Genomic DNA, 130,879 nt, shown 5'->3' on the forward strand with positions numbered 1-130,879 from the left:
AAAAATTAGCCAGGAATGGTTGCACATAGCTGCAATCCCAGCTACTAAGGAGACTGAGGTGGGAGGACTGCTTGAGCCCAGAACGTAGAGGTTGTAGTAAGCTGAGATCGCACCACTACACTTCAACCTGGGCAACAGTGCAAGACTCTGTCTTAAAAAAAAAAAAAAAAAAAGAATGGGTTGTGATGGCTCACGCCTATAATCCCAGCAATTTGGGAGACTGAGGCAGACGGAACACTTGAGGTCAGGAGTTGGAGACTAGCCTGGCCAACATGGCGACACCTTGTCTCTACTAAAAATACAAAAATTAGGGCTGGGAGCAGTGGCTCACGTCTGTAATTCCAGTTCTTCTGGAGGCTGAGGCAGAAGGATTAACTGAGGACGGGAGTTCAAGACCAGCCTGACTAAGAAAAACAAACCCCATCTCAACTAAAAATACAAAATTAGCTGGGCGTAGTGACACATGCCTGTAATCCCAGCTACTCGGGAGGCTGAGGCAGAAGAATCACTTGAACCCAGGAGGCAGAGGCTGTGGTGAGCCAAGAGTGCACCACTGCAGTCCAGCCTGGGGAACAGAGCAGGATTCAGTCTCCAAAAAAAAAAGAGAAAGTGAAAAGACAACCCACAGAAAACAAGAAAATATTATATATCCAACAAGTCTGTTGACTACAATATATAAAAAATTTGTATAACTCAACCACAAGAACAACCAAATTACAAATGGAGAAAGAGCTGAACACACACTTCGCCAAAAAGACATGCAAATGAAAAACAAGCACATGAAAAGATGATCAATATCATTATCATTATGGCCATCCAAACTAAAACCACAACCAAATACTCTTTCACACACACTAGAAAGTAAAGTAACAAGTGTTGGCAAGGTTGGAGAGAAATCACAACCATTAAATACTGTATGTGGAATATAAAATGGTGCAGCCTATTTGTAACATAGTTTGGTATTTCCTCACAAAGTTAAAAACACAATGGGCATGGTGGCTCATGCCTGTAATCCTAGCACTTTAGGAGGCTGAAGCAGGCAGATCACTTGAGTACAGGAGTTCAAGGCCAGTCAGAAGGACATAGCAAAACCCCGTCTCTACCAAAAATATGAAAATTGTGTTTTTTTGTATTTTGTGTGCATGGTGCCACACACCTGTAGTCCCAGCTACTACAGAGGCTGAGGCGGGAGGACCACTTGAGCCCAGAATGTGGAGGTTGCAGTAAGCCGAGACTGCACCACTATACTCCATCCTAGGTAACAGTGCAAGACTATGTCTAAAAAAAAAAAAAAACCAGGCATGGTGGCTCACGCCTGTAATCTCAGCACTTTGGGAGGCCGAGGCAGGTGGATCAATTGAGTCCAGGAGTTCAAGACCAGCCAGAAGGACATAGCAAAAGCCCATATCTACTAAAACTACAAAAATTAGTCGGGCACGGTGGCACACACCTGTAGTCCCAGCTACTAGGGAGGATGAGGAAGGAGGACTGCTTGAGCACAGAATGTGAAGGATGCAGTAAGCAGAGATGGCAGCACTGCACTCCAGCCTTGGGCAAGAGTGCAAGATACAGCCTCAAAAATAAATAAATACATAAATAAAAACTGGCCAGGCATGGTGGCTCACATCTGTAATCCCAGCACTTTGGGAGGTAGAGGTGGGCGTATCACCTGCCGTCAGGAGTTTGAGACAGTCTGACCAACAATGGAGAAATCCAGTCTCTACTAAAAATACAAAAAATTAGCTGGGCATGGTGGCCCATGCCTGTAATCCTAGCTACTCAGGAGGCTGAGGCACGAGAATCGCTTGAACCCAGGAGGCAGAGGTTGCGGTGAGCCAAGATCCCACCACTGCACTCCAGCCTGGGCAACAGAGCAAGACTCCATCTCAAAAAAAAAAAGAAAGAAAGTGAAAAGACAACCCACAGAAAGGAAGAAAATATTTGCTTGCACGTTATATATATAACAACAGTCTGTTAACCACAATATACAAAGAATTTGTATAACTCAACAACAAAAACAACCAAATTACAAATGGAGAAAGATTTGAACACACACTGCCAAAAAACATACAAATGGAAAACAAGCACATGAGAAGGTGATCAATATCATTATCATTATGGCCATCCAAACTGAAACCACAACCAAATACTCCTTCACACACACTAGAAAGGCTGTAATCCAACAAATGTAAAATAACAAGTGTTGGCAAGGTCAGAGAGAAATCACAACCCTTAAATACTGTAAGTGGAAAATAAACATTGCAGACTTTTGTAACATAGTTTGGTATTTCCTCAAAAAGTTAAAAACACGACGGGCACAGTGGCTCATGCCTGTAATCCTAGCACTTTGGGAGGCAGAGACAGGTGGATCACTTGAGTCCAGGAGCTCAAGACCAGCAAGAACGACATAGCAAAACCCTGTCTCTACTAAAAATACAAAAATTAGCCGAGCGTGGTGCCACACACCTGTAGTCCCAACTACTAGGGAGGCTGAGGCAGGAGGATGGCTTGAGCCCAGAATATGGAGGTTGCAGTAAGCCAAGGTTGTACCACTGCACTCCAGCCTGGCTGACAGCACAAGACCTTGTCTCAAAACAAACAAACAAACAAACAAAAAAGACCTGCCATGGTAGCTCAGGCCTGTAATTCCATCCAGCACTTTGGGAGGCCGAGGCAGGTGGATCACTTGAGTCCAGGAGTTCAAGAACAGCCAGGATGACATAGCAAAACCACATCTCTACTAAAAATACAAAAATTAGCCAGGCATGGTGCCACACACCTGTAGTCCCAGCTACTAGGGAGGCTCAGATGGGAGGACTACTTGAGCCCAGAATGTGGAGGTTGCAGTAAGCCAAGATGGCACCACTACTCCAGCCTGGGCAACAGCACAAGACCCTGTCTCAAAAATAAAATAAATACATAAATAAATAAATAATGGCCGGGCATAGTGGCTCAATCCTGTAATCCCAGCACTTTGGGAGGCAGAGGCAGGCGGATCATCTGAGATCATGAGTTTGAGACCAGTATGACCAACATGGAGAAACCCCATCTCCACCAAAAATACAAAAAATTAGCCAGGCATGGTGTCCCATGCCTGTAATCGCAGCTACTCGCATGAACCCAGGAGGCAGAGGTTGTGATGAGCCAAGAGCACACTACTGCACTCCAGCCTGGGAAACAGAGCAAGACTTAGTCTCCTAAAAAAAAAAAAGAAAGAGAGAGAAAGAGAAAAGATAACCCACAGAAAAGAAGAAAATATCTGCGCATTATATATCCAACAATGGTCTGTTAACTACAATATATATAAAATTTGTATAACTCAACAACAAGAACAACCAAATTACAAATGGACAAAGAGTTGAACACACACTCTGCCAAAAAGACATGCAAATGGCAAACAAGCACATGAAAAGATGATCAATATCATTATCACTACGGCCATCCAAACTTGAAACCACAACCAGACACTCCTTCACACACACTAGAAAGGCTATAATCCAACAAATGTAAAATCACAAGGGTTGGCAAGCTCGGAGAAAAATCACAACCATTAAATACTGTATGTGAAATATAAAATGGTGCAGCCTATTTGTAAGAGAGTTTGGTATTTCATCAAAAAGTTAAAAATAGGCCAGGCAAGGTGGCTCATGCCTGTAATCCCACCACTTTGGGAGGCTGAAGCAGGTGGATCACTTGAGTCCAGGAATTCAAAACCAGCCAGGATGACATAGCAAAACCCCATCTCTACTAATACAAAAATTAGCTGGACATGGTGGCACACAGCTGCAGTCCCAGGTACTAGGGAGGCTGAGGTGGGAGGATTGCTTGAGCCCAGAATGTGGAGATTGCAGTAAGCTGAGATCGCACCACTACACTCCAGCCTGGGCAACAGTGCAAGACCCTGTCTCAAAATAAAAATAAAAATAAAAAGGGCCAGGTATGATGGCTCACACCTGTAATCCCAGCACTTTGGGTGGCTAAGGCAGAAGGATTACTTGAGGTCAGGAGTTGGAGACTAGCCTGGCCAACATGGCGAAACCTTTTTTCTAGTAAAAATACAAAAATTAGCGCCAGGCTCTGTGGCTCACACCTGTAATCCAAGCACTTTGGGTGGCTGAGGCAGGCGGATCACTTGAGGTTGGGAGTTCGAGAGTAGCCTGACCAACACGGACTAACCCCATCTCTACTAAAAATACAAAATTGGCTGGGCTTGGTGGCACACGCCTATAATCTCAGCTACTCAGGAGGCCTAGGCAGGAGAATCGCTTGAACCTGGAAAGCAGAGGTTGCGGTGAGCCGAGATCGCACCATCACACTCTAGCCTTGGCAACAAAAGCAAAACTCTGCCTCCAAAAAAAAAATATATATATATATATATATACACAAAAATTAGCCAGTGTGGTGGTGCACACCTGTAACCCCAGCTACTCAGGAGGCTTAGGCAGGAGAATTGCTTGAACCCAGGTGACGGAGGTTGCAGTGAGCCAATTATCAGGCCACTTCACTCCAGCCTGGTGACAGAGCAAGACTCGTCTCAAAAAAATAAAAAGAAAGAAAAAGAAAATACATGGGAGGAAATGGTATATCCTGAAATGAGGACTTTCATTCTGGACTAGGGTTTCCAATGAAGGTGACAGTTTATCTTTCAGTGTCCACAGGCCAAGAATTTGCCATCCAGCAAGAGGCAACAGAGGAAGCCCCCCAAGTTCCATGTCAGAACTATGACATAATTACATTCCATGTCAATACTTAAATATTAATAATTCATCTGCTTAAATATCTACACTTAAATATCTACACTTACTTTGCCAATTTTCCATTATATTGATGAAGAGGTTTCAAAATTTCATATAGGTTGTCATGATGTGGACAGGACTTTTTGACAGTTAACTATACCGAATGACTATATAAAATATAAGTGTTAAGGCCAGGCGCGGTGGCTCACGCCTGTAATCCCAGCACTTTGGGAGGCCAAGGCAGGCGGATCATGAGGTCAGGAGATCGAGACCATCCTGGCAAACACAGTGAAACCCCTGTCTCTACTAAAAATACAAAAAAATTAGCCGGACGTGGTGGTGGGTGCCTGTAGTCCCAGCTTCTCGGGAGGCTGAGGCAGGAGAATGGCATGAACCCGGGAGGTGGCAGAGCTTGCAGTGAGCGGAAATCGCACCACTGCTCTCCAGCCTGGGCGACAGAGCGAGACTCCGTCTCCAAAAAAAAAAAAATGTGTTTAAACCTAAAATACCTTGCAACTGCTAACACGGGGCTAGAGAATATAGCAAGGTAATAGTCTGTCCAGTAAATTCTTCTGAAATTTCTTTTTTTTTTTTTTTATTTTTTGAAACAGAGTCTCACTCTGTCACCCAGGCTGGAGTGCAGTGGCACGATCTCGGTTCAATACAACCTCTACCTCCCGGGTTCAAGCATTTCTTCTGCCTCAGCCTCCCAAGTAGCCGGGACTACAGGTACGTGCCACCAGACCAGGCTAATTTTTGTATTTTTAGTAGAGACGGGATTTCACCATCTTGTCCAGGCTGGTCTTGAACTCCTGACCTCAGGTGATCTGCCCGCCTCAGCCTCCCAAAGTGCTGGGATTACAGGAGTGAGCCACTGCGCCCAGTCTTCTTCTGCAGTTTCAACAATCAACTGTGTGATTTGCCTTTCCTTCAGCACCGAGATTTTATTTTTCTTTCCTAATTATTTCAAACATGAACTTTGGTTCCAGGGAACTAGTATTTCCTTGATTTATAAATTCAGGGTGGCTTGGCATGGTGGCTCATGCCCGTAATCCCAGGTCAGGAGTTCAAGACAAGCCTTGCCAACATGGTGAAACCCCGTCTCCACTACAAATGCAAAAATTAGCCAGCCGTGGTGGTGGGTGCGTGTAGTCCCAGCTACTAAGGAGACTGAGGCATGAGAATCGCTTGAATCTGGGAGGTAGAGGTTGTGGTGAGCCAAGATCATGCCACTGCACTCCAGCCTGGGTAACACAGGGAGACTCCATCTCCAAAAAAAAAAAAAAAAAAAAACCAAAAATTGAGGGTCATCTCACAGATGATCTAATAAATAATGATTTGTCTTTAGAAATTCACATTATTAACTTTTCTACTTTTAGATATCATGACTGCTGTGACTTGAAGGACTTATCTAAACAAAGCCTTAAAAAACTAGGGTGGGCAGTGGTGAATGGGTTGGGGGTACCCACATAAAATCCCCAAGACACCCGGGAGCCCATGTCCCCATGAGTGGGACTGCAGGCAGCTGTAGCAGACTGGATGGGAGAGGACAGCAGGCAGGAGAACTCAGGGTCTGGAGGCCATGGTTCTAAGGCCAGAGGAAATCATCGGCAAACTTAAATCCAGAGCTTGACAGGATGAAATTTGTGATTGTCAATGAATATTTGCCATTATCAAGCTCCTCCAGGCGGGCTGCAGTGAGGACAGCGCAGCATCAGGCCAGGGTGTTCCTACCAGGAACGCAGGCTCTGCACCTGTTTAGGAGGAAACGCTGGGCAGACCCAGCTGGGAGTCATCTCTGCTCTTTACATCTGTCAAGGCTGTGAAAACTGAGAGTCACCTGGATGTGGTGGTTCACACCTGTAATCCCAGCACTCTGGGATGCTGAGGTGAGTGGATCACCTGAGGTCAGGAGTTAAAGACCAGCCTGGCCAACATGATGAAATCCCATCTCTACTAAAAATACAAAAAATTAGCCATGCGTGGTGGTAGGTGCCTGTAATTACAGCTACTCCGGAAGCTGAGGCAGGAGAATCTCTTGGAACACAGGAGGCGGAGGTTGCAATGAGCCAAGATGGCACCACTGCAGTCCAGCCTGGATGACAGAGCAAGTCTCCGTCTTAAAAAACAAAAACAAAAAACAGAAAACTGAGCCCCATGAACAGTTCCCGAAAAAGAAACTGGGCCCACATGGAAATAAACATTTTCTCCCAGCTGGCAATGAAGTGAAATTGGTCTGCAGACTGGACTTTCACATAGAAACCATGTATTTCCTAATTGGGGGGTTACGTGGGGATCAACTGGAGGAGTGTTCCTGCTTTTAGTCAAACACAGGGAGGTATTCTTTGTGAAGCTGCAAACCCAAACCCTAGCCCTGACCTGAACCCTAACCCTAAACCCAAACCCTAACCCTAACCCTAACCCTTACCCCTTACCCCTTACCCCTTACCCCTTAACCCTAACCTTAACCCTTAACTCTTAACCCTAACCCTAACCCACAGGGTGATTGTGGTGGACAATCGGGTATTTGTTTTTTTTGGAAACTGTCCCCCGTTTTTCCCTGCCCATTACAGGCACTCTGGGATAAATCCTGGGGATCCCTAAGGGCCCCAGCAATGGAAAATGCTCTACTGAACCATCAGACCTGGGAAGCTTATTAACATCTTCCGCCTATGAGCCCTCAGCTCTAAAGGAATGCACGCATACCCCATACACTTCACGGGGCTTGTGTGTATGTATCAGATAAAGTGATGCATATGAGAGCACTTTGTAACCTTAAAACTCTTGGAGAAATGGAAGCAGTTACGACTCTAACTCCCCTCTTTTTCTATTCTAGTGGAAAAGGGCTATGTCACAATTCCCTCACCCCAGTCCCACTCCCCTCAGGCACATAAACCCAAATAAACACAATCTAAGCAACTGCAATGTGCTCGCTGCATAAATGTAGTCTTTTTTTTTTTTTTTTTTGAGACAGAGTCTCGCTCTGTCGCCCAGGCTGGAGTGCAGTGGCCCGGATCTCAGCTCACTGCAAGCTCCGCCTCCCGGGTTCACGGCATTCTCCTGTGTCAGCCTCCCGAGTAGCTGGGACTACAGGCGCCCGCCACCTCGCCCGGCTAGTTTTTGTATTTTTTAGTAGAGACGGGGTTTCACCATGTTAGCCAAGATGGTCTCTATCTCCTGACCTCGTGATCCACCTGTCTCAGCCTCCCAGAGTGCTGGGATTACAGGCTTGAGCCACCGCGCCCAGCCATAAATGGAGTCTTAATACAAATCCCACCTAATTACCACTGAACACCTGTGCTATATAGAACTTGAGTCATTACAGCTTTTGCTGCCCTGAACATTGAAGGTTCTACAACCTCCAGTCTGTTCTCCGTAAATCTTTTCTTTCGAGAGGCATACCCACGGGGAACTTGAGAACACACGTGGCTTCAGTTACTAGTTTTGGATACAGAACAACTAAAATGAAGCAGCTGAAAGCTCCAAACACACTCACTGTCCGGGCTGAAAGAATGCTCCATGGCTGACAGGACCACGCTGCCATCCCTAACCCACAGCTTCCCGCCCAGGGCCAAGGATCCACTGCTTGCCAATCCTAGGCCAACAGGCAGTGGCAAGGTGGGGCGGTGGGTAATGGGTAGATCATCATTTCCACTTAGGTTCATTGGCCAGAGCTTGCTTGGGTGGTAACACCTAGCTGCATGGGAGGCTGTGAAATGGACCTTGCTAAAATTGAGGAAGATGGAGATATTCCATTTCTAAAAAGGGGAAAAATGGGTATCCGTGTAGGGTCCAGTCCCACTGAGTCAGTGGGTTTTTCTTCTGTGTGCGGAGACGAGAGATTGTAGAAATAAAGACACAAGACAAAGAGATAAAAGAAAAGACAGCTGGACCCAGGGGACCACTACCACCAAGACATGGAGACCGGCAGTGGCCCCGAATGCCAGGCTGCACTGATATTTGTTGGATACCAGACAAAGGGGCAGGGTAAGGAGTGAGAGCCAGCGCCAATGATAGGTCACGTGGGTCACGTGTCCACTGGACAGAGGGCCCTTCCCTGCCTGGCAGCCGAGGCAGAGAGAAAGAGAGGAGAGAGAGGGAGACAGCTGACACCATTATTTCTGCATATCAGAGACTTTTAGTACTTTCACTAATTTGCTACTGCTAGCTAAAAGGCAGAGCCAGGTGTACAGGATGGAACATGAAAGCAGACTAGGAGTGCGGCCGCTGAAGCACAGCATCACAGGGAGGTGGTTAGGCCTCCGGATAACTGCGGGCGGGCCTGACCTCCACAAGAAGTGAAGGAGCGGAGTCTTCTCTGAACTCCTCCAGGGAAAGGGAGACTCCCTTTCCCGGTCTGCTAAGTAGCAGGTGTTTTTCCTTGACATTGATGCTACCGCTAGACCACAGTCCACTTGGCAACGGGCAACTTCCCAGACGCTGGCATTACCGCTAGACCAAGGAGCCCTCTGGTGGCCCTGCCCGGGCATAACAGAGGGCTCGCATTCTTGTCTTCTGGTCACTTCTCACTATGTCCCCTCAGCTCCTGTCTCTGTATGGCCTGGTTTTTCCTAGGTTATAATTGTAGAGCAAGGATTATTATACTATTGGAATAAAGAGTAATTGCTACAAAGTAATGATTAATGATATTCATATATAATCATGTCTATTATCTATATCTATCTATTATAACTATTATTATTTTATGTATTTTATTATACTGGAACAGCTCGTGCCCTTGATCTCTTGCCTCGACACCTGGGTGGCTTGCCGCCCACATATCAGGGGAAAATCACAGTATCCAACATACCACTCTAATCGGGAAAGTTCTGTTTGCAGGTGTCTCTGAACACTGCCTCTCTCAAGGTCTTGAGACAGGCCCAGGAGAGCTGGACCCAGATCAATCCCCATCCTGCACCTCACAGTGAGTGGCATAGAGAAGCCTTCGGTAGACTTGGTGAATGCCTCCTGCAGGTAAAGGCCCTTCATCCACAGAGGTCCCCACTACCCACATCTGCTGACCCTATCTCACACGAGGTGCCAGCCAGCCAGAGCTAGTTCCTGCTTTCCTACTCATGTCTCACAAATTTCAAAGGGGGCCAGGTCCGATGCCCACTCCCCACCCTCCACCCCCCTGCTCTGCACTCACATAACCTCCTTCAAAAGACCCCAACCCCCTTCAAAAGACCCTTCAGACCTGGTTACCCCAGATAGTGACCCTGTCTTTCCAACAACCTCACATACGTGAAGGTATGCGGGGCAAACATCACCCAGCTGTCAAACACACTCACAGAGCCCTCCTGTCCAGGGCACAGCTGGTGCTCTTGCTGCCTGGCGACCCCCATGCCTCTCCCTTCAGCTCCCGCTCATATTCTTCCCTCAGAGCATCACTCTCCTGAGACAGCTCGGTGACGTCACTGTGAGAGGCAGTGCTGCCACGTCACAGGATGAGGGCCGAAGGAGGAGACAGGGTTTTAACAGCTGAGTGAGTAGTCAGCCAGCAAGTTTCTCCACACTTTTCTGAGCAGGACAGCAGGACACAACCAATACCTGGGGCAGAGGTTAGACCATGCCCACAGGGAGGCCACACCCACAGAGGGCAGACCACGCCCACAGGGAGGCCACACCCACAGAGGGCAGACCACGCCCACAGGGAGGCCACACCCACAGAGGGCAGACCACGCCCACAGAGAGGCCACATCCACGGCGAGGCCACGCCCATAGAGACTCCCCTATCTCCATCCCCATCCCCACCCCACCCAAGTGGGGCTATCAGTCACATCAAGGAGGGGTGCCTGGGTTCCCCCATTCCTGCTAGTGGGAGTACAGCTTAGAACAATGTTTTTGAAGGCAATTCAGTGGTACCTTTCAGAAATCAGTGTAAGAAACCTGGATGAATATCCCTTAAAAAGAAAAGTCAGGGATATAGAGATTAAATGCTAAACCTCTGTCCTCAAGTTCCCGTCCGGTGGAGAAGACAAAAAGGAAGCCAAGTCCCCCCTGCCCCCGCCAGCATGAGAATGCAATGCTAGAGGCACACAGAGAGGAGCAGTCCTTGGATGGAAGCCCCAGGCCTGCCGGAGGACGAGGAGTTAGCTAGGCAGAAAAGGGGACCAGAGGTCCAGCCAAAGTAGCTGCCTGCTCAAAGACAGGCCCTTGAGATGACCACACACAGAAAGGCTCACGGGTCACTGGAAGGATTGGGGCCAGGCTGCAGACAGGAACAGGCAAGTGCTGGGCTTCACAGACCACAGGGGACCAGCAGCCCTGACACATCCCTGGAAGAGAGGGTCCACCCAAGGGACTGGGTGACCCTTGGGCTGCCTGAGGTGGGACTGGGAGACAGGCAGTCCAGCAGGAAGACAGTCCAGAACGACCTTTCCTGGTGTAGGTGACTAAGCGATGATGTTTATGAAGGTGGAGACAGACGCTTCCCGAGAAGCTTGGGGAGAGAGGAGCAAGGTCAGAAGCGATGAGCTCCGTCTGCATTGCACACATCGAGCCTCGGTGACCAGTGACCCAAAGACTGCTTGAGACCATGTCTGAGAATCTGTGGATATGTGTAGGCAGAAAGAGAAGAAGAGGACCTGGAATTCTAGGACTTTCTCACCCCTGGAGGTCACAGGGATGTTAGTGTTTAGCAGGGAGTGAAAGTCCAGGCAGTTACTCTTGGCAGTAAAATTGGGAAATCCAGATCAACAACCAGAAGATATCAGAAGGACATGCAGAGGTACAGAGACTGGGACGTGAACCAGGAGACTGAGAGACTGGATCAAGGTCATCTGAGGGAGGCCAGAGGGTTTCCCAGTTTGTCCTTGGGCTGGGTAGCATTATTTGGAGTTTTTGTGGGATGCTCTAGAACAATTAAATGAGGCACGTATTGAGGACAGAGGAGACTACATATCAAGCTGGGTACTGTCTGAATCCAAACACTTGTCTTCCTTTGGGGCTAAGGATGGCTCCAGGAAGTTGCTTGTTCACTGCCTTCTGTGTGATGCTGTTGGTTTTACAACTTGAGTGATCAAGCAGCATATTCTGGGATGATTTCCCCACAGATCTAAGAATAAGGAGTTGATGCATATCCTTTTAGAGTGAATGAACTCTTCATGCCTGGCTTCGGGATTCTTGCTTTGGCTAGGACCCCAAGGCTAGAAGACATGAGTACTTCCTTCATGTTTGTATTGCCAGGGCCCAGCACAGGCCAGCACCATGGCAGAATTTGATGAATCAGAGACATTATCTCGGAGATGAACATAAACTGGGCCACCAAGAAACCATGTTGAAATAAACAAAAGGAAAAACATGCAGTTTCTTCTCGTAGGAAATGCAGCAGGATCTGCAACTACTTCGAACCTCTGAAATGTGTGCACCAGGAGATGAATCATGCTGATGAATGGATGCTGTGTGGCTGAAAACTGACCACGCTTTTCTGCCATAAAATCACATTCTGATATATTCACCAAGTCAGTGAAAAACTTTATGGATTGACTCTTTTTAAAACAGATCCTGAGACTCTAATCCATGCTTAGTGTAATAGTTGGAACAAAGACTGTGCTTCATGTTCTAGGTGCTTTTATTTGTATTTTGAAAAAGCGTCCCAGAGTTTTAATGCAAAGTCAGAGACAGCTGGGTAAGGTTTCCTGCCTTTTGTCTTTCACCTGGGGATGGACATGCAGGTCACACTGCAAGCTGGTTGAGGAGGGAGCCCTTTGCACCAATCTAGGGGATGCAACCAGGGTCACTTTGTAGGATGTGGGCAGATGCGAGCAATGACATCCATATGGCTCTGGAATGCAGGGAATTCATTCTGTGCTGGCTCACAGTGCCATCTGCTGAAAGAGCTACTGGAAAGTCAGTTTGGGCATGAAGCTTCCATTGAGAGTTAAGATATTACTGCATCAAAGAGGCAGAAGAGACCAGGCACGGTGGCCCACACCTGTAATCCCAGCACTTTGGGAGGCCGAGGTGAGTGGATCACCTGAGGTCAGGGGTTTGAGATCAGCCTGGACAACATGGTGAAACCCTGTCTCTACTAAAAATACAAAATTAGCCTGGCATGGTGGCGCATGCCTATAGTCCTAGCTATTTGGGAGGCTGAGGCAGGAGAATCGCTTGAACTCGGAAGGCGGAGGTTGCAGTGGGCCAAGATCGCACCATTGCACCCTAGCCTGGGCAACAAGAATGAAACTCCATCTCAAAAAATGAAAAAGAAAAAAAGGCAGAAGAGGCCTCTTTGAGCAGGGGAAGAGTAAAGGGTAAAAAGAAGGGATGCCTTTAGATGAGAATCAGGTGATGATGAGGCATAACTACTCTGCATTTCCTTATTTCAATCAAGTATCAGTTCTTCTCCTGCCTCATCCGAAAATATATTAGAATGCATTGCAAATGCAATAGTCTGCTGCTTCAAATGTTACAGTGATGCTTTCCTATTACCCAACAGAATTATCTTAGAGAATGTTTTCTTAGGACATATGTATCAGTAACAAATGTTCAATCATAAAAGAGCCTGCACTCATTTTTTTCTTCAACAGGGTCTCGCTCTGCTATGCCCTGGGGTGCAGTGGCATAATCACAGTTCACCACACACTCGACCTTCCAGTCTCAAGTAATCCTCCCACCTCAGCCTCCCCAGTCTCAAACTCCTGGGCTCAAACAATCTGCCCCTCTTGGCCTTCCAAAGTGCTAGGATTACAGGCGTGAGCCACTGCGCCCGGTCAAGGAACACATTTTACTGGGTCCACAACATGCTTGCTTTTTGCTCCTGATGGCTCAGTTATTAGATGAGTTCTTAGAAGCCGTGATTTGAGGAAGATTTAACCCCTACCCATTCCTATTTTCTCTCTCATTTTCTGTCCGAAACCAGTCAGCCCCTTAGAGGCTCCCATGGCCCCCTGGTTGTGTGAAAAGGCAGGCTATCAGGCCAGGATCTGTGGAGTCTTTTCTCTTTCTCTCTCTCTCTCCTTTTGTTTTCTTTCTCTCTCTTTCTTCTTTTCCTTTTCCTCCCTCCCTTCCTTCTTTTTGTGTAGATGGGGTCTCTCTCTGTCACCCAGGCTGGAGTGCAGTAGCACAATCATAGCCCACTGCAGCCTCAACCTTCTGGGCTCAAACGATTCTCCCAGCTTGGCCAGCTAATTTTTTTATTTTTTGGAGAGACAGGGTTTCACCATGTTGCCTAGGCTAGTCTCAAACTCCTGGCCTCAAGCAATCCTCCAGCCTCAGCCTCCCAATGTGTTGGGATTACAGGTGTGAGCCACTGTGTCTGGTAGGAGAGGGCTTTTGTTTTTTCCAATCTGGCTGCTGTACTGTGTAAAAGCCTTTCCAGCTGAAGGCTCAGATAATTTTTTTTTTTTGTCTATACCCGACTCAACTAAGAGCTCAAAGCCCTAGCGAATCCAGTTCAAGTCTCAGCTGGAAACTCAGGCTCCACATGCAACCGCAAGCTTTCCCACCCTTTTCTCCTGCTTTTGCCTGAAGATCGTGCCAATCAAGAACTGTGGAGCAATAGATGATTAAGATAAAGAAGCAGCACCTCTCACACTTCAGTGCGGACATAAATCACCTGGGGATCTTGTTTAAGCACAGATTCTGATTCAGTGGGTCTGGGGTGGGGTGTTGCTAACAAACGCCAGGTGTTGCAGATTTTGGGCCTTACACCACACTCTGAGCCAGAGGCATTGACGAAATGATCTCACTGTCATCAACCCGGTCCAGAAGCCAAGTCTAGGGCTACTTGAAATTCTGTAGCCTTCCAGCCTTCCTTTAAAAGGTGTCTTCCCACTCCAAAGCCCCCAGCTTGCTGGGTGGACCCCACCCCCACCTTCATTGCCTATAATGCTGCTCATTCCTCCACATAGTCCTTTTTCCCTCCATTTCTTAAAATGTGTCCGTTGGAGTTTCTCCCTCCGGATATTACTGAGCCTCTTCTAACCACAAAACAATGTTGCCCACTGTAGTGGGCAACGTGCAGTCAGCACTGAGCCTGTGACTTTTCTCAAGTCCAAAGACTTGCATTCAGTTTAGGAAATTTCCTTTGAAAGAATGTCAGCACCTCTGCCCGCCGTCTGCTTGCCAAGTGTACGTCTCTTGGCATTTTTTCTTTGCTTGCTTATTTACTGCACACGTGCCTTGTTTTGGAACTCTGTTTACATATCCGGTCCTCTGGTCAGCCTAGCATTTCTCTAAAGGGCAGTAATTATAACTCAGTGCCTTTGTAATGGTTCTCCCTGGCACTAAGTCCCAGCATGCAACAGGGTAAAACTTAGCAAAACTAAAGGAAAATCAGATTTCTATGGAAGTAATTTGTATTAAAGGCTTTAGAGGTGTGTACTTTGTGGCCTAGTAGTTCTAATTTTAGAAGTCAATTTAAAACATCAAATATAAGCAAATTTTAAAAACACAGTATGATATAAAAGCTAAACATTGGAAACATCTTAAATACCCAACAATAATGAAATGATTATAAATTATGCCTATATTCATGTAAGCACCTTTTAGAAAACATCTTCTCTAAGAACATTTAATAAAACTGTTCTGGCCAAGTGTAGTGACTCACATCTGAGAGGCAGAGTAGGGAGAATTGCTTGAGGCCAGGAGTTTGAGACAAGCCTGGACAACATAGAGAGACCCCTGTCTTTACAAAAACAAAAATAAAATTAGTCTGTGTGGTGGCACAAACCCGTGGTCCCAGCTACTCAAGAGGCTGAGGTGGAGGGATTGCTTGAGCCAAGAAGTTTGAGGCTGCAGTGAGCTGTGATTGTGGCATTGCACACTCCAGCATGGGTGACATAGCAAGATCCTGTTTTTAGAGGGAAACAAAGTTCATTATATAGCATAAGGCGAAAGGAGCAAGTTGTAAAACTAGATAAACAGCATAGTTACAATTTTATAAAATATACAAATATATGTGCAGAAAAATAAGTGAAAATAAAATACACCAGAGGTTAATACAGTTGATTGCTGAGTAGCATGACTACAGGTAACTTTTACAGGTTTTTTCACTTCTTTGCATTCTGCAGGTTTCTTTTGCAATGAATGTATGGTGAGATTTATAATTATATAGCTTGTAAATTACAACAATTCATAGTATACTTTACAATGATTTTTTTAAAACTGTCTTGTCTTCTGAACTTCATCACAAATTCCTCAAGGGCAAGGACTGTTTCTTTGGTGTCAGCAAGCCCCTGTTTCAGAGGCCTCTTGATTGGTATTCATTGATGCCGCTAGTAATTGATTCTTTGTCTTAACAGGTTCTCTTTTTCTAGCTGCCTTAGAAAAAGTCTCCTTTCGGATCAGGCAGGTCTACAAGTGCTTCTGATCCTCTCCCTAAAGATAGGCTATCTGATAAAGCCCTCTAAGCCTTTATTTTTATTTTTTATTTTTTGAGACGGAGTCTCGCTCTGTCTCCCAGGCTGGAGTGCAGTGAGCGATCTGGGCTCACTGCAGCCTCCGCCTCCCGAGTTCAAGTGATTCTCCTGTCTCAGCCTCCCCAGTAGCTGGGATTACAGGCACCCACCACCACACCCGGCTAATTTTGTATTTTTAGTAGAGATGGGGTTTCACAGTATTGGCCAGGCTGCTCTAAGCCTATTTCATAAAACCCTTCTCCCAAGCCATCAACAACTTGACAATTAGTACTGACAGGTGATGCCTTTTGGGATCAGGTCTCTAGTGGTTCTCTTAGCATTCTTCTCTTGCATAGCACCCAAAAAACAACGGCAAAAATCAGCCCCTATCCTAGGTTGCTCCGTGGAGGCCATCAAAACGAGACGCCCTGGCTAGTTGCGACGCTCCTTTCCCCAGGCTCTGGGATTGTGGAGAAGATAGCGCGCACCCACTGGCGATCCGCCGCGGAGCTGCAGCGTGGGGGTGTGGCGTGGCTGGTCCTCCGAAGCGCGGGGCGGGGATGTGGGCGGGGACATGGGCGGGTCCTCCGGGGCTCGGGGGGCGGGGCGCGGGCGCGGGCGCGGGGAGGTGGGGCGGCGCGCGCCGGCGTCCCCCGCGCTCCTCCCGCGCGCGGCCCCTGGAGTCCCCGAGGCGCGCGGCCAGCCCAGCTCGGGCCCGCAGCACCGGTAGCAGCCCGGCGGCCAAGCGAGCGCGGGCCGGGCCGGGGCTGGGGCCGGGGCCTGGGGGCGCCGCCCCCGGGAGTCTTTCTGCGGCCCCTGAGGAGCAAGGGCGACGACGAGGCTGACCGGGGCCGAAACCATGAACCGGAGTTTTCACAAGTCACAGACCTTGCGATTCTACGACTGCAGCGCGGTGGAAGTCAAGAGCAAGGTAAGCCCCCCGCTCGCCCCGGCGGCCCTGCGCCCTGTCTCTTGGCTAATCAATGGGGCGCCCCGCGGAGGGGAACTGGGGCGGCGTGGAGGCGACAGGCGCCGGCGACAACTTTCGAGTTCGGGCGCCGCGCGCCGCTCCGCGGGACGCGCACTGGGGACCCCGGCCGTCCTTCCCGCCCCCCGCGCGGACACAAAGCCCGGCAGCCGCGGCGCTCAGAGGGCCGAGGGCCATCGGACAGTCCGTGCAGACTCTGGACCCGCTCCGCGGGAGCTGCTCTTTTGTTCCACGAGCGAGAGGCGATCGGGGCGCGCCACACATTGGAGGGGAGGGCGGCCTTTCCGGGGCGAATTGAGGGCCAGGGGCTGCTCGGATTCGGGGCCGTGGAGGGGCTCTGGGGGCCCGGACCGTGGGATGGCCCTGGCCAAGGCGCCTTCAAGGCTGCAAAGGACGCTTGTTACCGGCCAGGAGGAGACTTGCCGCCGGCTCCGAGCCGGGCGTCCCGCACCCGCTCGGTACCGAACATCCAGGCACCAGGCGCGCTCCCCGGCGCAGACCCAGGGCACGCACCGGGCTCTCCCCCTGCCCAGACCCAGACCACGCCTCCCCGGGCGCGTCCCCGGGCCAGACACCCCACCCCGCCCCCACCCCAGACTCCCCAACCTCCGGACGCGCCCCCGCCCTAGACCCAGCCCACTCCCCCGGGCGCGCCCCCGGCTCAGACCCAGACCCCTCCCGAGCGCGCCCCCGGATCAGACCCATACCCAGACCACCCCCACGGGCGTGCCCGGCCCCTCCCGCTGCCTGCGCCCGGGCGGAGCGTGCCTGAACTTGCAGGTCGCGATGCGCGTCTGGGTAATTGGCTGATAGGATCTGGCGCTTCTGCCCTTTGCGGGGGCGGTTCCTTCGCCACAGATGCTGTTTGTGAGGGTCTCCTTGGTGGACCCCGCAGGCTGAGGAGGAGCTGCAGTGGTTCGGGGTCCTGCGGGAGGGGGTCCCTCTAGTCTTTTGCTGGCTATTCTCTGGAAGTTGAGCGGCCCTTTCGCCCTTTCTTCGCACCCCGGTTTTCAGAGTTGTAGGAAAGGCTCCTAACGGCGGAGTGGGAGCCCGCACCCGCAACTCTGTGCCTATCTTGGGCGCAGGGTGGGTGTTCCCTCCCCGGTCTCTGGGGAGGCAAGTCTAACAGCCTTCTCTCCCTGTGCTGCTCTGACGTTTGGTGTAGGATTTCCAGGGTGTCTGCAGAGGATTAAGGGGGTTGTCCCAGCAACGGCGTGGCCACCTCTCCAGCCTGCTACAGTGATTTGCAGGATCCTTCTCTACTTAGGGGTACATGGTCTTTTAACGAATCCCTCATTTATCATAAGATCCTGTCCTTACCCTTGCCCCATGACCTCGGCCCCACACCCATCTTCTCTGGAGCACAGAAGTGCCCCCAACTCCCCCAAATCAAGTGTGCCAGCTGTGGGTTAGGTGAAGGGAAGAGCCCACAAGCATGGGTGGCAGGTTTCTTTAGCTCAGTGGGAACACGGCTGTCTGGAGCTGCACTATCTAGTACAGTAGCCAATAAGCACGTGTGGTATGTAATCTTATTTAACTTTTTATTTTGATGTTATTGTACATTCACAAGTAACTGTGAGAGAGGTCTATATTCTCAGCCTCTCAGCCTTTGCTCAGCCTCCCTGATGGTGACACCTCGTGTGACTAGCACACTGTCCTATCCTGGACCTTATCGGGTCTCAGCAGCGTAACACACTCATTCGTGTATGCCTAGGTCTGTACGGTTGTGTGACCACCAACTCAATCAAGGTGCAGAACAGTTTCGCCCTTTCATCCTAGGATCCTTCCTGCTCCCCTTCACAGCAGCTGTTTAACCAGGGAGGACTGACTGGTTAACATGAACGTTAAAGATTCAGTTCTGTGCTCATTGGCCCTCTGCAGAGGGTGGCTGCCTCCTCACACACACAGCTCCAGAAAATCAGAGGCCTCAACAAGGCCCAGGGTAGGTCTGGAGGACACGCCCTCACCAGGCCTCATCCTGCAGTCCTGGGCTGCTGGCACTATAGAGGCTGCCTCTGCCTTCCCTGGGGTGTCAGCCTGCCTGTCTCTGCTGACTCCTCTTGGCAAAGAAGGGGTGCTGCCTCACACCCCAAGCATGGATTCAAGTTCAGATGCAGCAGATGCTTGTCTGGAGGTGAGTGGCAGAGCTAGAGTTTTGGTTGAACTTGAAAGGGCCGCACTGACCTGGGCCTTACTGGACTTGCTGTTGTGCCCTCCCCACCATGATGGGGCTGAACTTACTGCTTGTCCAGAGGGTCCCTTACCCCTTTATGGTTACTGTTTGTTACTATGGCGTCTATCTCTCTAGGGAGACGCTGTTGTCAAAATACAGCAAAGCCTTATGGCAGCCTAAATGTAGCACCATAACACCATGGTTTGGTTTGTGGGGAAAATGGCGTCTGGGGAGCTAAGTCCAGCCTCAGTTCTGCCACCTACTGCATTTGTGAGCCTTTGGGCAAGTCATTTACCTTTTCCGAGCATCAGTTATGTCATCTGTAAAATGGGCATGATACCTTTTCTGCTTACCTCTCAAGATGAAATGCATTGAATACAAGAGCACTTTGAGTTAAATACTGCAGGTCAGAATTATTTGGCATTTTAAGATACTGGGTTGGAAAACTGCCTTAGGTTCTCTCAGAATTTTTGCCATTAACCATTTGCCACAGATGGTCAGTCCCCGGTGCTTAGGGACAGGATCCTGGTGTGTGTGCAAGGGGGCATGTGATCTTTGATTTTGACCCGGTGGTTCTTCCCCGTTTTGCAGCCCCTTATACTTCTCCAAACATTTTTACCTTAATTCTAGAGATTCGTCTGTTCCTCACCAGACCAGCAGCAGTATGTACTTGCGATTGCCTAGTTCTGTTTGTGGGATCACCTTTTTCCACTTAGCTTTGACTTTTGCCTCACCTTCCACAGGAGCTGCAGTGGGGAGGGAGGCGCTATGCAGATGTTTAGGGCGTTTCAGGTGGAGGAAAGCAAGAGTCCTTGGCCACCTTAGAATGTAGCAGAAAAGCCAGTGCTGGGATTGGAAGGGTTTTACAGGGGGCAGCAAACGGAGATGAAGTTTCATGTGAGGAGAAGACAGCAAGCACCACGGCGCCACTATGAACTTACAACGCGTTTAACTATATCAGTATTTCGTCCATTCCCATATTGTCTGCATAAGCTTGAAAAATCCAGAGAAACACAGCTTATCCCCTCCCAGCAGTGTGCTCAGCCTAGAGCCCTGAGTTCCTTCGGACTCGAGCATAGATGGCCCACTGCTCAGGGCCTCGGCCCATGCTTTCTTTGGCCTGTGTATCCCTAGTTTGTGGCTTCCCCTACCTGAAATGCTTTTTCTGAGAATCTGCCCTATCCTGAGGACCTTCTTAGACAGCTCCCTCTTCTACAAAGTCATTCTGGATGCCTGTGCCAGACCAAGCTTTCTCCGTCCGACCCCTTCTTGGTGTTTCTGGTCATCTTATTGGCACTTGTCATGATGCTGGTGCCACGGTTATGTTCGGCACAGATTGTCTGTCGTGTTGATTATCTGAGGGAGACGGTTTTCATCCCATTTGTGCTTCCTTATTAAATGATGTTGGGGCTATTTTGGATTCTAAGCAAACAGTGTCATCATGTCATCGTAGGAAATGTAGAAACCACAGCCAAGCACAAAGGAGGACAAACACCATTGGTGGCTCTCCTGTCCAAAGGTGAGCCACTGTTAAATGTTGCCTCTGGCCTTCTGGTCTTTTGTGTGCATGTATGATGCATGCAGTTTTGTGTTACAGAATTTGGGTCAAATAGGCATGTCATGGTGTAGCCAGCTTCCGCCTCCAACTTATCATGTACTGCAAATGTTTTTCATGTCATTAATATTTTTAGAAAACAAAGAAATGACTGCATCGTATTCCTGCTCCTGTCTAAACCATGACTAACCAGTATCTTAAGTTAATCCCAAGTTTTTCCATAGTAAACAGTGCTGTAAATAGTATCTTTAAGTCTTTAAATAAAATTATATATAGAATATACACTTTTTTTTTTTTTTTTTTTTTTGAGACGGAGTCTCGCTCTGTCGCCCAGGCTGGAGTGCAGTGGCCGGATCTCAGCTCACTGCAAGCTCCGCCTCCCGGGTTCACGCCATTCTCCTGCCTCAGCCTCCGGAGTAGCTGGGACTACAGGCGCCGCCACCTCGCCCGGCTAGTTTTTTGTATTTTTTAGTAGAGACGGGGTTTCACTGTGTTAGCCAGGATGGTCTTGATCTCCTGACCTCGTGATCCGCCCGTCTCGGCCTCCCAAAGTGCTGGGATTACAGGCTTGAGCCACCGTGCCCGGCCTTTAGAATATACACATTTAAAATATGTAAAGGTTATTGATTATATTAAACCACTGCAAAATTCTTACTGATCTTTAGAACAAATTCCTAGCAGTGACATTACTTGGGAAAGGTATGTACTTTTAAAGGCTTTGAGTACGTATTTCTACTTTTCTTCTGGAAAGTTTATTTTACCAATTTATAGATGCTGTTTCATATCTATTCATTCATCTGTCCTTTCTCCCCATCCCTTTCTTCTTTCCTCCTCCTAGCACTGGACATTTTCTCATTCTTTCCCAATTAGATAAATGAAGTGGTATCCCATTGTTTTAATTTGTATCTCTTAAGTTATTAGTGAGTTAAAAATTTCATATTTATTGGCTATTTGTATATTTATTTTTAACTGCCTGGTTTTGTCCTGAATCCTTTTTCTCTGTTAGTTTTCTTGGGAGTTAATAAATATGGGAGCTTCTTGTTCACAGTGTTTCCAATCAGTGCAGATGGTGCTGAGGGTGACTGGCTCTGAGAGTGCTGTGACCTTGCCCCCAGACATTAAACTTGGGCCCTCCAGGATGACAAGGATATGAGGAGCCTGTTGGTTGGCTGACCGACGCACTGGCTGGCCAGGTTCTGCTGGGGACAGCCAGGCGGGCGGTGTTTTATGTTAGTATATCTCCTCTGGTCCCCACGATCTTATTGCTGGCTGAGGCCGTTGGCTGCCATAGTGCTGCAGGAACTTGCCCTTCCAGCTGTGTGATGTGCGACAGCCGGTGGGATGGAGCTGAGGCCAGGCCTCCCAATTGGGTGGCTGACACTTGCCTCCTGTGGGCCAGTTGAGAACTGCCTGGACATGGTTTGACTCACCTGTGTGTGTCAGCTACGCCCTTTTAAGACTTTAGTTTTGTTGTATTTGTGCATGTCTGTGCTTAAACAGGTTCGGTGACTTGATTTGGGAAGTCACATCTTAGGGAGACTTACCAGGGACCCAAGTGCGGAGTCAGCCTGGGGGGTACTGATGGCGTCACTGCCCCCGGGGAGGCTGCCCATTTCTTGTAGGTCTGTGGCCTGTGAGAAGCAAAATTCTCTGATGGCCTTCCAGGGGGCACTCCAGCTAGCCGGGGGGTAGAGCGCTTTCCTAGGACCCATGGCATTTCAGATAGAAGGTCCTAATTTTAGGGAAGTGAAGCAGTATCAGGGAATGGGAGATGCAGCCATCCAAGGTCTCAGAAGCTCTGGCGTTTGTGAGTCATGTCCAGAATTAGTACAAAGAGGAGAGGCATCCTGATCTTTTCCCATGAAGGGGTCTCCATGACCTTTAGAAGCAGCAAGAAGGGAGCCTGGCACGACAGCAGCAGAACCTCCCAGGTGGTTAGACTTGTTCACCTGGCTGCTTACATGTCAAATCCACTTCCTCTGGGCAAATTTCTACTGCGCCGTGACCCTGGGGAGCCATGGGAGGCTGTGTAGCCCCCAGCCTCTTCCCAGCACGTACCTGCAGCCCTACTCCGAGGCCCCCAGGCCGGACGTTGCCTGCTGTGCAGAGGTTGTGTTCCAAAGTATTAATAACATTTACTAATGCCCCTACAATATATGTGTATATATGTGTCAGGGACTGTTCTAAATACGTGGCAGTTGTGGATAGTTCACTAATGCCCATCACCATCCTGTAATGTGGGTTCCTTTATCACACCCACCATACAAATGAAGAGGAAACTGACTCACAGGGCGCTTCACTGACCTGCCCAAGGTCATAAAGCTCATAAGAGGGGCCGGGACCCAGACAGTCTAGCTCCAGAGTCTAGAATGGAAACCACCAGTTGTCCATGGCTGCTGGAAGAGGGCTCATGCCCCTCTCAGAATCCAACATGCTGTGAAATCCAAAGTAGGACACGGGTACACACATTCCCAGCTCACCATGCGTAGGATGAGAGACCCCCTCAGCTGTCTGAATCTGGAGCTTGCAAGAAACAGCTGGGAGGGTTAGTCTTATGTTTTGTGGGAAGAAGTGTTAATTTTCTTGCATCACTGTAAAAGGTTCTTGCTGCATGGCCTCAAGGGAAGTCCTCTATTCAGTAGCTGTTCTTTCAAAGTCTGATCTCATCCATGCATTTGTTTACTCATTTACTGAGCAACTATTGTGTGTCAGGCATAGGGCTTGTGCTGGGGTAAAACTTACAACATCCCTGCCTTAAAAACACCAGTGAAGGTTCAGTCAGGTAAGTGGACAGATTTGGGTGAGGTGGAGTGTCCTTTGTCTTGATAATCAAATATCACCAAATCCACAGCTTCACATCTCCTTGAAATCGGAGGTTTCCGGTGCAGCCCAGTCATCCCACCACCCAGCAAGACCAGTCAGTGTTCTGGGTCTCCCCCGAAATTGCTCTGATAGTCTCTGCATCGGCAACAGTGATGCCTGTGTGAGGTGGTTTGAGATTCTAGGTCTCCATAGCTCCCAGAAGCAGGTGGGGTCCAGTCCCCACTTGTCCTTATTTGGGGTTCTTTAATCCTCCCCACATGTTTTTGGAGGCCAGTTCAGAACCCTAGCCACGTTTCTCGATGGTGTGCTGTGTAAGGAAGAGGGCAGCATTGGAGGTGGGAAGAGCAGTGCTTTGTTTATAGTAGGGACACAATCAGTGTCCCTTGGGTCGAATTCAGATGAAAAACAAGTGGGTTTTCCTGAAAGCTGCCGTTCAGGAGTGGTCTGTGAAGCACATTTAGAAAATAACTACTTTTTGAGAAAGGGACAACTACTTGTACTTTTGAGTTGGTGCTGGAGCAAGTTAGGACTTTTGGGGACTATTGAGAAGAGATGATTATATTTTGCAGTGTAATAAGGACATGAGATTTGGGGGGACAGGGAGAATGTTATAGCTTGGATATGTGACCATCCAAACCTCATGTTGAAATTTAGTCCCCAATGTTGGAGGTACAGCCTAAATGGAAATGTCTGGTCATGGTGGTGGATCCCTCATGAATGGCTTGGTGCCATCCTCGTGGTAATGAGTGAGTTCTTGCTCTGTGAGTTCTAGCAAGAGCTGGTTGTTAACAAGAGCCTGGCTCCTCCCCCATTGCCTCCTCTCTTGCCACATGATCTCTGCACAGGCCGGCTCTCCTTCCACCTTCCACTGTGAGTAGAAGCAGCCAGAAGCCCTCCCCAGAAGCAGATACTGGCACCATGCTTCTTGTACAGTCTGCAGAACTGTGAACCAGTTAAGCTTCTTTTCTTTAGCAATTAAAATATATCGATACATTGATTTGCCAGTTGGCTTATTGCCAGGGCATCCCTGAGAGGCGTTGGTGGCCCTGCCCTCTCCGTCGCTGTGAAGGTAAGTGGCGCTAGTGCTGCAGGTGGGGGAGAAGGTGAGGCACTTTGGAAATGAACAGCCCCCACAGCTATTTCTGTTGCTGCTGGCGCCTCCTGAGTTTCTCGGTGCTCAGAGACAGACCAGGAACCCGTCTGTTGCTCCGCAGCTCCTGGGGTGCTTGTGCCCTTTCCTTGTAGACCAAGCTTGTCCAATCCATGGCCTGTGGGCCACATGTGGACCAGGATGGCTTTGAATAATGTGGCCCAACACAAATTCATAAACTTTCCTAAAACTTTATGAGATTTTTTTTTTTAGGCTCATGACCGGTCATTGGTGCATTTTATGTGTGGCCCAAGATGATTCTTCTGCTTCCAGTGTGGCCCCGGGTACCCCTGTCGTAGACCATCAGCCCTACACACTTCTGCTTGCAGAGCTGCCTGGGCACACTCAGGTGCTCCAAGGACCAGCCCACTGGGAATGGGGTGGCTGGACCAGGCACTTCTGGTATAGCTGTGTCATCAGGTACCTTTGACCCCCTCTTCTCCCTGCTGCTCCCATGTTCCTGGGGTCTGAGGACGTGCTCTCCTGCACCCTGGCCCCTGCCCCACCTCTCCCTTATTCTCCCTTCACATCAGTCACCCATCCCATGCTTCACAGACAGTGGCAGAGGAGTCTAAGAGGGTAGGGCTCCACTCCCCAGCCCCAGCCAGAGCAGATCTGCTTTGTTTTGAGGTACATGTGTAGCATTTTACGTGGGGGGGGGGAAGGCTTTCGCTGCTTAAAAAGTTTGAAAACCACCATAGTGCAGGATGCTTTCAGCCTGGGCACTGAGGCCCTCCCACGTGGCCCATGTGAAACTACTAGTTTGTCTGTCACCTCCCACCTCCCCCTGCCCCTCCCCCCCATTCTGTGACCTCCCAGCAAACCGATCCTGTCCTACTCTTGACAGTGGAAGTTCAGCCTTGCCTCCCTGCCTCAGGTCTCAGATCACTGCCTGTTCAGGAAGCTGTCCCAGACCCCCTTAGCCCAACGACAGTGTCTGCTGGGTTCATTGAACGTATTACAGTGAAGTACTCTCATCTTAAGTGTACGGCTTGGTGATCAAGCTGCGGAACATTCCAGCATCCAGGAAGGTTCCTTCATGCCCTCTTCTAGTGAGTACCTATCCCCGAGGTAACCACTATTAGGTCTCTATCACCAGACCAGTTTTTTATTATTAGGTTGAGCACTGTCTGTCTTCTCTAGTTCAGTGTCATGTCTGCACGATCCATCTGTGTTGTATGTATCAGTAGACCTTATTTTTGATGGAGACTTAGTATTCCATTGTGTGAGTGAGCTTAGGTGTGTCCTGCTGATGGAGGTGGGGGCTGTTCCCAGCAGATGTTCTAACCCATGTCCTCTAGTGGCCACATGCACATGCTTCTCTTGAGCATATAACATGCTTGCTGTTTTGACTACTCACACGGACACTCATGCTAATGACCTTTAGCCACTTGGGCTGATGGCTTTATTTATGAGATGGGTCTTGTTCTGTTGCCCAAGCTGGAGTGCAGTGATGGAGTCACGGCTTACGGCGGCCTCGACCACCTGGGCTTGAGTGATCCTCCTGTCTCAGCCTCGTGAGTAGCTGGGACTACAGGCGCATACCACCATGCCCCACTAATACTGGCTTTCAGTGATGCAAGTCTGCCCTATGGGGGTGATCTCGGTCATTGATCTTACCTGTGACTCAGCATTGGGATTGTTCCTGGCTCTGGTGGACACAAAGACTGTGAACCCTGTGTGGATTTGGGGTGAGGCAATTGTAGGTCCTGGAGGCCTTGAACCACAACTTATTAGCTATTTGTTGATTAATCAAAATCAGAAAAGATCCTTTATCTTACAGAATTTAAGGTCCCCACTGCTGATGTGTGAAGGGCTTTCACAGCCCTTCTTCTAATTCTGTGGTTTGATTGGCTGCTCTTATGCATTTCCTGGCTTTTCTTGAGTTCACACCAGCTGACCAATCTCTGGGGCCCCTCTGGTGGGCAGGATGTTGTGGGAGAAGCTGGGACCTGAGATGAGAACAGGCCTGGCACTGTGCCAGAGGTCCCAGGACATCTCTGTGCCGGGCTCTTTGTGTACAATGGAAGTTGGACAATCTTTCTTGGAAGACGTGCCTGAGCTTCACATGTGGAATGAAGACCTCACAGCAGCTTCACTCATGGTGAGCTGTGGACACCCACAGGGCCAAGAGCTTCCACTCCACCTTCAGCCTGGGAGGTGTGCCTGGCTTGCCTGGCTGGCAGCTCATCCCTTCTGCACTCACAGGAGGGTGTTCGTGAAGCCTTTGTGTCTCGAGGGGCATCAGAGCACTGTGTGGATTTCTCTGCTCCTCCTAAAAGCCCGTCTGCTGAGTGGGTGCGTTTATTTTCTGTCTTATCACGTCAGTACGCTTGTCAAAAGCTGGATTATAAATCAGTCAGTTCTGTGGTGTCAGATCTCTCTTTTTGCCTTGGCTTCTGAGACAGGATGGACCGTATGCCTATGCATGAGCCCTCAAGAAGCCTCTTTCTGGGGACCTGAGCTCGGGTGTGAGGCCCCTGAGGTTCCTGCTTAAGGTGTGAAAGAGGAGTTTGGGGCTGTTACAGCTGTCATTTTTAGGTGATCAACTGTTCCAGAGGATTTGGAAACAAAAGCAATGTTAGCACCTGTGTCCCATGGCTCGGGGCCTCCATGGCTGGCTTTCCACCCACAGTCCTGACCTCATGCCTTGCTGGTGTCTGCAATAATACGGGCTGTTTCCTTGGGACAAAATAAACTTCTCTGCCTTCAAAATGGTCCCTCCTGAGGGGGAGGAAGTGGCACTGACCCCTGTGGCCTGCAGTCACCTTGGGCCCATCAGCACCTATGCCGGTGCAGGGATGAGAGGGAGTGCAGCCCAGCTGTGGGGGCAGGCCTCCTGGGCCCTGTGTGAGACCCGCCTGTTCTAGCCACCGGGCTGTGCGGTGGTGCATGAGTGATTGGTGCTGAATGTTAAATCCTGTACCTCCTCAGGTGGCTTTGTTTTGTTTACCAACTTTGCATGAATGTTCTCCGTTGTCAGAGGTGGCATAGTTTGCCTGGAAGGTGACACTGTGTGTCTGCATGGACAGGAGCAGCAGACATCAGAGAGATGCAATTGAGATAAACGGTATGTTGACTAAGCCCCACTCCACTCCTCAGGATATGAGCAGCTGGGGTCCCTGCGTGCATGGAGGTCTGTCCCTTGAGGGTCTCACTGTTGAGGAGGCCCCACTCCCCTACTCTGGAGATGAGCAGCCCCAGGTCCCTGTGTGCATGGAGGTCTGTCCCTCAGGAGGGTTTACCTGTGAGCCAACACTCACCTGTCCTGCACCACGAGCTGGTAGCAGTTCCCCAGGGATGTGGCCCCACGGGTTGTAGGAAGGACCCCACTCAGGGATGAGCTGCTTCCTAAATGCCCTCATGCATCCTAGACCCTCTCCTCAGCTATGTGAGCCTCTGATCCTGCCCATGAATGCTTGTGTGGGCATGTTTGACCCTGTGTCCAGTCTGTCTGGTGGAGACGGGGCAGGTGCAGTGATATAGTTTGGCTGTGTCCTCACCCAAATCTCATCTTGAATTGTACTCTCTTAATTCCCACATGTTGTGGGAGGGACCTGGTGGGAGATAATTTGAATCATGGGGGTGGTTCCCCCACACTGTTCTCGTGGTAGTGAATGAGCCTCAGGAGATCTGTTGGTTTTATGAGAGGTTTCCACTTTCATATCTTCCTTATTTTCTCTTGCGGTCGCCATGTAAGAAGTGCCTTTCACCTCCCGCCATGATTCTGAGGCCTCCCCAGCCATGTGGAACTGTAAGTCCAATTAAACCTCTTTTTCTTCCCAGTCTTGGGTATGTCTTTATCGGCCGTGTGAAAATGGACTAATACAGTAAATTGGTACCAGCATAGTGGGGTGTTGAAAGATACCTGAAAAGATAGCTGAAACTGTGGAAGCAACACTGGAACTGGGGAACAGGCAGAGATTGGAACAGTTTGGAGGGCTCAGAAGAAGACAGGAAAATGTGGGGAAGTTTGGAGCTTCCTAGAGACTTGCTGAATGGCTTCGACCAAAGCCTGTTAATGATGTGCACAATAAGGTCCAGGCTGAGGTGGTCTCTGATGGAGATGAGGAACTTGTTGGAAACTGGAACAAAGTGTTAGGGTTTAGCAGAGACTGGTGGCATTCTGCCCTGCGCTAGAGATTTGTGGACCGTTGAACTTGAGAGGGATGATTTAGGGAATCTGGTGGAAGACATTTCTAAGCAGCAAAGCGCTCAAGAGGTGACTTGGGTGCCATTAAAGGCATTCAGTTTTTTTTGTTTTTTTTTTTTTTGGACGAAGTCTCGCTCTTGTCCCCCAGGCTGGAGTGCAGTGGCGCGATCTTCGTTCACTACGACCTCCGCCTCCCGGGTTCAAGCGATTCTCCTGCCTCAGCCTCCCGAGAAGCTGGGATTACAGATGCCTACCACCATGCCCGGCTAATTTTTGTATTTTTAGTAGAGACAGGGTTTCACCATGTTGGCCAGGCTGGTCTCGAATTCCTGACCTCAGGTGATCTGCCTGCCTTGGCCTCCCAAAGTGCTGGGATTACAGGCGTAAGCCACCACGCCTGGCCAGGCATTCAGTTTTATAAGGGAAGCACAGCGTTAAAGTTTAGAAAATTTGCAGCATGACAATGTGATAGAAAAGAAAAACCCAATTTCTGAGGAAAAATTCTTGCCGGCTGCAGAAATTTGCAAAAGCAAGGAGGAGCCGAATGTTAATCCCCAAGACATTGGGAAAATGTCTCCAGGGCATGTCAGAGACCTTCGTGGCAGCCCCTCCCATCACAGGCCCAGAGGCCTAAGAGAAAATGGTGTTGTTGGCTGGGCCCAGGGTCCCTGAGCTGTGTGCAGCCTAGGGACTTGGTGCCCTGCGTCCCAGCTGCTCCAGCCATGGCTGAAAGGGGCCAATGGAGAGCTCGGGCCGTGGCTTCAGAGAGTGCAAGCCCCAAGCCTTGGCAGCTTCCATGTGGTGTTGAGCCTGAGGGTGCAAAGAAGTCAAGACTTGGGGTTTGGGAACCTCTGCCTAGATTTCAGATGTGTGGAAACGCCTGAATGTCCAGTCAGAAGTCTGCTGCAGGGGCTGGATGCTCATGGAGAACCTCTGCTAGGGCAGTGCTGAAGGGAAATGTGGGGTTGGAGCCCCCACAGAGTTCCTACTGGGGCACTGCCTAGTGGAGCTGGGAGAAGACCCAAAGTCCTCCAGACCCCAGAACGGTGGATCCACTGACAGCTTGCACTGTTCGCCTGGAAAAGCTACAGACCCTCAATGCCAGCCCGTGAAAGCAGCTGGGAGGGAGGCTGTACCCTGCAAAACCACAGGGACACGGAGCTGCCCAAGATTATGGGAACGCACCTGTTACATCAGCGTGACTGGATGTGAGACCTGGAGTCAAAGGAGATCATTTTAGAGCTTTAAAATTTGACTGCCCTGCTGGATTTCGGACTTGCATGGGCCGTGTAACCCCTTTGTTTTGGCCAGTTTCTCCCATTTGGAACGGCTGTATTTACCCAATACCTGTACCCCCACTGTATCTAGGAAGTGACTAGCTTGCTTTTGATTTTACAGGCTAATAGGTGGAAGGGACTTGCCTTGTCTCAGGTGAGACTTTGGACTATGGACTTTTGGGCTAATGCTGAAATGAATTCAGACTTTGGGGGACTGTTGGGAAGGCATGATTGGTTTTGAAATGTGAGGACATGAGATTTGGAGGGGCCGGGGGAGGAATGATATGGCTTGGCTCTGTGTCCCCACCCAAATCTTATCCTAAATTGTATTCCCATAATTTCCAGGTATTGTGGGAGGGCCCTGGTGGGACATAATTTGAATCATGGGGGCGGTTCCCCCACACTGCTCTCGTGGTAGTGAATGAGTCTCACAAGATCTGATGGTTTTATCAGGGGTTTCTGCTTTTGCATCTTCCTATTTTCTCTTGCCACCACCATGTGGGAAGTGCCTTTCAACTCCCGACGTGATTCTGAGGCCTCCCCAGCCATGTGGAACTGTAAGTCCAATTAAGCCTCTTTTTCTTCCCAGTGTTGGGTATGTCTTTATCAGCAGCGTGAAAACAGACTAATCATGCAGGGAGCACAGGCCCAGGACTGCAGGCCTGGCCACCTCATCCACTTCCTTCAGCAGCCCTGCAGTAGGCTTTCTGCAGTGGAGGTCAGAGTACTCCTGGTGACCCACCCTGGACCCTGGTGTGGACATCACCTAGCAGAGGCCTGTTGAATTGTGTGGCTTGCGGGGTGGGGGCAGAACCTACTACTGTTTATCTCCACCCTGAACTGCGGGCTCTGGTCACACTCAGCACAGCTTTTCGCTCATGGAATTATTAAAAGATTATTTCATTTTTTAAAAATGCCCTGAAAAACAGCCCCCTGCCAGCAGTGAAGGGACAGGCCTAGGAAAGCAGTGGCTTCTACTCAGAGATAGAGCTTGTGGTTCAGCTGCAGGAAGGCTGAATCTGCCAGCAGCTCAGGCCCACAGTGTGAGCCCAAAACAGGTTTACTATTCTGCACTATTATAATTCCATACATGCAAGAGGTCTCCCTTTACTGTGCTTGCAACTTTGGGTTTTTGAGAAGGGCTCAGCAGCCATCCCTGTGGATGCCTGTGAGATGCTGAACCCATCTCTAGGCCTGGGGGAGAACAAACAGCTTGGTGAGCAAGTTGAGCGCGTGAATTGCTCCCATTGGCTGGGGTCTTATTCTCTCACCAGGGCCTATGTTGAGCACAGAACATGTATTCATATTAGATTCGCACCACTACCCTGGGATGAATGTTTTTATCCATTTTACAAAAGGGGAACAGAAATCTGTTAATTTATTTAACAGAGAAGTTAAATAAATTACCCAAAGTTACACAGCCAATACAGGTGAGGATTGGAACCCAGGAGTGTCCACTCAGAGCCTAGCTCTTTGCAGCTTTGCTGTGTTATCTGTCTGTATTTGTACAACTCCAGTGACCCAGTCTGCATTCCCTCAGCCCCTGCCAGCGAGCAGCACAGCTCGGATGCAGAACTGCCTAATTCCTCCATGTATCATGAGCTCAAATGGGAATGGGACCCCACTTTCTTCCACAGGCTGGAGTTCCAGGCATCTGCCTAAGTGAATTTACCTTTCAGGAAAGTCTTGTGAAGGCAGGGACAGATGAGCAGCTTGTGCTCATGCCTCAGACACTTGGGCCAAGGCCAACCCCCTAGCACCCCTCCCCTGGCCCCCACTCTCAGCATAGAGTCTCCTGAGCCCTCACTTGTTTCTGGAGCAGCCCTGGCCCGTTCATCCTGCTCCCTTGCTGATGGGCCATCCTTGTCCATTCCCTCCGTGAGGGGCATCTCCTCCCACCTGGGGTGTTCCTTCCCACAAAGGGCACCCCTTGTACCTGAGCTTCCATTTGGAATTCTCTCTCCCATCATTTGAAAAGACCCTTTAGGTCTTTTCAAAATTGTCTTCTTGAATTCAGCCTCAGCTCCTTCATTTACTAGCCTTGTGACTATGGGCAGGTTATTAAACCCCTCTAGGTTTCAGTCTCCTCATTTGTAAAGTGGGAACAATGGCATCTCCCTAGGGTTGCCATCAGGATTAAAGAGAGCACGCACACAGAGCTCGGCATAGACTCTGTCTTCTCTCCTGTACGGTAAATCCCTTCTGGACAGAGACCACGTTCATAGACCTCCGTGTCCTCCACTCCTTCCCCTCCCCAGCTCCTACATTTAGCAGGGCTGGGTGCGTCGGTGGAGAACACATGCATGAACCAGTGGCAGGCCCTCTGCAGGGACTGTCTGCTCAGAGGGGACCACAGGGTACAGTGGGTTTAGCCGTCACCCTGGGCAGTCTGACACGATGCTCGTCTGGGCAGTTGCGAGTGCCAACAGCTGGGCCATCATCGCTCTGGATCTTGGGTGGACAGCACCTGGGCAGGTGCCAGGCACCACCTCATCTGACTCATAGGTGTGTGGCCCGATTTTAAACCGTCCCAACGTGTCAGCCCAGGAAGTCATTCCGTAGCAAACAGTGCCGAGTCCCACGCTCTCGCAGGTTCCTCATTAGGATGTCCGCCTGTATTTCTTTTAAGACCCGTCGCACTCTCTTTTCCTACGTGGAGTTCTTTCTGTGTTTCTTAGTTTCCTACAGGACACAGATGTGCACGTGTGCTCCCTGGCCTGAAGGTCCGAGGCGGCTCATGTTTGCCATGCACATGCGTGAGCTCCTTTACAGCTGGAATGTGCCTGGGCTTGGATGGCAGGCCAGCATCGCCATCCCCTCCCAACAGACCCTGCTCTAGGCCAGGGGCTCTGACGGTCTAAGGCGAGTCTCAGCCCCTGCCAGTGAATGGTTTAGAGCTGCGCATGTGACCCCACCCTGACAGGGAGACTTGAGGGTCTTCTTCCTCTGATGTGGTGATACCGTGACCCTGTGACCCACCTGGATGTGTGGGGGAATGTGGGAGACACCTGAAGGCCCCCAGCACGTCCTGGAGCCAACTCCCTGTGTCAGCGTTTCTCTGGAGCATCCCAGACACATACAAGGTCCTGCTTGCCTGGCCGCCCACACTGCCCTCCTTGTTCCTGGGGCTGTCCAGGCTCCTTTGGTTGTGCCATGGGATGAGATGCTCTCTGTCTTCACGCTTCACCTAGTTATTTCCACTCCTTGTACATGCAGTTTAAATTAGGGCCTGTGTTTTACAGTTTTCGTTTGCATATCTCAGAGTTTGCAATTACATATTTGCATGTGTGATTATTGTCTAACTTCCGGCTCGAGTAAACCATCAGCCACATGAAGATAGGTCAGTTGTACAACCTTTAATATGCACGTGAGCCCTGACTCTCGTGAGAGTGCAGATTTGGACTCCGGGTCTGGTGTAGAGCATCTCCAGCTGGCTCCAGGGAATGCTTCTGGTTCAAAGAACATCCTGGAGGAGCAGGAGATCGAACTTTCTGAAATGACCTTGCCTGGGCCCAGCCCAGAGGTCCGGATTCCTTGGCCCGAGGGGGCTCCTGGCTCAGACAGGATTCCCAGCCCAGGGGCCTTGTCCATCTGCGCTGTGTTGTGCCAAAGTAATTTCTGACCCAATTGGGACCTCACTGCAGATTCGGCGTTGTGTTCTTATGTGTGTGTTTTTAAATTTACTATATTGTAAAGGCTTTCTTGAGCCCTTAAACCCTTTTAAAATATCACTTCTGGCCAGGCATGGTGGCTCACACCTGTAATTCCAGCACTTTGGGAGGCCGAGGTGGGTAGATCACGAGGTCAGGAGTTTGAGGTCAGGAGTTCAAGACCAGCCTGGCCAACACAGTGAAACCACATCTCTGCTAAAAATACAAGAATTAGCCAGGTGTGGTGGCGTGCGCCCATAGTCCCAGCTACTCGGGAGGCTGAGGCAGGAGAATTGCTTGAACCTGGGAGGTGGAGGTTATGGTGAGCAGAGATCACGCCACTGCCCTCCAGCCTGGGCGACGGAGCGAGACTCTCTTCAAATAAAATAAAATAAAATAAAATAAAATAAACCCACTTCTGTTAGCTTCATCATATCTTGACCTGGAAATGTGCTTTCATGTGTTTGATGCACTTACTATTTCCATTTGTCACAATTGTAAGTATTTTGATGAGCATTTTCTGTGGGAATCTCTTGTCTCTGTTTCTGATCGCCTGCAGTTGTTCACTGTTCTCACCTGCAGGCCTGGGGTGGGGACCTTAGATGGGAGGCAGGCCCCTGGGGGTATGAGGGAGGTCCTTGGCGGAGAGGGGCCTTAGATGGGAGATGCAGTCTGTGAGCAGGGGATGGGCCTCAGTGGGCAGGGCTTTAGGTGGGAGGCGCAGTCTGTGGATGGGGGCGGGGCTTCAGGGCTGCATCTTAGGAGGTGCAGTCTGTGGGCTTGGGGCCAAGACCCTGTGGTGTCTGGGACCTTAAATAGAGACAGTCTGCATGCCCGGGGGCAGGCCTGGGGTGGGCGGGCCTTGTTGGGGTGGGGACCCCTGGCAGACAGTGTGAGCTGTAGGGGCACTTGGTGCCTGAGACTCACCCAGCAGCGCTGGTTGAGGAGGCTGGGGGTCAATGTAGATGGGCCTGGGGTGGCCTTGTGCATGTAGCCTGTGTTCCCCAGGAATGTGTGTCCGGGAGCTCCCATCCCCTGGCCTCCCCTCTGCTCACCTCCCCTCACCCCCCCACGGCACCTTCCGCAGTTTTCACTTGGGGTCTCACTGCTCGCTGCCGTCTCCCCCATGGGATGCCACTTCCTAAGCACCAGGTAGGGCCCTTTTCCTGCTGTGCTCAGAGGCCTTGAAACCACTCCTCGGATGAACAAAGGTGGGGCCTGCCTCATGCTGGTCACCTGTTGTTTAGTAAATGTTTTTAGTGTCTACTGTATACTAAGCTCTCTTGGGGATAAAATGGAGACCACATTTTTCTTTTACTGTACAGCCCAGCACAGGAAAATATGGGTTCAATGAGTAAGTTTCTACCTGGCTCAAAGAAGTGAGTTCAAATACAGACATGGCCACTCCGGAGGACACTTCTGTGAACTCCTGGCCTTTCTGAAGCCCTGGTGGCCTGGTGGTTCCCGGGGTTGCCCTCTCGTGAATGGGGTTTCTCAGACGTTCTTCTCTTTCTAGGGTCTGTTCTGCTGAAGGGAAGGATGTGGGATGGGGAGTGGGTGGGAAGTCCTCAAACTCTCAGGAGAATCCACCTGCCTGCAACAGACGCAGCGCCTGCCATGCAGTCACCAATGTGGATCACCACCCGGTGTGTGTGACCCAGTGGCTCCCACCCAAGTCTGACCAGAAGAGGGGAGCTGGTCAGAGCAATTCAGTGCTTTCTTCTTGAGTCATTTGGAAGCAAAGCCTTTTGCAAGAAAACACAGCCTTGCTTCTTGTCACCCGTGTGCAAGTATCCTTTGAAACATTTCCTCTGTTTTTGTTGTTTGAAAACATCTTCACCTGCGTGCTGACATTTGGCTCCAGATGGGGGAAGATTATGGCAAATGCAGTGTCCCCAGGGCCGGACTGGTGGGACTCATTGCTCTATAAGGGACATGGAACACATTTCATGACTTTGTGCTCAAACCTTTTCCTGTCTTTCTGTTTTGTGACATTGTCAGCCAATGTCAATTTAATACAATTCTAGAGTTTTATTTTAAAACTGGTCAAGCCAGGCCACGCCTGTCATCCCAGTAATTTGGGAGGCTGAGGCAGGAGGATCACTGGACCCCAGGAATTTGAGACCAGCCCTAGCTACGGGATGAGACTCTGTCTCTACAAATATATATATATATATTTATTTATTTATTTTAATTAGCTGGGTGTGGTGGTTGTGAGCTTATAGTTTTAGCTACTGGAGAGGCTGAGGTGGGAGGATTGCTGGAGCCTGGGAGGTTGAGACTGCAGGGAGCCACCGCTGCACTGCGGCCTGGGCAACAGAATAAGACCCTGCCTCAAAAAGGCAAATAAGCAAAAAAACTTGTCAACAGGTTTAATTCATTAATTCAGTGAAGATGCAAGTGCCTGCTGCGTGACTGTAGTCAGTGGTAAGCTGCAGCAATTTCCTGCCACTTGTAATATGGCAATTAAAAATTTTAAATTTGTGGCTGCTTGGGATCTGGGAGGTGACCAGTTCCTCAGCAAATCTTGACTGATAAATTAATGCCTGGGTCTTCAGCCTAGTTCTTTCCTGGCCAGTGTGACAAGAGTCTGTCACGTCTTTGGGGGCACATTATAATCATGAGACGTAATCTTTCTCCAGTTCAGGGGCAGCTGTGACTCAGGGGTACTGCCCCAGTAGAACTAGGAACATCCGGCAAAAGACTGTTTTCAAAATATACCAATTAAGTGAAAAAAGCATGAAGTAGACCAGTGTGGGTAGTGTGCTACCATTGTTCAGAAAAGAGGGAAGATAGAGACAATTCACATTTATTTGCCTTCATATGCATAAGATATCTCTGGAAGGGCACATTAAGAGCTGAAATCTCATACCTGTCATCCCAGCCCTTTGGGAGGCCAAGGCGGGTGGATTACCTGAGGTTGGGAGTTTGAGACCAGCCTAACCAACATGGAGAAACCCCCATCTCTACTAAAAATGCGAAATTAGCTGGGCGTGGTGGTGCATGCCTGTAATCCCAGCTACTCGGGAGGCTGAGCCAGAATTGCCTGAACCCAGGAGGCAGAGGTTGTGGTGAGCCAAGATTGCACTATTGCACTCCAGCCTGGGCAACAAAGAGAGAAACTCCGTCTCAAAAAAAAAAAAAAAAATGCTGAAGTCATTGGTTACTTGTGGGAAGGGGGCTGGGTAGCCAGAGATTTCACTAAGTAGCTTTTGAATGTTGAGCTATGTGGTTATATAGCCCTATTCAAATCATAAAAAAAATAACAGTGCATGGTCCTAATTTTTAAAAAACATACATGCTAAAGAAGCCTGGAAGAATGTCTTCCTATACATTAGAGTGGTTTTCTTTCTGGTCGGGTGATGTGCACAGTTAGACGTCCGTGTGTGGGGCCCTCGTGAGCCGCCCAGAGATGACTAGGTGTGCTCTGAACTTCTTGTCCTCTGGCAGCACCTTGGGTGTCACCCTAGACCTGGACTTCCCTCTTTGTATGGCTTGTACATGTGGGAGGGGGCATCTACACTGAAACTTGCTGGTTTCCCCAGGATGGCTACTCTCCCCAGCTTCTCTGACTACTTCAGGCAACACTACCTTGATTTGGGTGCAAAAAAGAAAAAGAATGCTTTTAAAAAAAACACAAGAGTATTTTGAGGAAATGACAAAGGACAGTAGAAACGCAGTGTCAGAAACATTTGCCCTTCAAGTTTAATTTTGCTTTTTTGTGAAGACCAGCCTGAAGGGGGAGTTTAGCTGGGAGGGAACTGAGTTGGGCACTGTGGCAGAGAGTGAGCAGGATAACTGTGAATGGGGCATTCAGTTGTCTGCCTCTACAAAGGGGATGCTACATCTCCCAAGTGGCTTAAAGATTAAAAATAATATATGTGCATCTCATGCCCCAAGCAGCTCTGAGAACTTCAACATGGCATGGGCCTTTGCATGAGTGATGGAAATGGCCAAGAGCTTCCCTCCCCTTGGTTTGTTGAAGAACAGCACATGGGGTCCAGCCCCTAAGGCTCCTCCCTAGTATGAAAGGACCTAGGTGACAAGAAAACACTGTTAAAATTCTCCTCTTCATTATTTTGGACCTTTTGTAAAGGAAAGCAGACATGAGTCCAACATGCAGGTGATGGCTGCTTCGTGCGTAGACTGAGAAATGGTGCGGCGGTTCCTTGGGGATGGTTCTGAGCCAGAGCTGCACCTTGATCAGCAAAAGCGTGACATCCTAAAGTTTTTAAGTCAATAGTAGCTGACTGAGTTTAAGATGAAACCAGCAGGGGACTATGTGTTCAGTGTTAAGAAGAATGCATATACAGTTGGAGCACTGGGCCAGAGTCAGGAAATGAGAGTCTTATTTCCAGCTGGAATCAAGTTTATCTGTGGCTTTTGAGCAAGTCTCTCACCCTCTCGGAGCCATCAGTGCAGGGGCTTGGATGGTCACTTTCTTTTTTTTTGAGGCGGAGTCTTGCTCTGTCGCCCAGGCTGGAGAGCAGTGATGCCATCTCGGCTCACTGCAAGTTCCACCTCCCGGGTTCACGCCATTCTCCTGCCTCAGCCTCCCTAGTAGCTGGGACTACAGGCGCCCGCCATCACGCCCAGCTAATTTTTTGTGTTTTTAGTAGAGACGGGGTTTCACCATGTTAGCCAGGACGGTCTTGATCTCCTGACCTCGTGATCCCCCCGCCTCGGCCTCCCAAAGTGCTGGGATTACAGGCGTGAGCCACGGCGCCCAGCCTTGTATGGTCACTTTCAATTGGGAAGCTTATGATTTAATTCAGGGCATGAAGACAGATATCCAGCTTTGAAGTACACACAAACATGAGCCCTGTTTGTGCCCTCAGTGAGAGAAACTCACATGATCAGGAGGTTTGTCCAGAACATACTGAATCAGGACCCAGGCAATCCGGCAGGCCAAAAGGATTTTGAATTTTTGTTTTAGACAGAAAGAGTTTTATACCTTCTACAGTCATTCACGCTCTGATTTGTTAAACGTATGGTAAGTTTAGATAGACCTCTTAGGTATCAAGAAAAGTTTATGTTTGTAATATCTTTTAACCTGGAAGGTAAGACATAATCGTGTTAATGGTGATGAGTTATCCTTCAGTATAGAAGTTGAATGATGAGAATAGACGTATATTGCCAAAGCCCTGTGACTCCAGAAATATCATTCATACACAGTTTTGGTTTCTGAATTAGAGAAGGACTGAGGACTTTTGTAGTTTGGGGTCAGGGTGGAGACAGGCATGTGAGGGAAGGCAAGTTCTACCCTGTTCAGAGTGCCTGCCCTCTGTCCTTCTTACCCAGCCAACACTGTTGGGTCCATTTTAACTGGAAAAGCCAGCCCTGCCAGCTGGGTTGGACCAAACCTCATATCCTGTGCCTCCTCTGTAGGGCCCAGCAGTGATGAGGCACGAGCCTTCCCTGAGTTCTTAACTCTTCATCTTCTAGATGGGTGGTGTGCTTACAGCAGATGCTGGTCCCTTGGAACATCCTGTTTGCCTGCAGCAAAAGCAGAGTCTCCATTGAGTGCCTGCTGGTGCCATCCTCAGGGTCTTCATGTTTCTGAACATGGCTTCTAGTTAGCCTTCAATTGCTAGGTCATATGGTAACCCAATATTTTAAAGAACTGCTCGACTGTTTACAAAATCATTTGCACCATTTTACATTCCTACCAAAAATGTGTGAGGGTTCGGATTCCTACACGTTCTTATCAGCATATTATCTTTTTTATTACAACCAGCCTGGTGATCCGAAGTAGTAACTCCTATGCTTTTGATTTGCATTTCCCTAGTGACTAAGGAGGTTGAGCATCTTTTCCTGTGTTTTTTGGTCATCTGTGTATCTTTTTTGGAGAATGTCTATTCAAATTATTTGACCATTTTTTAATGGGGTTGTCTTTTATTGTAGAGTTTTATTTGAGTTTTCTTTTAATATGCCTTATCAGAGGCACAAGTCCCTTATCAGAGATCTGATTTGCAAATACTTTGTCATTCTGTAGATTACCTTTTCACTTTCTTCATGATGTTCTTTGAAGCACAAATATTTTTAAGTTTAATGAAGTCCGTTTTATCTATTTTTTCTTTTGTTATTATGCTTTTGGCATCATATTTAAGAAATTATTGCCTAACTCCAGTAATGAAAATTTCTGTGTATTTGTCTAATAGTTTTATAATTTTAGTTCACATTTAGTCTGTAATCCCATTTAGTTACTTTTTAGATATGGTGTGAGGTAGGAGTCCAGCTTTATTGTTTTGCATGTGGATATGCAGTTGTCCCAGCACCATTTGTTGAAAAGACTGTTTTTTTCTCATTGAATTCTCTTAACATTCTTGTTAAAAATAAATTGATTACCACGTGCAGTAGCCTATGCCTGTAATCCCAGCACTTTGGGAGGCTGAGGCAGGTGGATTGCTTGAGTCCAGGAGTTTGAGACTAGCCTGGGCAATATGGTGAAACACTGTGTCTACAAAAAAATACAAAAATTAGCCATATGTGGTGGCGTGTGCCTGTAGTCCCAGCTACTTGGGAGGCTAAGGTGAGAGGATTGCTTGAGCCCAGGAGATGGACATTTTAGTGAGCCAAGATCATGCCACTGCACTCTAGCCTAGGTGACAGAGCAAAAAAAAATGAATAAATAAATAAATTGATGACAAAGGTAAGGTTTTTTTCTGTACTCTCAATTCTATTCCCCTGGTCATTTATATGTCTGTATGTTAGTACTATGTGTAACTTTTGAAATTGGGAAGTGTGAGTTCTTCAATTCTGTTTTTCATTTTCAAGATTCTTCTGGATATAGTGAGACCTTTGAATTTAGGATCAGCTTGCTGATTACTACAGAAAATGCAGCTAAGATTCTGATGGGGTTGTACTGAATCTGTAGATCAATTTGGGGAGTGTTGCTGTCTTAACAATATTAAGTCTTCCGGCTGGGTGCCATGGCTCATGCCTATAGTCCTAACTCTTTGGGAGGCCAAGAAAGGAGGATCACTTGAGCCTAGGAGTTCGAGACCAGCCTGGGTAACATAGGAATTACCCCATCTCTACAAAATAAAATTTAAAAAAATTAGCCAGGTGTGGTGGTGCATGCCTGTAGTTCCAGCTACTTAGCAGGCTGATGCAGGAAGATCACTTAAGCCCAGGAGGTTGAGGCTGCAGTGAGCTGTGATTGCACCATGGTACTCCAGCCTGGGTGACAGAGCAAGACTTCATTTAAAAAAAAAGAAAAAAGAAAAAATTAAATCTTCTAATCCATGAGCATGAAATGTCTTTCCATTAATTTAGATCTTCTTTATTTTTTCAACAATATTCTATAGTTTTCAATGTATAAATCTTTCACTTATTTTGTTTATTCCTATTTTATCCTTTGTAATGCTATTGTTAATGGAATTTTCTTAATTTTTAGATTGTTCATCGCTACTGTTTAGAAATACAGTTTATTTTTGTGTGTGGGTATTGTATACTAAAACCATGCTGAACTCATTTATTAACTCTAATAAGGTTTTTTTTTATGGATTCCTTAGGATTTTCTATATACAAATGCATATCATCTGTGAATAGAGATATTTTAACTTCTTTCATTCCAATCTAATGTCTTTTATTTTCTTGGCTGTCCTGGGTCGAAACTATAGTACAATGTTAAATAGATGATGTGAAAGTAGACATTCTTTTTTTTTTTTTTTTTTGAGACGGAGTCTTGCTCTGTCGCCCGGGCTGGAGTGCAGTGGCCGGATCTCAGCTCACTGCAAGCTCCGCCTCCCGGGTTTACGCCATTCTCCTGCCTCAGCCTCCGGAGTAGCTGGGACTACAGGCGCCCGCCACCTCGCCCGGCTAGTTTTTTGTATTTTTAGTAGAGACGGGGTTTCACCGTGTTAGCCAGGATGGTCTCGATCTCCTGACCTCGTGATCCGCCCGTCTCGGCCTCCCAAAGTGCTGGGATTACAGAAAGTAGACATTCTTGTTTTGTTGTTGATCTCAGGGGAAATCATTGTCTTTTAACCATTAAGTATGATGTTAGCTGTGAGTTTTCATGGATATTCTCTGTATAGGATGAAGAAGTCTTTTTCTATTCCTCGTTTGTTGAGTGTTTTTCATCATAAAAGGGTGTTAGATTTTGTCAAATGCCCTTTTTGTATCTATTGACATGATCATATGGCTTTTGTCCTTTTAATATTGTTTATTACATTGACTGATTTTGGAATGTTAAGCCAACCTTGCATTCATGTGATAAATCTCACAGGTCATGGTGTGTGGTCCTTTTTATATGCTACTAGATGTGGTTTGCTAGTATTCTCTTGAGGATTTTTCTGTCTCTAGTCATAACAGATATTGGACTGTAGTTTTCTTTTCCTGGGATGTCTTTTTCTGGTTTTGATATCAGGTGAAAGCTGACCTCGTAGCATAAATTGGCAAGTGTTCCCTCTTATTTTTTGGAAGAATTTGTGAAGGTTTGATTTTGATTTTGTGAACACTTTGTATAATTCGCCAGTGAAACCATCTGGGTCTGGACTTTTCTTAGTCCAGATTCAGATAATTCAATCAAACAAGAGATGATTTAATATCTTGTTACAAATTTATTCAGATTTTCTGCTTCTTTTTGAGTCAGTTTTGGTAGTTTGTGTATTTTTCTAGGAATCAGTCCATTTCATCTGGGTTATCTGATTTGTTGGCATACAGTTACTCATAGTATTCCTCTATGATCCCTTTTTACAATAAAATTTTATTTTTGAAAAGTTTTAGGAGGCTGAGACAGGCAGATCACTGAAGGTCAGGAGTTCAGGACCAGCCTGGACAACATGGTGAAATCCCATCTCTACTAAAAGTACAAAAATTAGCCGGACATGGTGGTGCACACCTGTAATCCCAGCTACTTGGGAGGTTGAGGCAGGAGAATCACTGGAACCTGGGAGGTCGAGGTTACAGTGAGCCAAGATTATGCCACTACACTCCAGCCTCAGTGACAGAGATTTTGTCTCAAAAAAAACAAAGCAAAGATTGCACAGAAAGTTCCCATATACACCATACCCAGTTTCCTTTATTATTAACAACTAACATTAATATAGTATATTTGTTATAATTAATAAACCAATACTGATACATTATTATTAACTGAAGTTCATATTTTATTCAGATTTCCTTAGTTTTACCTAATGTCCCTTTTAACTTAATGTTCCAAGATCCCATCCAGGATAACACATTGCATTTAATTCTGATGTCTCCTGATATGGTTTGGCTGTGTCCCCACCCAAGTTTCATCTTGAATTGTAGTCCCCATAATCTCCATGTGTTGTGGGAGAGACCCAGTGGGAGGTAATTGAGTCATGGGGGCAGTTACTTTTATGGTGTTTTTGTGATAGTGAGTGAGTTCTCACACAGGCTGATGGTTTATAAGGGGGCTTTCCCCCAACTTCGCTATGCTGTGCTCCTTGATGCTGCCATGTGAAGAAGGACATGTTTGCTTCCCCTTCCACCATGATAGTAAGTTTCCTAAGCCCTCCCCAGCCTTGCAGCCCTGTGAGTCAATTAAACCTTTTTCCTTTATAACTTGCTCAGTCTTGGGCATGTCCTTATAGCAGTGTGAGAACAGACTAATACAGTAAATTGGTACCACAGAGAGTAGAACAGACTAATACGGTAAATTGGTACCACAGAGAGTGGGTTGTTGCTATAAGGGTACCCCAAAATGTGGAAGTGACTTTGGAACTGGGTAATAGGCAGAGGTTGGAACAGTTTGGAGGGCTCAGAAGAAGATAGGGAAGTGTGGGAAAGTTTGGAACTTTCTAGAGACTTGAAGAGCTCAGAAGACAGGAAGATGTGGGAAAATTTCGAAGTTGCTAGAGACTTGTTGAATGGCTTTAACCAAAATGCTGATATGATATGGACAATAAATTCCAGGCTTAGGTGGTCTCAGATGGACATGAGGAACTTGTTGGGACCTGGAATAAAGGTCACTCTTGCTATGCAAAGAGACTGGCAGCATTTTTGTCCCTGCCCTAGAAATCTGTGGAACTTTGAACTTGAGAGATGATTTAGGATGGTATCTGGTGGAAATTCCTAAGTGGCAAAGCATTCAAGAGGAACCAGAGTATAAAAGTTTGGAAAATTTGCAGCCTGATGATGTGATAAAAAAGAAAACCTGGCCAGGCGCGGTGGCTCATGCCTGTGATCCCAGCACTTTGGGAGGCTGAGGCAAGTGGATCACCTGAGGTCAGGAGTTCGAGACCAGCCTGGCCAACATGGTGAAACCCCGTTTCTACTAAAAAATACAAAAATTAGCTGGGAATGGTGGCAAGCGCCTGTAACCCTAGCTACTCAGGAGGCTGAGGCAGGAGAATCCCTTGAACCCAGGAGGCAGAGGTTGCAGTGAGCCGAGATCATACCTCTGTACTCCAGCCTGGGGACAAGAGCAAGACTTCATCTCAAACAAACAAACAAAAAGACCCTATTTTCTGGGGAGAAATTCAAGCCTCCTGCAGAAATTTGCATAAGCAACAAGGAGCTGAATATTATCACCAAGACAATGGGGAAAATGTCTCCAGGGCATGTCAGAAGTCTTCACAGCAGCCGCCTCTCATCACAGGCCTGGAGGCCTAGGAGAGAAAAGTGGTTTCCTGGGCCAGGTCCAGGGCCACCCTGCTGTGTGCAGCCTTGGCACTTGGTGCCCTGTGTCTCAGCCACTCCAGCCGTGGCTAAAGGAGGCCAGTGTACAGCTCAGGTGATTGCTTCAGATGGTGCAGTCCCCAAGCCTTGGCAGCTTCCATGTGGCGTTGGGCCTGCGGGTGTGCAGAAGTCAATAATTGAGGTTTGGAAGCCTCCGCCTAGATTTCAGGGGATGTGTGAAAAGGCTTGGATGTTCAGGCACAAGTCTGCTACAGGGGCAGAGGCCTCCTGGGGAACCTCTGCTACAGCCGTGCGGAAGGGAAACGTGAGGTCACAGCCCCATGTAGAATCCCCACAGGGCACTGCCTGGTGGAGCTGTGAGAAGACGGCCACTAACCTCCAGACCCCAGAATGGTAGATCCACCAACAGCTTGCATTGTGTGCCTGGAAAAGCCACAGACACTCAATGCCAGCCCATGAAAGCAGCCAGGAGGGGAGCTGTACCCAGCAAAGCCACAGGGCAGAGCTGCCCAAGGCCATGGGAGCCCACCTCTTCCATCAGTGTGACCTGGATGTGAGACATGCAGTCAAAGGAGATCATTTTGGAACTTTGAGTGTAGTGACTGCCCTGTCATATTTCAGACTTGCATGGAGCCTGTAGCCCTTTTGTTTTGGCCAATTTCTCCCATTTGGAATGGGCATATTTGCCCAATTCCTATACCCCATTGTATCTAGGATGTAATTAATTTGCTTTTGATTGTACAGGCTCATAGGCAGAAGGGACTTGGCTTGTCTCAGATGAGAATTTGGGCTTGGACTTTTGAGTTAATGCTGGAATGAGTTGACTTTGGGGGACTGTTGGAAGGGTATGATTGTGTTTAGAAATGTGAGGACGTGAGATTTTGGAGGGACCGGGGTGGAATGATATGGTGTGGCTGTGTCCCCACCCAAATCTCATCTTGAATTGTAGTTCCTGTAATCCCCACGTGTCGTGGGAGGGATCTGGTGGGAGGTAACTGAATCATGGGAGCAGTTACCTCCTTGCTGTTCTTGTGTTAGTGAATTCTCATATGAGATTTGATGGTTTTGTAAGGGGCTCTCCCCTGCTTTACTCTGCACTTCTCCTTGCTGCCACCATTTGAAGAAGAAGGATGTGTTTGCTTCCCCTTCTGCCATGATTGTAAGTTTCCTGAGGCCTCCCAGCCCTGCAGAACTGTGAGTCAATTAAACCTCTTTCCTTTTATAAATTACCCAGTCTCAGGTATGTCCTTATAGCAGCATGAGAACGGACTAATACATCTCTTTAGGCTCCTTTTAATTGTGATAATTTCTGATCTTGATAGTTTTGAGGAGTACTCTTCAGACATTTTGTAGAATGTGCCTCAATTGAGATTTGTCTGTTATGTTTCTCATTATTATACTGGGATTATGGGTTTTGGAGAAGAAGACAACAGTGGTAAAGTGGTATCTTGATTACATCGTATCAAGATACATGCTATCAATATTACTTATTACTATGGATGTTGATCTTGGTCCTGGCTGAGAGTGTTTGCCAGGTTTCTCCACTGTAGAGTTACTCTTTCTTCCCCCTTTTTACACTGTAGGTTTTGGAATGAACACATTCTATGTGCCTTACACGTAAGAAGAGGGAAATTATGCTCTACATCCTTGAGGGTGTTGTATCTACATAAATTGTTTGGTATTCTGTATGGTAGACCAGTCTGCTGTCCCCCATTTATTTACTCAGTCATTTACCTCATTGTGGAGTCATGGATTTTATTTATACTTTGAATTATAATCTAATACTACTTGCTCAAATTGTTCCAGCTTTCGTCTTTGGGAGCTTTTTCTGTTGGTTTCTATTTCCCTTTGACATACCCCAATGATTATGGGTTTTGTTTTGGTTTTTGGCACTTCTTTTCTTTCCGGTATTATAAAATACCGAAGGCACATCATGTATATTTCCTGTAGCAGCCCTTCAATCAGTCATTTCTCCAAGGAGTCTTGATTCCTTGCGTGCTAGGTGTGATCATTGCTACTAGAATGCTTATAATCCTTCTTGACTCCTCAAGGCCCATAGTAATGTCCCCTTCACCATTACTGATTTTAGGAGTTTGCATTGTCTCTCATTATTTTCTTGGCCAGTCTACCTAAAGATTTGTCAATATTGTTAATATTTTCAAATAACCACCTTTTAATTTTGTCACTTTCTCTGTTTTCTGAGTCTTCCATTTATTTCCACCCTAATTGCTATTATTTTCTACTTTCTGCTTGCTTTAGATTAAGTTTGCATTTCCTTTTTCATTTCTAATGGTGGAAGTTTAGATTATTGAATTGAAATCTTTCTTTTTAAATATAGATGTTTACAGCTGTACTTTTCATTTTCAACACTGCCTTAGCTGCATCCCATACATTTTGGTATGGTGTATTTTCATTTTCATTAATCTCTACATATTTTCTAATTTCCCCTGTGATTTCTTTTTAATTTCATAGGTTATTCAGGGGTATGTTTAATTAGCACTTATTAGTGAATTTCTCACATTTTCTTCTTTTATTGATTTCTAATTTCATTTTATTGTGGTTGAAAGACATACTTTGTGTGATTTCAGTCCTTTTAAACTTATTGAGACTTGTTTTAGGGCCTAAATATGGTCTATCCTACACAATGTTTCATGTGTACTTGAAGAATATATATTGTGCAGTTGTTGGGTACAGTATTATACAGATGTCTGCCAGGTCTAGTTGGTTCATAGTGTTGTTTAAGTCTTCTATTTCTTGTTGATCTTCTGCCTATTTCTATTCATGATCGAAAATGGGATTTAAAGTCTCCAACGTTTATTGTTGAACTGTTTATTTATTGTCAAACTATATATTTCTCTTTTTTTTTTTTTTTTTTTTGAGACGGAGTCTCGCTCTGTGGCCCAGGCTGGAGTGCAGTGGCCGGATCTCAGCTCACTGCAAGCTCCGCCTCCCGGGTTCACGCCATTCTCCTGCCTCAGCCTCCCGAGTAGCTGGGACTACAGTCGCCCGCCACCGCGCCCGGCTATTTTTTTTTGTATTTTTAGTAGAGACGGGGTTTCACCGTGTTAGCCAGGATGGTCTCGATCTCCTGACCTCGTGATCCGCCCGTCTCGGCCTCCCAAAGGGCTGGGATTACAGGCTTGAGCCACCGCGCCCGGCCTTCTCTTTTTAAGTTAGTTTTTGCTTCATTTATTTTGGAGCTCTGTTGTCACATGTATATATGTTTATAATTGTTACGTCTTCCTGATAGATTTACCCTTGTATTATACAGTATCTTTGTCTCTAATAATTCCTGCATTGAAGTCTATTTTGTCTGCTGTTTATATAGGCACTTCAGCTGTCTTTTAGGTAATGTTTGCATGGTATATTTATTTCCATCCCTTTTCTTTCAACCTATCTGTTCCCCTGAATGTAAAGCATGTCTCCTCATATAATTGGAGAATGGTTGTTGTTTCTATTTGTGTTTTGTGTTTTAATCCATTTTGCCAATCTCTGCCTTTTTTATTAGAATGTTTAATTCATTTACATTTAATTACTGATATGGTAGGATTTGTGCCTGTCATTTTGCTGTTTATTTTCTGTCTCATCATTTTGCTCTCCATTGCTTTCTTTTCTGTTAAATAAATATTTTTATGTGCCATTTTATTTATTTGTTGTTTCTTTCACTCTGTTTTCTTAGTGATTGCTTTTCAAATAACATTCAATTTCAGTTAACATCTTAATTTAAAACAATCTAGCTCAGATTAATACCAACTTAATTTCAATTATATACAAAAACTTTACTCCAATATAGCTCTATTCCCATCCCTCTTATTTGTGGTATTATCATCATGCAAATTACATTTTCATATAACATTGTCAACACATTTTTATAGTCATTGTTTTCTGCAGTTGTCCTTTTAAATCGAAGAATGAGTTACAAGCAAACAAAAATACATTTATACTATCATTTTTATATACCTATGTAGTTACTTCTAACAGGGCTCTTTGTTTCTTCTTGTAGATTCAAGTTATGTGTAATGTTCTTTCATTTCAGCCTGAAAAAGGAGGCCCTTTTCTTATAAGGCAGATCTACTAATAACAGGTTATCTCAGTGTTAATTTGTTTGTTATTAATTTGGGAATATCTCATTTTTCCTTCACTTTTTATTTTTCTTCTTCATTTTTGGAAGGATAGTTTAGCTGGATATGGAATTATCCCCACTGCCTTCCCCAAACTTGAAGTATGTCATTCCACAGCATTTTGGACTTTTTTTGTTTGTTTTTTGTTTTTTTGTTTTTAACAAGAAGCCAGCTGTTAATCTTACTGGTGATCTCTTGTACAAGATGAATGGTTTTTATCTTGCTGCTTTCAGGATTCTCTCTCTTTTTTTGGCAGTTTGAGTATGATGTGTCTAGATATAGACCTCTTTAACAAACTACAAGTAGGATACACTTAAGCTTTAAAAAATATATAGATTAATTTTTCATCAAATGAAAAATTTAATGGAAAATTTTGGCTATTTTTTCTCCAAATAGCCTTTCTGCCTTTTTTTTTCCTCTTTCTCTCCTCTGGGACCTCCAGATTTGTTTGATGGTATCCCACAGACCTCTGAGGCTCTGTTCATTTTTCCTTATTCTTTATTTTTTTCTGCTCCTCTGATTGGATAATTTCAATGTACCTATCATCAAGTTTGCTGATTCTTTCTTTTGCCATCTCTAATCTGCTGTTGAGTGCCTCTAGTGGATTTTGTATTTCAGTTTTGTAATTTTCAGCTCTAGCATTTCTACTTGATTCTACATTTATAATTATCTTTTCATTGGTATTCTCTATTTAGTGAGGTACCTTTTTTTTTTTTTGGAAACATAGCCTCGCTCTGTGGCCGGGGCTGGAGTACAGTGGTGCGATCTCGGCTCACTGCAAGCTTCGCCTCCTGGGTTCACGCATTCTCCTGCCTCAGCCTCCCAAGTAGCTAGGACTACAGGTGCCCACCACCCACCCAGCTAATTTTTTGTTTTTATATTTTTAGTAGAGACGAGGTTTCACCACACTGGCCAGGCTGGTCATGAACTCCTGACCCCTTGTGATCCGCCGCCCCAGCCTCCCAAAGTGCTGGGATTACAGGCGTGAGCCACCGCACCTGTCCGGTATCATTCTTACACATTCCTTTAGTTCGTTAGAAATGCTTTCCTTTAATTCTTTGAACATGTTTATAATAGTTGATGTAAAATCTTTGCCTAGGAAGTACAACATCTGGGCCCCCTCATGGACGGTTTCTACTGACTGGTTTATTTTCCTCTGCATGGGCTTTTTATTTCTGTTTCTTTGTATCTCTTAGTTTTGCTCAAAACTGAACTTTTAAAAACATTTTTACTTATTTATTTATTTTTTGAGACGGAGTCTCACTCTGTCGATCAGGCTGGAGTGCAGTGGCGTGATCTCGACTCACTGCAACCTCTGCCTCCTGGATTCAAGCCATTCTCCTGCCTCAGCCTCCCGAGTAGCTGGGACTACAGGCGCCGCCACCACGCGGTAATTTTTTTGTATTTTTAGTAGAGATGGGGTTTCACTGTGTTAGCCAGGATGGTCTTGATCTCCTGACCTCGTCGTCTGCCCGCCTTGGCCTTCCAAAGTGCTGGGATTATCGGTGTGAGCCACCGCGCCCAGCCAAAACTAAATCTTTTAAAGAATAGGACCCTTCCTTCTCAAGGGTTTTGTTGTTGTTGCTGTTGGATTTTTTAGTGACTTTCCTGGATTAATTCTATGAAGTCTGTATTCTTTGTCATGTGTGACTTTCAGTCTTTGCTTTGTGGTCAGCTAATGATTGGATAAGATTCTCTTAAATGCCTTGAACCTGTAAGTCTTCCAGCCTTTTAGAGTGGCTCTGTATGTGTTGGGACACAGCTTCAACACTCTGGCAGTCCAGGTCTGCTTTCGCCTTCACTTTCTGATTGCACGGAACCCCAGTCAGATGTAAAACATCACAGCTGCCTCAGGTTTGTCATGGCCATGCACAAAGCCCTGCCCCTGTAGCTGTCTACATCTCTGGAATATATCAGAGCTTTTAAAAGCTTTCTTTGAACATCTCACTCCCCAGGATTTCTTTTTTTCATTTTCAAAAATTGTAAAATACACATAAAATTCATCATCTTAACCATTTTTTGTGTACAGTTCAGTAGTATTAAGTCCAGTAAGTCCTCACTTATCATTGATAGGTTCTTGAAAACTGTGACTTCAAGCAAAACCACTGGTATAAAACCAATTTACCATTGGCTCATTGATACAAACAAGAGTTAAGTTCCTGCAACATATTTCTGGTCACAAAAACATTACCAAACTTCTAAATAAAGACCCTAAATATTTCTTATATTAAATATTTGAAATAAATGTGAGCTATACATTTAAGATTGATAGAAACAAGATATATATATATATATATATTTTTTTTTTTTCGAGATGGAGTCTCGCTCTGTCACCCAGGCTGGAGTGCAGTGGCATGATCTCGGCTCACTGCAACTTCCACCTCCTGGATTAAAGTGATTCTCCTGCCTCAGTCTCCTGAATAGCTGGGATTACAGGCTCCTGCCACCACACCTGGCTAATTTTTGTATTTTTAGTAGGGACAGGGTTTCACCATGTTGGTCAGGCTGGTCTCAATCTCCTGACTTCATGATCCACCCGCCTCAGCCTCCCAAAGTGCTGGGATTACAGGCTTGAGCCACCGCGCCCAGCCAAAACAAGATAATTATTTACCCAATTTTTGGTGAATCAGTGACTGACAGCGGTTGTAGTGGTGGTGGATTAAATCAAGGAATAACTGTTTGCAAAGTGAAAACTGTAATGAGCACCTCCCACCACCATGCAGTTCAAAAACAATAACAAATATGGCAGGCATTTTCATACTGCATCATTTATTGCAGTCATATATTACCATATATTTGTGTGATTACATATTTTTATTTTACAGTAATTTGTATTTATTCATTTACTCATTTTCGAACCTGTTTATTCCAGTTCATGATTATGAGTGACTAGAGCCTGTCCCAGCAGCTCAGGGAACGAGACAGGAACCAGCCATGGACAGGACACCATTCCATCACAGGTTACACTCACATACACGCCCACAAGGACTCAGACAATTTAGACTCATCAATTAACCTAATGTGCACATCACTGGGATGTGAGAGGAAACTGGAGTAACTGGAAAATATGTAAATGTGAGAAGAACATGCAAACTCCACACAGATAGTGGCCCTGGCTGGGAATCGGTTTTTTTTTTCTTATCAGTATTACAGTGAAATAACATTGAATGAAACATTATTTGAGGACCTGCTGTATATTCATATTGTTATGCAGCCATCACCCATTTCCAGAACTCTTTTCATCTTGTGAAACTGAAACTGTGCATTCAAACTCCTCATTCCTCCTCCCCCAAACCCCTGGCACCCACCATACTACTTTCTGTCTCTGTGATAACATTTTGAGTACTGTGCTTACCTCATATAAGTGGAATCATACAGTATTTGTCTTTCTGTGACCAGCTTATTTCACTCAGCATAATGTCCTCAAGGTTTGTCCATGTTGTAGCATGTCAGAATTTCCTTCCTTTTGAAGATGGAATAATATTCCATTGTATGCATATATCACATTTTGCCTATTCATCCATTGATGGACACTTAGGTTTTTACATTCTAGCTATTGTGAATGATGCTGCTGTGGACACGGATATACAAATATCTCTTCCAGATTCTGCCTTCAGTTATTTTAGTTATATACCCAGAGGTAGAATGCTGGATCATATAGTAATTCTGTTTGTAATATTTTTAAGGAACTGCCATATTGTTTTTCACAGCAGCTGCACTGTTTTACATTATCACCAGTAGTGCACAAGGATTCCAGTTTCTCCACATCTTTGTCAACACTTACTAGTTTGCTTTTTCGATAGTAGCCATCCTAATGGGTATGCATCCCAGCATTGTGTTTTAAATGTGTTTGTCCAATTCTTGTTTGTCCCAGTGGTAACCATTCCTCGGGCCTTTTTTTTTTTGAGACAGTCTCCCTCTGTCGCCAGGCTGGAGTGCAGTGGTGTGATCTGGGCTCACTGCAAGCTCCGCCTCCCGGGTTCACGCCATTCTGCCTCAGCCTACCGAGCAGCTGGGACTACAGGTGCCCGCCACCACGCCCGGCTAATTTTTTTGTATTTTTAGTAGAGACGGGGTTTCACCGTGTTAGCCAGGATGGTCTCGATCTCCTGATGTCATGATCCACCCGCCTCGGCCTCCCAAAGTGCTGGGATTACAGGCATGAGCTACCGTGCTTGGCCCGGGCACTTTCATGGTGATCTCTATCCCATAGTGCAGCAATCTTCAAGTATCACATATCCTCTAAAAGAATTTTAAGAACAAGTGTAAAGGAGATAATGTATTTTTAAGTTGGCATCTAATTTTTCTCATAAGAAATATAAATAGCTGCAGAGGATCTAAAATACAGATGGCTTTTCAAAAAAAAACTGCTACCGGGTCCCTTTCACAAAGGACCTTACTAATTGACTAAGACATTCAGTCAACTGGTTTGAACTAAATGTGAATAGTTTCATTTGTCTGTTCGTAGATAATATTTTAACAGAGGCCTACAATGTATTGACTCAAAGGAATGACTAATAACGTGTGTTTGGGAATGGGGGGTGGGGGGTTTTGCCAGCCGTATCACATAAGCAGCTGCTTTGAAAATATCCCCACTTTCCGTGGTTTTAGGCAAGTTACTCGTTGTAAGGTCATTAAAGTAAATGCTTTGTATCTGGCAAGAGATGTAAAATTGGCAGGGAGTATGCAATAAGTATTTGTTTATAATTAGTCGTTCCCTTTGTAGATCACCTATTTTGGTCCTAGTAACAAAATAAATTTGGCCCATGAAAAAAATATTTTTAACTTTGATCATATTAGCTTTAAATGTTAAACAGCTGATGCTGATTGTGTTCGTTCAACAAATGCCCGGGGGACAAGGCTTTTCCCACTGAGCTTGACCCTAGGAGTGGGGCTTTTCCTGGAGCTGCAAGACAGGTCTGATGATGACAGTCCCAAGTGTGGGCTTTGGGGAGCTTCCAGACTGGTTCTGCTGCCTCCCAGGCTGTGAGGCTGCTAGATTTCACAGTTGAGGAGAGGTGGCTAGGAAGTGAAAGCACCACAAAGCTTGCTGCTCTTACTGAGATTCAGCTGCTTTTCTAGAATAAACACTCCTTGCATTGTTGCAAGCCATTGATTAATTTCCATGGTTCTCTAAAGATTGGTTTTGACAGTTTTTCCCAGGATTCTCGCTTTAATGGATAAGCAGCAGGATTCTCGCTTTAATGGATAAGCAGCAGGATTCTCGCTTTAATGGATAAGCAGAGTTTTGCAGGTCCTAGTCTTTCATTCTGTAAGTGCTTAGAGATGAACTTAAAACAGCACTTCCTGTCATGCTTCCCAGGCTCAACTTAAAACAGCACTTCCTGTCATGCTTCCCGGGCTCAACTTAAAACAGCACTTCCTGTCATGCTTCCGGGCTCAACTTAAAACAGCACTTCCTGTCATGCTTCCCGGGCTCAACTTAAAACAGCACTTCTGTCATGCTTCCCGGGCTCAACTTAAAACAGCACTTCCTGTCATGCTCCCGGGCTCAACTTAAAACAGCACTTCCTGTCATGTTCCCGGGCTCAACTTAAAACAGCACTTCCTGTCATGCTTCCCGGGCTCAACTTAAAACAGCACTTCCTGTCATGCTTCCCGGGCTCAACTTAAAACAGCATTCCTGTCATGCTTCCCGGGCTCAACTTAAAACAGCACTTCCTGTCATGCTTCCCGGGCTCAACTTAAAACAGCACTTCCTGTCATGCTTCCCGGGCTCAACTTAAAACAGCATTCCTGTCATGCTTCCCGGGCTCAACTTAAAACAGCACTTCCTGTCATGCTTCCCGGGCTCAACTTAAAACAGCACTTCTGTCATGCTCCCGGGCTCAACTTAAAACAGCATTCCTGTCATGCTTCCCGGGCTCAACTTAAAACAGCACTTCCTGTCATGCTTCCCGGGCTCAACTTAAAACAGCACTTCTGTCATGCTTCCCGGGCTCAACTTAAAACAGCACTTCCTGTCATGCTTCCCGGGCTCAACTTAAAACAGCACTTCTGTCATGCTTCCCGGGCTCAACTTAAAACAGCACTTCCTGTCATGCTTCCCGGGCTCAACTTAAAACAGCACTTCCTGTTGCTTCCCGGGCTCAACTTAAAACAGCACTTCCTGTCATGCTTCCCGGGCTCAACTTAAAACAGCACTTCCTGTCATGCTTCCGGGCTCAACTTAAAACAGCACTTCCTGTCATGCTTCCCGGGCTCAACTTAAAACAGCACTTCCTGTCATGCTTCCCGGGCTCAACTTAAAACAGCACTTCCTGTCATGCTTCCCGGGCTCAACTTAAAACAGCACTTCCTGTCATGCTTCCGGGCTCAACTTAAAACAGCACTTCCTGTCATGCTTCCCGGGCTCAACTTAAAACAGCACTTCCTGTCATGCTTCCCGGGCTCAACTTAAAACAGCACTTCCTGTCATGCTTCCCGGGCTCAACTTAAAACAGCACTTCCTGTCATGCTTCCCGGGCTCAACTTAAAACAGCACTTCCTGTCATGCTTCCCGGGCTCAACTTAAAACAGCACTTCCTGTCATGCTTCCCGGGCTCAACTTAAAACAGCACTTCCTGTCATGCTTCCCGGGCTCAACTTAAAACAGCACTTCCTGTCATGCTTCCCGGGCTCAACTTAAAACAGCACTTCCTGTCATGCTTCCCGGGCTCAACTTAAAACAGCACTTCCTGTCATGCTTCCCGGGCTCAACTTAAAACAGCACTTCCTGTCATGCTTCCCGGGCTCAACTTAAAACAGCACTTCCTGTCATGCTTCCCGGGCTCAACTTAAAACAGCACTTCCTGTCATGCTTCCCGGGCTCAACTTAAAACAGCACTTCCTGTCATGCTTCCCGGGCTCAACTTAAAACAGCACTTCCTGTCATGCTTCCCGGGCTCAACTTAAAACAGCACTTCCTGTCATGCTTCCCGGGCTCAACTTAAAACAGCACTTCCTGTCATGCTTCCCGGGCTCAACTTAAAACAGCACTTCCTGTCATGCTTCCGGGCTCAACTTAAAACAGCACTTCCTGTCATGCTTCCCGGGCTCAACTTAAAACAGCACTTCTGTCATGCTTCCCGGGCTCAACTTAAAACAGCACTTCCTGTCATGCTTCCCGGGCTCAACTTAAAACAGCACTTCCTGTCATGCTTCCCGGGCTCAACTTAAAACAGCACTTCCTGTCATGCTTCCCGGGCTCAACTTAAAACAGCACTTCCTGTCATGCTTCCGGGCTCAACTTAAAACAGCACTTCCTGTCATGCTTCCCGGGCTCAACTTAAAACAGCACTTCCTGTCATGCTTCCCGGGCTCAACTTAAAACAGCACTTCTGTCATGCTTCCCGGGCTCAACTTAAAACAGCACTTCCTGTCATGCTTCCCGGGCTCAACTTAAAAAGCACTTCCTGTCATGCTTCCCGGGCTCAACTTAAAACAGCACTTCCTGTCATGCTTCCCGGGCTCAACTTAAAACAGCACTTCCTGTCATGCTTCCCGGGCTCAACTTAAAACAGCACTTCCTGTCATGCTTCCCGGGCTCAACTTAAAACAGCACTTCCTGTCATGCTTCCCGGGCTCAACTTAAAACAGCACTTCCTGTCATGCTTCCCGGGCTCTTGGCTGCCTTGGGTTTCCATCATCTTTTTGTTTCCTTGTTTATTGACCAAGAGCTGTGTATGGAACATGACTTTTATCGCAACTGTCTCCCAGGTATTATTCATTCAACAAACACTTCTCAGAGCTCTATCCCTTCTTCTGGAAGAAAAAGGGTCAAAATTATGATAAGAAGTTACAGTTGGAGGAATAGGTAGATATGATTAGTAGAGAGAGATTGATATGATATAGGTGGTTAGATGGACATTTCTTACTTTCTATTTATAGTATAATCATATTATCATTGAATACATTTTAAAGAAAATAAAAATTATTTGCATTTAGAAGCTTTTGATACACTTTGTATATCAAAAAAATATAAATAGCTGCAGGGTCTTACTCTGTCATCTAGGCTAGAGTGCAATGGCGCAGTCTCAGTTCACTGCAGCCTCCGTATCCCAGGTTCAAACGATCCTCCTGCCTCTGCCTCCCAAGTAATTGGGACTATAGGCATGTGCCACCATACCTGGCTAATTTTTGTATTTTTTTGTAGAGACATGGTTTCCCCATATTGCCCAGGCTGGTGTCGAACTCCTAGACTCAAGCAATCCACCCGCCTAGGCCTCCCAAAGTCCTGGGATTACAGGTTTGAGCCACCATACCTAGCCAGAAGTTAATACACTTTTGCTTATTGATGTTGATATTTTGTGTTTGAGATCATTTTTAATAATTTTAAAAGATGAAATCTCCCTCCCAACCACATTTTTTACTATCCTATTGTAGGAATAATAGTTGAGGTCAACTACAAAATAGAATAATCATTATCTAAATAATACATGAGGGTTCATTTAGCTAGAAGCATTGAAGAATAAGAATTTGCACACCTGTGAATTTCCCAACAAATAATCTTATTCTTTAAAAAAAAAAAAAAAAACATGGGATTCATAGGCTTACATATATTTCTTGCCATATACCAGGAATTAACCATTTTGCCTCAGAACCCTGGGTCCTTTTAAGGGGAAATGATACAGCTTGTGGTGTCAGGTACTGGTGAGGGAAAGGTGGTGTTTGTTTGTTTGTTTTCTTTTTTCGAGATGGAGTCTCACTGTCGCCCAAGCTGGAGTGCAGTGGTGCAATCTTGGCTCACTGCAAGCTCTGCCTCCTATGTTCAAGCAATTCTCCTGGAGCACCCTCCCAAGTAGCTGGGACTACAAGCGTGTGCCACCATACCTGCCTAAGTTTTTCTGTATTTTTAGTAGAGACAGAGTTTCACTATGTTGGCCAGACTGGTCTCAGACTCCTGACCTTAAGCGATCCACTGGCCTTGGCCTCCCAAAGTGCTGGGATTACAGGCATGAGCCACCGCATCTGGCCAACGTGGACTTTTTGATGGGGTTATGTATTAACTTGCTACTAACCTAGGCCAGGCACAACACTGCAATCTTTTCTTAGGAAATTTGAATTTTTTTTTTTTTTTGACAGAAACAAGGTCTTGCTATGTTGCCCAGGCTGACCTAGAACTGTTGGGCCCCTGCCTCAGCCTCTAAGTAGCTGGGACTACAGGTATATACCACCATGCCTGGCTTGAGTATTGATCTTTCATTGAAATTGGTCACTGGTTTGGAGTGAGGAGATGATCTCCCGGAATAGGATGGCTCCCTTTGAGGCATTTTACATGCAGGGCAGTAGGTGAATGAGCAGAGTCCAGCAGATGTTGAAGCAGTCTCCCTGTTGTAAGCCCTGCTATATGAACAAACACCCACATGAAAAACAATGAAAATATTAGGGAGTGCCAAGTCTCTTGCTAACCTTTAGTGGTGGTTTAGGCTTTTTCATAGTGATCCCTGAACTCTAATGTTATGGTCTTCAAATGTCACATGATGCCTAAAAGAATTTTGAAAAACTACCAGTATAAAGGGGATGATATATTTTTATGTTGGCACTTTAATTCTTTTAGTAAATATAAATAGTTGCAAAGGATATAATTTACAGCATGCTGTAAATATTCCATTTAAAAATAAAGCTTTTGGTGCATGATCTCCTAAATACAACCAATGAAATCTAAATGCTGTAGTGATTTGATCCTGCTATCACGCATTTGATGGGATGATTTGGTTCTGCTATCATGCATTTTAGAATAGGATAAACAGGCTCTTATTTTTCCGCTTTTCTGACTCTGAAGAGCTCTTTTCTAATCATAAATTTTATATTGTTTTTATCTTTGATTTGTTCTTGCCATTGCTCCCTCAAGAGCTTTTGTCCTAATATTTTATTCTAATAACTTATACTTCATTACCCTGTAACTCTTCTCTGCAACAAAAATATGTGTATAAATTGAAGTTCAAACATTTTTCTCGTGGCCCTGAGGCTGTATTTGTTAAAAATATTTTTAGGTTGTTTACTAGTATAGAGTTCTAGTTTGCAAGATGAAAAGCAACCTAGAGAGTGGGTACGTAACAGTGTCAATGTACACTCCTGACCTGTACACTTAAAAATGGTTAAGATGGTAAATCCACAATTATAAATGAAATAAATTTTTATAGTAAAAAATTTCTAGATTGAGTTATTACAAGTATTATCAAATGGTGATTGGAACATAGTTGTGCAGTTTGATAAATAATCACTAGCCATCCAAAGTAAACATTTGAAAAATCTTTCATTTACTGTTAAGTATTTATTGCTAAATGAGGTAGGCTGGCACCAATTGTTTTGCTGTTTTTGTTGTTGGGTATCAACACTGTGAAGCTTCATTTGCACACTCATGTGGATGGGAGTGAAGGCCCCTAAGCACAGCTCAGCTCTTTGAACTGTCAACAGGTTGTGTGACAAAAATAATAGAGTGGTCTATCAAAATTATTTTGATAATTAGCTGACAGTTCAATTAGGACAACTTTATATTTTGTTGAAAGCAAGTAACTGGAAACTACCTGACTGGCAAGGTTTATTGCCTGGTCATTAGAGCCGTTCACTGTTTCAGTTTCTGGTAAGTATACTAAAAGGACTTTACCAAGAAGTATATGACAATGAATTACACCTGTTAATTCCTTCATTTAGAGGACTGTTGTTTGATATGATGGGGAAGTAAAAATATTTAGTACTCAATACCAATACGATTTTTAAATAAAATGCTTTTTTCATGTCACATTTCACATCTCTTTTTGTCAAAGCTTTGGAGCTCATTCAACATATGAAGCATGTTTACCATATAACTGGGCTGGCAAAGTCAGCGTCATCATTAAACACAAATCAGCCTTGATTTCTCTCAGGAAAACAGTCTGAATTTATTTTTCATTTCAAATTAACATGCTAAGACATATTTTGAGAAAATTATTGAAAGTACTGAAATTGAGATGTGTTTTCGGGTTACTTGCTAAATAAAGTTAAGATTGAAACATTGTAGAACTAGCATTTAGCCCATACTGTTCCAGGGAGGCCTGGTGTTCCTGAGTTGAAAGTGAGCTGTGTCCCTTTGTGGGGATACTGAAGTGATAATTACATATAAAAGTCAAAAACACTCTTACTAGTTGTATTAGACATGATTTAATTCTCTTATGTATTTAGTTTATAGTGATAAAAACAAATTGCTTTGGAAGTTGGTATATGTATTAGTCCATTCGCACATTGCTGTAAAGAAATACTGGAGACTGGGTAGTTTATGAAGAAAACAGGTTTAACTGGCTTATGGTTCCACAGGCTGTACGGGAAGCGTGGCAGCTTCTGCTTCTGAGGAGGCCTCAGGAAACTTGAAATCCTAGCAGAAGGGGAAGGAGTCTTACATAGCAGGACAGGACCAAACGAGAGTGGGGAGGTGCCCTACACTTTTAAATGAACAGATCTCATGAGACCTCACTCATTATCACGAGAATAGCACTGAGGGGATGGTGCTAAACCATTCATGAGAACTCTGCCCCCGTGATCCAACAATCACCTCCTATTGGGCCCTCCTCCAACACGGGGGATTTCAACTTGACATGAGATTTGGATGGGGACACAGATCCAAAGCATATCATTCAGCCCCTGGCCACTCCCAAATCCCATGTGCTTCTCACATTTCAACATACATTCATGCCTTCCCCACAGTCCCCCAGAGTCTTAACTCATTCCAACATTATCGCAAAAGTTCAGAGTTTCATCTGAGACAAGGCTAGTCCCTTCCGCCTGTAAGCCTGTAAAATAAAAAACAAGTTAGTTACTTCCAAGATATGGTGGGGGCACGGGCCTTGGGTAAATGCTTCTGTCCCAAAATGGAGAAATTAGCCAAAAGGAAGGGGCTACAGGCCCCATGCAAGTCCAAAACCCAGTAGGGCAGTCATTAAGTCTTAAAGCTCCAAAATAATTTCCTTTGATTCCATGCCCCACGTCCAGGGCACACTGGTTTGTGGGATGGGCTCCCAAGGCCTTGGGCAGCTCTGCCCCTGTCGCTCTGCAGGGTTCAGCCCCCTCGGCTGCCCTCAAGGTCTGGTGTTGAGGGCCTGTGGCTTTTTCAGGCACATGGTGCAAGCTGTCAGTGGATCTACCATTCTGGGGTCTGGAGGATGTGGTCCTCTTCTCACAGTTCCACTGTGCAGCGCCCGAGCGGGGACTCTGCAGCAGGGCTCCAACCCCACATTTCCTCTTTGCGCTGCCCTAGTAGAGGTTCTCCATGAGGGCTCTGCCCCTGCAGCAGACTTCTGCCTGGGCATGCAGGTGTTTCCACACATTCTCTGAAATGTAGGCGGAGGCTTCTAAGCCTCAAATCTTGCATTTTGTACACCCACAGGCTTAACACCATGTGGAAGCTGCCAAGGTGTATGGCTTGTGCCCCCTGAAGCAGTGTCCCTCTGTACCTGGGCCCCTTTGAGCCACAGGCCAGGATGCAGGGAGCAATGTCCCAAGGCTGCGCAGGGTAGTGGGGCCCTGGGTCAGCCCAAGAAAGCCATTCGGCCCTCCTAGGCCTCTGGGCCTGTGTTGGGAGGGGCTGCCATCCTGGTCTCTGAAATGCCTTTGAGGTCATCTCCCCATTGTCTTAGCTATCAGCATTTGCCTTCCTTTTAGTTATGGAAATTTCTGCAGCCTGCTTGAATTCCTACCCTGAAAATGGACTTTTCTTTTCTACCACATAGCCAGGCTGCAAATTTTCTGAACTTTTATGCTCTGCTTCCCTTTTAAACATAAGTTCCAGCTTTAGGTTATTCCTTGGCTCACACATATGAGCAAAGGTTGTTAGAAACAGCCAGGCCACACCTTGAATGCTTTCCCATTTAGAAATTTCTTACACCAGATACACACTCTCAACTTCAGAGTTCCACAGACCCTTAGAGCAGGGGCACAAAATGCAGCCAGGATCTTTGCTAAAGCATAGCAAAAATGACTGTATTAGTATTAGTCAGTGTTCTCTTAAAGGGACAGAATAAATAGGAGATACATATATAAATACATTTTTATGTAAAATATATAATTATATAAAACTATATTAAATATATCAATTATATTAAATATATAAAAATTGTATAGAATTTATATTTTATATGATATGTATTTTTATTTGTATAAATATATATACTCATATATAGGAGCATATATATATATATATATATGTGTGTATATATAGGAGAGTTTATTAAGTATTAACTTTCTTGATCACAAGGTCCAACAATAGGCTGTATGCAAGCTGAGGAGCAAGGAGAGCCAGTCCAAGTCCCAAAACCGAGGAACTTGGAGTGTGATGTTGTAAGGCAGAAAGCATCCAGCACGGGAGAAAGATGTAGGCTGGGAGGCTAGGCCCATCTCTCCTTTTCAGGTTTTCCCTCCTGTGTGTTTTTTTGTTGTTGTTTTTTTGGTTTTTTTTTTTTTTTGAGACAGAGTCTCACTCTCTTGCCCAGGCTGGAGTGCAGTGGCACCATCTCAGCTCACTGCAGCCTACACCTCCTGGGTTCACTCCATTCTCCTGCCTCAGCCTCCCAAGCAGCTGGGACTATAGGTGCCCACCACCACACCTGGTTAATTTTTTTGGATTTTTAGTAGAGACGGGGTTTCACAGTGTCAGCCAGGATGGTCTCGATCTCCTGACCTCATGATCCGCCCGCTTCGGCCTCCCAAAGTGCTGGGATTACAGGTCCCAGCCATTACAGGTGTGAGCCACCACACCTGGCCCTTTCTTCCTGCTTTATAGTCGCTGGAAGCTGATTGGATTGTGTCCACCAGATTAAGGATGGATCTGCCTTCCCCAGCCCACTGGCTCAAATGTTCATCTCTTTTGGCAATACCCACAAAGGCACACCCAGGATTAATACTTTCTATCCCTCAATCCAATCAAGTTGACACTCAGTATTAACCATCACAGTGACTTTTACTCTAGTTCCCAGTAAGTTCCTCATTTCCATCTGAGACCTCCTCAGCCTGGACTTCATTGTCCATATCACTGTCAGCATTTTGGTCACAACCATTCAACAATCTCTAGGGAGTTCCAGATTTTCCCGCATCTTCCTGTCTTCTTCTGAGCCCTCTACACCCAATTCCAAAGTTGCTTCCACATATTCAGGTATCTTTATAGCAATGCCCGACTCCTTGCTACCAATTTTCTGTATTAGTCCTTCTTGCATTGCTATAAAAACATGCTTGAGACTGGGTAATTTATACAGAAAAGAGACTTAATTGACTCATGGTTCCACAGGCTGCACAGGAAGCATAGTGGGAATCTGCTCCTGGGAAGGCCTCAGGGAGCTTTTACTCACGGCAGAAGGCAAGATGGGAGTAGGCTTCCTACATGGCAGGAGCAGGACTAAAAGAGGGGGAAGGTGCTACATACTTTTAAAACAACCAGATCTCGTGATCACTCACTCACTCATTCACCATCAAGAGAACGGCACCGGGAGATGGTGCTTAACCGTTCATAGGAGCTCCATCGTCATGATCCAGTCACCTCCCACCAGGCCCCTCCTCCAACATGGGGATTACAATTCAACATCAGATTTGGGTGGGGACACAGATGCAAACCATATGAGTATATATGAGCTCTATGAGATGGGAAAGACAAGGATTGATGTTAGTGAAATAAATGCTTTGTGATTTTATTGGAAACTGGATCTAAAAGATGCTGCATAAAACTTATGTTGTAGGCTTTACATGTGTGTCTTAAAGTTTTGGAGCCCCTGTGTGTGAGATAATCGGCATTGCCTACATGCTGTGCCAGCGGCATCCTTGGGTGAACACTGAGCAGAAATGTAACGTGTCCTTTGAATAATGGGGAGGGATTTCAAGGGTTTGCTCTGCTCTGCACTTCTGACAATAGCAGGAGATAGAGGAGAGCCCTTTCCTCTGCCCCTTCCAGAGTGCAGCTGTGTTCAGAGCATGTAACTGTCCAGACACCAGGTTCTGGGGTCACGCTTCTTCCCTTCCTGAGTACATAGACAGTAGGTTAGAGGGGTTTTGAGTAGTCATTGAAAGTGGCTTCTCCTGAACCATTACTATTGTTATTATTTTTGAGACCAAGTCTCACTCTTTTGCCCGGGCTAAAGTGCGGTGGCGTGATCTTGGCTCACTGCAACCTCCGTCTCCCAGGTTCAAGTGATTCTCCTGCCTCGGACTCCTGAGATGCTGGGATTACAGGTGTATGCCACCATGCCTGGCTCATTTTTTTGTATTTTTAGTAGAGATGGGTTTTCACCATGTTGGCCAGGCTGGTCATGGACTCCTGATCTCAAGTAATCCGCCCGACTTGGCCTCCCAAACTGCTGGGATTACAGGCGTGAGCCACCGTGCCTGCCCCAAGCCAGTATTTTGAACTATCCCATTGTGGTGAGCCCTGGGGTTTTTGTTTTTTTAATTGCCGAGGGCAGTGCACGATGGGTGAGAGGTTTGTTTTGCTTTTGGTAACCTGGGGAAAGTGCTTTTTGAAAGGGAGATAGAAAAGGAGGTTTGTTTTCGAGCAATTCAGTTTCACAAAGAATCTGTGGAGGTTAAGGTCTAGTGGCTGATTCTTATAAGACCAGTGGTTCTCCGTGTGTGGTCCCCAGATCAATAGCATCACCTCTTTCAGGAACTTGTTAAAAATGCAGATTCTTGGGCTGTACCTGAGCACAGTCAAATCCAGAACTCTGGGGGCCTCCAGGTGATCCTGGTGCAAGCACATAAGATTTTAGATAATTTTCCCTGACTCATTCATACAATGTCTAGATGATATAATGACTAGTTTTCCATAAACATTAGACACTTTATTCTTGTATATTTTGGAACCAATGTAATTAGTTTTCAGCTGTATTGAAGAACACAGAGTATATACCACCTGATGAATAAAGGTTCCTAATTGCCAAGTGAGGAATGACAGGAGCCAGAACCCTTGGGCATGACCCTAACCTCGTGTCCGCCTGGGGTCCTCTCTTGGAGGGTATCCTGGAGCTCTGTGGGCAGCTCATGGGCTTCTGGGCCAGGGTTAGGGTCTGCTGGAAAAGAGGTTAGTCCCTAGACATTTCCCAAACCTGGACCACCTAACAACAGCTCCGGAGGGGGGTGTATATGCCGCCTTTGGGAAAGAGACCAGACCATCATCCTGCCTCCCCGGACTTGTCTGATTTTAACCAGGTTCCTTTATTCGTTTCTTTATTCTTGCAATTTTACGTCTACTTCTGATCCTTTTGAAATGTAACCATTTTGTCTTACTAAAATACAAATCAAATGAAGACACTTCCTAGCTTAAAATTAAGACCCATACAGTCTTAATGGTCTTTTGCCTTTGGAAAAAGTTCCGAGGTTTCATTCAGCCTTGCGTTCTCTCCTGCCTCTGAGTTTCCTAAGGCCTGCCCGGAGCTGTGCAGATGCCCCCTCAGCAACCTCAGATGAGACAAGGGGCCTTGCTGAGGAAGGATTCTCCTTTCGTGCCACCCAAAAAAAAATTTTTTTTTTTATTTTTTTGAGACGGAGTCTCGCTCTGTCGCCCGAACTGGAGTGCAGTGGCCGGATCTCGCCTCACTACAAGCTCTGCCTCCCGGGTTTACGTCATTCTCCTGCCTCGGCCTCCCGAGTAGCTGGGACTACAGGCATCCGCCACCTCGCCCGGCTAGTTTTTTGTATTTTTTAGTAGAGACGGGGTTTCTCACCGTGTTAGCCAGGATGGTCTTGATCTCCTGACCTTGTGATCCGCCCGTCTCGGCCTCCCAAAGTGCTGGGATTACAGGCTTGAGCCACCATGCCCGGCCTTACCCAAAAAATTTACATTAATTTTGACGTTGCTTTTTCCTACAACATGAGCTACACAGCCTGTCCTATCCTGTCCTCAGGATATTCATCTGTGTTCATGACTGAGCCGCCCCTCGGTCAGTGTGGACGAGAGGACCGTCCTGGGTCAGTGTAGATGAGAGAGCTGCTGCCTGAGTCATTACTGCTTTTAATTTTTTAGGGTCCCTCTTCCTGTGTTATAATTTCTTACTTAGTCACTGTGAGCTCTGTGAGAACGGAGCTGTTTCTCACTATCTCCGCAGGGCCTTGTGGAGAATTAATAAATGCTTGTCCTTTTATTTATTTATTTATTTTATTTTATTATTTTTTTTTTTTTTTTGAGATGGAGTCTTGCTCTGTTGCCCAGGCTGGAGTGCAGTGGCCGGATCTCAGCTCACTGCAAGCTCCGCCTCCCGGGTTTACACCATTCTCCTGCCTCAGCCTCCCGAGTAGCTGGGACTACAGGCGCCCGCCACCTCGCCAGGCTAGTTTTTTGTATTTTTAGTAGAGACGGGGTTTCACTGTGTTCGCCAGGATGGTCTCGATCTCCTGACCTCGTGATCCGCCCGTCTCGGCCTCCCAAAGTGCTGGGATTACAGGCTTGAGCCACCGCACCCGGCCTTTTATTTTTTTAATACAACATTTTAAATTCATCTGCCTCTGCAGAAAACGGTATGAGATATCTCAGAACTGAAAATAGAGTTACCATTGGATCCAGCAGTCTTACTATGCGTTTCTACCCAAAGGAAAGTAAATCGTATTAAAAGAATACCTGCATTTGTGTCTTCATTCCAGCACTATTCATCATAGCTAAGACGAAATCACTTAAGTGTCTATCAGTGGATGATTGATTAAAGAAAATGTGGACTATAAATGCTTGTTTGTTAAGTACGCTAACCACACCCTGTTTCTGGATATTTCTCTGGTGTTTATTAATGTCGTCCCCCCCCCCAACCCCTGTCTCTTGCATTTCAGTTTGGGGCGGAATTCCGAAGGTTCTCTCTGGACCGTCATAAGCCTGGGAAGTTTGAAGATTTCTACAAGCTGGTTGTGCACACCCACCATATCTCCAACAGTGATGTAACTATTGGCTACGCAGATGTGCACGGAGACCTGCTGCCCATCAACAATGACGACAACTTCTGCAAGGCGGTTTCCAGTGCAAACCCCCTGCTCAGGGTCTTCATCCAGAAACGAGGTACTGAAGTGGTTGAGTGGCTGCCTGGGCTTGTTGAACAATCATTTTTAAAATATAGTTTTCAATTTTTTCTGTCATTACATTTGGTTCTGTTTTCTAACCTGTAGTAGGAGATTAAAGAAATTAAAATGTGTTTGATCAACATTAATATACTTAAAATACTTATACTGTGTTTTCTACCTTAAATGGTATTGACTTCTGACTTTTAAATACTGAAGAAAGAATAATATTGATACTTCCAGTCATTTAACTAGAAGTGAAATAACTCAGTGATAAGGAGGCTTGAGTCAGTGGCCTCAGAATGAAACTTGGGGTTACTGATGTGTGCTTTCCATCATCTCGTTGGGAGTAAGGAACATGTTAGCTTTAGATGATAACTTTGGTTAACTTTTAGCTCTGAGGCCCAGTTTCACCATAACTAATAATATCATTTTTTGTTAAAATAAATTACTAACATAGGTGAATGGCTGAAAGGGAAGGGGTGCCCTGCTGCTGACTTACTGTGGGACCTCATACTGCTCACATCTCTGAACTGCATTTAGATTTTTTTTTTCCATCTCCAAACTTCGGAGAACCTTGTTGTTTCAAAATAATATGCTGAAAGAAAGAAGCACCTGCAGGTGAGGCTTGAAAATGGCATTTTTATAACTGACTGCCTCTCCTTCTTTGGGCGGCCCCGCAGTGCACGTGGTGAACACTGACCACCTCAAGGAGCCAAGCAGCCAGTGGTGACTCTTGCAAAGTGAGGTTGCAGTGTGCCCTATCTGCCCTCATGGATCTGCTGCCAGAGTCTCTGGGACAGCTAGGAGAGGTTTCCCGGAGGAAAGCCTGAGCTGAGACTACAGGAAGCAGCAGCAGGGTGCTGGGCGGGAGGCAGGCTGGGCGAATTCTCAGATGAGGCCCTCCGCCTCCTTCACCCCAGTGTCCTGCTTTGCAAAACGAGGGTACTACTCATAGTAGCCCCCATCCAGTTTCTGTAGGGGTGATGCTGAGCGGCGTGCCGCCAGCTCCTCGCCCCTGCTCTGTAAATACTAGCTATGGCTGTTATTCCCATTTGTGGTGATGAAGGGAACGGCAGGAGACTCGTTGACCTCACTTCAGACAGATTCTCTGGCACAAGATCAGAACACTCTGCATCTGCAGTTCTCCCTGGGCCTGGGTATCCTGCTGATGGTGCTGAGAAGTCAACACAGCTGTCACTTCCTCACAGTGGCCTGGGGGACGGGCTGAGCTTCAGCTTCCGCATCAGTCCCTCAGGGTTGCTGGGGGACAAGGACCCTCACTGTCTCTGCAGGGTTCTGCACAGCCTCCAGCACGCCACACCTCGGTCCTCTGTATGCTGCCCTCTGCAGTAGCCACCTGCTGCTTTGCTGGTCCTGGAATGGAGGCCTGTGCCCCCTGCCTCCTGACCTGGAACTCTCCTCCTTCACATTGCCTGGGTATCTGTATCTGTTCACACGCTGCCTTCTCAGGAAGGCCTGGTCTCAGCTGCTTGATCTGATGAGCCCGTGTTCCCCTCTGCATGTCGTCCTCTGTCCTCTTACTCAGCTTCCTCTGTGCTCTGTCCATTGCTCCCAGAGCTAGTTTGCCGTCCGTCTCCACCCGACCAGGAGCGTTGCGGGGCGTGTGTTCCTGGCTGTACCCCTGCCATCTGCGGTCACAGCATGTGCTCACATGGTGTGGGTTGAGCACCGGTGTGAAGAAGGTGTGGTGTAAACTGCAGATGTGCGCACAGGCTTTGTTGCCCGTTGTGCAGGAAACAAGTCTTTTGGCCCTGCTGACTGTGGAGCTGGGGTGAAGGCCGGCAGAAGGCACTGTGCCCTTTGGCAATTGGCCCCAGGAGTCTTGGCACCCTCTACTCGGGATGCACCAAAGCTGAGGTGGGACCAGAAAGTGGGCTTATGTGTTGCCAGTGGGAATGTGCTAACCTCCAGCAGCGGCTTGGACAGCTCTGCCTCTTTCCAGCTTGCTGGCTGGGCCTGTGTTCAGTCTTCGTCATTTCTTTTTCCTTCCTCCTCTGCCCTCTGAGTAGTAGCCTGGTTAACTAGCTGGGTAAGGATTTCTACGTCTCGTGGTTGTAGCGTGAGCATGTCGCCAGCAGCCCCTGCCTTTCTCTGTCATGTTACAGTGTGGAGCTAGGGAGACCCGAACTCAGACCCCACCTTCTCCCTGGCTTTGTGACACAGACACACGCCTTGTCCTGCAGAGCTCTAATGTCCTCACCCGTACTGCCTCTGGGGTTGTTGTCAGGGCTTAATAGCGAAATCTGCTGATGACAAGCCCTTGGCTGGTCCTGCGCATATATCACTGGCCCGTCGGTCCCGTCCTGGGGAAAATCAGAGCTGCCTCTCACTGTCCTCAGTGGATTTGACTGTAAAGATGACGACATTCCAGGTGGCGGGTAGGGGCAGTTGTATCCGGTGCACAGTCAGGCACCCTCCCTACATAGTAATCTGTGCGGATGTTTAGTAATCTGTGTGTTTGGGGCAGAGCTGAGGCCTCCTGAGAGGCAACACTCAATCCCACAGCCTTTTTACTGCAGCACGGGTGTTGAGGGGTCAGTCACGGTCATGCTATTTTCATGATTCTACTGCAGCCATACCCACTCTATCATTTACTTAATAACTTTCTGTACACGGACATATTTTATTTAAATATATTTTAAGAGAGAATTTACGATCACAGAGGAAAAGTCAGCATTCTCCTAATACATATTGAAATAGACCCACAATTATGTTTTAAAGAATTAATCTGTTTCTCAGCCGAGCGCAGTGGCTCACGCCTATGATCCCAGCACTTTGGGAGGCCGAGGCAGGTGGATCACTTGAGGTCAGGAGTTCGAGACAACCCTGGCCAGCATGGTGAAACCCTATCTCTACTAAAAAATATAAAAATTAGCCAGATGTAGTGGCATGTGCCTGTAGTCCCAGCTGCTCACTGGATTGAGGCAGGAGAATTGCTTGAACCCAGGAGGCGGAGGTTGCAGTGAGCCAAGATTGCACCACCGCCCTCCAGCCTGGGTGACAGATCGAAACTCCGTCTCAAAAAAAAAAGAAAAATTAATCTGTTGCTTAAAATAATATCTTCCTCCAAACCATACAAAGACACAGTGATAAACTACAGAATAGCATTCCTTTATGAATGTAGATGTAAAAACCCTTCAGCAAAATACTAGCACATGGAAAAATGCACCCACACAAAAAGTACACGAATGTTCATAGCAACATTATTCACAATATCCATAAGGCGGGAACGACCCACGCATCCATCAGCTGATGAATGGATAAAGTGCGTGCGTGCGCGTGTGTCTAGTCAACAAAGTGTATGCGCGTGCGTGTCTAGTCAACTGTGTGCATGTGCCTGTGTCTAGTCAAGCGTGTGCGTGCGTGTTTGTCTAGTCAACAGTGTGTGCATGTGTGTGTGTCTAGTCAACAGTGTGTGCACACGTGTGTGTAGTCAACAGTGTGCGTGCGCATGTGTCTAGTCAACAAAGTGCATGCGCGTGTATCTAGTCAACATTAAGTGCGTGCATGTGCGTGTCTAGTCAACAAAGCGTGTGCATGCGCACGTGTGTCTAGTCATCAAAGTGTGTGCATGCACGTGTGTCTAGTCAACAAAGTGTGTGCATGCGCGTGTGTCTAGTCAACAAAGTGTGTGTGTGTGTGTGTGTGTAGTCATGCAGTGGAATATTATTGAGCCATAAAAAAATGATGCACTGACACATGCTACAGATGGATGAACCTCAGAAACCTTATGTTTAAAAGTGAGAGAAGCCAGACATAGAAGTTCCCATACTGTATGATGACTTTTGAAGTGGATTCTCATTATTCAAGGATTGTATATTGATGAGAATGTTGTGACCAGAGGCTCACAGGAACCTAACCCTGTGTTCCCCCGGAAGCAATGGTTCCATGCTCAGTAATTCAGTGAGCGTGTCAATTTTAGAGAACAAACTACCACATGTGACAAGAATCCTCTGTAATGTGAAAAGTCCAGAACGGGCAAATCCATAGACTCATGGTTGCCGGGGGCTGAGGGGTGGGAGAATTGGGAGGGAGGGGGTTTCTTTCTGGGGTGATAGAAATGTTCTAGAACTTGAGATCTGTGTAAATACCAACAGCCATTGAATTCTACACTTTAAATGGGTGAAGTTTATGTGAATTATATTGGAATAAAGCTGTTAAAAATAGAAGGGACTGTCCACCTTGCCAGGGCTGATGAGCAGACCCCTGGATCTGAGCCATGGCCCTGCATGAGGTTTTAGGGGTTTATCTCCAGCCTTTATTTCCAAAACTCAGCCATCCTCCATATGTGAATACTTTGACTTTTTAATAAACATATTGGTTCAAAACTTTAAAAAAGTCCTCTCTTCCGCTGGTCATAGGAAACTTCCTGTGCTTCTCTGAGAGGGCGCCAAGCCTGACGAATGCCCCAGGTGGGCACAGGAGTGTGGCATCCTCAGCTGCCTCCCTGTCCTCACTGGGAATGCACACAGCACAGCACAGCCCAGTGGGATTAGCTGGGCCTGTCACTTTGTTACCAATAGAAATGACAGATATTTTCATCTCCTGTGGTAGTTGCATTCCAATATCCTAAATATCATTGACAGTAATCATTATTTAAAAACAATGGTACATATTGTTATTTAATGCATGAATAAGAAAAGTAATGTGCCACACATTTGCTTTACTTTTCTGATAATTGTCTTCAAAATAATTTCCTCTATAACCCCCTGTGCTTTATTTTACACCTTTAAGAACGTTATTTTGAGAAAGGGGTTCCCAAGCATCATCAGATTGCTAAAGGGCTCTTGGCTTATACCAGGTTCAGAGCCCCGCTTGCAGAGAGGCTGCATTTCGGGCTCAGACGACAGGCCGGGAATGACTTCGCTTTCATTCTCCTGGGATGATCAGGACGTTCTCTCGATGACTGCATGGCATTTGGGGGCAAAAGGACCCAGCCTTAGGCCTTCAGTGCCTTTCTTCTTTATTTGCTAGGCTTCTGCTGCATCTGGCCAGGGACTGTGAAAAGCCATGGGCTTTTCCTTTGGACAAATAACAGCTGTCTTTGCCCTTCTCTGTATCGCTGTGCTCGTCTAAGTAAGAAGAACAGCAGTTACCAGAATGGATTGGCCACGATAAGGGGGTCTGGACTTGAGTCTGCATATTTAGGTTGCCAACACAGTGTGTTAAGTGTTAAGGATGCACTTCTCTGTTTCCCTGCTCCCCAAGGGTGCAGGAATGTTTTGGGAAGCTGGCCCTTGCCAGAGAATGCACAACCAAGTGGATACTTGAAGCATCTCTTTCTATTTTTAGCAGGATAAACAGGAAGTGCAAACAGTAACTTTTCCCTGCTTATCCATCAAATAAACTCTGCAAATGCTAGCATAGGCTGGAGTGTGGTTACTTACCTCCAGGCACAGCCCAGGACTTGGTAGGGTGTGTCAGCAGGCCTCCTCCGGAATGTGAAGACTTAATTACACTGAAAGACGGTCAGCACAGAGCACTCTGGACTCCTTACTTTTGAAGCTAACATCAGTGTTGCACATTTGCATATACCTGTTAACTGTGCTTGGCATTCTGGGCATTCTTTTGGGTTCCTAGAATGAGGAGAACACAGTTGTAAACTGTTTGATTTATCAGAAGTTGCGCGGTGGGGTGTACTTTGCTATGATTGCACTTAAGTGAGTTACTAGAAAAAGCAAGGGGTGTTCTTCAAAGTAAAACATGGAATGATTAAGAATCTTGTTATGGACACTGGCAGAATTTTCAAGTTATCAAGCATAGAAATCCTGCTTATAATTGTTTTTCTTGGATTCTTAGGTAACTAGCTAGAGGTATGTTTGGTTTTTAAATTGAGGGTTCACTGCTCATCAGGAAGCCCTCAGTTACGCCGCCAGAATTCAAGTTCTGCATTCCACACTCCAATGTCGTCTCTTTCCTCAGACGCCGCCTAGGGGCTTAGGTTGTGTGCCTTGGGGGCAGGGAGGAGGTGTGTTTTTGCTGAATTCGCCTCACTGTGTCCTTGTGCTTACGGGGACAGACAGAATGTGGGCTCTGCCCTCTGGGGTAGGAGGTTTTCCGGGAGACAACGTTTGCTGCTTTATTGGCCACAGATTCCTGGAAGTTTGTGTGTTTGGAGGATTTTCTTTTTTTTTTTTTTTTTAATAAAAGAAAAAAGTCTCCCACTCCACCGTGGGAATGTGGAGAAGATGAAATTCCTGCAGCCGCGTTCACGCTAGAGTAGGAGTGTGTTGAGGGAGGAGAAAATGTGCTGATGCAGCTCATCAAAAAGAAACAGAGTCAGAAGCCCCCCCCTCCAGAAGAATCCAGGGTTGTCCTCCAGGACGCCCACGTGAAGCCGAGCTCTGCAGGCGCGGTTGGGAGCAGCCACAGCCGCCCGGCTGTCTGCCTTGAGCCAATGGGAACGGAGAGGGAAACAGATGACTAACTTGTATTCTCCAGTAGTCCCAGCAAAACACTTTGTATGTAAATAGTGAGAGTGTATACTGATTGAATTGGAGTCTGATTTTCTTACTTTTCTTAACATTTAAACCCATAATGTATTTATAATTGGGATTATCTTTAAAGACCTAACATATCATACCTGTCATTAAATTCTTCATAAAACTTTGTTGTTTTTTAAAAAGCTCTTCTTTTTAAAACATATTTGTGGCCGGGCGCGGTGGCTCAAGCCTGTAATCCCAGCACTTTGGGAGGCCGAGACGGGCGGATCACGAGGTCAGGAGATCGAGACCATCCTGGCTAACACGGTGAAACCCCGTCTCTACTAAAAAAAAAAAATACAAAAAATTAGCCGGGCGAGATGGCGGGCGCCTGTAGTCCCAGCTACTCGGGAGGCTGAGGCGAGAGAATGGCGTAAACCCGGGAGGCGGAGCTTGCAGTGAGCTGAGATCCGGCCACTGCACTCCAGCCTGGGCGACAGAGCGAGACTCCGTCTCAAAAAAAAAAAAAAAAAAAAAAAATATTTGTAAAGCAAGATTCAGATGACATAGAGGCAATCCCACCGCCCTGAGGCAATGACTTTTGCATTTTGGCAAAATCATTCCAGGCCTCTCGCTATAGATGCAGTTAGTTGGACATAGTTTTACATGAACAGGATCATAATATACATGGCATAGCAATTATTTTAACCTACCGCCGTATTTTTTGTCTTTTTGTAGATGTATGCAGACATACATCAATGATGGACATATCAGTTACATGACTCTAACAAAGTATAACCAAGTTCTTATTGTTATTTAAATTGTTACAATTTTATTATAAACTGTTACATATTTTAAAATACTTGTCAGGTTCTGTTTTTAAGGAAAACTAATAGAAATGTTCTTGCTGGGTTAAAAGGCATGAGTATTTTGAACTAAAGTATATATATTGCCAGGGCACCACTCTTTTGTAGGGCTCTAGAGTAACATTTGAATTGGTTGTTACTTTAAAAAAATGTTTACTTTTATTTTTTTTTTGAGACAGAGTCTTGCTCTGTTGCCCAGGCTGGAGCGTACTGGTGCCATCTCGGCTCACTGACATGGCTGCCTCCCAGGTTCAAGCGATTCTCCTGCCTCAGACTCCTGAGTAGCTGGGATTACAGGCACGCCTGGCTGATTTTTTTGTATTTTTAGTAGAGACGAGGTTTTACCATTTTGGCCAGGCTGGAACTCCTGACCTCTCGTGATCCGTCCACCTTGGCCTCCCAAAGTGCCGAGATGACAGGTGTGAGCCATTGCACCTGGCCAGAAAAAAATATATATGTGTGTGTATATATATATATCTTTGAAGACTCTTATTGTGTGGGACAGGAACTCCTGATCTTTGAATTGTTCCTCTTGAATGCTACAATGAAGGCCGGCAAAGGTCTGGCCTGAGGTGCCAGGGGAGGCTACTTTCCTGCCAAAATAGCGCTGAATGGGGCCAAATGGATGGCTACCCACCCTGGGAACGGGGATTCCCACTTCTCCAAGCACCTGGCACTTTGTCTTCATGGACGCTCCTCTCAGCCTGGCCTTGGTGGATGAGGAGCTATAGGTCTGCAGACTTCAAGTTTAGCAAAAAGGATGCTGCCTGTCAGCAGATTGTACCTGTCACTTGGCCAGAGTGTTGTGTGGTAAAAATGGCCATGTCATTGTTTCTCTCATGTCAGAGTGGCTTGTGTGATGATTAACACATTTGTGTGGGTACAGTTTGATGGAAATGAGGCCATACGTGGAGGCACAGGTTGGGGCTTTCTTTTCATATTACGCTAGTGATCATCTCGAGCCCAAGTGATTCGTGGTCCAGGGTGGGACTCTGGCTGGCAGAGCTGGTTTCCTGCCCCCCTCCTCCTCCTGCCGTTTTATTCCCCAGCCACACAGCGAGACTCAACAGCGGCGCTGCTGTTCTCTAGCAGTCGGCCAGGAGGGCCACCTCTAGTCACATCTCTGCTGCAGCACAGCCAGCCCCTCGGAGGGGCTCACTTGAGCCCCTGGTCTCCTCGGGCTGACACCTCACACATGGGTCTCTCTGTTCCCATGGGTTTCATCCCCCCTCAGTTATGTCCCTCTCTCTTCTAGTTAACATCTTTTACTTCCTAAAATTCACCTCTGTTACCGCTTTCACTTCAGGAACCCTTAGAAATAATTCCCCACGTGGCCTAGGGTCCTCCTGCACCAGTATTTTGGAGCCAGGATTATGAAATACGTGAAGACCAGAGCTCACCCCTACCCCACAGAACTAAGATCTCAGGGGTGAATGTCCATGGCTCATGCACATTGACGTTTATGAACCTCTGCCTGAGAACATTTAGAATGTTCTCAGAAACATAATGTTTTACTGCTAACCAAGGATTTTTTAAATTATCATGTGACTCTCACAATAAACCAAGTTGTGTAAGTTTCCTCCTTTTACACATGATGACACTGAGGCTTCAAGAAAAGTCAAACCTTGTGAATATAGTTCTCAGCTAAAGTTTGAAATTTAGTTCACTTATCCATGAGCTCGGGCCCGTTTGGCACCTTTATTTATGTGGAAGATGCAGAGGTGGTGACAGGCACGCATCTCACACTACTGCATTCACCTTTCTCTTGCTAGTGCTCAGAACCGAGGATTGAGTTAGTGGCACTGTCACGTTAAGGCCATGTTGTTTTTCTGTGGCCAGGAGAATCCCTATTCAGTAGTGCCTTCATGAAAAGTAGCTCCTGTAGAAATGATATTCCTATATTAGTTTGGAGTCCAGAGACATAAAAATTTCCACTGTGAACTTTTTTCTTTTCCAGAAACGTAAGCAAGATTTGGATTTCCTCTTGCACAGCAGTTTCTTTTCCTGTTTTTGCCCCGTATCTCGTACTTTCCATCCCCTCCTGTTGGAAAATGATTCAGCCTGTAGGTCACCATGTGCAGCACATCCCACCTGTACTCAGGCTCCCAGAAATCCCGGCTGTTTTTGTAGCACTTGACACACACAGGCAGAGTTGGGGGTGAGAGGTGCTGTTGGAGTTGGAGCCGTTTACTCCTCATGGTGGTTTGTGGGGCAGGGATGCTGAGCGTTCCCGCCTTCCTGCCAGCGCTTCCTGCCAGCACTCCTCAGCAGTTCCACTGGGAGCCACAGGCTGGGGTGGAGGAAAGTGTCAACACCAAGACATTAACCGGTACCATAGATGAATGACTGACTTACTTTTTTATATAACGTAGAATGTACTATTTTAACAATCTTTAGGTATAAGTTTAGGGGCATTAAGTACGTTAGGTACGTTGTACAAACATCGCCATCATCTGTCTCCAGAATGTTTTAATCTTCCCAAACTGAAACTCTGTACCCATTAAAGTGTTTTGTATTTTTGTTGCAATCGAAGTCAGACTCCAAAAAACAGCTCTGTACCTATAAGTATAAATTTCTACACAATGTCCTTGGGGCATGTTTATAACTGGTATATCTATGATCTTACTAGAAATTTCAAATCAAAGGGTGAGGAATTACACTTTTTCAAAAAGCATGAAAGAATTTTCCCTTGCTGATGGAGTCGTTGAGTCTCTGGGGAGCCCCTGGACCCTTTCCCAGGCCATGTGTGAGGCCGACCCTCCTTCCCTGGCTGCTCCTCCTAGCACCTGTGCACTCACCACACCCCAGGCCAGAGGCTCCTAGGACCTGGAGTGGGGAGGACGTCGGGATCAGGAGTGAGCCTTCTGTGACGCTGGCATCAGTGCTGCAGAGGGGCTGTGCCTCTTGGGCTTCAGGTGGGTCTCCGAGTTAAATTGCCCTAGGAAAGAGTACAGCTCAGAGGCCTTAGCCACCACCTGCGTGCAGTCCCCTGTGGTGTGTTGACATGTTGGCGGCAGGGGCCAGGAGGATGTGGACACGTTGGTGCTTCATCCACCAGAAGTTGCTGCAGAGCAGCTCCCCGCAGACACCTCTCCGCCCTCCACACAGGAGTGAGGGGAGGACTGACAGCCCAGCTCCCACGTCCAGCGAGCCCACGGTGTGGGGACTATGAGGGGGAGATAATGAGCAGTGGAGATTTGGGACTGGTTGACCAGGTGTGCTTTTCTTTCACTCTTATCCTTCTTCCCTCCTTGTCTTTGGTGTTCTGGACCGCTGTGAGGCTCCGAAAGTACAGTGTGCCCTTGACTGTGTCATGACAGCCCCACGCAGATCCCTGGGGCTGCCTTGGCAATTGTGGAACCTCAGGCTCCCAGCACAGCATCTGCTGTCCCCCGTCACCTGGGCTCGCACTGGGCAGTGGCTTCCGTTGGGGTTGGCATTCAGTCGAGGCCTCTCCTAAGGACTCCGAAACAGATCTGCTCCCAAGTGGCAGCTAAACAGCCCCCTGGAGCTGGAGCTGAGGCCAGATGGCCCCTCTGCCTGCACCTCGCCCCACCTCAGGGTCAGACTCAGAGACCACCAAAGGAGAGCGTTCACTGATGCTCTTGCTTCTCAGGAATGAGCCAAGGGGCCACCGTCATATCGTGTCTCATAGAGAATGCGCAGTCTCGGTCTTTTGACCCCAGCACCTTCTACGGTTTTTAGTGACTCCTTAATGATCAAATGGAAACTCTTCTGTGGTTAACGCTGACCTTCTTGTACATTGAAAACATGAAAATACACGTTTTTGATGTTCAGAATCATCAAGGTGAAGTTAGATACCTTTGACCAATTTTAGATTTGGCTTTGGAGGCTGGTTTGTCAGCACTAGGAAATAAATCCCTGTCTTGGAACAAGTCTTTTCTAACCTAAACAGTTCTCCCAACAAACGATTCTTTCTGGTTACCCTCATTATCACATGTATACATCTAACCACATTTAGTTAATAAACATTGAGTCTCCTGCTATCCCAAAATCGTAGGAATTTGAAATTGAAGTAATCTTAAAGGTCATCCGATCGAGCTTTCTTCTTTACAGGTGAGGAACCAAAAACCCAGCTGGGCCAAGTCCAAGGCTCCCACTTAGGTGGCTGACAAATATATTTAAATAGTGGCATAGGCCCTTGTAGACTTGGTTTTCTTACAGACCAAAACCTAAATGATTTAAACATTTTTCAAGAAAATTTCTTGTTATCAGATAAAAGAACCAGTAGCAATTCATATGTCTGAGCTGCCTGCGATCTATCATCTGTGGCAGAAAATTTCTGTCTCTCCATCTCATTGCCCAGGGACACACATGGGGGCTCCTGGTGGTGAGCTGTGGTCGGCACTCGAGTGTTTTGAGTAATGACTCCATCCCAATCTGAGCGGCGTTTTCCTCTAGGTTGGTAAAGCCCAAAGAACCATACAGAGAGGAGGAAAGAAAGAAAGATGAGAATTTTACAAAGGCATCGCCTCCTGTAGCTCTGCCAGGCCTGGGCTGTGGCCACGCATCTGGGCAGCTCCAGCTGCTCTGACGTTTTCTTCTGCAGGTCCTAGGGAGGTGGCCAGTTTGAGGTTAACAAGTGCTCAGCTCTGGATCCTCTAGAGTTACCTGGAATATGCTGATGAAACCCTTAAATAAGCCTTCACTGACCTTCCTGCCTATTGCCAGGCACTTCTGAAATTAAAATTACTTCTGTTTTACCCTTTGTTACTGTTAAGATACTCATCCCCCCGGTGTTATGGAGCCAGTGAATTCTCGCACCCTGGATGGCCTCCGTTGTTTTGCTGTTGGATAAGAGGCGTATAATGGGGCCTCCAGAATGTCTGGCCCTGGTGGGCCATTTCCAGGGCTGTAGGTGAGGGAGATGCAGAAACCCTGCACATTTCGTGGAGAATTTGGGTGAATAGGTCCTGGGTCTGTTGTTTCAGGCTGGGATTTAATGAGCTCTGTTTCCTGCTCATGGATGGTGGTTTTGTTTATTGCCTGGAGACCAAGAAAGAGTCCCGAGGGCTGCAGGGCCTCGCAGAGGAGTTCTTCAGAGGTGTTCTCTCCATAGGCCTCCTAAGCCCACCTTCTACCAGTGCTGCCCACCTGCCCTCCACTCCTCCAATCCATGGCCTCTAATGCCTCCTCTCAGAGGCAGGAGTGGCTGCCGTTTTTGTATAGGCCAAAACTGAATCCTGGAGAGGCTGTGTGACATTTCAGAGCCGTGTGGCCATCAGGTGACAGACCAGGATCCATGTCTGGGCCTGCTGCCGTGCCTCCTCCCCACCGCTGGACTTACAAGTGGAGAAGCAGCTGTGTGCTCAGGCGGTCACGGGTAGAATCATGGGCCTGTGCACATCAGGCCCATTATACACGTCAGAGGCCTAAAGGGACACCTCCTTGGACTGCAGAGCGTCCACTGGGAACAGACTCTGGACGAGAGGCAGTGTACGCAGTAGCCCTCTCAGGCCTGCCAGAGTTTGCCCATCCAAGGAGGCTCTGCCCTCAGGACCCTCCCCTGGCCTCCTGTGGGTTCATTCCCCTGAGCCTGGATGATGGCCAGTGCACTGGATGGCTTCTTAGAAATGGCCGGAAGGTGGTGGGTCGTTTCTTTTTTAAAATCCAGGCTCTTGAAGATATTAAGCAGAAAACATAGGGCAGAATGGTGTATATGATACATGACCCTTACAATACAAGGAGAGAATAAGAATCTGTGCTCACTTTTGCTTGTAAGTTGCAAGAATAGACTCTGGAATAATCTGTGAACCTATTGAAAGTCATATCCTTGGGATGGGGAGTGACTAATGGGTTTGGGGTTTTTTTTTGGGGGGGTGAGGAAATGTTCCAGAATTAGGCAGTGGTGGTGGTTGCACAACCCTGAATATACTAAAAAAACATTGAATTGTACACTTGAAGAGAATAAGCTCTTTGGTAGATAAATCACATCCCACAGGATGTCTCAAACCAGCTGTTTAAAAGTTCTTCTGACAGCAGTATTTCATTTGCCTTTGAGCCTCTATCTAGGTGTTTAAAAACTGATCGAGTTCTGCTTGGTGCTTGACCTGCTTTCTGGAAGGAGAGGTCTGGTCTCATGTGGGAGATGAAAGAACAGCCCCAGCGACGGACGGGGGACTCCCAGGGGACGCGCTTGAAGTTGTTTGTGTCCAGAGGGTCTGTGCGCCAGGCAGGGAGGACTGTGGGGCTGGGGTGACCTGCCTGGCCTGGTGGGCCCTGACATGGTATCAGTGGGTAAGAGAAGACATCTGGAGTTAGCAGTCCTCGTGGTAGACTCAGAGGGAAAAGGTGCTTTGCCCATTGGTATTTCGTGCTGGTCCCTTGAGGAGTCCCAGGAGCGACGCCTAGCACCCTCTGCTAGAAAGGCTTACCGTTGTGTTTGTGTTGGACTCAGCTTATCATCCAGAGATACAGTCCCACAGCTGGGGTGGGGCAGTGGCCCTTCGTTGAGTTAGGAAGGGACCAGTGACCAGTCCAGTGAGGACCATGTTGACATGCCCCAGGCCTCTTTGTTGCCCTTCTGTGATCTCCTTTGAAAAGAAAGAAGAAAACAGTTGGTTTGATGTGTTGGCAAAATTTGGCCTTGAATGCTGGCCATGGGAATTGCTGAAGGAGGTCTGCTCTAAATATGGGCTTTTCTGCCAACGGTTATTTTTGGTTGTTTCAATTACAGTTGTAGTGTTGTATAAATACAGGGTGAATCACAACCAGGCCATGAAGCCAGATCTGGGGTGGAAGTGACGCGTGGGCAGCCCCTGGACCTGGGTTCTCTGCCCCAGCGCGTGTCAGGCCTGGACCTGGGTTCTCTGCCCCAGCGCGTGTCAGGCCTGGACCTGGGTTCTCTGCCCCAGCGCATGTCAGGCAGCCCGGGCCGGGCAGTGCCTGCCTCGCTGCCTCTGATGGGATGAGCGCTATTCTTCCCACGTCCGCACTCACGCCCAACGTCACTCTTGTGTTCAGATGCCCCCGCAGGTCCACACCTCCCTCACGAACTTGGGGAAACGGTAGGGATTGCACCCGCCTGACTTCCCCGCAAGCCCATCTCGTGGGCTGGTCTCTCCCACGTGCCTGTCACTTGCTCTACCCCGGCCATCCCAGGTCGGGGCAACTGGCTGAGAGCGGCCCATCTTCTGAGATGTAGACCTCTGAGAGGCCGTGTGAACTGTGCCCTGCACCTGTGTAGGAAATTAGGGCCCCATGTTTCCGTTCTTTTTCCTTCATCATAAAAACTCAAGAGCAACAGGTGGGGAAACGGAGAGACCCTTCCTCTGGCGAACTGGGCATCCGAGGAGGGCTGGGATGGTTGTGCTGGCACAGTTGGGTTCAAGCACCTGTGCTGGGAGGGTCCTGCCAGGTTTTGGGCCATCAGAACTTGGGGCAGGGCAACTTCTGCTGCCCCGGACGGGAATTGCAGGTGGAAGGCACTGTGAGGAGGTGCCTAGGCCCTCGGAACTGCATCTGTGCCCTCGAGAAAATATTCTTGTTGGGAGAGCCACCAGCACGGGGATCCACGTCTCTGTTCCCCAAGACACCCATGTAGGTTCAGTCTTTGAATCTGAGCTGAGTCCCTAACACAGGCAGTGAGATCAGGCCACCTCCAGGGCCTTAGGGAGAGGCCAAGAAGGGTCACATGATTAAACAAAGTTGTATCTAATTAAACTGTAGCAGAGACTGAGGAGGGATAGAAATACTGTAAAATGAGAGGGATATTACTGTGTCCAAGGCATCTCACTTCTAATATTGAGCACAGTCACGCATCACGTAACATTTCAGTCAATGGTAAAGCACGTATGCAGCAGCAGGTCCCCTACGATTTTATTTTTTCTGCACCTTATGTATGTTTAGAAGTATTTAGATACCCAGATACTCACCATTGTGTCACGGTTGCCTAGTGTATTCAGCACAGTAACACGCTGTGTGGGTGTGCTATGGGAAAGCCCAGCCCGGGCTGCCTGACACATGGAGAGCAGTGGGCTTCTCCACGTGGCCTGGGCATCATGAGCTGCACCCTCCAGGGTGCGTGAGTGCGCTTGAGGATGTTTGCATGACGACCAGTCGCCTAATGATGCGTTTCTCAGAGCTTATGTAACAATCTCTCAGAACTGTGCCTGACCCTGCAAAGCATCTTACAGGTCAGCAGTGGTTATCCCTGGGCCGGGGTGGAGCCTACAAGGGAAGACAGGAGCCTACAAGGGAAGCCGCTCCCACAGTAGGTGCTATGGGTACAGCATAGGGGAGCCAGGAGGTGGATGGGGGGCCCATACACACCAAGAGGGAAGGAGCGAGGGTCTCCTTTGTTCCTGGTGACCCTCCCACAATGCCTGAATTGTGGTGATTCACAACTAAATCTAACTGGAGCAGTCCAGCCACACCGAGGGCTGCTTTGAGGATGCTGCGTGTCCCCCTTGCTGAAGCTCGCGGTGGTTATGCGTGTCCATGGTGGGTAGAACCCTTCTCACACACACGCCTCATGGCTAGCCTGAGGGACACAGCTGTGTCCACTCTGAAGCAAAATGTGAGAAACAGTTAAGCCCAGTGTTCCAAGTACATTTCTCACCAGGAGGGAGTCAGCTGTGGCTGTGCAGAACCTGACAGCACCCACCCGTGTGCGCCATCCCTTCAGCCAGGCAGAGCAGGACATGGACCTTCCCGGGCCAGAGAACAGATTGGAGCAGGCAACCCTACTGGTGTCAGGCCATCAGAGTAACCCTTAGCGGATTCTTCCTTGATTTCTTAAGGTGGTTCTGAAGACCAGAAAAGATGAGAAGATACTGGTTAGCAGGCAGATTTCAGGGGCCGAGGGTAAAATTTTATGTTACTTTTAAAACTGGAGGAATGGCAGCTACAGACGAAATGTTGATTAGCACTTTGCATATCACGTGTGATTGTAGCCCTCAGTTATCACCACAAGAGCAGCAGCTATGAGTGCACATGTGCACTTGGGTGTGTGCATAGGAATGTGTGTGTGTGCACGTGTGAGGGTGCATGTGTGTTGAGGTGTATGCACGTGTGAGTGTGTGAGGGTGTATGCGTGTGTAAGAGTGCAAGCATGCGTGAGGGTGTACGTATGAGAGGGTATGCATGTATGAGGGTACATGCGTGTGTGAGGGTGCATGCGTGTGTGTATGTGTGTGTGAGGGTGTGGTGTGTGTGAGGGTGTATGCATGTGTGAGGGTGTGTGTGAGCATGTGAGGGTGCATGCGTGTGTGAGGGTATATGCGCGTGTGAGGGTGTGTGTGAGCATGTGAGGGTGCATGCGTGTGTGAGGGTATATGCGCGTGTGAGGGTGTGTGTGAGGGTGTGTGTGAGCATGTGAGGGTGCATGCGTGTGTGAGGGTATATGTGTGAGGGTGTATGCATGTGTGAGGGTGTGTGCATGTGCGAGGGTGTATGCATGTGTGAGGGTGTGAGCATGTGAGGGTACATGCGTGTGTGAGGGTATATGCGTGTGTGAGGGTGTGTGTGAGGGTGCATGCATGTGTGAGGGTATATGCGTGAGGGTGTATGCATGTGTGAGGGTGTATGCGTGTGTGGGTGTGTGGGTGAGGGTGTATGTGCATGTGAGGGTGCATGAGTGTGTGAGGGTGTGTATGCATGTGAGGGTGCATGCATGTGTGAGGGTGTATGCATGTGAGGGTGTATGCATGTGTGAGGGTGTATGCGTGTGTGAGCATGTGGGTGCATGCGTGTGTGAGGGTGTATACGTATGTGTGATGTGTGTGTGAGGGTGTATGTGCATGTGAGGGTGCATGCGTGTGTGAGGGTGTATGCCTGTGAGGGTGTATGCGTGTGTGAGCATGTGGGTGCATGTGTGTGTGAGGGTGTATGCTGCGTGTGGGTGCATGCGTGTGCGAGGGTGTGTGCGTGACGGTGCATGCATGTGTGAGGCTGTATGCGTCTGTGAGGGTGCATGCGTATGTGGGTGTGGGAGCATGTGTGTGTCCTTTGTGTTCCAGGGCTGCTGGTCATGTGCCTAGAATAATTTCATCTAGGTCATGTGACATTCAGGTAGTGCTGGCTCCAAATTTAACTAGATAGGAAAGACAGCAAAAGTTAACTTCATTAATATTACTTTTTAAATTACTTGTTAATACATTAAAAATTAGGCGAGTGTGGTGGTGCATGCCTGTAGTCCCAGCTACTCAGAAGGCTGAGGCAGGAGGATGGCTTGAGCCCAGGAGTTCACATCTAGCCTGGGCAACAGAGCAAGACTTAGCCTCTTAAAAAAACACTAAATCACCTTCTGAGGGTATGTGAGAGACTCTGTGAGTGTGCCACCTGTATGCCCGAGGGAATCACCCACTCTTCCCAGCAGGGCACATCACACTTACCAGATTCTGCTCTCCCAGGTCAGTGTGCAGTGTTGTGCTGGAAAATACCCAGGCTGAGAACCTAGAGAGTACAAGACGTTTAGGTTGGTTGTAGACTACGTGATTTCTTTTTTTTTTTTTTTTTTTTTTTTTTGAGACGGAGTCTCGCTCTGTCGCCCAGGCTGGAGTGCAGTGGCCGGATCTCAGCTCACTGCAAGCTCCGCCTCCCGGGTTTACGCCATTCTCCTGCCTCAGCCTCCAAGTAGCTGGGACTACAGGCGCCCGCCAACTCGCCCGGTAGTTTTTGTATTTTTAGTAGAGACGGGGTTTCGCCGTGTTAGCTAGGTTGGTCTCGATCTCCTGACCTCGCGATCCACCCGTCTCGGCCTCCCAAAGTGCTGGGATTACAGGCTTGAGCCACCGCGCCCGGCCCCTACTACGTGATTTTCTAACAACATCTCAGAGCAGTTACCCTTGAGTGGCCGGACTACAGCCCAAGGCAAACCCTGGAGGATAAAGGGGGTTGCCTAGCACATCGGCAGGCTAAGGCACCGGCCGAGCTCCACCCATCCTCAGCGCTCTGCTGGTTCCCGCTGGGAGCCTCTCACCACAGTCAAGCTGAGGCTCATCTGGGCATGAGCCTGGCAGAGTCATCTGGTTTTATCTTTTCAGCTTTGATGTTCCCACCAGTGGCTTTCACCTCTTTCCGCTGCTCCAGCAGGCAGGTTGTCTTCTCATTAGATCTTGGTGTCTCCTTAGCTGTTCGGTGGCAGTTGGGGCACGGCTGCTGCCACTTAGACGTGTCTCCATGTGGAAGGAGTCCTCGTGTCCACAGCGATGCAGGATGGGGAGGCAAAATCGTGTGGTCAGCAGGCTGAGTGGACACTTGGGAGCAGGAACTGGTGGAGGCTCAGGCCTGAAGACGGTGGCTCTCAGAGCTGCCAGGGTGACAGAACTTTCCTGAAACTGTGGATTCAGAGGGACCAAAAAACTGATCTTTTTTTACTGATAGTCTGTTCCAGACTTGAGTCCGTTCTAACTGTGCTGCCTTAATTTCTCCTGGTTCATTTTCATCTTAGTTTCTATCTGATGAAGGTGCTGTCAGAGTTAATGAAGCACCTTTGGCAAATCACTGAGGGCACCTAGAGGCGAGGCCCGTGCGATACAGTGTCCGCAGCTGTGGCGACTTATCGGCTCTTCTTGTCACTCTTCCTTCTGTCTTGCCATGGGCTGAAAATACAGGCAGACGTGGGATAGGCAGACATGCTCCGAGTGCTGCTCCAACTCTGCAAGGCCGTGAGGCGCTGCACAGAAACCAGGGCAGAACGGTCTGGAATGACAGGAAAGCTCCATGTTTGTAAGAAAAATGGAAGCAATCCAAAGTTGTCAGAAGAAAAAAGAACAAAAATGTCCGGCCGATCTGTGAAGAAATGCATCATCAGTCAGTTCACCGTGGTGCGGACACCGTCCCTGTGTCTGCATGCAGTACGGGCTTCCCAGGCCATGGCTCTCCGGGCGCTGTCCCTGTTGTGGTCCAGACCAGCCGGTGCAGCCGTTGGTTGCCCCCTGGTGGCAACCTGCCCCCTGCGCTGGTGAGGCCCTCACCCTGGGAAATGGGTAAAAGGTGACCCTGTTAAAAAACAGAATATACGAAGGCACCCAGGATAGAGCAAGGAGCGAGCTGGTAACTCCCCTTAGATTGTATGGGAAAGGTACAAACTTTCAGATGGTAATTCATTAACGTCGATTTTAGTCCAATTTGGTAAAGGAGAGTAGATTAAAAGTAGAGAAAAGGTTAGGCTCTCCCACAAATCTCTCTTTCTTAAAAGGCATTCAAGGTTGCAGCAACTAGGAGGGCAAGTTTGTGGGACTAGCAGTTAGGTTCCCACAAAGCTGGAAGGAGCCACCTTAGTTTTTAGCTTTATTGAGACCTAGTTCAGCGTCCAGCCATTTAAGTTGTCCGATCCAGTGTTTTTGGTCTGTTCACAGAGTTGTGCAGCCAATGCCATGGTCAGTTTTAGAACATTTTCATCACCCCAAAAAGAAGTCTCGGTGCCTGTTAAGTGGTCTCCCCCCAGCCCCTGGGACCTCGAACCTGCTTCTGTCTCTCTGGATTTCCCTGTTCTGGAAATGTCACGTGAAAGGAACCATACGGTGCATGGTCTGGGTGCCTGGCTTCTGTCACTCAGCGTGATGGTGCTTTCGTGGCACGTCCATGGGATCATCCGTGGTGTGGCTCATCCGTATCATGGCCTGTTTCAGCGCCTTGCTCCTGCTGTGGCTGAGATCCCACTGTATGGACAGGTCACGCTGTGTTCATCGTTCATCGGTTGATGGACATCGGGGTTGTTCCCACCTTTTGGCCACAGTGAATGATGCTCACGTGCAAGTTTCTGTGAGACCACGTGGATTCACTGCAGCCCGGCAGTTCCTCAGGGGCTTCAACAGAGACTTGCCGTATGACCACCAGTGGCTAAAAGGGATAAGAGCGGACACCCTCATCTTGTTCCTGACCTTAGGGGAGGAGCCCAGTGTTCAGCATGGAATGTGACCGTAGCTGTGGGTTTCCACAAACTGCCCCTCATCTGGCTGGAGTCCTCATGTCTCTTTCTCACATCAGAGGCGAATGCATTGCGGTGGGTTCTCACTTTCCTCTGGTTTGGACAATAAAAAGGACCAAGAAAAACAGAGTTCCTTGACCGCTCACATGTGTGTAAAAAGAAAGTTTGTAAAAGCAAGAGTTAAAGTGCTTCTCACAGTGTGGTCATCACGGCACACAGGGCACTGGAATTATAGTGTGGGGTTGTCCATGTGGTTTCCTTGCATGTCATGTGCTCTCAGCTCAGACAGGGACATCCAATTGACTTCTGACTTGGGGAATTTAAACTTTACACCACAGCTTTATTTAGATGACTTATGTATTGTATTTTCCATTTGTTTTTATTTAAAAGTTGTATAAAAATTGTTAGGGCTGGTTTTGATATAGAAAAGTCATTATGACTGGTTTTGCTAAAAGTCCATACACCTTTGTGGTCTGGGGAGCGGTGAGTGCTGAAGCCAAAGGAATGTCTGCAGAAACAAACAAGGGGGTTCTCTCAGCTTCAGAGACTCATGAGGCGGGATGAAGTGGGCTCCTGGGCAGAGAGGACTTGGAGAGAGAACAGCTGCACAGTGCTCAAGCTGGGGCTGTGTGTACCACCAGCAGGATCACGTGCTGAGCCATGGGGGACTCAGCTGGGGCCATTAGAAACTCCGGGGCCTGCTCCACCCATTCTGACTGGCGCTGCCCTCAGGAAACCATCTCTGCCTGAAACCCATTAGGGCCAGGGAGAGTTGTCTGGCTGGAAAGGAAGACGACAGATGCTGGTGGTTTCTTTGTCTTTTGGTTGTTGTTTTAGAGACACTGAGAAGATCAGCGTAATTTTCCACTCTGCTCGTGTGTGGCTTTGCTCTTCTCCATGCCCATCTGTGGCTCGTTTTGCAGAAATCTTCTCTCTGGCTTTTTCTCTCTCACCCTTTCACATCGCAAGGCCCTCCACTTCTTCACTAATTTTCCTGCAGATGACGGAGCCCTGCAACCAGGAACCTGACTCTTCAGCTCAAATCTGGGTTCGAAAGGGGGACTTCTCTGTGCCCTGGTTGTCGGCATGCTATGGTAGTGAATGGACGGCCCGTCCAGCTGGCCCCTCGCGAGACCCCGGCCATCTCATTCCACTGGGAGCCACGTCAGGAGGAAGGAGGGCTGGGAGGGGCGTCTGGCTGCATGGTGTGGGGCCTGCAGTGTGGCACACACAGCTTCAGCCAAACGTCTAGCCCTGTACCTAGAACTAAGAAATAAAACTATAACATCAGATTTAAAAGTTCTCCGGGAACATTTGTCCTGCCCAAAATAGTAAGTTGTCATTTGTAAAAGAATAAAACAGCTTTGATAAGCCCCGTGGATGCACCTGACACAAGAGAATTGATGGTGCAGATGAATTTGGGCTCAAGGTGGTTTTCAACACCCAGGTGACGTCTAGGTGATTGGAAAGGGTGTCTGCTGGATTTGCACCTTTTTTCCCTGTGGAGGTTATTTTTATGCAGTTTTGTATGTGTTCCTCAGAACAAATTGGCCAAAAACATTACCTTAAAGTGTGACTTGATTTTCAGTGTACGTTTTTCAGATGTTCTAGGAAATGCATTCGCAGTTGAGGGGTCAAAGCAGGGGAAGATGGCTTCCTTGGCAATAACAAGCAAAGGCAAACTTATTTTTGTATCTGTAAAAGCTGGCCGCTCTTTAAGTGTAGTTCCAGCATCTAAAGTGGACACAGAACCTGTTCTTCGGGGCCTGTCACACCCTCACTGTCTATGTGAGAGTTTATCCCTCCTTGTGGATACTGGGAGCAGGAGCTGCCTTTATATACGCAGGCATCAGCTGCCACCCTTCAGGGAGGGCTGGGGGCCAGTGGGCAAGTGGCTGCTGTTCCTCTGAGCATCTCATCAAAGGCAGGCCAGTTGGTCACAGGCATTTTGGGAGTGGGAGACAGAAGTTCAAGGTCAAAAACAGGTTGCAGTTGTAGAAGTGGGAGGGGCCCAGAGCACTGTGGGTGAGCAGCTGGAGAGCTTGGGGTGAGACCCTGCTGGGCCCTACCCAGCTGTGTTGCTTCCCTGCTTTCTGCCTCAGTTTCTCGCATAACAGAAGCAGGTGGCAAGATGAGGAGTTGAACATGAGGCGTGCCAGAGCTCTGAACTCTGCAAAGGGCTTCTCCACTGGAAATGTGTGGTGCGCTGCAGCCCTGGGTCTGATTGAAATGCAGGTTCTATCAGCGGGCCAGGCTGCTTCCCTCCCAGGGACAGGTCTACCGGGCAGCCTTGGGCAGTGGATTTCTGAGGTGCTTCATCCAGCTGCCTGTCCCCACACATGCTTTGTGCAGGGGGAGAGGACATGAGGAAAGGGGAGCCGACGCCCATCAGGAAGACCAGGAGCTGGAAGCCGCTCCCAGCCAGGAAGGAGGGGAAGGGCCAGATTCCAGGTTGGCAGCAGAGAGAAGCTCTTCCCTGAGCAGGAGGCAGGGGCACAGTTGCTGGTGAGGGAGACTGGGGAGGAGACCCTCCTTGTTGGGGAGGGGAGGCAGATCTGATCTGCTGAGTTTGGGGAAGGGCATGCCTACCGGGCTTTGGAAGTAGAGATGTAGGGTTGCTCCCTCCCTTTGAGACCTGTCTGTTACCAGCTGGCCGCAGCGCTGTGTGGAGATGAGGCCTTCTTGGGGGCTCACAGTGGCATGTCACCATGTCCCTGGTGGCCTGGGTGTTTAATGCACCCAAGCACACTGGGTCCCCCAGTGCCCAGAGCATGATGCCTGCCTTGGCATGTGTGGCCTCAGGACCACAGCTTCCACAGACATCCCAGCTGGGGACATCAGCTGACTTGGCTGAGGGACCAGGGGACAGACACCACCTCTCCTATCCCCCAGGGGCGTGTGACCTGGGGTCGCTGGCATGCTTGGTGGGCACACCAGTCTGTGTCAGGGTACGCAGGGCTTGTCGGTGGGTGTCATTGCCACACAGACTGAGCCTTCAGGGTGGCGCCCCTTCCTGTCTCACCCCTGCAAGGCTGCTTCTCCAGTCGCAGCCCATGTTCTAATGTCGAGATCGCATATGAGATTCAGGCCTTCGAACAGCCTCACTGCAGGAGCCGCCTTCCAACCCGCTGGAAACGTGCGTGTGAGGCCAGGGTTCTTACCCTCAGCACTGCTGACGTTCTGGGCTGGACATTTCTTTGCTGTGGGGCATCTGCACATGGAGAACTATCGGTGCCCCTGGCCTCTGCCATCTAGACACCAGGAGCGTCCCCCCGACTTGTGCTAACTAGAATGTCTCCAGACATCACCACAGGTCTGCTGGGGGCAGAACCATGGGGCTAAGTTGTGACTGTCCCCTGTGGTGGACTCTGTTGTGATGAGGAGGGGCTGGGCCTGCAGGTGGACGTCTGCTCCCCGACAAAGCTTGTATGAGGGGGGCCCAAGAGCATGTGGTGCCTATGCCAAGCTCACTGGCGGGAACAGGGGGTCAGGCTCACTTCCTCCAGGGAGTAGCGAGCAGCCCTGCCATTCGCAGTGCCATAGAGACAGTTAAGCTTGAGAATGTGGTTAATCCCCACATTTAAATGTACATACTGAAAACAGCCAGAGGCCACCGTGTGCCCCAGCCCGCGGAAAACAAGGACCCCTGACACTGTCTGGGTTGGTCCTGGGAGGGCCCCGTGGTGCCTGGGGGGTGCACACCATGGAGCAGAGCCTCCTCCATGTAGCCTGGGAGCCTCAGTGAGGCCACAGCCCCAGGAAGAGCTCAGTACTGCATTCCCAGGTACGCCCCTCCCAGCTACGTGTCCTCACCTGCCGGCCCCAGCTGTGGCTGCCCACGCCCCGCCTGGCTCTCCTGCAGGAACTTCCCAAGCAGAGGCCTCGGGTAGCAGGCACTCTTTGCCCCCTCTGCCACCTGGGCTGCTGAGGGAGTATCACCAGGAGTCAGCTCAGGACCTGGACACCCAGGCCCAGGTGAGCAGCTGACGCACCAGTGGCCATTCCCTTCCCAGGCCCTGGTTCACCCAGCCAGGCCTCTGTGCCACTTTTCCACAGGACATTCAGCTTCCCCTTTCCTCTCCTCTCTGCAGACCACTGAACTTTCGTTCTGAGGCACAATGGGGCGTTCCCGTCAGGCTCTGCCTCCCTAGACAGAGGCAAGACCAGCTGCAGCATAGCTCCCAGCAGCCGGGTGCCCCTCTGAGATGGGCCAGGCAGCACGCTCACGGTGCCTTCGTGTGGCTTCGGTTCTTTGACCATTGCATTCCTAACCAAAATATAAACTTCAGGACCATTCTGGATTTTGCATTACCCAAACCATTTGCTTTTGATAGTAATAGTGTCTTGGCAGAGTTCTTGCTCTTGGACTTCGTATGGTGATGGTGACCGCCGTGCATGGAACCATGGCATGGACATCCGCCACTGTGCTTGTCACCAGAGGGGGAGGTGAAGTCGCTGCAGCGGCCAGGGGTGGCAGCGAGACCACACCATTGAGAAACCAGTGCTCCTAACAGCTTGCCTGCATCTCCCCTCTTGGCTCTGCAAGTCTTGGCATGGAACAGCTGATGTAACGTGGGCCCAGGCAGCAGGGGACCCTAAAGCAAGCCTCCTGAGTGGGGGGGGGGGGGGTGCAGTGGCATGTCACGGGGGACTCCCCTGTCCTGTTGGCCTTCTATGGTGGATTTGGGGACCAATGACCTGCTGAAGGCAGGACTCGCCCTGGCAAGGGAGCGGGCGTGGGTGGAAGGGCATGTTGCTGCAGTCTGGGGCATGTGAGCCCAGCTTCCAGAGATGAGCTCATCCTCCCTGGATCCTGAAGAAGTCTGAGGCTTCTTCACCGAGGCTCACCTGAGTAATTTCAGCGCCAGGGGGGTTTACCAAGGAAAAATGTTCCCCTCCAGTTTGAAAACAAAACAAAAAATGGCTGCAGCCAGCCCTCAGGCCCTTCCTGTGAAGGCACTGTGGTCCACAGCATGTGGGCTTGGCTGTGGGCACTGGGCTGGCTTCTGGTGCTCAGCAGCTGATGCGTCGGGAAGTCGGGGGGGCGGTGAGTTCCCACTGGTGCTTTGTGACAGGCTCCTCCTCTTCATGGCCTCAGAAAAAATGTGTGAAATGGGAAATTGTCGGTGGTGGTTAGTGCTCTCTCGGCTCTGGCGTGTTGTTCTCTGTCTCCCTGCAGGACGCCACCTGCCCAGTGAGTTCTTCTGCCTGTCTCCTGCTCTTCCTTCCTCACTCCCTCCCCAGAAGAGGAGCCACTGGCTTGAAACCTTCATGCTGTTTTGGGTGGACCTGCTCCTACACATGGCAGGAAGTGATGGGGCAGGGCAAAGAGAGGGGACCTTGCCATGCTGTTGGCATGTGTCCATCTGCCCTGATTTGTGGACATCTGTTTTCTGCCTCGCGTGTTCTGTAAAGATGCTTGTGCCATGTGAAGGTGGCACTCCTTCAAACTCTGTGAGCTCCACTCTCCCATCCTGGCAGGAACCATCTGGGGTGAGAGCCGGCATTGCTAGGGAGACGGGGGGCTAGGACATGGTTTTACCAAAGTGCTGTGGTCAGAGGCATTCCTAAAGCAAAAATGACCAAAAAGCCAGGTTGGACACTGGAAATGGGCTTAAGGGAGGATGGCTGCAAGCTGGGATTCTCCAGGGATGCTCCTCTTTATGGGTTCTCAGCATTTAGGCACCGAAGGCTGAAGGATTCTCCCTTTCTTTTTTTTTTTTTTTTTTTTGAGACGGAGTCTCGCTCTGTCGCCCAGGCTGGAGTGCAGTGGCCGGATCTCAGCTCACTGCAAGCTCCGCCTCCCGGGTTTACGCCATTCTCCTGCCTCAGCCTCCCGAGTAGCTGGGACTACAGGCGCCACCACCTCGCCTGGCTAGTTTTTTGTATTTTTAGTAGAGACGGGGTTTCACCGTGTTAGCCAGGATGGTCTCGATCTCCTGACCTCGTGATCCGCCCGTCTCGGCCTCCCAAAGTGCTGGGATGACAGGCGTGAGCCGCCGCCCCGGCCTGGATTCTCCCTTTCTTGAGAGGAGACGCTGTTGCAAGGGCAGGTGCAGCCAGGAGCAGGGGTCGGCAGTGAAGGAGTGGGGCTCCCCTCAGCCCAGCAACAGCGAACAGGGAGCTCGGAGGAATCTGGCTGGAAGGCCCAGGTTTACAAAGCCTGGACCCAGAGGCATCTCCTTCAGGAGTCAGACCCGTTCTCTTCCTAGAGTGCAGCACTGACCCTACCGGGAGCGGGTGGTTGAGATTTTTATAGAGATCACTGCAGTGTTTCCAGTGATATCTGCACTGGGACAGACATGCGGATGCAATTCAGGTCTCCCCAGCTCACGTGTGCTGGGTTGGTCTTAGGAGCAAACCACAGCTGTATCTGGAAGAATCAAGCGCAGAAAAAGTTTCTTGTCTAAGGCAATATATGATCTTGCTGGACCACAGTTATCCCATGCCTGTGTGTGTGTGTGTGTGTGTGTGTGTGTGTGTGTGAGCTTCCCATTTGGACTGCGATTTATTTCATGCATGTGTGTTGGGTGAGTGTGCACTTGTGAGCTTCCCATTTGGACTGTGACTTTTCATGTGTGTGTGTGTGTGTGTGCGCGCATGCTTCCCATTTGGACTGTGACTTTTCATGTGTGTGTGTGTGTGTGTGCGTGTGCTTCCCATTTGGGCATTGATTTATCTCGTGCATGTGTGTGCTTCCCATTTGGACTGTAATTTATCCTGTGCATGTGCGTGTGTGTGTGTCTGCATGTGTATGTGTGTTTGCTTTCCATTTGGGCTATTTATCCTGTGTGTGCGCGTGTGTGCTTCCCATTTATACTGCAATTCATCCCATGCACGTGTGTGTGCACGCGTTCATGTCCATGATGTGTGTATGCGTGCTTCCCATCCGGACGGTGACTTATCCCGTGCGTGTGTGTGTCCTGTTTGTTTTCTAAGGATTGTGAAGGGCTGTTTACATAGATCATGTGTTGCCTGTGGCCGCCGCGGCACCAGGGAGGAGCATTTTTCCACTTTAGTGAGCTGTTGGCCCTGTTAGGAGCTCAGCCTTCTCCACAGCAGGCAGCAAGAGGGGAGGCTTTCTTCAAGGCTGACTTGTACTTTTATTCTTTCCCATATTTTCCTTCCAGTCCCCCACAGAAATGTTTGCCTGCTCCGCCTTCCCTAGCAAGCTGCGACCCTTCTCCCCACCCTGGCCAACATTAACTGTCGCCTGCCTTTCTCTTGAGGTTGAGAGACCTGAGTGGAGATGAGACTCAGGACCAACTGCTGTGTGGTGGCTCCGGGGCCTTTGTTCTGTTTGTAATGTTGACGGGAGTAGGAAGTATACATTGTAAGCTGGCACTGACTTAGGCATTAGGTCTGGAGTTGAAATAAAGAGGTACTGGTTTTGAAAAATAGGTATGTATTCTGAGTGTAAAGTAAATGTGGGATGCGTCCATCAGTCTTTTCATAGTGGGTTATTTCAGGTAGAGACACAAGGAAAAACTTGATTAAAAGCACATGTGCATACTTTAAACCGGATCAAGTTACCTGCTCCAATTCCTACTTTATAATGTTATTCCTTCCTCTTTCATGTGCTTCTCTATACCACTGATACTTCTCAGGAAAAAATGTGAATTTCTGTTTCAAGAGGTATCAGTTGCCCCCCACCCCCACCTTTCTCTCTTCATCCTGGCTCTAGGAGCTCTCTCCTCCTCCACCACCTCTGGGTCACCTCCCACAGACCCTCTGGGCACAGCCAGCCTCTTCTCCCTTTTGGAAGTCACCTCCTCCAGGAAGCCCCTCAGAACTTGCCACGCTCTTACCAGCATGACCTCCCAGCAGGCACTCACCTCCAATGTGACTGGAGCTGGTGGACATTTGGAGCTTTTGGATTTAGAGGTACCACCTGCAGAGTCTCAGAGAAACAAGCCTGAGAGTGTCTCTCAGAAAACACTAACATAAAACACAGCAGTCGTGCATCTAGGAGGTGACCACGCTGGATGCTCAGCGGCAGGTCTGTGTGGTTGTTCACTGTGGTGTTTTTTGTGATGGTGAACATTTGGCAAAAGCCCAAACACCTAGCGTCCCTGCAGTGGTGGAATGAGGATGTGCCCTGGCAGAGAACGTGACTCAGATACACTCAGCAAGCGAACAGTTACAAAACAGTGTGCGTAGTGCACTGAACTGATCGCGTCCCCCCAGGTTCTTATGTCGAAGTCCTAGCTCTCAGTATGACTGTATCTGGAGACAGGGTCTTTAGGGGGTGAGGAAGGTTAAATAAGATCGTAAGGATGAAGCCCTGACCAATCAGATTGTGTCATAAGCAGAGGAGGAGGCACCAGAGATCTTGGTCTCCCTGCCACGTGGGGTTACAGGAAGAAGGCAGCTGTCTGTCAGCCGGGAAGAGAGCCCTCCCCAGAAACTGACAAGCCAGACCTTGATATGGGACTTTCCAGCCTCCAGAACTGTGAGAAATAAATGTGCATAGTTTAAGCTGCGCCATCTGTGGTATTTTGTTATGGCAGCGGGAGCTAAGACACACATTATGTTCACACTTCTGCAGTAAAACAATTATTAAAGTGTTATGTGTTTCCTATCTAGCATGTGTTAGCTGCACTAACTAGTCTGGGGAAGTGTGTACTAGACTCTTAGGAAGAAGGATTATGGGGCATTTTCTTTCTGCTTTGTTTAATCCATTTTCTCCAGTCTGTTTAGTCTTCTGATCCCAGCATGTGGGAGAAAGCCTGGCCTGTGTTGGGTGCTGTCCCTGAGCATTGGTTAGGAATGAACAGACAAATGCAGGATAGATCATGTTTTTTTACAATGAACATTTTTTTACTGGGGCAAAGGGGTCTGGGTTTTGGGAGGTTGTCCTCCTGCGTCACCCAGTGCTGGAGTCAGAGCACCCGGGTCCTGCTGTTACCCCTGAGTGTGAACTAAATGTGGGCTGCATCCATCAGTCTTTTCTCAGTGCACTGAGTTCTTCCAAGTGGACACAGTGGAAAACGTGATTAAAAGCACTTGTGGGCAGGCGCGGTGGTTCATGCCTGTGATCCCAGCACTTTGGGAGGCTGAGGTGAGAGGATTGCTTGAGCCCAGGAGTTGTCTGTCACCCTGCTGTCACCTAGCAGCCTCCAGCCTCAGTTCCCCTCTCTGTCAAAGGAAGTTGTCATTGGCCTCAAGGTCTGGGAATACCAAGGAGGAAATAGGTGGGAAGGTTTTATGGAGCCTCTGGGACTTTCCTGAGGAGGTGGGAGTTCAGCCTCCATGTCAGCGGATACAGGACCTGGAAAGAACAGGCTTGGCTATGAACTTGCTGCAGTACAAAAGGTGAGGGCTCTAGGCACTGCCTTGGGGTTTTATAGGAGCTCCGTGGGAGTGAGGGTGGCACATCCCGTGTTATACATGTTAACACTGGGCTCAGAACTGGTCCGGGCAGTGGATGGTGGCTCTGGGATTGGGCAAAGCTTCCCTAACTCTACAGACTGACTGCCTTTCCCTGTATCCTGAAGCCACAAAGCCAAGGCAATTCGGGCATTCGTGACCTGTCGTGACCTGGAAACTGCCCCAGCACTCATAACGCAGTGGCTTCTGTGAGGCAGGAGCCACACGCTTCGAAGGAGGCTCAGCAAACTTGCTGGGGAGCAGTTCCGGGGCCCTCTCCAGCTGAGGAACCATTTCCTCGTGGCAGAGAAAAGTGTGTCTGAGTTTGCTTTATTTTTACTTTGAGGGGTTTTTAGGAAAGAGCCATTGTTTGAAGAAATTAATTTAACAGGAAAAAATCAACATCAGTGTTTGCTTCTTCCCCTTCCCAGGTGATGTCTCCCCAGGGTTTGCCCCTTTCTTTAGACGAAGTCTCGCTCTGTCACCCAGATTGGAGTGCAGTGGCACAATCGCGGCTCGCTGCAACCTCTGCCTCCTGGGTTCAAGTGATTCTCCTCCCTCAGCCTCCCAAGTAGCTGGGATTACAGGCACGCACCACCACGCCTGGCTAATTTTTGCATTTTTAGTAGAGATGAGGTCTCACCATGTTGGCCAAGCTGCTCTCAAACTTCTGACCTCAAATGATCCACTCACTTCGGCCTCCCAAAGTGCTGGGATTATAGGTGTGAGCCACTGTGCACGGCTGCGTTTGCCCCTTTCCAAGCAGGTTGGGTTGGTGTCTGGCCATGACCCCTGCCCTGGTAGTTCTGAGTCGGGTCTTTGTCCTCCATGACAAACTTTTTCTATAGCCCCAAGCAACATGCTTCCTAGTGTGCATCACACGCTCATGATGTTGGGAACCTAGCGGCTGGACATGATGGTACTTAATTTCTTAAATAAGGACTTTCTACATTGGGTAGTTGGTTTGTTCTTTTTTTTTTTTTTTTTTTTTTTTGAGACGAAGTCTCGCTCTGTCGCCCAGGCTGGAGTGCAGTGGTGCGATCTCGGCTCCGCCTCCCAGGTTCACGGCATTCTCTTGCCTCAGCCTCCCCAGCAGCTGGGACTACAGGTGTCCGCCACCGCGCCCAGCTAATGTTTTGTATTTTTAGTAGAGACGGGGTTTCACCGTGTTAGCCAGGATGGTCTCGATCGCCTCACTTTGTCATCCGCCCACTTCGGCCTCCGGTTTGTTCATTTTTATATCCTGCTGGTTCCAGACAACGTCTAAGAATGCCTGATATTCCGGGCTCACTTCTCCAAGGCCGATGGAAATGTTCTCATAAGCCTGGCCCCAAGCATATGTGACATTTATGTTTCTGTTTTTTTGTGCTTGTTTCTACCAGAGCAACAGATAATGTGATTTGCTACTTTACTTAGAATGGCACAGGGATATGACTTTGAATTAGGCAATGATTTCTTAAATATAACAACAAAAGCACAAACAAAAAAGAAAAATTAGATAAATTGAACTTCGTCAAATTAAAACCTGTTGTATGTCAATGGACACTATTGAGAAAACAGAAACCCCTCACAAAATGGACGAAAGCATTTGTAAGTTATGTTTCTTATAAGAGACTCTTACTCAGAATATATAAACAATACTCGTGTCAATAGAGAAGACAACCAAGCTGGGCACAGTGGTGCATGCCTGTAATCCCAGCACTTGGGGAGAACGAGGCAGGCAGATCACTTCAGGTCAGGTTGGCAAAACCGTCTCTGCTAAAGATGCAAAAATTAGCCAGGCATGGTGGTGGGCACCTGTAATCCCAGCTACTTGGGAGGTTGAGGCACTCAGCCTCAGAAATGGCCTGAGCCTGGGAGGCAGAGGTTGCAGTGAACTGAAATCACCTCACTGCATTCCAGCTTGGGCAACAGACTGAGACTCTGTCTCAAAAAAAAAAAAAAAAAGACATACAACCCAACCCAATTGAAAATGGGCAAAGGATCTGAAGAGACATCTCTCCAAAAAAGATATACAAGTGGCCAATAAGCACAGGAATAGATGCTCAACATCATCAGTCATCAGGGAAATGCAAACCCAGACCACAGTGAGACACCACTTCACACCCACTGTGATGGCTGATAATGACAGACAGAAACAAGTATTGTCAAGAATGTGAAGAAATCATAACCCTCAGAACTGCTGGTGGGAATAGAAAATGTTTCAACCACTGTAGAAAACAGTCTGGCAGTTCCTCAAAAAGTTCAACCTAGAGTTACCATATGACCCAGCAGTTCTACCCCTAGGTGTGTATCTGGCAGAAAGGAAAAACATATGTCCACACAAAAACTTGGTTCTGCTTCTCTGGAAAGCCCAGACTAAACATCCAAACCAAAAGAGCAACATGCTATCATTCTTCCCCCTTTATCAAATGTACATTTGATATAACATTTGTTAAATGTACATAAATGTTCACAACAACATTATTCACAGTAGCTCAAAACTAGAAACAACCCAAATTAAATTAATGGATGAATAAATGTGGTGTCTCAACACAGTGGAACACTGACCTCCTTATACAGTGTGGATGAACATCTAACTCATGATGCTACGTGAAAGAAAGCCAGACACAGGCCACGTGTTGTAAGATCCCATTTATATGAAGTGTCCAGGGCAGGAAAATCCATAGAGACAAAGTAATTAATGGTTGTCGGGCTGAGGAGAGGAAGGCATTGGGAGGTACGAACTTTTTTTTTAGGGTGATGGAAACGTTCTGTAATTAGTGGTAATGGTTCCACTATATTGTGAATATGCTAAAGCTACTGAGTTGTACACTTTAAAATGGTTAAAATGGTTAATTTTATGTGATGTCAATTTTCTCTGAAAATTTTTAAACAAAATGCGCAGGGAATGAGCATGGGCCAGTCATGTCGGCAACCAGGTGCCTGTTGCTGGGCTGCTGTGGCGCCCCCTGCTGGCTCCACGGGCACTGGGGGAGGGATGGGGCCTGGGTGCTCCTGTGTCCTCTTGCTTCTGTTCCAGAGACTTCCCAGGAGGGTGGAAACCCCCACCCAGAGTGACCTCTCAAAAGGCAGCGCTGCCTGACCAGGGACGCTGCAGGAGGAGGGCTTGGGAGGGCAGTGGACATGGCAGAGTCTTCTTTCCTGAGGTGACCCCAGCTTGTTGGACAAGACATAGCAAATGCTGACTACAGTAACCTAGGAGTGAGTTATGGCTTCAGGGATTTTTCAATTATTATTTTTACTTCCAGTTTTTCTCTAGTGAGTACAAATTACTTGCGGTGGTTTTTTTTTTTTTTTTGAGACGGAGTCTCGCTCTGTCGCCCAGGCTGGAGTGCAGTGGCGTGATCTCGGCTCACTGCAAGCTCCGCCTCCCGGGTTCACAGAATTCTCCTGCCTCAGCCTCCCCAGTAGCTGGAATTACAGGCATGAGCCACTGCGCACGGCTGTGTTTGCCCCTTTCCAAGCAGGTTGAGTTGGTGTCCCGCCACCACACCCGGCTAATTTTTTGTATTTTTAGTAGAGACGGGGTTTCACCGTGTTAGCCAGGATGGTCTCGATCTCCTGACCTCGTGATCCGCCCGCCTCGGCCTCCCACCGTGCTGGGATCACCGGCGTGAGGCACCGCGCCCGGCCTTGGGGTGGTATTTTTAATAGAAATAATAGAGGACTAGGATCAACGTGAGATGTTTCTTCAATACTTCCAATGAAAATTTAAACTCAAGTCTGCTCATTCCTTTCCCGTCTCTCCTCCTGCGTCAGGGCCGGGAGTTGCCTCCTCTTCTTGCCCGCAGCCTTTTGCTGGGGGAAGGGTGTTGGCAGAACATTCCAGAGGCAAGTGCAGAGATTGGACCTGGCTACACTTGAGTCCACTGAGTCCAGAAACAGGACCCTAAAGTAAGATAAGAATTATGCACCATAGGGCTCCTTTTCCCCCATATTTGTGGAAATAAAATGTTGCTTAAAGTTCCAGAAAACACTTCTTAGATGGAAACTAGGACTTTGTGTGTGTGGTGTTTTCGTTGGTTGACGCTGTCCCTTACTGCAAGGGTGCAGGGCCCACCTGGGCAGCACTGTGTGTGTTGCTCAGGCCCTGGCCTCTGGCACATGCCCTGCAGGCTGCCTGTTGCAGCACATACGGGTCCTGGGGCAGGCACTGTCACCTCCCTCATCAGAACATGCTGGTCGCCTGCAACCATGGTGTGTCCTTGGTGACTGAGAGCCGACAGTCCTGGTCTTGGTGGAAAATAGATTTGCTCTGGCAGATGGGGGTAGACGGTGTTCTTGAGCTGTTCGGTGCTGGGGATCATGGCCAGGTGAGCCCGGAAGAATCCCGAGAATGCATGCTGCAGACCAGGCCTGTGGAGGTGCCCCAAGGAGACAGGGCTTGGCGTTTGAACACAGAGTTTTGTGGAAAAGATAAAACTGCCGATGAGTTCTGAGACTAGTACACAACACGCTTTGTTTTCACCTAATGTGGCACACTTTTAAAATGTTGACATTTATGTTGTCTTTAAAAATGAAATATTGTTCTGGCATGTGTTTTGACCCAGTGGTGTAGTTCTTCTGTGGTATTTTTTATATGTGTCTACATGCTGTTTAATTATGGGGAGGGAATTTGGTGTTAACTACCCTTGGACAAGCTGGGACTGGACAAGGCCCTAATAGGCTGTGCTGATCTGGCAGCTGAAGTCTCCGGCGTGGCGCGTCCTGATGGCGTCATTGAGAGACTGCGACGTGCTCTCCCCTCCGGCTTCCTCCCTCCTTCCTTCCTTTCTTTATTGATTTGTTACCATTTAAGCTGGCAGCTGCTTTGCCCGTGAGCAGGCAAGGCCATGGCATTTGGCCTGGGCAGTTCACCAGGTGACCATGGTCCTCGCAGTCGCTCGTCTCCTGAAATCAAGTGTGGCAGATGCGTGAGGTCTGACTACTCCTCTCCATGGTGACTTAAAACCGAGTCGTTGATACTGAGAGGGAAAGAAAGAGGTTGTATCTCTCACTTTAGGTGACGAAAAGTTGAATCGGAAGCAGTGAAGCGAGTGGTTTGAGAACGAGGAACAGCGGGAGCCAGGAGACTGGAGAAGATCAGGAATTGGGGTGGGTGTGGCTGTGAAGTGGACCACACGCTCTGGCGCCCGAGGGCACCATCTCCCGTCCAGGCCTGATGTATCGGATTCTAAAGAACATGCAGAGGAGCCGCTGAGGAGGGGTGTGTCCTGGTGGAGCTCCCCGCAGCCCTTCTGCAGCCCTGTGCTGCCAAGGGAGGCAAAGCAGTGCTGCTGTGCCTAAATTTTGGCATCTGTCTGGTGCTTCCCTTCTTGAGCACTCGCAGGAATCAAGTGCAACGTTGAGCGCGGGCCCTGTGCGTTCTCCAAATGCCCATGAGTTGTTACCTCTGCAGCTGCCACCATGAAGACGATTGGGCACCCCATGCGTCTGGCCAGGCTAGCAGAGAGGCGTGGGCAGAGGGCGCGTCTCAGGACCATGGTTACCTCCTCCCGGGCCCAAGCCCTCAGGCACACGCAGCCACCTTCCTGTGCGACCGACCTGAGCGTGAAGGCGACGCCTTCCTGTTTCTCTCCCTTCCCCAGAGGGCAGTTGGACAGGCTCCGTCCAGAAGGACCCTGGAAGCCTTTGGAAGAGGCATCTTCACCAGTTTCCACCCTTCCTCGCCGGAGAGTCAGGATAGTTTTAATTCAGGTCAAACCCTTATGTGACAGAAGGGGTTGTTTGTAAGAAAATATTTATTAGAAAATCTTTAGTTTGAAAACTTGGAACCATGAGAGCTTCATAAGACCAGATTCCAATTCCCCCTCTTGTTACAGATACTTCAAAATAGAAATGGAAGAAGAAAATATAATTTAATTTGACAGCTCGATGTGGTGATTCACATCTGTAATCCTAGCTACTCAGGAGGTTGAAGCATGAGAATTGCTTGAACCCGGGAGGTGGAGACTGCAGTGAGCCGAGATTGTGCCACTGCACTCCAGCCTGGGTGACAGTCTCCAAAAAAAAATTTAAACACACACACACACACACACACACACACAAAATGTAATTTGAAAACAGGATATGGGGAGAGAGGGTGGTTAGACAGTTGCCTAAAAAATGTGACTCCTTGAATTGTTTACTTTGTGGAAAATCCCAGATTTAACATATTGCTTGAAAAAGAAGCAGTGACAATTTTTTTCTTGTAAAAAGGTATTTTAGAAATCAAAGTTGGAATTTTAGAAATGGGGTATTTTTTTTTTTTTTTGAGACGAAGTCTCGCTCTGTCGCCCAGGCTGGGGTGCAGTGGCCGGATCTCAGCTCACTGCAAGCTCCGCCTCCCGGGTTCCCGCCATTCTCCTGCCTCAGCCTCCCGAGTAGCTGGGACTACAGGCGCCGCCACCTCGCCCGGCTAGTTTTTTGTATTTTTAGTAGCGACGGGGTTTCACCGTGTTAGCCAGGATGGTCTCCATCTCCTGACCTCGTGATCCGCCCGTCTCGGCCTCCCAAAGTGCTGGGATGACAGGCTTGAGCCACCGTGCCCGGCCTGGGGTATTCTTTAAAACAAATTTTATTTCTAAGAAAGTTTGGAATTTTTCACTAATGAAGTCCATATGCAATGGTTCATATTTAAAGAGATGGAGAAATGGGTTGTTGTCTGAAATTCAGTCTTCTCATCCCCATGCCAGGGTGAGTGGTCAGCTGCAGTGTGAGCAGGTGCATGCGGGCAGTACTCCTTCCTGCACCTCCCACTGCAGGCAGGCAGGTTGTGTGTTTTCTCACCCCAGCCACAGCTCACTGGAAGCAGGCAGGCTGGCTGAAACCAAACGCGCCCTGGGCCCTTGGATGCTGGGAAGGGGGTTTGGGTGCAGACCATGGGCGGCCCATCTCGTCAAGAGTTCAGGAAGAACCCGAGTCGCATGCACTTGCTGGCCCTCCTCCAAGAAGGGTGTCGGCCCGTTTCCTCCACTGAGCCGCTTGCTCTTTTGCCCCCTGCCTATGAACGTGTTCATCTTTCAGCTTACACAGCCATTTGACAGTGACAGACGTTACTTAGCTCATCAACCTCCTGTTACTCACGATTAGTTTATGAACCCATGGCATTGACCTCACCTGAGTGCCCTCGAGCTGCACCCCAGGCCCAAGGGTTCAGAACCTGCCTTTGCACAGGGTGGTCTAAGCTGCACCATGAGGGGACCCATTCCCTGCTGCTCAAAAATCCCCTGCACGTTCATCGTGGGCCGTGTTCCTGTGGTCGTCCTCATCTCCCTTCGTGGCTCAGAGCATCAGAGACACTGGGGGAGGAAGTGAGCACAGGCCTGGGCACATCTCATGGCCCCAGCTCCACCCTCTGCAGTGCCTCCTTCCAGGACCCCAAGTCTGTCTGGAAACATGGTGAAGTGTTGCTGCTGCCTTGCCTGTCATGGGGGTTACACACAAGACCTTCCCCCATCCAAGCCATTCCAGGCCCCTGAACCCCTGAGTCTGTGTCCCCAGGAGTACCTGCTCCAAACTTGCTGCCCTGAGTGGGCTGCTGCATGAAGAGCCGTGCCCTGCCCTCAGCACTGCCTATGTGTTATCCTGCACCCACATCCACACGCAACATGATGCTCTCAGGCAGGAACCACAACAGAGGACCCACAGCGGGGGTGTGGCCCATGAGGCCCAGTGGGTGTCACTTGTCATTGTTAACCTTCACTGTTCTGATTGACCAGTGTCTTGCACTGAGAAGTGGTAGTTATTCCTTATGGTGACACACTGGGCCCTGCACCTTTCGATATGCTGAAACTCCCTTGGAGCACAGGGCCAAGGCCAGAGGGGTCAGCATGGGATGTTAGGGTCTGGCCAGCACGACCAAGATCTAAGCAGGCTTCAGCCTGTTGGGTCCTCAAGTGTTTGCGGTTGTGGGGCCCCAAAAGAAAGAGGGGGCTGTAGTGTGGAGAAGGGCCCCCAAAGGGACTTATGTGAGAACAGTCCCGATGGTGGGGGGAGGACCAGACCTTCCTGGTCTGCAGGGAGGGCCAGTGCACTCCCCTGAAGTTCCCTGGGAAGGTGGAAATGTGGGGTGAGTACCCTGCGGGCTGTCTCGTGCTCTGAGGATGTAAGGAGCCAGGACAGGATGAAAGAGGCACACACCTCCCCGGCTCGTCTGACGCTGTCTATGGAGGACATTTACCAGAAAATTGAAAATACTATTCTAAAAAGCGGCCACAGACCCGTTGTGTTTCATACGGGGCTACTAGATCTGACCACTGAGGAGCTGTAATTGATCACTTTCAATGAACTTGTTGGCGCCTTTAGATTCTAAGGGAGGTGGAAACTTTCCACTGAGATAAGGTGTCCTGATGCCCCCCTGACCGAGGGTCATGCCAGCAGTGTCTGCCATGGCACACGTGCCCCAGACTGAGTTGCCTGCTTGGCAGAATCCACTGGGGCCTTCCAGCACCCAGGTGGGGCTGCCAGGAGAGACACTCACAGCCCTGCGTCTGGGCCTTTGTTCTGCTTGGGGTGCGGTGGAGAGGAGGAACACACTAATGATTGGGGTGTTGTGCTGTGTCGGTGCCGACCTGACCATGCCACTGACATGCCTGCCTTCCTCTCAGAAGGAAAAATACAAGTGAACAGTCACATTTGTTTACAGGTCCAGATGGTGACAAAGTGATAGTTTTGTTAGGAAATAAGTGGAAATATTTTCTGTTTATTTGTTTGAGATGGAGTTTTGCTCTTGTTGCCCAGGCTAGAGTGCAATGGCACAATCTCAGCTCACTGCAACCCCCACCTTCCAGATTCAAGCAATTGACTTGCCTCAGTTTCCATACTAGCTGGGATTACAGGCGGATGCCATGATGCCCAGCTAATTTTTGTATTTTTAGTAGAGACGGGGTTTCACCATGTTGGTCAGGCTGGTTTTGAACTTCTGACCTCAGGTGATCCGCCCACCTTGGCCTCCCAAAGTGCTGGGATTACAGGTGCGAGCCACCTCACCCAGTGGAAATGATAAATTATGTTTTCTGGGAACTTCCTGGAGGTTAACAATTCAATACCACGTTTTTTAAAAACAAAACTTTACTAAAGTTTTAGACACAAAGACATATCTGTTGCGGGAAGTCAGGGACCCCAAAGGGAGGGACCAGCTGGAGCCATGGCAGAGGAACATAAATTGTGGTGATTTCATGGACATTTATCAGTTCCCAAATAATACTTTCATAATTTCTTATGGCTGTCTTTAATTTCTTAATCCTGTTATCTTTGAAAACTGAGGATATATGTCACCTCAGGACCACTGTGATAATTGTGTTAACTGTACAAATTGATTGTAAAAGTCTGTTTGAACAATATGAAATCAGTGCACCTTGAAGAAGAATAGAATAACAGCAATTTTCAGGGAACAGGAAGACAACCATAAGGTCTGACTGCCTACGGGGTCAGGCAAAAACAGCCATATTTTCCTTCTTGCAGAGAGCCTATAAACAGACATGGAAGTAGGAGAGAGATTGCTAAATTCTTTTTCTAGCAAGGAATATTAATATTAATACCCTGGGAAAGGAATGTGTTCCTGGGGGGAGGTCTATAAACGGCTGCTCTGGTAATGTCTGTCTTGTGCAGTTGAGATAAGGACTGAGATACGCCCTGGTCTCCTGCAGTACCCTCAGGCTTACTAGGGTGGGGGAAAACTCCACACCCTGGTAAATTTGTGGTTAGACCAGTTCTCTGCTCTCAAACCGTTTTCTGTTGTTTAAGATGTTTATCAAGATAGTATGTGCACCGCTGAACATAGACCCTTATCAATAGTTCTGCTTTTGCCCTTTGCCTTGTTTTTGTTGGACCCTTATCAGTGGTTCTGCTTTTTCCCTTTGTCCTGTTCCCTCAGAAGCATGATCTTTGTTAGACCCTTATTTGTAGTTCTGCTTTTTGCCTTTTGAAGCATGTGATCTTTGTACCTACTCCCTGTTTTACACCCCCTCCCCTTTTGAAACCCTTAAAAAAAACTTGCTGGTTGAGGCTCAGGTGGGCATCACAGTCCTACCCATATGTGATGTCATCCCTGGTGGCTCAGCTGTAAAATTCCTCTCTTTGTACTCTTTCTCTTTATTTCTCAGCCGGCAGACACTTATGGAAAATAAAAAGAACTTATGTGGAAATATTAGGGGTGGGTTCCCCCGATACATATCTTCAAAAGGTTTAATTTGAGGTTGGCTAGGATTATATTTTATATTATTGTTAGGTGGGTAAACAAGGCTCCCCCCGCTCAAGTCCTTGAAGGCCCAGGACCCAACAGTTTCATCCTCTTACTATGGGCATGACATTCAGATGTGACGTGAAGAGCAGTGTGGACCCGGTGGAAACACCCAACCATGACAGTTAAAAGGTGGAGCCCTTTAGACACATGGAGAGCACATCACAGAGGCAACGCCCCTCAAGGTTTGGAGGGTTTGGAGTGCAGGGAAGGGATTTGCAGTCGTTGGGACTTGGCCGGGAGGAGGGGCTGTTAGGATGGCCCCTGAGTGTTTTGAGGGAGGAGAGTCCCCCTCAGGACTGTGGGGTCCATGGAGAAAAGACCAAAGGTGAGGTCCTCACTCCCTGCTTAGTCTCTCTAGCACCAGAGCCAGGGGCTGTTGGGCACCCATTCTAGCCTTGAGGAGGTGAGGCTCCAGGCTCTGTGTGTGGGATGCAGCAGGTGGGGCAGTTATTGTCCACACGTGTTCCATCCTTTTAGGCTGCCTCTTTCTGATCTTCGTACAGACAGAGCAGACGTTTGTTGGGGCTTTTTGGTCTATGACTGTTGGTGCATCCAGGTTGCTGATGCCTTCAGCTCCAAGTCTGAGATGACGAGGCTAAAAGAAAACCCAAGGAGCTGCTGCCATGTTGCTAGTGTGACTTCTCTCCTGCATCATCTTATGTTTGTTTTGTAGGTAACATCCAGGGTTTTTGTTGAACTTAGCAGGAGGGATGGGAAGGACTACATGACTTCTGGGAAGCAGAGATCCACACACTTGCTTTTATTGGTGCAGGGAACCCTGGTCTACCTGTGATTTATAAGCCCCTTAGGAGAAGGGGGCTGGCCCGTTGTGCCCTTCTCTGTATCTCACAGTTCTGGGCTTGAGCCTTAATCTGGTCCACTGTGCACTGCGGCCAGAGCACTTGCTGCCCTGTGGGGATGGCTGAGATGCTGCCGCCTGGCCCTTGTGACGCAGACAGGTTTGTGGTTTTGGTGGAAGGGAAGGCACCATGCGGAACAGGGGTGGGGCTCCTGGGATGGGTGGCCGTGAACTGGGACTTGAAGACAAGTGGCTCCCGGAGGGAGGTGACATTGAATCTGAAACTGAGTCAGTGATGCTTGGAACAGTAGGTGTCACCTCTCCCAGGCCAGGCCTCACTGTACTCTGCCCGTGTGTGGGACAGCCAGCCAGGCTGTTTCACACATGGACACGCACCATTTCTTACTCCCCTACCCTCAGCATCACAGGCCTCACCTGCCCTGCATAAAACCTCAGTCTCTTCTCCTGGGCCCTGCTGCTCACGGCCCTGAGCACAGGGCCTGTCCCCCAGGAGGAGCATGTGGATGGCCACATGCACAACAGTGTTCTTGCAGGCATGGGTTTGCCAGAAGGGTTGCCCTCTTGAAAGTGCCTAGATTTGTCATCCAAGGAGACCCCTTGGAAGAGCCCACATCATGGCAAACAGGCAGAGCACTGTGCCTCGGATGCTGCCACACCTCCGTCTGCAGCCCCGTGGATCCACATTCCCTCCCACTTAGAATGAGCACACCATGAGGCAGATGCCTTTGTTCAGGTTTAGCTTTTAGTCCAGGGAGAGCCCACTCTGTCCCAGGCCCTTGGTTAATCCAAACCTGCGGCAGCAGCCAGACGAGGCGAACTCTAAAGGCACAGTCTCTCCTCATCACGGGAAGAGCTCTGTGCCCCTCACCCTCTGGCATCTTCAATTCTGTGTTGTTGATCCGCACCCCCCTGGGCAGCGTAACTGCCACCTCCCCAGATGCCCCTGCACTGTTCCCATCGTATCCCGTGCACATCCAGTCTCACCGTGCTCTCCGTGTGGCTGTATGGAAAATTCAGTCTGTATCTCTTTCTCCCACTTGCTTCATGGCTACTTCAGGGCAGGGACTTTATCCACTCATCTGTATCCCTGAAGTCACCCAGTAAGCATTTGCAGAGTCTGTGAGGTGCAGAGAGGCCGGGTGCTGGCCAGGAACTGAGATCAAGCACAGACAACCATATCCATGTGTACGTGTGAGTGTGCAGGAAAGGTGGTCACAGCTGGAAAGGAATATTACAAGTGTAATTTTATTTATTTTTGTGGGTACATATTAGGTATATATATTTATGGGTTACATGAGATTTTGATGCAGGCATACAATGCCTAACAATCACATCAGGGTAAACAGGGTTTACAGGTGTAGTTTTTAAAAGTCATCTTATTTCGAAAGCCCTTTCAGACCTTACTGTGTCAGTGGGTAATAAATGATGCTGATAAGGGATGATGGATGGCTTCCGTCACTGAGCAGCTATGTGGAGTGCTGGCCGGGATGCAGCTCCCAGGAGGACAGTCCTCATGCGGAGGCATCCCAGCTCCAGGGTGCACTAACCCTGCTGCCTGCAGCATGTTCCAGAGCCTGTGCTAGGGCCTTCTCATTGTCTAGGCAGCCATGGGCTCTGCTGGGTTGAGAGATGTGGCGCCTGAGCACTGGCCTCCCCTCCAAGCTGCCTGAATGTTGCCTCCATGGTGGAAGTAATTGGTCTTCGAGTCCTTTCCAGAACTGTCAACCAGCATTCCCCATCTCCAAAGCAAGTCATAATGGGCCCTGCCTGCTCACTGAAATGCAGAAGCCAGACTGACGCCTGGAGTCTGGAGGTCTCTGCTCTGAGGAGCGCCTGTTCATGGCATTGCTTCTGCCTGGGCTCCCAGTCCTCCTGGCTTTCACTGGCAAAGCAAAGATGGGAGCCTCCCCAGCCCAAAGAGCAGGCTGCTGTGGATGCCGCCAACTCCACAGGACCAAGCCTCGCAGAGCAAGCCCTTCCCTCTGCTCCCCAAGACACCTGTTTTACAGACCCTTGTGTGTCAAAAACAAAAGAGGCTTCATATAAAAATTAAGTAAAACAAGATTTTTTTTCTGACTCAAGGAAAATGCCTTATTCAGAGTTTCCAAATGCCACCAGTGTCTTCACTTAAAATCTTTTTTTACACTAAGCTCCTTACAACGTTTCTGCTTGATTAATTCAGTGGACTTTTACTTTGCAGTAGCCCGACTTTACGGTAAAGTTTCCACACTGCCACAAATGTGGCATGCCACAGGCTGGCAGGTGTGGCCAGGCGGGTCCCACAGCGTCCCTGAGGAAGGGAGCCGTGCAGCCTGGAGGCTTCATCTACCTCCAAACACCACTGACAGTGTGTGGGACCTCACAGAAGGGAGGCAGCCATCCTCTGCTCCCACTCCTTCGTCGACTCATCTCCCCTCATCAGCTGCTAACCAAAACTGCAGGGAAATGCTCACACGCCCGACTGAGCGACCCCTTCAGGGCCCTTGAATGCTGACTAGCAGACACTGTGGTGGGGCTTGCACATAGAAAGAAAAGAAGAAAGCAGGAAAGGTCTCTCTTAGTTGTAATTAACCTTAGAAAAAAAGAAACGAGCCTCCATCTTACAGTTGAGAGAAGGAAAGACGGGAGAATGGGCAAAGCTTAAGAAGTCCCCAGTCCAGCCTGCTGCCTCCCAGAAGGCTGAGGCACTCCCCAGTCCGCCAGGCCCCAAACCCTCCACTGCCATTGATTCTCTCTGCTGCAGGTGCCTGCCAGCACCTTTTAGTCTGTAAGTCCTTTGGTTTGGTGCCTGTGGAGCAGTAAGGAGAGCGCTAGAGTTCATTTTAGGGGACGGCACTTGAGCTTGCCTGATTTCCACTCAGCCTGCAGGTCTGGGACGCTCCTGTGCACCCTGGGTGCCTCGGCGTCACGCAGATGGAACAGCAGTGCCAGGTGAAGGCCGAGGGCTCAGGCGGGGCCCAGTGTGTGTCCCTCTAACTGTCCCCTCTCCCGCAGAGGAGGCCGAGCGTGGCAGCCTCGGCGCGGGCTCGCTGTGCAGGCGGAGGCGGGCGCTGGGCGCGCTGCGTGACGAAGGACCCCGGCGGCGCGCACACCTGGACATCGGCCTCCCGCGCGACTTCCGCCCCGTGTCCTCCATCATCGATGTGGACCTGGTCCCCGAGACGCACCGGCGAGTGCGGCTGCACCGGCACGGCTGCGAGAAGCCGCTGGGCTTCTACATCCGCGATGGCACCAGCGTGCGCGTGACCCCGCACGGGCTGGAGAAGGTGCCCGGCATCTTCATCTCGCGCATGGTACCCGGGGGCCTGGCGGAGAGCACCGGGCTGCTGGCTGTGAATGACGAGGTCCTGGAAGTGAACGGCATTGAGGTGGCGGGAAGACGCTGGACCAGGTCACGGACATGATGATCGCCAACAGCCACAACCTCATCGTCACCGTCAAGCCCGCCAACCAGCGCAACAATGTGGTGCGTGGCGGCCGCGCGCTGGGCAGCTCGGGACCACCCTCGGACGGCACCGCGGGCCTCATGGGTCCCCCCGCCCCGCGCGTCCTGCAGAACTTCCACCCCGACGAGGCGGAGAGCGACGAGGACAACGACGTGGTCATCGAGGGCACGCTGGAGCCTGCACGGCCCCCCCAGGCCCCGGGCGCCCCCGCAGGCAGCCTCTCGCGGGTCAATGGCGCGGGCCTGGCGCAGCGGCTGCAGCGGGACCTGGCCCTGGACGGCGGCCTCCAGCGGCTGCTCAGCTCCCTGCGGGCTGACCCACGTCACAGCCTGGCCCTGCCACCAGGCGGCGTGGAGGAGCACGGGCCCGCGGTCACGCTCTAGACTCCAGAGGCCCCCACATCCCAGCTGCCGTTCCCGGGTAAGGACAGGGACAGGACCTGCAGACTGCATCCCCTGCTTTTTTGTTGTTTTTGTGACCACAAAAACAACTCAGCTCTTTGTTTCCACTTCTGGATATAGAAACACAAATATTGCCTATTTTTATAGAATTTCGCCACGGAACTTACAATGAATGCCTGAAGACAACACTATTACCAGGCCTGAGTGCGGCTCTTAGCGCCTTTGCCAAGTGATAGAAAAGATCTGACCAAGTGCAAACAAATGCTTTACAAAATTTTTACAAATACTTTGTTTTTAAAATGAAGCTTTAAAATTACTTTTTAAAAATAGTCAAATTCATGTTTTTAACTTCGCCCATGCAAAATATGTCTCAGCATTCTTGCTGTGCTTTCTGCTGACTTGCAGGCGAGGCCGACTGTGCTGATGTATGTGACAGGCTGGTTTTTAAGAACGAATGCAGCCGGGCGCACTGGCTCACGCCTGTAATCCCAGCACTTTGGGAGGCCGAGGCGGGCGGATCACGAGGTCAGGAGGTCGAGACCAGCATGGCCAACATGGTGAAACCCCGTCTCTACTAAAAATACAAAAAAATTAGCCGGGCGTGGTGGCGGGCGCCTGTAATCCCAGCTACTTGGGAGGCTGAGGCAGGAGAATCGCTTGAACCCGGGAGGCGGAGCTTGCAGTGAGCTGAGATTGCGCCACTGCACTCCAGCCTGGGTGACAGAGCAAGACTCCGTCTTGGGGGAAAAAAAACGAAGAAGAAATACACCCAAACCTGTCACAGGTACAACCATGGAGATGAATTCTAGATTTTCACACTGTTCATAGTCATAATTCGGCTGGGACAGGAGCGCTCCCACCAGCACATTTCTGGCATCCGCAGCTGTGGAATTGTTCCGGGGCTGTTTTTTGTTTTGAGACAGAGTCTTGCTCTGTTATCCAGGCTGGAGTGACCGCAGCTCACTGCAACCTCCGCCTCCTGGGTTCAAGCGATTCTGCCCCAGCCTCCCAAGGAGCTGGGACTACAGGCACGTGCCACCACACCCGGCTAATTTTTGTATTTTTAGTAGATGGGGTTTCACCACGTTGGTTAGGCTGGTCTTGAACTCCTGACCTCAGGTGATCCGTCCCTCAGCCTCCCAAAATGCTAGGATTATAGGCGTGAGCCACTGCACCGGACCAGGGACTATTTTTGTGACCCACAGAGATGGCCCATTCAGCCTCGAGGGGGAATCCAGGGTGGGAAGCAGCAGCTCTGCTGGACTGGGCTCAGCAGTCCCATTTGGGATCTAAGCCCTTTTCCCGTGGATTGACAGACTCTGAGGGCAATTTCTGAAATGTTTTTAGCAGAAATGAAGGATAAGCATCGCACACGTCCAGCAAGGGCTTTGAGAAAGCAGTCATTTGCATGTGAGTTCTCATCTTTGTTTTTTGAAACAGACGTTTCTTTTTGTAAGTCACAATACATGCTAATCTTCATTTCTAGAATGGTCACTGGCAGTTCTCATTTTCAACTATAAGAAGTCATGTGGAACTTAGTGGTTTTTAACACATACTAAATTCACCCTCACTTTATGTTGAGCTTCCAGCAACATTTATGAATTTAGTAATTTTAAAAATTCCTATTTGATACAATTAAATTTTATATAATGTGTTTTGCTTGAATACAATGTTGGGAATAAAATGTTACATTTATACTTTGAGAACTGACCAAATCTTTCATACAGATACAGGTAAAAAAATATTTTTCTAGGTTGTCGCAGCCGCGCACCTCCTGCTGCTTCTCCTTGTGGTCCAGCACCACCTGCTGGTCAGTGGCGGAACTGTCCTGACTTCGTGAACATGGGACTGCTAAGAGGGAAAACTGCATCTCAGCATTTTCATTTTTTCTGAATATTAAGTGAAGAGTTCTATTTGTAAGAAATAGCTTTTGGCCGGGCGCGGTGGCTCAAGCCTGTAATCCCAGCACTTTGGGAGGCCGAGACGGGCGGATCACGAGGTCAGGAGATTGAGACCATCCTGGCTAACACGGTGAAACCCCGTCTCTACTAAAAATACAAAAACTAGCCGGGCGAGGTGGCGGCGCCTGTAGTCCCAGCTACTCGGGAGGCTGAGGCAGGAGAATGGCGTAAACCCGGGAGGCGGAGCTTGCAGTGAGCTGAGATCCGGCCACTGCACTCCAGTCCGGGCGACAGAGCAAGACTCCGCCTCAAAAAAAAAAAAAAAAAAAAAAGAAATAGCTTTTGCTGAGGAGTTGTGAATTCCTGCACCTGTGTTTGATGTTATTTGTATGCAATGGATTGCTGGCCCTTTGTTCCTAAGCACAGAGAAGACCAAAGATGCTTCCCCGTGACCTCTCCTGTGAGGATCCGCATCTTCCCAGACTTGCTGTCTGATGAAGGGCACGTCGTTCGGTGCCCCAGCAGTCAGAAGCGGTTTCTGTGGAACTAAAACTAATACTGTTACTCTCACAAAGGAAATGTTCTTTTACTAAGTTATTGCTGATTCTTGAATGTCTGTTATATAACTGGGTCTGCTATCAAGAAGGAAGGTTATATTTCTTATCACATTTTAAGTTGTTAAGCAAATGTGTTTTTTTAAGAAATGAGACTTTCATTGAGATTTGTGTGCTTATTCATACTTTTAGGAATTACTGCTTGGGACAGCTGCTTGAGTATATTTTTCTACACAGGTCTGTACTTCTGCCACTTTTTCCTTTTAAAAAAACAAAACTATGTCATATTATGTATTAAAGTTTTCTTGGTTTTATATATCAGATAATAAAAACTTTTTTGACTTTTGAGTAAACAAAACGTATGAATATTTCTGCTGTGTACTAAGTGGAAGAGAATACCAGAAATAAAGTAATCCCTCAAAAAGAGAATGACAGATTTATCATGTGCCTATCATGGGCCATCTTTTTTCACTGAATCTGCACACATTCCCTGAGGAAAGTAGATGAGAAAATGGACCTAAGCTCAGATAGACAGATGACAGTCCAGAACCCTCCCCTCAAAGTCTTTTTGAAAAAGCTTTTCTGAATAATTTATACAGCATGCAGCCCTTCCCAAGTATGCCCTGGTTGGCACAGTTTTCATTCACACTATCGTTTTGGCAGCCATCAAGATTCAAATTACAATTACAAATTCAATTACTCAGCAAATTACAGATGTGATCACACTGAGCACCAGCACCCCACTAGGAGCTTCACAACTACTTGCCGCCTGCTGAGTCCACACAGCAACTCGGGACTGTGGGCAGCTGGACAGTGGACCCCCCCGCCCCCAGTCTGATGAGGCAGGGTCAAGTGCCAGCACTGGGTACACTCTCCAAAACTAATGTCCGGTTTCAGAGACACATGGCGCAGGATGAGATACGAGGCTTAAGTGTGAGCAGAGGCCACATGTATACCTGGCTGCCAGCCAGGTGTGGCCTCAGGCTTGGGTTTCCCTGACCTGATAATCCAGATCATAAACCCCAGAGCATGCAGTGATATTGCAAATTTATTCACAATTCTGTGAGGGTATTTAATATTTGATGGTTTCACATAAAATGATCGCGAGTGGTCATTTTCCAATTTTTCTCAAATTTTCCAACAGAAGGACATGTAAGTTACCTGCACCTCTGTGGAATGTTTTTAAAGGATGCAAGTATGAACCAAGTGTGGTAGGGTCAACTTTTGATCCTTGCATTTTAAGAGTTGGCACCAGTATGAAGTTTTTTATGGCAGCACTAAAACTCACATGGTCTGAATAGTTTATTAAAATGGTGGAAGGCTGCACTAATGACCACCCAAATGCACTAAGATACTTACTGTGTACCATCCCTACTGAAAGGATGAACCTACTTAGCTGATGTCCAGCTTGCCCTTTTCTGGAAAGGTAAGCTGCTCAGCGTGAGCTCAAGGACCTCCTGTTTCAAACAGACTGGAGGGTGAACCCTCGACCCCTCAAACAGCTTGTTTAAAGAATGCCTGCTGGCCAGGCACAGTGGCGCATGCCTGTATTCCCAGCACTTTGGGAGGCCAAGGCGGGCAGACTGCCTGAAGTCAGGAGTTCGAGATCAGCCTGGCCAAGATGGTGAAACACCAGCGCTATTAAAAATACAAAAAACTAGCTGGGTGCAGTGGTGTGCACCTGTACTCCCAGCTACTCTGAAGACTGGGACTGGAGAATCACTTGAACCTGGAAGGCTGAGGTTGCAGTTAGCCGAGATCACACCACTGCACTCCAGTTTGGGCAGCAGAGCCAGCTCCATCTTAAAAAAAGCAAAACAAATAAGAGTGCCTGGATTACCCCACAGGCTCTGACTTAAGGAACTTGGGTGGGGTTTGAGAATTTTCTTTTTTTTTTTTTTTTTTTTTTTTTTGAGATGGAGTCTCACTCTGTGGCCCAGGCTGGAGTGCAGTGGCGCAATCTTGGCTCACTGCAACCTCCGCCTCCCAGGTTCACGCCATTCTCCTGGCTCAGCCTCCCAAGTAGCTGGGACTACAGGCGCCCACCACCACGCCTGGCTAACTTTTTTGTATTTTAGTAGAGACTAGGTTCCACCGTGTTAGCCAGGATGGTCTCCATCTCCTGACCTTGTGATCCGCCCGCCTCGGCCTCCCGAAGTGCTGCGATTACAGGCGTGAGCCGCCGCGCCCGGCCGAGAATTTTCATTTCTAGCAAGTTCCCAGGAGATGCTGATGCTGCTGGTGCAGGAATCACATTTGAGAACCATTGGCTAATCCCCAAAGCTTATGGGACTTGCCTATAAACTTGGACTTGATGACCAAGACCCTATCCAACAAGCACACAGGATTTCCCTCTAGGGTATTATGTGCTGGTATCAATATTGTAATTTCACATCAGGTAACCTGTAAAAGTATTTCCTAAGTGCACAAATGCAATTTTTTGAATTATCTCCCACCACCACCATTCTGGTGCCACATCTATACACCTAGTCTTCTTAACGTTCTCCTTTCTGCCTTGAACATCTCCTGTTTATTCCTGAAGACACTCCAAATCAATATACAAATTCTTTTTTCCCTCTTACTTTCCCTCAATTATCTTGTGTTTTATTCTCCTTTATCCTCATGAGGGAAAAAAAAACAACTTGAGGGTATTGAGAATGTTTTCAATACTGAGCCATATTCCCAAGGAGAGACATAAACTCTAACAGTAATAACAAGCAAACAACATGATTCATCATTGGTCTTGCAACCCAGAAAATGAGTTCCATTTTCCAAATTTGCTTTCACAGTGAGCTTTGAAGACAAACACATTATTTCTTGACTTGAGTCCCCTTGCTCTCAAGAAAAAGTGCCAGGCAAGCGCTCTTTTACAAGAATTGTACTTCCAGTAGACTGTCATGTGAGCTATTAAGCAACATGGCCGTGAAGACAGAAAAGTCTGTCTTACCTCTTCAGAGCCAAATTACACACCCTATGTGAAACCCACCTGAGGCCACACTGCAGAGACCCAAATGTACAGATGAGAGGATCAGAGTGTGGAACCTCCTTTCTCATAAGACTGCAGCATAAGAAGGGCACAGTGCCAAACATACCTCATACGAGGGGACGGCAGAATGCCAAATGTATGACAGGATCACAATCCAAAATCGACTTCCTCAAAGCCAGACCACAGGGAGCACCACACACGAATGAGGATAATATCCAAAATCAACTTCCAATTAATTAGACTCCAAAGACCAGCACACACCGATGAGAGAATCAGAGATGGAAAACCACCTCCACAGAACTGGGCCACAGAGACTACCAGTCCTAAAAAGAGAACTGCACAGAACCAGACTGCAGAGGGCACCACATACGTGGATGACAGGATCTGAGCCCCAAATCTACGTTCAGTAACTGGGCTGCAGATCCAGAACCAGGCCGCAGAGGGCACCACACAAACTAGTAAGAGTACCTGAGTCCCAAGTCTGCTTCCGCGTAATGGGTGGTAACAGGCAACAGAGAAAAACACCGAAACCCCCACTTCATGTCCTCCGCTTGCCACGACGGTCTTGCATTTGTTTCCCATGCCAGCATAAGCTCTTTATTCAGAGGCTGTCGTGTTCTCTCTGATGTTCAGTTACTAACGACCCTACTTAGTGTGGATGAGCAAACCAATGTTTCCTTGGAGCTCATGCTTCAGAAACAGGCAACAAACAAAAGGTAACATACAATTCATTTATCAATAAATGACAAGCAAAACAGAGCCAGAAAGAGGATACTGTGAATTTTTATCATTTACCATTACTTTTCAGATGAGAAAATGAAGGCACACTAATATTTCTAATATCACACAAATACTTTTCAGAGCCATAATTTGCACCTGTATGTTCTGGCTTCAGTGTTTTTCTCACCCCATCTATCAGTTTTTAGAAATGCAGGCTGGGTGTGGTGGTTCATGCCTGTAATCCTATCACTGTGGGAGGCCAAGGTGGATCTCCTGAGTTCAGGGGTTCAAGACCAGCCTGGGCAACACAGACCTTGTCTCTACAAAAAAAAAAAAGTTTTTGTAGTTAGCCAAGTACATTCTCTTCGCCTAAAATAAAAAAAGTAGTCCCAGCTACTCAGGTGGCTGAGGTGGGAAGATCACTTGATCCTAGGAGGTCAAGGCTGCAGTGAGCTATGACTGCACCACTGCACTCCAGCCTGGGCGACAGAGTGAGAATCTGTCTCTAAATAAATAAAAATGCAATGTGTATCCACACAGTCTGGGTAAGGAAAGACACCACCCACCACCTTTGATTTATTCTGGGATGCACCTTCACTGTCTATTCTAGCCAGCAATAGGCAGACTCTGTCATCCAGTGTAAGTGACTTCACTCCTCAGTCAAAAACTGGAATTAGGCCGGGCGCGGTGGCTCACATCTGTAATCCCAGCACTTTGGGAGGCCAAGGCAGATGGATCACCTAAGGTTGGAAGTTCGAGACCAGCCTGACCAACATGGAGAAACCCTGTCTCTACTAAAAATACAAAACTAGCCAGGCGTGGTGGCGCATGCCTGTAGTCCCAGCACTTTGGGAGGCCAAGGCGGGCAGATCACAAGATCTGGAGATTGAGACCATCCTGGCTAACACAGTGAAACCCCATCTCTACCACAAATACAAAACATTACCTGGGCGTGGTGGTGTGCGCCTGAAGTCCCAGCTACTTGGGAGGCTGAGGCAGGAGAATGGCATGAACCTGGGAGGCAGAGCTTGCAGTGAGCCAAGATCACGCCACTGCACTCCAACCTGGGCGACAGAGCGAGACTCTGTCTCAAACAAACACACAAACAAAAATTTGGAATTAAAAGTCTTATATGTAAAGGGTCACTCAAGTTGCTATTGAAAATATTGAAGGGAATATTCCCTGCTAAGCACCACTGACCCATAGAAAGACAATCAGTGAGAAACAGGCAATCCTTTCTCTGAGCATCCTGTGTCTTCACTTTCTTGGAATCATGATTTTTGTATTTGAAAGTATTTTGGACAAAGAATGTCTTAGATGAATGCTACTACAATAGTAATCTAAGCAGAAATCTTATAGTCATCCTTACTAGTAACCATTTTTTTATTTGTATAAATCTGTGGGGTACAAGTATAGTTTTCGATACCCTATTCAGCATGCACACACTAACGACAGCTGATGATCTTTAAAAAAAAAAAAAAGGTCTGGCCGGGCGCGGTGGCTCAAGCCTGTAATCCCAGCACTTTGGGAGGCCGAGGCGGGTGGATCACGAGGTCAGGAGATCAAGACCATCCTGGCTAACATGGTGAAACCCCGTCTCTACTAAAAATACAAAAAACTAGCCGGGCGTGGTGGCGGGCGCCTGTAGTCCCAGCTACTCGGAGGCTGAGGCAGGAGAATGGCGTGAACCCGGGAGGCGGAGCTTGCAGTGAGCCGAGATCGCGCCACTGCACTCCAGCCTGGGCGACACAGCAAGACTCCGTCTCAACAAAAAAAAAAAAAAAAAAAGGTCCATGCATAATTGGATATATGCATACACCGTGTGCCAGTCAAGTCAGAGCTTTTAGAGTATCGTCACCCAAATAACATACATTGTACCCCTTAAGTTCTCATCACCCACCTACCTCCTGCCCTCTCACCCTTCCAAGTCTCCAATGTCTGTCATTCCACTCTACATCCATGTGCACACATTTTTTAGCTACCACTTGTGAGTGAGAACACATGATATTTGTCTTTTGGGGTCTGACATGTTTAAGATACTGGCCTCTAATCTATCCATGTTGTCACTAAAGACATTATTTTATTCTTTGTTATGACTGGATAGTATTCCACTGGGTGCGTGTGTGTATGTGTGTATGTATGTATATATATATATATACACACACACACACACACACATTTTCTTTATCCAGTCTTCCACTGATGGAGACTCAGGCTAGTTTCTCTATCTTTGCTACTGTGAATAGTACTGTGATAAACATATGAGTGCACTTATCTCTTTGATATGTTGATTTCTTTTCCTTTAGGTAGATACACAGTAGGAAGATTGCTGGACCAAATGGTAGTTCTATCTTTAATTCTTTGAGAAATCTCCAGTTTTCCATAAAGGTTGTACCAATTTACATTCCCACAGTGTATAAGAGTTTCCTTTTCTCTGCATCCTCGCCAACATCTGTTTTTGGACTTTTTAAATAACAGCCATTCCGACTAGGGTAGGATAAGGTATCTTGTTGTGGTTTTAATTTGCCTTTCTCTGATGATTAGTGATGTTGAGCATTTTTACCTGTTATACCTGTTGGCCATATGTATGTCTTCTTTTGAAAAATGTCTATTCATGTCCTTTGCCCACTTTTTAATCAGATTATCATGAAAATTATGCATGGACTTTTTTTTTTTTTTAAGCTCATCAGCTATTATTAGTATTAGTGTATTTTATGTGTGGCCCAAGACAATTCTTCCACTGTGGTCCACAGCAGCCAAAACAGTTGAGCGCTGTAGCATGAGTGTTTCACACACTTAGAAACGTGCGTCACCTGCACCCTTGTGTCAGACAATTTCTGGACAATTCATACAAATGATGTGACTTACAATGAACCCCCGATTTTCTTCCAGGGTTCTGTAGCCTCCTGTGTGTCTATGGGGCCAATCCCCAAACCACACACAGGACTCAGGCAAGCATCCTAGTAGACAACACCTCACACATGAGCGCAGCTCGCTGCGGAGGAGGCGGGAGCATCCTGCGTGACTGCCCTAGGAGAGGAAGTTCACAGCTCACACAGGCTTCCTGCAGCCTTTGCCTTGTAGCCATGAGTAGATGACTTCTGAGGCCTGTCAGTTCTTTCTGAAACTCACTAAACCTGAGGGTGGTCTTGGGGATGATCTTTCTCTCTCTTTCTCACATACAAACACACATGTGCACACACACATTTACATCTCTATTGATTATTCCTTTCCTTATTTGTAAGAAACCTGCTCCCATTATCCTTAATATACTTACGTGCTGATCAGTCCCCTGAATGTAACCACCAACCTCCCATCACCACCACCACCCTCTTCCCCACACAGGTGCCCTCCCCCATGTCCAGGCCCGATGCCCCTTCACAGCTACCTCTCAACCTCCCAGCCCCACTCGCACTGACAGGGGCCATTCTCACCTTCCCCAGGGGAACCTTCCTCACCACCCTGCTTGGCTCCACAGCCAACTCCAAGCACCACCTGTCAGTCCTTCCCCTGCCAGTTGGAGCCCTCTTCGCTCTGCCTCAATTTAGGGCTGAGAGGGAAGGAAGAGGATGAGAGGAGAAAGAGGAAGGCTTCTGAAGCTTCTGCACCTGTACTGCTGCACTGTCTTACCACATTTATTTACCAGAATTATTTCAAGAACCTTTCAACTTCAGACTCTGATCCCAGATCCTTGGACCCTAAAGTCCAATTCTGTGCCCCTAAACTCTTCAATGCTCCTCAAACAGCTGTGCCTCTCATACGTCTACATCTGAAAGGTATCTTGTGCTGTTGCTCGACCTGAAAGGGACCGCTCTGCACTTCCCTCACAGCTTCCCTTCACACTTGGGGTCAGCTGTGCTGCCTCCCTCTGTGAAGCCTTCTCTGCTCCTCCCGGAACATCTGCCTTCCCCTTGCTCCTGTGTGTTGATGGAGCACAGGGTCATGGCTTTAGAGCTGGGAGCTCTTTGAGGGGTAACTCCACTTCATTCATGTTTTATCCCCAGCATTGGGCAAGATCTGATGGACACACGGAGACTAAGCCACTGATGGTATCACGAAAGAGGAAGGAGAAATGATGGCTCACCATCCCATCTCTGCAGGCATAATGGCAGTTACTGGTCAGCCATGGGACCAAGGTAATCAGAGAGCTCTATTCAAACTTGCTATGTGTGGTGTTGACTTTTTTCTTCAATAATTATTAAATATGATTCCACACACAGGAAGAATACTTGCTTGCTGTCTCCTGGCCCCTTGCCTGCCCCAATGCAGTCTCCTCACCTCAGGGTGCTGGGGCCAGGGCAGCATCACTTCCGTGAACCACTCCTGTGGAGTACACACCCCACTTTCTGCTTAGCAAATGCAAGCAGTAGGGAAGAAAAAGCAAACTTCAAGAACATCGGTATGAGGCCAGGGTGGAGGAGTTGTCCCTGCCCTGCACACTTTTTGTTAATTCCTTGCACTTATGTTTCAAAAGTAACAAAAACATTAATTGCCTAGAACTTTGCTGTTGGAGTGATCAACAACCAATCTGATAACCCACGTTTTTTGCTTCTTGAACTTCAAGCTTTGATACTTGCACAATCTGGCAGCACCTAATTTCAACGATGACAGCAACAGCTTTACATACAATAAATTAATGGATAAATGACGTTAATCACTTTTTCCAACTGGTAGCACTGTTAAATGGGACACTACTTATATTTTTAGAGGACTAAACGCACATTCAGTTTAGAAAATTTTTAAAATATAAAAAAACACAAAGAACAAAATCACTCCTAGTCTCACCACCCACATAAATACTTCTTTTTTTTTTTTTTTTTTGAGACGGAGTCTCGCTCTGTCGCCCGGGCTGGAGTGCAGTGGCCGGATCTCAGCTCACTGCAAGCTCCGCCTCCCGGGTTTACCGCCATTCTCCTGCCTCAGCCTCCCAAGTAGCTGGGACCACAGGCGCCCGCCACCGCGCCCGGCTAGTTTTTTGTATTTTTTAGTAGAGACGGGGTTTCACCGTGTTAGCCAGGATGGTCTGGATCTCCTGACCTCGTGATCCGCCCGTCTCGGCCTCCCAAAGTGCTGGGATCACAGGCTTGAGCCACCGCACCTGGCCATAAATACTTCATAGTTGGGTCCTCCTGGTACCCCATGCATTCCAAATATTAATTAAAAGCAAATCAGTACTCACTTCTGGATGTAAGCATTCTAGAAATATATTTTGGGCTCTTAGTTGACCTGTTTACCGAGATTGCTGGGCACAATCATTCTTTTGCACACACAAACACAGTCCTGTTTACCTATGATTTGAAAACGCCGTATGACCAGAATATGTGGAACAAGAAATCACTTTGGAGGTCTGTGTTTGACTGGACCTTAAAAGATTGCACGGTTTGATACCGTCTGCTGACCACACCCAGCGAGCATTAATTTCTCACTACGAGTGAGGCTGGTTCTTAATTGAAAACAGAAATGACTAGAGTGTTCCAATGGGAGGGAGGGGGCTGTAAGGTCTGAGTGACAAGCAAGAGTGGATATGAAATTTAATATCCAAAAGAAAAGCACAGAATAAAAAGTCCCAAACACAAGGCAACAAGCCTTTCCCGGTAAGATGGGACCTGTGCTGATGGGACCTCAGAAGGGATTAGAGAACACGACTGACACTGCACCTGGAGACGAACGGAGCCGGTGGAGCGGGAGCAGAAGTCCCAGCTCTCACCTGGCACCTCAGGAGAGGCACAGCAGCCACGGCGGGGTCCCGGCACCCCTGAGCTAGGAGGGGCTGTCTCTTCTCCTGTCCTCTGTCCTGGGGGCCCAGAGGCCTTGAGCTGGGGGAGGGAGAGGTTCGCGCTGCCATGGCTTGGATGGGCTTAGAGATGTAAACTTGGAGTGAGTCTGAAATAATGCACATGTGAACGCAGGCGTAGCTGAAGGCCGCGTGCTCCAGAACCTCTGGCGTCCTCTTACCCGAAATTCAGTCCCCACCCTTTCTGGCCTCTTTCAGCAGCAGCTCCCCATTCCGGGGCCACCGTGCGGTTCCGCAGTCACACCTGCAGCAGCTTTCAAACTGGAGCTTGTAATTCATTTGGGCTTCAAGACTGCACCCACTTTGAAATGATCTCATTTTTTAACTCTCCTTACCTTTGACTTTAATTTTCTACCCTTCCCAGATTGAAGAACATTGTTGGAGAATGTGAAAGTCAAATGCGAGTTGAATCACTGCCTGGTTTCTGTCGCCTGTGGAAATCACAGCCACGTTTCACCCCGGGGTGAGGGCAGCGCCAGCGCAGCTCAGCTTCTCCCACCTGGGATCGCCGGGGAGTTCTGTGGGGAGCACCGGTTCTCCTCAGAAGCATCCCCTTTCCTCTCTCAGGAGAGCTGTCACCACACGGTTAAACGTTTTACAGCCTTTTCGTCTCCGTCCTGAGGTAGCAGATGCTAGGAACGGAGTCCAGATCCCCGGCCTCATCTGCCTCTCCCAGCAGTGGCCCCGCGTCCTAAGCCCGTTTGAGGCCACAGGTGCTTACCCTGAGGAGATGCAGCCTGATCTGCCTCTGGTACAGGCCTTAGAATGATGCAAGGCAGCTGAGCCTCCAAATTGGGGCTGAGCCTCGGAGGGATCCTGGCTTTGCCCAGAAAGGTTCCTTCCCCGCTGCTTCCGGGCGGCAGCTTCTAGTCCCACTGAAGCTCAGGAGCAACCAGTGACCCCAAAGGCAGAGCGCCCAGGGCAGCAGCTGGGGACAGGACAGGGCTGCACTCACATTCATAGCCACGATTACACGCACCTTCACCGACGGATTATGCAGAGACTTCTAGAATAAGGGTGTTGCCATGGAAAGGGGGCGGCAACGTCTGGGTGTTGCCATGGCAATGGCAAACTGACAGGGCACGGGTGGGCGGGTCTTGCGGAAAGCTGCTTCCCCCTCCCGCCTCTACCTCAATCGCCCAATCAAAAGATGAGCGCCCCGTGCAGTGCCAAACCCGCAGAACACATCCTCTGAGAAACAATACTCTGTTGGAACATCAAAAGCGTCACACACGTCTCACTGAAACTCGCCTTGCTGAAAGAAGCCTCAACGCCGTCCGGCCACAGCGCAGTCCTGGCCGCTCTGCTCCCTCCGCCGCCTCGTCCCAGGAAGGCGGAGAGATGGGCTCGGAGGCGGCGGCCCCTGCCCAGGCCGGAGGTCCGGGGGCCCGGGGGCCCGGGCCGGGCTGCGGCCGTGAGCTCGGGGTGGCCAGGGCCGCGTGGCTGCTGGCTGCGCTGCCATGATAGACGTTTCCAACACGCTTTAAAACGCACGCACACAGGCACCACAGCGCGGGGCTCCACGCTTCCTGTCGGGCTTCGCGAATGACACGGACGAAACAAAACCCACCAGGTTTATCGAATTGAATTAATGGTTACTGCTACTTGGCAGCTTACACCAACTAGCGTTCCATAGGCGAACACTCAGTTTTGCTACTGAAATTACCAAGTTGGCCGGGCACAGCGCCTCACGCGTGTAGTCCCAGCACTTTGAAAGGCCGAGGCGGGAGGAGCGCCTGAGCCCGAGACGGAGGCTACACTGAGCCCAGATCGCACACACCACTGCACTCCAGCCTGGGCGACAGAGCAACACCCGGTCTCAAAAAAAAATGTAATGAAATTACCAATAACCAATGCTATTCTTTGCAGAGTTCTTAAAAACTGTTAAAGATTCTATTCACAAATGCACAAACTTAATCCTATTTATTACAAATCAAAGCTTTACACAGGAGTCTTGAAGACTTTCTAACTAGAATTAGAATTGATGAGTTTTGGGGGATGTTAATAAGGTATGTTTGGTTTATATCTCTAATACTGCTGTAATTTAAACACTAAGATGTAGCAATGAAGTTGCCAAGATGCTTGGATTTTTAATTGGGTCTATTCCAATATCCAGATGCCAACTGAATTCACAGCAGAAAAAAAGCTATTTGATTTACTATATTTTCATTTTGGGTTATGATTTTGCCCATTAGCACCTGGCAAGTAAATATTAGAATTTAAATCTCTAGGGCAGTTCATGCTTTTGGCCAATAGCAATGTAACACCAACTCACATAGGGGCTGTAGCGAAAATGGACAAAATCAAGAGAAAGGGCTTGGAAGCGATCTAAACAGACTCAAGCCAGCCATACCCCCAGGAGCCCACAGTGATGACCAATGAATCCACCTCAACTCTTCTGGTCCAGCATTAATGACTGATTTCAACAAATTTTAGAAACCTATGTATACGAAAGTAGTAATGAAGATCACATTTTACCCACAATGATGTAGATTCAGAGTAACATGCTGTAATCTCACCCTTTCTTCTTGGGTTTAGATGTGTGGTACTCCTCCTAAGGCTACTGAAACAAAGCAGACACACAGGGCCAACTGGGAAAGACTCACATGAACTCAATACAAATAAAATCACGAGGGACATAACCAGCTCAGCACTTACTTCAGTGTGTTCAACAGTTGAAGCACCTCATCGTGTCATCTTGTTGGGCTGCAAGTTGCCCTTTATATTTCATTGGCATCTTTCTACTACTGGAAATATTATCTAAAATCAATACAAACTTTAATAGGAGATAAATGCATGTGGTAATATAACCAGGGAAATTTGGTCCAAGATACTTTACTGCTTTAGGAAAAAAGGTCTGCAGTATTAGCCCTATGGTAAAATATTTATACTATTGCTGATAGAGTATGTATACTCTATAATCTTAAATTATATGCGCAAACGTTTTAACAGTGAGAAAACAGAAGCATATAACACTGCCAAATGTAGGTGGCAGCTTAACCTTTAAGTTAACGGATGGTATATTTTAAAGAAAAGCAATCATTCTGGCACAATCTTCCTGTGGTCCCTTCTGCACATCACTTCTCCCGAGGGCTACCACAGGCAGAAAGACCTTGTCACAGAGATGTAAAGACAGCAAACTTATCAAGACAGTTACGCTAAGCTCCAAAGTCTGAGTTCATATGATCTGGACTTTATATTAGAAAGCAAAAAGACATCTAGTCTTGCTCAGGAATATGCTGTTTTCTGAATTCTGAATCTGCCTGTCCAGTCTTTGCCTGCAGCCACCATGGCAAGGAGAGCAGGGTGTGGCATCAATGAATTTGCAGATCACTGCAGGTAAGCAGCTTGCTAATTAACTGTTCAGGAAGTGGCAAAGATCCAGTCTCCACTTCTAGCACATGGAAGATAAACATGATTATACTGAAAACATCCTCCTACTGCTCCCACCCCCACCTTTTTGTAAACGGAGAAGCAGACACAAGGGAGCAAGAACTTGGCATGGGTTCTCGGATGCAGAAGAAGCTTATGTAGTCACAGTCAGAACTTCTTTAGTGTTGTGAAACTAGATTGAGGATATTGTTACATTATACCAAGTCCTTCAAACTAAGCTTATGTAGTCACAGTCAGAACTTCTTTAGTGCTGAGAAATTAGATTGAGGATATTGTTACATTATACCAAGTCCTTCAAACATTATGGATAAGTATTTTGACCCTGAAAATTAGAAGTTTCATTTAGACAAAACCATGTGCATTCTAAAAATGTTTTTTAAGGATTTCTAAAGTAGGACTCAAATAGATAAGAACTGACAGACACGGTGATGTCCCTAGACAGTCTAACTTTATCACTAAACAGATTTCATACTGAACTTTTTCATAAGATACTGAACTGAAACCATGTTTACCATTTTAGTAGTAACACATCTATTTTTAGTATCTCAACTTTTACCCTAATTTATCAAACCAGTTAAACATGGAATATTATATCAAAGAAAAAAAAAGATGCTATAAATAGCTAGGAAATGGCTAGAAAATGTACACCACTGTGTGTTGATATATATGTATTCTGCTCACTTCTCAATCAGGAGCTTATTAGACAAAGATGATCACTACTACCACCTATGAATAAAAAATGAAGTCCGAAGTGAAGTCGTTTGAGACCAGGAAATGGGGGTATAGAGAACCACTGTAAATGCAATGTGCAGTTCTGGGATGAGGTTATCAATTTTCTAACAACATGTGAGACATAACCAGAAGAGTGCCAGCCTTAGAACCAACACAATTAGACACCCAAGCTGCTTCATCCCAAAGGGGTCGTGGGGCTGGAATAGGAGCAGGGGACAGAGCAGGGCTGAATTTGGGATTCCCAAGCGCATTCCAAAAACCCTTGCCCTCCCTTTCAATTCTGTCCTCTCCTTTCATGTAGTCTTAATGATCTATTTAATCATTTGAAAGCACATACAAAACCTAGAGAAATGTTTGAATAGCCAAAAATGACCTTCCCTAAACAAGCCCTAATCTCTTTAAAATGACCTCTTATAAATTCCCAGTTATTTCCTGAGGTTGTTTTCCACAATACAGTAACAAACGGTGGATGAATCTCCCATCCTTTTTAGGACCAAAGATCACTTTCCTTATTGTAATGAGACCTCCAATCTGGGCCTACACAGGGACTCTTTCAAGCATTTGTAGCTTATGAGAGTCCAAATTTGGGATCCTAAATATATATATGTGATGTTTGGAGTGTGAATTGTTTTTATTTTCAACAAACTGTCTTGTGTGGTTTTTCCATACATTCAGTCTTCCCATTCTAAACAAGCTGCTTGGTAGGAGGCCAGGAAGTGCAATGAATGAATGTATCTGTGACTCTCACAGGATGTTTTTATGAATTTTATGACTCTTTCAAGATATACATACATCTAACACAGAAAGATGAGCACCAGAAAAACCACTGAACCACTAAAGCCTTAGGATTCATTGCTAATGTTCTATTTTTCTAGTGTACTTTTAGGTGAATGGCAAATTATTTAACATTAAACTTTCCATATCATGGGTTCAAAACTGTAGGAAACTACACAATCTCTGGAAAAATAAATACATTGATTCATTGCAATTAATTCTGAATTTGTATTTGAAAGTATGACCTCACAATCTTAGTTTGCACACAGCAAACATGTCTACATGGCTGCCAAAGTTTAGTTTATACTTTAAATATCTTCCACAGGCTCTGGCATTTAATCTACTTTGTAAGGTGGCCCTCCCGGACAGCAGTCCCCATATAAGCATAAGTCTTTGAGGTTGGTAGTGTAAGTATATTCTTATTTTAACTCTCTATTATGAAAAAGTCTGATAATATTCTAGACTTTAACATTTTTCCAACCTTCTAGGTCACATATTTACACTTTTCACCCAAGGGAGTTCATGGATCATAAATTAAGAAACTCCTAAGTTTAGGATCTGAAGAAAGTGAAGTGCCGGGTACCGTTCTAAGTAGTCTATTCTTAGGCACATTCACAAAACATGAAAATAGCTTCCCTACATAACCTCTAATATTGCTAAAATGATATTTAAACTTGTAGTTAATATTAAAGACTTAGTAATTAGGACAAACGATCAAAAATCAGAATTCTAAAGCTGTGATGTAGTATCTACACAACAGAAAGTCGAAATTGCAGAAGCCTAAATTAGCAGGTGTGCTACAAAGTAAACCCTTATAATCAGAAACATTTAACATTTACTTTCACCACCTATGAAAAGAAATTAGCTTGAAGAAATTGGACACATAATAACCATAAGAGAAATTTCCAGCAGTACTTCATAGATGGCAATTTTGTTCCTCAGTTCATGAAACTTCAGCAGAGAGAGAATCTAAACAGCAAAACTGTATGCATTTTTTATTGCTTTCACTAACTCAGGACTATCATTCTTCGTCACTAATATATTGTCACTATCAAATTTAACATGCAGAATGTTTAGAATGGCACCTGGCACACAGGAACTGCTCTGGTAACCATCTCTATTATTGTTATCGTTGACAGCACCACCAGAAAAAGGATGTCTAGGATCACGATGCCCTATTCACCCTGATACCCAAAGGGCAATATACAGGTCTAACAATAATATTGCACCACTGGTAAGCAACATGTCTTCCTGGGCAAACTGAAATTGAGTGGAGTGATGAGCTTGTCCCTCTGCCTAAGAGGTTCCTTTTTAGCACTAAAGTCCAGAGAAATTACGCAAGTTGTTAGCAAACTGGGACAGCCAGCCAACTCTGCCTCTGAGCTCCAGTTTCTTCCTCTGTAAAATACAGACAACTTAATACCTACAGGGTTATTGTGAGATTTAAATGGGATAATACATGTTAGAAGCCACTCAGCTATCATTCTGGCACTGTCCACCCTCACAGGCCTCCACCTCAGGTAAGTCATCTACTTCCATGCCTCAATTTCCTCAGGTGTGAGAGGCGTGACTACGACCCACTCGGAGGGACTAAATGTGAGAACACATGCCAATGGCCATGCCACAGGCACAGCAGGCAGCAAGGATGACTGTCGTCAAGTATGCAGCCCCCTTCCTAGCAATATCAAGCAGTGAGTGTATGTGTGCTATTTTCTAAAAAGACCTTGAAAACTAGGACAGTTTTGGGGTTAAGTTTTCTTAATTAGTGTTTAATTAACTGCTGCTTTCTCTAATGAATCTAAGAAACTGCACACAACAGTCATCAGACTAAAATAGCTGCTAAAAAAGGGTAACAGAGGCCCAGCCTGGTGACTTATGCCTGTAATCCCAGCACTTTGGGAGGCTGCGAGGTGGCAGCATGGCTTGAGGCCAAGAGTTCAAGTCCAGCCTGGGCGACACAGCAAAGCTCCATCACTACAAAAACTGTTTAAAATAATCTGGGCATGGTGGGTAGGCACCTCAGCTACTTAGGAAGCTGAGGCAAGTGGACAGCCTGAGCCCAGGAGTTCGAGACTGCAGGGAGCTCTGATCACACCACTGTATCCCAGCACAGGCACCAGTGCAAGATTCTGTCTACAATAAAATATTTTAGGCCAGGCGTGGTGGCTCACGCCTATAATCTCCACACTTTGGGAGGCTTGGGAGGCCTAGGCAGGCATATCATGAGGTCAGGAGTTAATGACCAGCCTGGCCAACATGGTGAAACCCCGTCTCTACAAAAATACAAAAATTAGCCGGGCGTGGTAGCATGCGCCTATAATCCCAGCTACTCGGGAGGCTGAGGGGGAAGAATCGCTTGAACCCAGGAGGCAGAGGCTGCAGTGAGCCGAGATCGTGCCACTGCACTCCAGCCTGGGCAAAAGAGCAAGACTCTGTCTCAAAAAAAAAAAAAAGTATGAAAAGAGCAACAAAATTCAGAGAAGCTAAAATAGTATGCTATATTTAAATGTGTTTTACCTGAATAGATTTCAAGTGTGTAGTATTTTTAAAGCTGCTGTTACATAGGTAGATTAAATATTTTAAAGTACACAACTTTTTGTATTGAAAAAACTCCTTTCTTCTAAATTTAATAAGTTCAAACTTTGTTCACAACTATTAATCTGTTATTTTTCATTTTTAAATAAATTTCTTACATTTGCAAGAACTCCCACATATGCTTTTTGAAGCTCAGCTTCTATCAAATTTTAATCTCTAATCCTAAAAAATTAGTAACCAGCAACTAGGATAACACTGAAGACTCAGCATGGGGCCGGGCGCGGTGGCTCAAGCCTGCAATCCCAGCACTTTGGGAGGCCGAGACCGGCGGATCACAAGGTCAGAAGATCGAGACCATCCTGGCTAACACGGTGAAACCCTGCCTCTACTAAAAAATACAAAAAAAAACCTAGCCGGGCGAGGTGGCGGGCGCCTGTAGTCCCAGC

General features: G+C 47.7%; 1 protein-coding gene across 1 annotated transcript; it reads left to right on the forward strand.

Moving 5' to 3' along the window:
- Window positions 1-16,718: 16,718 nt before the first annotated feature.
- Window positions 16,719-111,504, forward strand: PARD6G (par-6 family cell polarity regulator gamma). Its single transcript, XM_033178445.1, is given in 4 exon segments — window positions 16,719-17,009; window positions 66,352-66,574; window positions 110,192-110,566; window positions 110,569-111,504. Coding segments are annotated over 4 exon segments (1,128 nt in total). The 5' UTR covers window positions 16,719-16,937; the 3' UTR covers window positions 111,027-111,504.
- Window positions 111,505-130,879: the final 19,375 nt, after the last annotated feature.

This window comes from Trachypithecus francoisi, unplaced genomic scaffold (assembly GCF_009764315.1).
Source record: "Trachypithecus francoisi isolate TF-2019V2 unplaced genomic scaffold, Tfra_2.0 Lachesis_group19, whole genome shotgun sequence".
Taxonomy (NCBI): Eukaryota; Metazoa; Chordata; class Mammalia; order Primates; family Cercopithecidae; genus Trachypithecus; species Trachypithecus francoisi.